This window comes from Poecile atricapillus, chromosome 2, assembly GCF_030490865.1.
Source record: "Poecile atricapillus isolate bPoeAtr1 chromosome 2, bPoeAtr1.hap1, whole genome shotgun sequence".
NCBI classification, from domain to species: Eukaryota; Metazoa; Chordata; class Aves; order Passeriformes; family Paridae; genus Poecile; species Poecile atricapillus.
In genome coordinates, this window is record NC_081250.1 from 98,632,163 (window position 1) to 98,776,341 (window position 144,179).

A 144,179-nucleotide genomic window follows, 5' to 3' on the forward strand; every position below is an offset into this window, starting at 1 on the left:
CAGGTGAGTTTTACCCTTGGGAGGTACCAAGATTTTAGGATGCACTACAACAATCAGATGACAAATCAGATGTTCTATTCATATTTCTGGGGCTTAAGCATATGATAATAGGTCATCCTTTCATCCTAGAATGATAATATCATACTGGAATATTCTAAGAGTAAGAGTTATTGAAAGTTACATTGTGCATGAAGGAATAGTATTTACAATTACAAAGCTGCTTTAGGATATTTTAGCTAGCTTTTGAGTATAAAGCTGCATAAAGACTAAACTTTAATTTCTGTGTGACTGAACTAAACGTTTAGACACTATTTTTAAAACAAAAAGAATCCTATGTGTTTATCGGATTACTCCTGTATTATGACATCTGAAGCTAGAAAATAGACTTTCAAAAGCTGAATGTAATCTGGGATCAGATTTATGCTATAAGGACATTTGCATCACAGTCCACCTTTTCTCCTTGAAATTGTTTTATGTCAACACGAGGAACTTGCTCTGGACTGGAAACAAAGCTTAAACTTTCAGTTATATATATCTACTTTTACCTTTTTTTTTTTTTTAATGAAGGTCAACTGTTTTATTAAAGGATGCATGGAAGTGAGAAATGTGCCATCATTATAGATAATAAATCTAGGTAACACCTGTAAAAAGAAGGAGACGTGCTAGTATTTTGTCACTGAGGCTGAGATTTTTTTCATTGATTTCCTGGTCTTGAAAACTTTGCTTGTGTACTAGAACTTTGTGTATTTTTGCCTTGGTATTTTCCCCTGATATATTCTAGAGAGTCAGATAAGATGGAAATACACAGTATTTAGAGATACTGAAATTATGCATTTGCCAGTTAATACCTGAGAAGAACTCTTCTTGATTTTATTTATAAAATACTGAAGTTATTTTTTGCACACTAAAATTAGTGCTTTTAAGGCCATATTCCCTTTGACTTGGAAAAGTCAAAAGATAAACAAAGAAAGACCCATAGATAAATTCTAACAGAATCAACAGCAAAGTTGAATTCAAGCAAACACATAGGCTGGGATTCAATAAAAATGTGTAAATACTTTATTAATTTGGAACCTTAACTTTGGAATGGAAAAAACATGAAACTTTAGTTTTTGTGTTTGGTAGACAAGATCTTCTCCGGGATTTCTTAAAATATAAGGCAGAGGGAGGAGGCAGTTCTTTGTACCATGTGAAGCAGACATATAAACGTGGAGCACAATTACTGCATTTAAAATACTGAGTGAGGAATGAAAACTGCACTGAAATTCATAACTGAAGAAATAGAAAGTATGGTATCTCTGGGGATTTTTTAAATTAAGACTGATTTAAAAGATTCTATTATTCAAAAAAAGAAGCTGTGCAAAATCACTATGGGCTTCATAACCACAGAAAGTTTAGAAGATTATAATAGCCCCTTCTGGCTTTAAAATGTGTAGTCATAAAAAAAGAAAATAATTTTTTAATCTGCAGGACTCCCTTATTGTAATTTATCTGTATAAAATAATCCAAATGAACTCACTGAGGCTAAAAATTCAGGTTAATATTAGAAAAGAGCTTCAGCATTTATATGAATCTCAGAAACGTCAAGAATTATACTGAAAGTTAATAATTGTAAGGAAATGTTAAATTTTAGAAACATTTATGTCTTGAACTTTAACTCTGGGAGCTCAGGATAAGAATAAATTTAGACAGGCAAATATATTTATCCTTTGCCTTGAAGAGCAGCCAAAGAACAGGGTCTGGTGAACTGCAAGAACAAATATAAGCATATATCTATACTTGGAGAGTAAAAAAGAAATAATCCTTTCTTTGCCTTGCCTTTCCTTCTCTTTCCTTGCCTTTCCTCACCTCCCTCTCCCTCTCCCTCTCCCTCTCCCTCTCCCTCTCCCTCTCCCTCTCCCTCTCCCTCTCCCTCTCCCTCTCCCTCTCCCTCTCCCTCTCCCTCTCCCTCTCCCTCTCCCTCTCCCTCTCCCTCTCCCTCTCTCCCTCTCCCTCTCCCTCTCCCTCTCCCTCTCCCTCTCCCTCTCCCTCTCCCTCTCCCTCTCCCTCTCCCTCTCCCTCTCCCTCTCCCTCTCCCTCTCCCTCTCCCTCTCCCTCTCCCTCTCCCTCTCTCCCTCTCCTTGTTTTTTTTAAATGAACAGAGCCAGACACAGACAATGTCAGTTCCTAGCTGTGATTTATTCTTGAATCTTTTCCAGCCAATTCATATTTTCTGTGATGTTCCTTTCATCACATAACAAATTGCAGCAGTCGTTGCCTAGCCCTGACTCCAGTGATTTCAGTCAAACTGATTAGAATCAAACAATAAATCAGTCCTATAGGATGAAATATTTAATTATCCACAACCCCTACTTCCTTAGTAAAGGCTGCAAAACTCTTTAGTCCAACTAGCATGATAGCATATTTAAAGCCTTAAAAAGGGATGAAGAAGATATTTTAAAAGATCCTAAAATGCTACACATATGTTGCAGTCAGTAATTTATACTATTTTTTCCCAAATAAACCGTAATAAATAAATAGAAATTAAATGTTAAATGTGAAAGCAGTTCAGATACGTTATTTTTTTCCTGAAAGAGCCATCAATGAAATCCTCTAAAAAGCTCTATGATGTTGCTGCAGTACTCCAAATAAACCAGAGCCTTGATATATATCTACTATTTTGAGGGGAAACAGAGAACAATGACCTCTAGGAAAGATGGAAGAAAAATTAAATTACTCCAAACCACATCTATTCCCTCTGTAGCATATCCTCGCAGGGTGGGGATCTTCACATCACCCTTACTCTCACTCCACCAAATTCTATTTGCCTTCTGAGTTATAATAAACTTTAGAAAACCTCTCTGGACAAAGCCTTCTGACAGAAGCCACTTAGAGGTTTTGATAATACTGCACTAGAGAGCACGCTGGGCAGAACAGGGAGGTAGCCCTCTTCTCCCCAGTTTTTTGGGGACACAGCCTTGCCAACAGGTTGCATAAAATAAGACTGGTAGGATATGCCTGATAAGCATTTGTCTCATTGATATTTCTTGTTTTCATCCCTTGAGTCTGTAATATTGATGGATTTAGCATATCTGCATCTTTTTTTTTTATTGTCCTGCTCAGTTTGCCGATAGGCAGCTTCAGGCCTTGTGGGCTGAAACAAAGAATTTATTTATCTGGGTATCAACAGTTTAAAGTGCTGGTAGAAACATTTTGAATAACCAATTTTCTTCACATCTATAAAATGCTGGCCTAGGCCATTGGCTGACATTGTGAAACATTAAAGAATGTCAATATATATATATATATATTTGCCTTAAAATAACTAAATCGAGCACTTTCCCCTATACTTTTTATGGAAAACCCCTGTGGGAGTCATCCTCTCAAGCAGAAGTTGTTACCATTTTTCTCCCGCTTTGTCTCAGTAGTGGCAAGTGAGTGCCATGCCTCCCTTTGCACTGCTCTGTTGAGAAGTCCAGCCTGTACAGAGCTGGAGTAGGAAGCAATGCTGCTTTTTGAGAAAGCAGAAGGCATGAGATTCAGAACACTAGAGTGTTTCTGATAAAGCCAGGGAGAATGGGGGAGCAGATCTGGTCTGGGGATCAACCATGAGTAAGACTGAGGATCTTCATCTGTGTCATAGAGCTGACAGGCATGATGAGCTAAATCTGGGATCGTCTTGGTCTTCCATCTGACTGCAAGGAATGAGCAAGAAATTGGGACTACCAGTGCCATGTCCTATAAATATAGTGCTGCTGAAATAGTAAGGGAGATGAGCCTTTGCTGAAATGCCCCTTCGTTTGCCTCTCTGTGCAAAAACATTTAACTGGATAATGCACAACTTTTCCATTAGGCTGAAAAAAAGAGCTGAACTGCTTTCACAAAGGAATGAAGTGGTTGTTGGGCTGTTTGGAGCCAAAATACTACAATCAAATATTGTATGTGGAGCCTGATTTGTAGGCATGATACCAGAAAGGATCCCCTTGCAGGATTTGTAAGCAGAGGAACACCTAGTTTAAAACTCTTCCTAAGGCATACGGACCGATAGATTTCATATTTTGCCTTTGGATGCTCAAAAGATGGCACATAAAACTTCTCAGGTATTTTTTCAGTAGTGAGAAGTAAAACAGAGGCTTCTTTTCCTTGAAGCATTCAGAATCCATTTTATGTATTGGTTATAACTTATGAAATTACTCTGTTCATTGATATTGGGAGTGACCTTGCTGGGTGTTTAGTATTCAATAATGTAGCAACACAGCTTGTAGAGCTCTATACAGCTTTTAGAGCAGTGTGCAGTACATGCTGATGTGCTTCCACATGCTTCAAATCTTTGTATCCAGAACATCAAACAAGCAGGACTCCCTAAATCTGGATGCATTCAGTAGTGCCAAAGAGAAAATAAATTTAAAAAAAATAAATTATATTTTAAAAGAAACTTTAAGACTAATTAGAAATTCTAAGTGCAAGAATGAGATGCATAAAAATAGGATAAATATTGTCTTATATTTTTGTAAGTATAATTATTTTTTATTCAATGAGATAGTGGTTGAAAGACAGCAACCCAAAAATCCCCACCTTACAGCTGTTTTTACATTAAATATTAGTTTATATATAGTAGCTTAAATATTAATTTCTTTTAAATGGATAAATGTATCCTTTTTTAAACAAATATATTTATGATTTTTGTCATAATTTCAAACAGATTCTTTCATTTTATCAGAAAAAAAATTCTTAATATTCTCATATTCTTTTTTAGACTTGTTCAGGTTCTTTTTTTTTCTTTTTCAAATTTTTGAGAGTGATGATGATGGAGCTATATTTTTACAAAATAGACGATGCTTTTACTGACTGAATAGTAACTAATCAAGTGTTTAAATACAATGGTTAATTGGTCTGCCATGTTTGCATTTCATGATGTTGTATTAATGTGAGACTCTAACCAGTTGTTTTTGAGTTTATATTGCTCTGATTTAGGTAAAACACTTTCATAGCTGTGATGCTGTAATAGTGTAGAAGAGATGGCAGTGACATTGTAGAAGTCCTAGGACAAGATATTCCAGTTGTATTGTGGAAGAACTCAGCTTCCAAATTTTCCCCAAGATGGGGGGGGATAGCTTTTCACATGAGTTTGGTCATCATGTTCTTGGTCAAAGACGACTCTCCTAGTGAAGGAGGTCTGATAAAATCACAGCTAGTTTTAGCTTGGCAGGAATGCTTCTGTTACCACGATAAAAAAAAAAAAAAAAAAAATACTCTTTGCTCCATAGTTTCTGCTTAATATTCCCATAAATGTGGTGGTGTTTTATGGGCAACTCAGCTGCTTCTTATTTGATCCTACTGTGAACCATCTCAAGAGGCTAAATAGTAAAAGAAAAACAAAATGAAAAAGTGAATAATTTTCTGCTGTGCCTGTTTTTTTTAACATCAATCAGATGTGCACCAGTGCAAGAGGAAAAGACCATATCTTTCCCATAGTAATTCTAATGTGACTGTTCAGTCAAACATAGCTAAAGTAATAAGCAATAAATGGACCTTAAATATTTTGATGCCCAATTGTTTAAACTGGTTTTGAGCCAGAGAGATTGATGAGTTTTTGTAAGGGAACTGTTGTACATTTAACATCAAGAAAAAATATCTATATTACGCATTTTGTTTGCCTAGAGATTAAATTACTGCAATATTTTTAGGTCAGTATTAAACAAAGTATAACTCTTAGTATGGATTCCTATTAGAGCAATAGGAAATATAATATAAAAATAAAAAAAATCTCTGAGAGTGATTATTTGGGTGAAAAGTGCAAAAGTCAATGTAGAAAACTTTTTCAACTGAAAATTAAAGTGAAAACTAATATTGTTATTTAATTTTATTTCACAAGAGTAGCAAGATGACATGGTTATATTTCTAATTTTTTTAAATTTTTTTTTAAAAATTATATTCCCTTCAGTGAAATCTAGTTAACTACTATTGGAGGAAGGCGCATCAAGTTTCTCTGTTTTCCTTGGCTGACATTTTTCCATTATAGCAGCTAACAAAAGGTTTTATCTTAATGGCTTTCCTATGTGTCTAGGCTTTAAAGCTGTAATTTAAAAAAAATATCATCATAGGAAGTAACTAATACATTAACTGTCTACTGAACTTAAACCGGTCTTGTCTCAGGTCTTCTCTTAAAACAAATTGGACATTTAGAATTGTGTATTAGTGTCTGCTGTTTCTGAGTGAGGCATTGACCAGGAAGGACTCTGCCCTGTATCAGGTGAAATTACATTGGCCTAGAATTCACACATCTTGGCTTGAACCATTCTGTCATTCCATGATTCTGTGAAATAGTTCACAGAAATAGAAGGCTCACTGGTTTTATATACATGGCCAGCAGACTGATGTCTTCATATAATTTTTCATATAATTTTTTTTCAGAATTCCCTGTATTTTATGCAGAGAACACAGGAGTTTATCAGTTAAGAGTAAATTAAATATAGTTACTCATAACTTAAGCAAACATGTTTTTTTGAAAATAGCAAAAGTAAATTTTGTTGCTATAAATGTGGCACTACAGCACTGCTAAATAATTACCAAAAATCCATTTGATAGCTTGTGCACACCTTTTAGAGGGGTGAGGGCTGAAGTAAAAAACATAGTTTAAACATAGTTATCTGCACTTTTCTTCCTCATATGATAATGTCAGCTGATTGTTAATTTTGTTTCAATTTGATGAAAGTGTAAAACATCATTTATTCAATCCTAGGGTACTCATATTCTCAGGATTCAGGCATACATTTGGGAAGAATCAGGGGATAAATAATAAAATAATTTCACAAGTTTCTGCATTAAATTCACTTAAAAGTGAATGTCAAAGTTGCCAGTGACAGAGGTTCTCCAGGAATTTTACCTAAGAGATAGCTTTTCTTCCTACTTAACATTTTCTCTGTCTTTACAAATAAATATATATAAGGAGAGGATGAAATGTTATTGGATAAGTAAGTATTTCTTATCATAGCTACTTTTTCCTAGCAAATGCTTTCTAAGAGGAATTTTGTAGCCAATGAAACTCTCTTTGGATTAACAACATTAATCATGGAGGTCTCTCAATAAAGACTGTGCTTGCCTAAAGTAAGATCACAACCTATTATGATATCAACTGGAATGAAAAAGAGAGATGCTATAAGAGAAGATTCAGATGCATTCCCTTCTTTACACAAAAGCCTACCTAACTTATTCATGTTCTACTGTGGAATGAGAAGCACAGTTTTCCCAGTTTTCAGAAATTAAAGGATGAAATTGCACATATTAAATTAGAGGCAGACCTGTAGACTCAAAATTCCTACATTATTTCAGTATGTCAAAGAGAATTGTAAGAATTTTTTTGACTCTTGCATGTGAAATCCAGGAAATCCACCATATCCAGGAATTTGGAGCTGCACCAAAATTCTGGAGCCTTTCATCTGAAATGATTTATATATGCTTACTTAATTTACTTCTACTACCTAGAAGCAGCAAAGGATTTATATATTCCTCAGTATGTTACCTGAGCCAAAACAAGTCATTATATTCCATTGTTACGGGCATTATAATATAGTGCCAAAGAAATTATAAGCAGAAAAACTGTGTTATTTGTTTATCCCTCGTGGATTTTCTTACTGCAAAGCAAAATCCCAGCCAGAAAAAGTGTTTACAAGCCAGTAGCACATTGCATGGCTGCCATGTGAGCACGTTCCCTGGACCACAGCAATACTTAACAGTCCCTTGGAGAGGCTTTCCTACTGGCATAGATTTACAGAGTTGTTTTCTTTATCTCCCCACAATATTTTTGACAGACTCAGCTCCCTTTATCTTTTAAAGCCTTTTACTGTGCCTTTGTTCAAGAATGACTACTCATTCTCTTAGAGCACTTCAGTTTGAGAAGACTTTCTCTTCTTATAATTTATAAATACAATAAATTCACACAAATAAAGATCTTAGAGCCTATAAATGTTAGAGCTTCATTAAGCTGCATTTTTGAAGCCAGGAAAAGCCATTAAGTAATAAATAGAAAATGCCAACTTTCCTCTGACATTTCTAAAGCCTATCAAAGGATTTGAAAATTCAATTAAAGGTTAGAAAAAGTTTTGTTTCTTAAAGTTCTATCTTCTTCACTTTTCATGTATTCATAATACTCAACAGCACGTGCAATCCAAGGATTTCATGTTTTGTTTTGTGTTTTGTTCCTCTTCATAGGACCATATATGAACAGATATATGCAAATGTTTTGCCAAATAGTTTTCTGGACTTAGGTTTTTTAAAATATATTTGCTATCATTTATTAAACATTTTATCTTTCTTTCTTTCTGTCTGTCTGTAAAAACACATACCTAAACCTGCTTCCACCATCTGTGAGTCCTACCTGATCCCAGATTCTTTTTTAGCCACTCACATGAGTTCTGTCTGGGACAGGTACATGACTTTCACCTGGCTTTTCTTGCTTACTAAGGTAGATTTTTATCTCTAATATTCCTACATTGCATATTTTAGTGCTTAATAAAGTAAAAAAGTATTGAAATAAAATAGATTTCTGTCATTGTTCAGATATGGATTTGCAGTGTTCCTAACTGTGGAGCTGTTGTTTGACTGCATCCTTTATTTGAGGTTTTAATTTGAATTTTTCTTTTCAATTGTAGGCAAACTCTGAGTATAAAGCAGTTAATAAAATCAGTAAATATATTTGACAGAAGGTGGTGTTGAAAGCACTTCATGCCAATTCTGCACATTATTGCAAATCTATACTTTTTACAGAATACTACACACAATCAAAAGAAACCTGCAAACACCCTAGCTGTTTCTCTAGATGAGGTCTGTTGTTTGTAGATTTTTAGCTGTTAAAATGTATTAGTTAGAAAAATGCCACTTTTAAAAGTTTAGATGAATTTCTACTTAAAATAATAATTACTAGGAATGGTAGAAAAGCCATATTCACTGCATATATACATGTATGTGGTACTCATGTATATACATATGTATATATATACACACCATATAAAGCATGCCATGTATTCTTTTTCACACTAGAATTGATACCCTTAACAGTTTGTGTATATGTATTTTTGCTGTATGAGACCATTATAGTCTTACTTTGCTTTTCCAAGATAAGGACAAAATAAGTCGATTGCACAGATTTGCAAAAATGTGCAAATCTTAAGTAAAGAAACTTTTCTACATGACTGTGGCTGAGATTTAACTGTAACTGTTACTGGGATTGTGTGGTCAGATCATGTATGGAAGAGTAAAAGAAAAAGGACAGTTACCAATTCAAACCTAAAACTGTCTGGAAGTTTAAAGGCTCCTTAAAGTAATTTTTTTTTTTTAGTTTTTTTTTTTTTAGTTTTTTACCATGCAACTAATTAAGGTAGACAATGAATTTGATGGGGAGAAAAGAAAAAGTAAAACATGCCTTACATCGTAATGGCAAGCTGTCATGCAGAGTACTGTATCATTCTCATTTTAGGTATTAGTCTTGAGAGAGTTTTCCCTTCTATCTCATTAGAGACAGAACAAACCTGCTGAGATGCAAGATTTTGTATCTTATAATTCTGTCCTACAGGGAAGGAATGAAAAAGATCTTATTGAAATGAAGATCCCCTGAAAATCAGTTCTGTGAAACTGGTCTCCTGCTGTTAATAGTCAGTGCTAGGAGCAATGACATGTTACTGTATTTGCTTTTCTTTAAACGAAAGGCCTCCTGCATTCCCTAAGGAGACAACAGCGTTACAAAGCTCCCTATCCCAAAGCTTCTCAGACTTCCCTGCTATCAAGCCTATAGCCCAAACCTTCTCTGCCTGAAGAGTCTGAATTTTAGTCCGTTCTTCAATCTACCTTTCTTAGGTGCCTGCCTGTAACTACCTCTGTTCTTGGTAGACACATAACATTTATCCCAATTAAAAATTAAATATGTTGGCACCAGAGTTTCCTTGGCCATTTCCTAGACACTAGAACAATATTTGCTTATACCTAGAAATTTTATTTTCATTGATGTGTAGGGTCAGGGCTTGGTCTGAGTGCTTGTCATAGACTTGGCTTACATGACTACAAGAAAAATAAGGATTTTAAGTGAATTTTCTTAATAAGCTGCATACTCTGATAAGTTGCTGGAGAAGATAACTGAATCTCGTGTCTAGGGGTGGCAGAACAGATAAGGAACACTTTAACATATGTGTATATATGTGAATATAAAACATATCTCTATATATATCTTACATAAATATTTATATGCACACCCACATATCTATATATCTACATCCTTTACATAGAACTCATTTTCATATGCTGTATACACATATATATGTTTTACATAAAACACACATACATTTTTTAGGGATCCTTGGTAGAATGAGGACTGGCCACATGGTTGAATTTACAATTAGAGCTTTATTATTAAATAAATATTTTAACAGTGAGCAGCACTTATTTTTTATCTACAGCGACAGTTAGTGTAACTTACTGTTGCAAAGAACTTTTGGCATTATCATAGCTTTCAGTAAAGCAGAATTTCTAGTTAACTGGACTTTCAATCACTTGGATCCTCTACAGATTAAGTCAAAATTCTTAATAATCAGCCTGTGAAACAATAACTGCAAAATTAAATTAGACTCAAAATTTTCTTAACAAGAGTCAACATTTAGTCCTTGGAGACTTCCATTTTGGTGGAAGTGAGCTTTGTGTATTAAGATTTGCTGATAGGAAACCAGCACAATTTCCTTGAAGAGTTGTGTTTTATCGAGGACATGGAATTTTGGGAGCTGGTCATGGTAAAAGCTCCCAGTAAACAATCATGTTTTCACATGATCATGTCCTCACATGCTCAGATCCTCACATTCACATTCTCTGGCCTTCCCATATGCAACCATCTCAGTTCACACAGAAGTGGGTATTTTTGTCATTGCTACTACTGGTGTTCAGTAAGTGGTGATATGTGAGGAGATTCTGGATCTCTCAACAAGTTTTGCATATAATTTTTTGTTGTGTTTCTTCAGTGCTAAATTTGTATCCGAACTATTTGAATACATCTCTTTTATAGAGCTGTGTTATGATGTGTCTTCTGTCTTCAGAATATTTTTCTTGTGACAGATCAATGGTAAAATTATGAAGACTGTTTCCAGAAAAGTAACTCTTTGTGTCAATGAATCATAGCAGCTTCAAATTTATTCTGGGTTATGAGCATATTCTGAAATCATTCCATTATCTACATGTATTTTTCTCCCTGATGTATTAGGGTGCATCTTTTTCCCACTTTGATTTGTACTTTGTTCTTTATACTAAGATGCTGATTTTCATGCTAAGATTAGATTTTTTTTTTGATGTTTTAAAGGAAACAGTCATTTACAAGAGTAATTTGAAAAATATCTGTATATATTTTTCATTGTCTTAGCTATTTTTTTTAAAGAATTTTGTTTAATTTCCTGCTATAGTTGGTCTCCCTTAAAAAGAGAAATAATGTAGTAGTGGGGGCAGGGGGAATTGGCGCTAATAAATGGAGCTTTTCAATGATGTGAAATAGTCTGTCTTTGAAAATGGAGGAGTTGATGTCACTGGGAAACACCTGCAGACATAAGGTCTAAGTCACAGAGCAGCCAAAGGGCAGCAGAGTTACTTTGTGCAGTGGAAGGAGTGGAACCACAATGACCAAGTGGCAGCAGAATGGAAACACCGAGTAGCATCAGGTTTTTGAGGTGTTCTTAACATCATACTCGGACTCTGCTCCCGCAATGTGAACTGCACACGCAGAATTCTGTGTCAACACCCAGGGACCTGTGCAGCATTAAGTAATGATTATTAGTGTTCAGTTTTCTGGTTGTTAAGCAAAACTACATATGTAAGATTTTATGCAAATTTACTGTTCCTGTGTAATATACATATATCGCAACTGAATTTTTATTGACAGAACTTTGTATTCTGGTAACAACCTCTTGAGCCACTAAATTAAAACCTTCTTAGCAAACTAATCCAAATTTCTAAGCATTCACACTGGTGATGTAATTGTCCATTTATATATGATTCAGAATCAATAGACTTTTCTAGAATTAAATTGATACTTAAATTTTTTTGATTTATGATTACATAAAATGTCTTACTATCATCATTAGATTTTTCTAAAAGTTCAGTGTTTATAATTATGAGAATTTAGCTTTTGGTAAAAGAAAAAATTACCATAAGAGCTGTAGGTTAATGTCAGTATTAAATTTGCAGTACTTTTTTTTTTTTTTTTGTTACAGCAAAATAATTGCCAAAATAGAGCTCTGAAAGTTGTAATTTACTCTAAAGCTGCCAAAATAACACTACCCTACCCTTCCCATGCTTTCTCCATTCAATTTCACCCATTTCCATGGGGGAATATTTGAAGTGACTCAGGTTGTGAAGCTTATGGTGAGAGAGCAGCTGAATCCTATTAGAAAACTGACAAGCTGCTTGTCCAGACAGGATGCCTGTCAAAGCAAGTTTGTCCAATCACTGACATTTGGGCTGGGGAATGTGATGGGAGGTGATTGATGCATGATCTCCGCATTCACTTCTCTTTCTGCCCAGTGAGCCAACAATTTGTCAGTGTGGGAAAATAAGCATGTTACAGAGAAAGATGCTAGTCCCACAGATAAGCAGGAAGAATTTGGCTGTCACCTACGGCAACTTGAGTCTCTAGGTAGGTGAATGAGATAATCACAGCTGGCAGAATTTGCCTCCTATTCAAGGAAGAAGCAGACCCTTCTAAGAGAAGACTTTAAAGTGATTTTATATTAGCAGTTACTGTCGCTTTCCGCAAGAAATTTCTTAAGGTAAATTACAACTCCTGGTATGGAGAAAATGAGCTACATACTGCTGAATTAGAAAGGTCTTAAAGAAAATTGTGTGAATAGCTATATTAACTGAGTTCAACACCAGGATTTATATTTGAAAAAAACCTGTTATCCAGACAGTTTGTTAGCAAAGACATTCTTCCTAAAGGACAAGTGATAAACAAGACTAATGGGAAGAACTGGAGGGTGAAGCAGCATAGTTTGCACTTTCTTTGCATTTTGTAAAAAAAATATGAAACATAAACAAGTAGCATTGCTACTTGTGTCTTTTTGGCTTGTCCAAATATATTTTTCAAATATTCATTTTTCATAAATAACTGTAAAGAATGGTGTCAAAATAAAGCTTCTTTAATTTCCCAAAATCAAACATTGACAGTCAATCAGAAGGGCAGGCAGAAATATTGATTTTTAATCTCCTACATAAACAATTTGACTGTCCTCATGTTTTAAAGAATATCTATTATCTGTGTTTAAAGACACTTATTCACCATTTCAGGAAATCATATTTTTAAAAAAATCACTCTTCCTTTTCAGAGGAGTATGAAAAATCTAAAATTCATTGTAACTAATATGTGAATTTCTTCTATCTTCTTCATCATCAAATTTTTACTTTAAGGCAGAATCAGAATAATTTTCATTGTTGCCCTGCTACAAATGTACAAATTAACATTGGGATGACAATCATTCCTGGATGACTTAACAAGTGTGGGAATGAAGATAATGCACTAAAAATACTTGATCATTTTAACATCACAGGTAGATTTAGAATCAGCTTGCTGAACTTCTGCTCCAGTCCATTGACCACTGCACAATATAATTTTAAATATTCCACCTGGAAATGGTAGTTTAGTTTGGTTTCCCTTGGGTCCTACTTAGAATAAAAACATGAATTCATAATTTCAGATTTTTTCAAAGATAAAAATTGAAGATGGATATAAAAACAGATGACTCTTGGAACTAACTTTCTTCCCTCTCATGGAAAATAATCTTCCCATTTTTTTTTCTAATTTTTTCAATTAGTCTTTATAATAATATATAACTTTCTGGAAGCAGAATTAAAAACTAAAATTTTTTAAATCCCACCACTGTTTCCAAAAGGAAAAAGTGTGTTAGGCATATAGAGCAATGCAGAAAAATCAGAAAACAAATTAAAAGAGAAAAGTACAATAATGTAAAAAGCGTATGTGGTTAATACAGATTGTACTAATGCATAAAGAAACATTATAAATAAAATTTCTGTAATGATACATAACATTATTTGAATAAAGTGTTTGTTTGGAGACTGGAAAATTGTATGAACCTAAGAACCTACCCCTCAGGGAATATGTATGTATTATTTTTGCAACCTGTCAAAGCAATTAACTCTGTTTTCTTTGTATCTTTCTTTTCACTTACTGCAGTGTGTTTCTGAGGAGCTATGCAGAGTAACATATAACATAAAACTTTTTTGGAACAAAATTGAAAATTATTACAACAGTCCATTAACAAGGATTTATTAATTCAAAGTGTTACCTATTCTACCCATTAACTGACAAGAGGAAGCTTTCTTATTTGCCCAAGTGGGAAAAAACCAAATTGTTCTACTTAATAATTCACTTTCTTCAGTGCTGAATGTTGAATATATCTCAGTATATTGGCCACAGTTCTCACAGACTTTGCTCAGAGGTCAACCTCTTGTCAGACAGAAGAAACAACCTTTGAAGCAACTTAGGAAGACAGCACTTGTATCTTTGGGGTGTTGTGACTTTTTCCTTTTTTTCTTTTTTTTTGTAGTGCAAGATTTTATTGGAAAGAAACTTGCATTGGTGTTTTCATTAAGTTTTGACAAATGTCAGTTGAATCAAGGATTTTAAATACCAATAAAATGCATAACACAGCTTTTTGTTGTTTTGGATGGCATGCCATTTAAGGAAGAGTAAATAAAGGATATGACTGCAGCTTGATTTCCACACAGCTACTGAGGGGTAAAACATGTCCACTAGTTTTTTTGGAATTGAAGAAAAATTCATGAAGAACTTGGAGAATATGCTGAGCTGGAAGGGACCCATGATGATCATTGAGTCCACCTCCTAATTCCACACCTACATATTAAACCATGAGCATTTCCCAAATATTTCTTGAAAACTGACAGGCTTGAGGCCATGATGTGTTCCCCAGGGAGAAGTTCCACTGCTTGATAATACTCTCAGTAAAGACCTTTTTCCTAATACGCAATCTGAAATCCCCTGATTCAGCTTTAACATTCTTTTACATCCTACTACCAGACACCATAGAAAGCAATCAGCAGCTCCATCTCTGCTCCCCATCATGAGGAAATCATAGGCAGCAATGAGTTCATGATTCAGCCTTCTTTTCTGTAATCTGAACAAAGTCATGCCCTCTGCTCTATCTTTCTTGCCCACCTTGGGACATATTCCAACATTTTTATATCCTGCTTCTATTACGTGGAGCTCAACACTGAACATTTATTCAAAGTGGGGTTGAGTGTTTTGAACAGCAGCAAACCTGATAAAGAATTGGAAGGAAAAACTAAAGACACAGCATTAAAAGTGTTCATGGGGTTACATTTTTTGTCATGTTAGTTAAGAAACTTAAGAATAATTTTAAAAATTCTTATAATTTTATTTTGGTCAGTACTTGCAGTTGTCCTCCCTCGTGTGTTTGCAATTGGTCAGTGTTTCTTTCCAGATCTTTCATATCTGCTTTACAATATCAGCTACATCAGCTTTACAAGCTTCTGTCTATTTGAAAAAATGATGAAAGTCACTGAAAGTGAATTACTTTCTCCTACTACTGGCACTATAAAATGTTTCACATTAAAACTCAATAATTTTTTCTTTCCTTTTCAAGTAGAAAGCCCCTTTTTTTCCTCCTTTTAACTTTATCTGATTTCCATAATGCCTTTTGCATCCTGAATTCCGTTTGTTGCCAGCTGGCAGAGACACTGGAAATTCAAAGTCTGCTTTTCATACTTGTGGTAGGATGAATTCTCAAACTAGTGTTTCAGTCTTTGCTGCTCTTGAACAAAACCATGGATCATAAAGTAAATGGTGTCAACGTTACCTGGCGTGTTTCCTGGCATTTTGGCAAAGGGTTCCTCTGCTTGCCAAAGCCTATTTGGCTAAATTCAGCTGTACAAGAGGACATGTGTCTAGTCCTGGTGTCCTGATATGACAGGCTGGAGAGGACCCGATCTCTGTTCACCAGCAGGGACCTCTTCTGCTCAGGCACTTTGTTCTAGCTCTGCATTTTTCTCATTCTTGGTTTGCTCTAAAGATATTTTTATAGCACTTGAAATTAATTTAATTTACGAAGTTTAAGGCTCACATTTTTAAGAGTTATATAAATCCCACTGACAACCTTCCAGCGTCCTGATATAGTGTTTGTATTCACTGGCAGATACTTCTCTTCAGTTTCCCACTTTTTCCCCTTTCCTAATGTTTTGCTAAACATAGATAAAAATAAACTCATAAAATATGGTTTTCTGTAGGCTCGAAACTCTTGCCAGTAGCACAACACACTGTCATTAGAATTCTTATATTTTTGAACAGCAAATGCAGAAACATACCTCTTGAGAGGAACAGAGAACAGCAGACAGAACGGGGAAACTAACTGATTTTGCTCACATCTCCTTAGTGGTTCATTCATTTTCTCTTCCAGTACCAAATTAATTACCCCTCTAATGCCTTTGCATTGTTTCATGTTTGATTTTTTGTGATTCTCTCCAAGACTTCCCATTTATGCCCTTCCTGAAATGTCCTCCCTGGAATCTGAGCTCAGGATTATGAGAGAGGTACCACACATCTGCCTAATGTGAGGTGTCTTGGCTGGGAAAGGGGTACCAGCACTGGGTATGACATCACAGCCCCAATGTAATGTTGAGATGAAAAATGAGGCATGGGACCACCTTGCTTTGGGATGATTTATTGCTCAAGCAGCCAGATAAGGTGTCAGTCTCAAGGAGTGAGATTTAGAGGAGCAACAAGTCAGCCATAGCTCAAGGAAGACACAAGTTTCTTCTTCCCACAGCAATATATAACATTTTGGTCCAATAGGTCTTTGCCACAAAGCTTGTTTTCACTTATTAACCTATCACCTTTTCTTAATTTTGCTGCACTGTATCTGTCTCTGAGCCACTAAGCTGACAGGTCATGTACTCATACACACCTCTATTACGGTTTCTAGATCTCTAACCTACTCTATAACTCACACTCTTACAGCTTAAACTTCAAACTATTTTACCTAATATAATTTCTTACATACTTAAGACATATTCTTATTTTAACTATAGGAATATAACTTTATAATTTTTCTACCCTATGTCTGTGTGCCTTCATCATTAGATTAACCCAAGCGCTTTCCAAGGCTGCAGATTGAACCCTTCAGCATCTGTAGAATTTTCCATTTTTCCACTTCCCACAATGTAACCCTTTCCACTGAGCAAAAGAGACTGCCTGCAGCACATGGAACATCTCTCACCTTGGTGGAAAAGCAGCTGTAATCAGGGCTGTAGCAAACAAAACTTTTAAAGAAAGGTGTCAATGTATAATTTTGATTGCAGTATTTCCAATCCAATTTGGAATATTTTTTTTATCATTGCATTATATTACAAAAATTGTTTATAGAAAAAGTAGAGGCTTAAAGGCTATCATCGTTTCCCCTTTTATTTTGACACAAAATGGAGTTCTAGTTATGTAAGAACTAGAGTACCATACTGAATATTCATTCTTCATAAGGGAAGCTTCCCACATAAATTCTGATTGTATTTGTTTTTCCACATCACATAGGTTATAACACTAGATTATTCTTTAAAAAATAAAAGAAATTTGAATGTCAAAAATTTTATCAGGATAACAACATCATCTTTTTCTTCTTCATCTTCTTCTTCTTTGATAAGAACAAGACTTATTTAAAATATTGTCTCAAAAAAATCTAAAATAAATATATGTGTTTCTAAATAATAAAGCATATTTTAATTATGAAAAAGGAACTGTTCTTTGATTTTGACCCAAAACAAAAAAAAAAAAAAAAATTAAATTGAAAAAACAAATATAGACGTCTTTCTTTAGCTCCAAAGACTGAAAATTTTGTAATTTTCAGATTTATGTTAAGATATTCTATGTGCCTTTAAAGTATTAATTTTCTAAGAATTTTTTTTTTTTTTTTTTTATGATGGTAACAGCAAAGTTCATTTTTGGTTGTAGTAGCATTAAAAAATGTGTTTACCCTTTGCAATATTTGAATGATGATAAAGAAGTATTTTTTCCTTCATTAAAAATGAGCATATCCTTGTAAATGTTTTCCAGTACAACAAAACTGTGATTCGGCTGATACTGTTGCTTCTCTTATCTCATTCCTGCTTCCAGTGAAACATTTTTGTCTCAACCCATGATCTCTGCCTTTTGCATCTGCCACTAGAGGAGGGAGTAGAAAGGCTTTTGGTTTTCTTTTTATTGGCTGTACTAAACTGGGCAATACCATTCCTAAATCATTACATATATATGAGTGTGTTTGATAAATAGTTCTGTCACTTGGATCCCTTTTACAAAAACTCACATTTACACAAAAAAAAAAAAAAAATTATCTGAATTCATCTTGAAGGAATACCTCGGTCCCATCCATCACCTCTTGATGCCTCTGGGATCATGTGGACTGGTCACAAATTCTATGCTGAAACTGATGTTTAGGGCAGCAAGTTATTTGAAGTAACTGCCAGTCAAGCAGAGGAGAGGTAGTTGAGTTGAGCATGCACCATTTGATTTTTCTCACCAAATGATTTGGCAACATTTATCTCAGCTGCCAAACTTAGCAGCTCTGTTGTTGCTGTACCTTACCCTTAATTTGCTCCTCTTACTTCTTGCAAGGCAGCAGGAGATGGAAAACACAGAAGCACATATTTATCTCAAAAAGACCATTTAGAACTTCTTTTCAGCTCAAGATATGCTTATGAATAGCTAATTTTCATTCATTTTTTTCATAATAAAATTAATAATCATTAAAATCCGAATGGAAGTGCCAATATGCACAAAGCTAATATGTTTTTGCTGAGTCAGGAGTTGACAGAGCATTATTTTAACCAATGCAAAATAAGAAATGAAGGTTTTAATTATTTTACTCATATTTGTTCTGTAGAAAAGACTGTGATTTTGATTATCTGTAAATTAACTCATGTAGGTTCTCACTATATATATATATATATATATATATATATATATATATATATATATAAATGATCCATTGAAGTCATATCCTGCTAAGCTTCTTAATTATAAAATAAAACCCTTAATAACTCAAATACCAAGTGAAATAATATAGATGATGCAATTAATTTATTTGGTATAGCCTTATTTTATAATTTAAAAGCTTTCTAGTCATAGTACTGATGCATAACATTTCTACAATTAATGCAACACTCATAACTAGGTCTAATTAGTGCGCTTTCAAAATGATTTGTTGCATAAGCAAAAAATCCCCCAATATTTAGCAGTAAGGTCAGATTCACTTATGGTGTATTTTTTTCAATATCAACATAAACAGTTTTAAAAGTCATAATATGTATTTTTGCTCAAAATTGAAGAACACCAGCATTCCTTTCTTTCTTTGCTGAAAATTTAAAGATAAAATTACTGTCAAGGACATGATTCTCTGTTCTTTTAACAGTCTCAACGATATTTAAACCATTCTGGAAGGAAGAATGTGTGACTACAGCAGAACCTAAACTCTGATATTATCTTTGTTAAGACTGGGGTGAGTAAAGACCTTCTTTCTCAAAGCTAAAGGCAAAGCTGATTTTTCAGTGTGATAGTTCCTCTTCAGTAAGTAATTCCCAGAAATATACATTTTCATTCTAGCCCTTAACCCTCTCTCCCAGTGAGACAATCAAGCCTCCTCTCTCCATCAGGCTGGGGAAGAGAAAAGTATATACTTGTAGATAATTTGAGCATGCTTGGAGTGACAGTGCTGTGTGCATAACCAAGGACCAAGCACCTGCCAAAAGACCCTTGACTATAAATCGTTCATTGGGATTGTCTGGACAGTTTTTCGTGATTTATTGGTGTAAAACTCATTAGCAGATGTCTGATCTTATGTAGAGTTCAATACCTGGAGCACAGAGAATGTGAGTGTTGTCTGACAAATCCTGGAGTATTGCTTAACAGGAGAGGCTAGGGTATAGATGGCAGGCAATAGCAGAGAGGAAGGGGAAATGATTAGCCCTCAAATTTGGCAGTAATGGTTACATTCCACTATTATTTATTAGTTCTGATAGACTGAGAGAGATTTCTTTCCCTTGGACAAGAGGTTTGAAATATCTTGTTTCCTGGTCTACCACCTAATTTTAATGTGTCATCAATCTTCTGTGAATTGACGATGAAGAAAAACCAGTGAAAGCAAAATATTATTTCTTTTCCTTTCTGAATTCAGCTGTATCCAGACTCTCCAGTATTGATGCCTGCTCCAGCATGGGGTCCCTCCCACAGGAGACAATCTTTCATGAGCACCTCTAATGTGGGCCTCTTCTCACAAAATGCAGTTCTTCAAGAACTGCTCCAGCATGTATCCCTTCCAAGGGGTGCAGTGGAATTCAGGACTTTCCTAAGTATTTCAAGAACTGCCTAAATACTTTAGCACATAACTTCAGACCTTAAACTCCTGTCATTATCCTCTGCCTGCCTGGAAGAACATGGTGTGTTTTGGGAAGATATACCAAGTGTTTGTGTAGTAGATTTTAATCATGCAAGTGTTGACATATTTGCACACACATCATTTTTTCATGTATGATGTGGGGTGAACCATCAGGGAAGGATGGCCATCAGCAAAGAAATCCTTTGGTCATTTGAAGAGACCAAATGAGCATCCTTCTTCCCAATATTCTACAAAGGAGAGCTTTTGGTTACTACAAATTTGAAGGCATCAGAGTGCTTACTGGCAGGGATTATAGTCTGATTTGCTTACAAAACGAATGCTTATCTCACATAAGAATATCATGCTAGTAATAAACTTATTTCAGGACAATGTTTTGGTAGGGCAGTATGGCAGAGATCTTCTTCCTGCTCTACTCTGGTTGTGGTATTTCAGCACAGGCAATATGGGCCCCTACAGCAATGGCACAGAGCTTGCAGCAGGATGTGTTGCAGACAGGAAAGAAGAGCATATCAGCATCCAGTAATTTAGTGGTATGGCTGCTTGGAGGTTTGATATTAAACACCAGTAATATGTAACTAGTCACTGCTCTGCAGACTGCATCAGGAAGGGAATATCTCCTACTCTTAGGGTAGACAAAATTTTTCAGTGCTGGACAGGAAGGGAGGAAAAACAAAGGCAAAACTGGTCCATTGCCATAATTTAACTTTCCAGATACTACTTAATAAAAGAAATCTGTTGGACTTGCCTTGTCCTCATGCCTCTTGGTTATGGCTGGGAGACGCTCTGCTGTGAGCTCTTATCAGAGGACGTGCACAAGAGAAAACCCGCTGTGTCTTTTGGGGAAACAGCTTACCTTGCTTTGTTAACAAACTTTGAGATGCTTATCCAGAACTTCTCTGCCCTCTAAACTGCCAACATACTAATATTTTTAATTGCAGAGAAAATTACACTAAAAACGTGAAAAAAGAAGTCTCTGCAACATTAATCAACATTATATACAGGAAAAAGAGAACTTCAATAAAATGCAGGGCCAGCCTCCCAGCGAACCTGATAAACATTTCTTATGCAAAATGAGTATGTAACAAGGAGGAGGGTGAGGTGTTATTTTTTTTATGTTTTGGAGGTTTTTTTTGAAGATTGTTTTATGAGTAAAAGAGTACCTGCTTTATCAGGAAAAAAATAAAAATCCAAACAGCACAGCCATCTACCATTTTCACTATACAAAACAATTTCTATATTTCAGAACTACTTTTTTCTATTTTTCTCATGGGGGCAGTCAATAAAACTGAAATACTATGTTTTTACAATCTCCTAATATTAAGATGTCTGAAGAGAAAATGTGATAGTACTGGGTAATTTGTTATAAGAAGCACAAGATTTCCTGCTGTGTTATATAGAATACTTTTTGAAATTTTGTTTCATTTAGCTGTATTTTTTAACTTTGGCATGAATTTCCCTTCCATAATATAAGTATGCCAAATCCAAAGGAAAAAAGTCAATAATCAAACATATTTTTAGAAAATACTTTTATGCATTTTTATTTACAAAGATAGTGCATTTTTCACAACTTTTACAAATGTACTTTTGGTAAATTTTGTTGAAAACTTGCCTTTTTTTTCCCAAAAAGCAATTAGAAGAAGTATGTGCTTTAAAAATGTTGAGGCTTTTCAACAGAAGGCTTACAGTAATTGACTTATGTTTTTATTCATTTCCAGTACAAGGTATATATACTGTTAGCTGCCTGGCGTGGTTGCTTCAACTGGTGCTTGCTTAATTGAGGAATACTGTTTTGTTAACGTGTGGAAATTAGGTCACATGAGATTGTGTAAATGTATGGTGCTGTATTATATTTTCTTTTTTAATTTTTTAATGAATGACAAATATAGTTGAGGTTATTGCCAGATGTCTGTGAAAAGAGGGAAGAAATTACTTACATAAATATTTGTGTTTCACAGTACCAACACCTTCCCAGTTCCCAGATCAACACCTGTATAAGCTCACCTTTATATGATTGACTTCTAGTGACCTCAGTTTATTAAAAAAGATGGCTCTCAGTTCTCAAACCGTGAAGCAACACTACTGCTACCAAGAAATATCTGCACTTAGGCCACATTTGAAATACAACATTCTTAGTCTCAGCCACACTTTTCACTCCACTGGGATGATAAATGGAGCAGAATCCATACATATGAAAAAGAATAATTTTTGTTTTGTCATAGCAAAAACAGTTACTTCTCAGTTGTCTTTAACAAACTTTGCAGAATCTTGGACTCAGTTGTAGCTCCCTTAAAAACAGTGCCATATAAGACACCTAGGAAAAAGATACCTAGTAAAAGGAAACATTTATAAATTTAAAAAAAGCAAAAAAGCCAGAAGCATAATTCATAACTATGCATGTCTATATGCACACTGTCTAAACTGGAGCATGAATGCCATGTGAAAAGACTGTGAAATTAATGTGCTCCCAAAGCAGGAAACAAATTTCAGAGAAAATGCTGAAGGTAAAATCTTGTCAGAATTCTCCCTCACTTAAACAAATCAGCATTTTACATTCACCGTGTGCTCAGATTGTACTTTGAAACATGTTTCAGATGTTATGCTAAAGATATGCTTAGGTTGCCATGTTTCAGTTAGGGAGGATTTCAATCATAGTCCCTGACATTTTCCTCTTCAAACCAAAATGACCTCTGTAATTGCTTTAGTCTTTTACATTACACTGATTACATTTTTCCTGTTCATTTGTGACAGAGTGAAAAATTCCTTCTCACTTCATGTCTTTCTTCTGCTCCAAGAGAATAAAATACAAAGCATGATAGCACTAAGTACTCTTTGACAAAATGTACATAAGGAAGTGAAAAGACAAGAAACCAAAACTTGTGGAAGTTGATAGTCAACCTCTATGTTATGTTGAGGTTATGTTGCTGCATGCTCTGACAGACATTTTTTTCCTAATTCATAAGCAGAAAATTGGTTTTAAAATTTCTAACTGCAGCGAGATTTTAGACAACTATGGCACGATTTACTGAAGACAGGTCAATCTTTTTGTCTTTCAAATGAGCTTATTGATGTCAGATTTGTATCTCCCAAAGGTGGCCCTCTAAGAGCTGATCTTGCTTCCAGTGCCCAAGAACAGGATGGACAGAGAGGAGGGACGAGTGACTTGCAGTTCAGTGATGTAATTTCAAGATGTGTGTGTGTTTCTTGCTGCATCCAGAAAGAAGTTTGATGCAAAAGATATGAATACACTTGAAATAAAGGAAAATAGATTTTCACTAAAGCATATACTTCAGACCAATTTAAGAAACTGTTGTCAGCTCTTGTAGAAGAACAAATATCTAGTCCTTCTGACACCTCTCTGAGCTGTTGGTATAGTTATAGTCCTGCTCTCCAGCTGTTGTGCTTTCAGCAGTGCCCTAACCATAATTTTTCAGGCTAAGTTATTAGCTGCCTTTGGCAAGCATACATTTCATTTGCATAATTAAAATCAATCAGAGGAGTAATATTTCAACATAAACAATGCATTTTCCCTTTCATATCAGTATAAATCAGGCTTAATGCAACTAAGGTCAATATAGTTGGAGTTGCAAAAGGATTGATGTTCATGAAAGCATGGTCAGGCTCTTATTTTGTCTACTGGATGATAAATTTTATACTGCTCACTAACAGAATCAAATCCAGAGATGATCCCTCATCTCTGGTTTGATTCACTTAGTGAGTAGCATAAAATCGATCTTGACTTATATACTTTATCTTCAGATTTAACTGAAGAATGGTAAGGTGATTCATAAGCAGTTCTTTTAATCATGATTATTAAAATATGTCAGGTAAATTTGGGTAGAATTTTAAATTTGGAAGAGATCTGGTGCATTTATTCTTCAAAGGAGAAAGTCTAAAATTCACTCATCTAAGTAATAAATATCATGATGCTTTTTATGTTAGAAATTCTAACTTCTTTCTCCACTGGAAAAAGAACTCCACTCCATCTGATATTTTATGCTCTACCTCCAAGAGCAATGATTTAAAAGCAGAATTCTCTCTCTGAATTCCTGACATGAGTATTTGATGTTTCATGCAATTCCTGTCCTGATATTTATTCAGAAGTACTTTTCAGTACAGAAGTATTAGAAAACTAAGTGTATGATATTCAGCCATTTTGGCTCATTTGGATTTATTCCACCAACATTCTGTCAGTCTTTTTATTTATTGAAAGCTGATTATTTCTCTTATTCTGGAAGTACATGAGGATTTTGCTAAAATCAAATACTAAAAAAAATTAACCTCCATGACACTGAGCTGTATATTATAATTAAGGAAATCTGCATTTGTGAGTCTAATTTTGCTTGACACAATATGCTTTTTTGTTAATTGAAAAGAAAGAAATAAAGTCTTTTCTTGGTAGGTTTTGTCCATTTAACAAACATCAATAACTGGTGATTACTCTAAACTGGTAATTATACTAGAAAATCTGTGTCCATAATGTACACTTCCTCACATGAAAGAGATCCCCCCTTTTTTCAACTAATTTATCTGTCCAATTTGATGGTGTATGCTACTTTAATAATTGCAAGGCATTAAGTAATGCTTTGGGGAGTCAAAAACCATTGTAAATTATTTAACAGGGATATTACTAGGACATCAATTAAAGATAATCCAGCAAGCTGAAGGGCAATTTAAAAATGGTCTAATTGACACTCACCCTGCAGTGTCACAGTTTTTCAGTTTTGACTAACTATCCATTTATTACTCAACAAAGTGCAGAAGAGGCTTAGTAATTCAAAATGTAATTAGTTTTCACAGAGAACAAAGGAGGAGGAAGAGCTGGGGAAGGTTTAGCATACACATGCTAATGTGTTGTCCTCTGTGGGTGCAGATGCGCAGCTTAGCATGGCTTGGTGCCAGAAAGCTCACAGCCTGTGCATTAATGTGTTAATAAATATTTATATTTTCATACATTAGACCATATTTCAAGGTAAATACAATTTATTCTGTTTATGATATAAATGTATTACTTCTGCTGAAGAGAAAAAGTTATAAAAGCTGTGCCTAAAAATTAAAGAACAGTTGTTTCCAAACAGCTTGTCATGGAACTGTTTGGACTCTGAATTTTTCTTCCATTTTTACTAGATTCCTAATGATCTTGCACTAGCTAATACAGTTCTTTGAGGTATGGGTTATTCTGGGATTTCCTTTGATGTTCTCATTAAAAGCTGAAGATAATGAAGCTTTTTGAAGACAAAATTATATAAAAAGAAAAACAACTTTTCTTCCCCATAATCTTTTGTATGCAATCCTTTACAATATCTGGAATAATACCTGTGCACAGCATGTACACTTTCAGTCCTTTAAGGCCAAGAAGTCAGTGGAATGATTCCTGTGTAAAACTTCACGTATTTGAAGATTTAGTCTTTCAACTTATGAGAATGATTTTTCTTGAGAAGTTTTTAGTCTACATATGTTTGGGCCTTTTTTTATAGCCCAGGTCCATACGTAAGAGGACAGTTAAGGCTTTTCAGTTTTACTTTAACAACTTAGGGCTGCATTTCTGATCAGGATGTGATGCAGTTGAAGCCTGAATTTTGTTTCTGGAAAAGTACTTCAACTTCTTACTCTAAAAAAATTAGGAAGAGTCTGTTTTCAATGAGGAATGGTATAATCAGCTGAATCAGAAAAAAAAAATAAAAATAGAATCATAAAATAATTTTTGTTGGAAAAGACCCAGAAGACTGTCAATTCCGAGAGTAAACCCAGGACTGCCAAGTCCACCCCTATATGCCATATCCATATGCATCTTTTAATTACCTACCTGATCGCTTCTGACTCCGTCAAAATTGTTCCAGTGCTTGCTAATCCTTTTGGAGAAGAAATTTTTTTGTAATATCTGATCTACCACTTCCCTGGCACAGCCTGAGGCCATTTCCTCTCATTCTACCACTTCTTACCTGGGAGGAAACACAAACCCTCACTGCATTACAACCTCCTTTTATGCGGTTGTAGAAAGCAATAAAGTCTTCCTTGAGCCTCCTTTTCTCCAGGATAAACCATTCCAGCCCCCTCAGCCACTTGTCATGGTACTTGTGTTCCAGACACTTTCCCAGTTTTGTTGTCCTTCTCTGGACATGCACCTCAATACTTTTCTTGTGGCATGGGGCCCAAAAGTCAACACAGGATTTGCGGTGTGGCCTCATCATTGCTGAGTACAGGTGGACATTTTTTTCCCTAGCCCTGCTGATCACACTATTTCTGGTGCCAGCCAGGGTGTCCTTGGCCTTCTTGATCCCCTGGGTACATGCTGGCTCAAGTTCAAGCACTGTCAAATGGCACCCCCGGGCTCTTTTCTTCTGGAAAGCTTTCCAGCCACTCTGTCCCCAGCCTGTGGCACTGCCTGGAGTTGTTGTAACACAAGGATGCACTCAATCTGATAATCCAAATAATTGGTAAAGATTATAACCAGGTATCTTTGGATCTTTGGTTTTCTTGCACAACATCTGGCAAAAAAAAAAAAAAAATCTCTTAAAATACCTACTTGTATGGATTGATGCTGGTATTCTTGTAGAGTCGAGTTTCAGGAATGTTATTCTTCTATTGCTTTTTTTTTTCTTTAAATTACTGCTTTTAATGTTTATTCTTCATTTACTGACTTTTTACCTTACAAGCATAGTCACAGATTGAAATGGATGCCTAAAAATAACATTGTTATACTTATTTCAAAATTATATTTTCAGATGAAAGAGTATAAACAACTTAGTGTAAATATTAGACAAACCTTTTTCTCTGTGTACATTCGCTCCATTGACAGGTTCATTCCTCTGAAAATTCCTTGAGCAGAATCTGTTCAGAGGTTTCTTTGTACAGCTGAAATACAATTCTTCAGTCCACAAATGGCAGTTTGCCGTTTGCTGAGGAGCAGAGCTTTGTTTTTTGCACTTTGAACCTGAAAGGTCAAATGACATAAGAGAGAAGAAAATGAGAAATATCCTGGTAAGGAGGAGCAGATTTCAGGAGTACTGTTTTTCTTTTTAAATGTGAGAACTAGAAAAAGATGTTTATAGAACCTGAGGCAGCAGCAAAAGTGACCTGAAAAATGGAGGAGACAAAATGAGTTATGGGATGCCAGCAGTGCTGGATGTACATTGTTTTTGAGTGGCTACCTGACACAAGTTATTTATGAATGAAATATTGACAGGTAAAGTTCATGGAGAAATAGATCTCAGAAATAAAATCGAACCAAGGAGAGATGACAGAAGTCGGAAAAGGTTTCTAACACAATAGGAAGATGAGTTATTTGTCCAATCTTTGCTCTTAAAATTTACTGAGTCTAGAGGGCAAATTCTTAAGAAAGGGTGATGTGCTGAAGAATGTGGCCACATGAATAAATCAGGAAGAGTAAAGAGGCAAAACAAAAGGAAAAAAGTTACAAAAGAAGAAGAAAGAGGGTTCCCTAAAGAGTGGGGAAAACTCGTCAATTAGAAAGCAGAGTGCTATGGAGCAAGAATAAATTAGTTAGGCCCATGGAAAGATGATGACAGTAATAGCAGGATGTGAAAGAAGAGGGGAAGATAACCAGGAGGTTTCAAAAATGTCAAATAACATTCTTCTCAGATCTGAGAATATTGGAGAGACTTACATCAACTCTGAGAAATGCCCCTCTAATGAATGGTTTTTCTCTTAAGAATTGTCACTAAGGTTTTACCTGGAAGTCAGAAACACAAAACATTGACCACCCCGAAGAGGTACAAAAAACATAGAATTCAGGCTGGAAATACATATGCTGAATGGGCTATAAGTCATGTTCATGTGTGCTATAAGTCTTGTTCAAAAGGAATGAAAGAGCCATCATGAACACAGCATAAGGTATTTCACAGAAAGGACTGAAATACTAGCTCAATAAATAGGATAACAGAGCATACTGATTAAATAAATGACTCACAGAAAACAAAGAAACAAATAAACACCCCCCCAGAGAAGCCCTAATTTAATAATCCAAGTTTGATACAGGTCAGATAATATAGAAGAAGAAGTTAAAAATGTTATATAGGTTATATAAAGGTTATATGAAAATTCTATTTAAGGGCTTCAGAGTCAGATCAGGATATGAACAGAGATCCTTTGATATTGCCAAGCTTTTCTAGGAAGAAAAAATGAGACAAAACTGACTAATGTAAAAATCATGTAACTTAATTCAGTGCTCTTTAATGTAAAATTTAGAAATTTTTTTCTGTCACTCAATAAAGAGGGATTGCTTTTGTAGACTTTGTTTTAGTAGGCATATTGTAGAAAAATTTTTAAAAGCCCTGAGTTTTACAAAATTAGTAGGAAATCATGATCTCTTTTAATTAAATATAGGGACAGAAAAAAGTGAGCCTATCACATAAGCCATCTTAAATTTATAAACTCTACATTTTCTATTTGATTTTGATGTCCTGGAATCAAAGATCATATATAAAGAGGATAAAAGATATCAGCATTATTTCTTTTAAATGTTGTCTTTTTTAAAAAAAAAATGGAACCCTGCAACCATGCATACTTTAGACATGAAATCTCATCTTTAACTAAAAGGATGATATTTGCCATGAAAAAATTAAATATAGGCAAGCTTTCAAAGCTGAACTAATGAGCTACTCTCTCGGAAAAAGAAAAAAATCCTAAAAAATCCAGTAGTTCTAAAAATATATTTATATCAACTGCTTCTTGACACACATAATGAACCCTTAAGAAATCTAGATATATTAAATTATTATATTCTAAAAAAAACATTAAATTAAATTATGTACATGGATGGTACTCTTATGAATTGATATTTTAGTTTGTATTCATATTAAGGTTTTGGATCCAGTATTTAGGAAAATAGAAAAAGATGGAAAGGAAATCCTGAATGAGGCATTTCTACTTCCTTCAAGAACAGGAACTGTGTATCATAAGGCCAATGAGAAAAAAATCTCATAGAGAGTGAAAATACATAATTGAGATTTTAAAAGAGAAAGGCAGAGAGAAGTGAGGAAGAAAAAGAAAGAGCAAGAAGAAAATAGAAAAAAAGAAGAAAGAAACCAGGAAAATGAAAGAAACTGAAGAAAGGTGCTCAGTAGAGGAAAAAAGCTTTAAGATGGGTACAACTGCATTTCATTCTACTAACTAATGACACTATGTTCCATTTATCATTTATGCTCCATTTATCATTTATCATCTTTTGACACATTCCTGAAAACCTGTTCAGAGGGAAACTGCTTCATAAATCTGTTATCCACTGCTGTGATATTTCATGTGTTACACTGGAAATTAAGAAAAAACAATAAATCAGCAACTCAATCAACAAAATAAGCCATAGAATACAATGAAATGGTGATTTCTGGAGCTCTCAGTGAAATATTTACCTTAAGGAAAAGATCCAGGCTGGTGAATGCTGGCTTACCTTGCAGTAGTTTTCAGTCAGGAGCGTGCAGGACAGGACTACTAAGCAACAAAATACTTGCCATTATCACTGCTTGCATACAACTCTGAGGCATCTATATTTCATGATAAAGCCTCTGCTGGTGTTTAGATTCCATGCAGGAGGTCAGTGTCTAGCAGTTCATGGAGAGCCCACTCACAAGGACTTACGGTTTTGTTTTTCTCTTGTTGACCAGAGCATTAGGTTTGTGGGACAAGGTTTTGTTAGAGGAGGCAACAGAGGTGGGTGATGTGAGAAGATGCCAGAAGCTTTCCTTATGTCCAACAGAGCTAATGCCAGCTGGCTCCAACATGGACACACCACTGACCAAGTCAGCCGCTGGCAGCACCTCTGGTATAACATAGGTAAGAGGGTAGGAAAAAATGTGCAACTGTAAGAGCATCAGAGAAGTGAGAACATCTGATAGAAACAGCTCTACAGACAGCAAGTGAAGAAGGAGGGGAAGAGGTGCTGCAGGCATGGCAGCAGAGCCCCTCTGCAGTCCGTGGTGCTGACCAAGGTGAGGCAGCTGTGCCCCTGCAGCCCATGCAGAGATTCACCTGCAGCCCAGGAAGGAGCCCAGACGAGAGAAGATGAATGCTCCCAAAAGAAGCTGTGACACTGTGGGAAGCCCACACTGGAGCAGAGTTGTGTTTGGTTTCAAAGTTTTGCTATTTGTGTTGTGGAATTTGGGGGTTGGGGAGGGGAGGGCAAAGACTTTGCCTTTGATGTTTCATTTGTTCTCACTCATGCATTTTAATGGCATCAGATTGTGCAATAGTTGGAACTAAGGATTATCTTCACTGTGAATGGCTTTTGTGCCCTTTCATTTGATTGGCTTATACAGAAATCACCAAGAGGCTGCAGTGAATCACTCTGACTCATTACCTTGAAGTAATAGGTTAGACTTTTTGCAATTTCATCTGGCTGCAAATGTGATTCCAAAATTTTTATATTGCTTCCAAAACATGAATTCACAGAAGGATAAAATCAGAATAAAAATACCTTTTCTTGATGCAGCTAATATTGTTTTCAACAAAATTAGGATTGGGGGGCTTCAGTCTTGGTTTGTTTGGGTCTTTTGTTGATTTTTTTCTTTTTTTCTTTTTTTTTTTTAATTTGAAGGAACGATTTTTCTACAGGGAAGTACTCCCATCAAAACAAAGAACCAAAGCATGAAACTGACACTTCTCTCTTCTATTTTTACTGCTTTTGCAAGATTTGTTATGTAGTATTTGGCATAAGAAATCTATCATGCTTTAATTTTCCATCTGTGAAAAGGAAATGATGTGCTATAACATCGTTTGCTATAAAAGTGTATTTTGCTGTTAATGTTTTTGTAGAAATGGTTAATTGCAAGTAACCTATCAGCTATAGAAGTTAAAACTCCAGTTTGGAGGAGCTCTGGAAGTCATCCTGTGTGTGTGACTCTCTGTGCATAACTTTTAGCATTTATTTGGAAATTAGATATGAAAGCTTAATATCCACATCAAATTAAAACATCTGGCCCTAAAGAGATAATATTAATGTGTTAAAACAGCAGTAGAGCTGGAATTAAAACCCAAGCTCTTTTTCTTCTTTGAACTACAGACCTAAGATAATGAGGAGAGTCTTTAATATGAGCCACTACTCCAGGTAATATATTGAGTGTTAACTACACTCTTTGAATGCAATATACGTAATTAAACAAACAAAAATTAGTAATTTATATTATTTTCATTCATTTATAATTTCATGACATGTATAACCACTCATCTTTAAAGGAGACTCAATTTTTTTTTTGTACCAGTTATCTTGTGCTTTATGGAAACTGCAGTGTATTTGAGATATGTTATACTGAAAATATATTTAAACTCTACTGTACTTAATGTAGAATACTTCTTCCTAAATCCAAATTTATTCCTTGAGGTTTGAGAGCTAATAATAGCGTTTTTAAATTTATAATAACTAGTGCTGCTTAATGTGCAACTTTTAGACATATAACATCTAACTTATTTTGAAAGATGTTTGACTAGAGTCCTACAGAAGTGAATTGCACAGTTGTAGAATCCCCAGATATAGGGGACTAACGTGTGTGAGACTCAAACACTGAGAGCTGCATGGCTGTGGAGACAACCAAGGATTGCTGCCGAGAGCTGACTAACACACCAGTTTCCAGACCAAGTGTGTAATTTACTAATAAAACTTGGTGAGTTTTTTGCAGATCCTCTGACTTTCTTTCAACCATGTGCATTTATGAATCTTGGGTGTTCCCCTTCCCTTAAAAGCAGGATGCCACACACAGGCTAAATATACTATGCATTACTTATGTAAGTATTGCATTTATTGTTATTTAATTTCCAGCTTCTTTTTTTCATGCTGAGACTATCAAAGTGAAAGAACATTACTCATAGTAGTCTCAAAGTGCTTTCAAGCATCAGCACTAGAACACTGACAGGGTGTACTAGAAGATTTTTAAACATCCTGATTTTTAAGCACTTAAGTTTGCTTGTTTTGTTGACAATCAATAGTATTGAATAGGTGGTTTGATAGCAAATTGGTTTTTTCCTGCTGGAAATGTTAAAAACTCCACGGGTGGTCTCCTGGCCTTTTTCAGATCAAAGTGGTGCAAATGGTATAGGAGAAAATTTATATTAATGCCTGTGGTAGTCAAAGTGACAGAAGCAGCAACTAACTAAAATAAATTTATAGGGGAGAAAAGTAGAACAAAATTAGGCAGAAATTCTATCTGTCCCAATGGAACTAGGGACTTGGCTCTATTTTATATAAATAGATATCTGGAAAAAATGAGAGAGGTTTTACTGCAAATGATTCTCACTGGAAGACTGAACACATACTCAGATAATGAGATTTTCTTACAAGAAGTTGCGATAGATGAGTCTATCATAAAGTCTTCATATGAACAAATGGAGAAAGCAGAAAGCATAAGAGCTGTCTAAGTGCAAAGATAGACTTACGTTTTTGGTGAGGGAATAATACTACAGAGCAGTTACAGGACCATATATTTACTATAGAAAAATACACAGTACGTAAAAAAAATCAGAGAACTGAAGAAAATCAATTTCTATTTTCCCTTTAATCTCTCTCATATAGATGATGTATATGATCCTCTGAAATTCCTTAAGATACTAAATATCTTAATTTCTTACCTGTGACTTAGGGATCCTGCATATCTGCAGGCACAGAGTGGTCAAATATTTCTGTGGAACAAGTTTGAATAAAAAACCACATCCCCAAGAGACTGGTCAACACCCTCAACATCATGCTGTCAGCAGTGTATGTTGTATGCTTTCAAGAGTATTCTCTTCTCATACTTAAAGTTTTTTTTCTGCACCTGTAAGCCTTCTGAATAAATGCTTAGCTGAACCTGATCGATCCCTACAAACCTTCTGTTCTGATAAATCATCATTTCCCTCCACAAAGCTTTCCTTTGGAGTTCCTTAGATGCACGTAATGAGATGTATTGAAAACACATGTATTGATTGAAACATGATATGTAGCCCAATAAGGGCTAAAATTTGCCAGTACCTTCTACACAGAAATAACCTGACCTCCAACACTCCTGCCACAGCAGTGTGAGTTTTACTCTGAATCAGGATAGATAGTTGCAATAAAACAAGCCCCAGTTTTGTGACATGCGCAAACATCCCAACAGTGTTCCAGACAATCAAATACATTCTCCTTTCTGGAGTGTCAGATAACATCCTGTGTTTTCTCACACATGAAAAATTGGAGTAGTAAGACATTGTATCACCTAGGTGTCTGAACAGGAGTTTATAAAGAAAAGTGTGAAGATACAGAGAATAAAACTGAAATTAGCCTTTCTCATTGTTTTCCACAGACTTCAGATTCTGATTCACAGCAGATTTACTGTGGAAGGGGAATTTACAGTATCTCTGGCCCATATAAACCAGACCTTTAAGTATTTTTATTTGCAATTACTTAAGTGACACCCTGCAGCTGAGTATTTTGTTATGCAGCAATTCAAAAAAGATTATTTAATTTCATTCAAATTGATAGGCTATTTCCAAGGCTTTTATGAGAGAATAACTCTAAAGTAGACAGGAGAAAAAAATCATTGCTACCCATTCTGGTGATGTGGTGCCTTGCATTCTGTTTTGGACAATGTGTCACCGTACTGATATTAAATCTTAACTGTGGAAGAAGAAATAAGTCTACACTGGTTATGTCTGAAGAAATGTTTACCTAATATATTGACATAAAGAAATTTTTCAGATCAAAAAAGACTGAAGATTGATTCAGGCTTTTCATTTTCCATGGGTTCAGTAGTTATTTTTATGTAAATTTAGGAAAAAAGGCAAATTTTTGGGGTTGGGTTTGTTTTGGATTTTTAATCAGAAAGCATACGTATTTGCAGATTATACTTAGGCCTTGAATTGTTTGATATGGGGGTCGTAGTTTTCTTCTTGAAGCCCATTCTAATCACATGAAAAGCAAATATTTTTTTTTGCCAGCTTTGTAACTGAGCCCATTCACAATATGTCTTCACTCATAAAAAAAAGAGAAGAAATAGTGTATAGTGCTCTACATTGTATGCCTTTTTCCAGGAGCATCCTGAACATCTAGAATGCCATTTCTAATCCTGGTCACTAACTTTAGACTCCTAAATAGAACCCATTTTCTGAGAATTTTTGAATTGTGTTTTGAAGCAAAATAAACCATCTTTACAATAAAATCGATACAATAATGTAAAGCCTTTCCTCTCATTTGAAGCATTAAGAAATCTATTAATTTGTACCACTTTTTGAGATACACACCCATCTTTGCTATTTTAAAGTGTTAAATTGCTGATAATGACTTAATTGAGCATAACTGTTAAACAAGAATAAGATGTGAAAATATGTGAAAAGATGGCAAAAGGTCCAAGGCAAAGGAAAAAGAATGCATATATCTATGCTCATGCCAAATGCATTTTTCCTAAATAATATACCACTTGATGCAAACTGATGATCTATTTCTGTGTCTGAGCTCTATATTTGCAATGTCTCTGCAACTAAGGAAATTAAAAATTTATCTGAAAGGAACAAATTTTATTCCTCAGTGATGAGAAAGAAATAAATTGAAATAAACAGATTTTGAGGATCTTGGCATCCATAATTCACTCACATGACAGGTTTCCTTTCAAATTAATTTTTCACACTGCCAGGTGGCCATGCTGGCTGCATATTATTATTCAGGAAAGGATTTGAAAACCAAATGAACCCCAATTCCAGGTAGAACAAAATAAAAATAGTTACTTTTGTTCTGCAGGATAGATTAGGAAAACAAGAAGATATTTGTCTTCTTGCATATCATTTCTGTGAAATGATATGCAAGGGAAATAAAGTTCACACCTAAAAGGATTTGTGGATCGATTTAATGTGTTCTGAGGTTCTTTGGGTTAATTCTGTTTCTCACTATCTTTGAATGTATCTAGGTGAAATAAACAAGAGGATTTCAGAGTATTTAAAAAAAGAATTTTTTTCCTTAATTTCTGTTGCTGTTGGTTTTGCTGATAAAAGTGATCCCAACAAGGAATGAAATACATTTTTCAGAAAGTTCCCTTACCCAATCCAAGGAATTAGATTCACAAACAAGACAAAGGACACAGTGCTCCCAGCACAACCCGTTGGTTCTGTTCTGCCTCAGGTTGCAGGGAAGTCCTGCAGGCTACACTAGAAGTTATGAAAGTATTCTTTTACCTCTTAATATGTTTGTTTCTAAAAGGAAGACAAAAACTCAGAGGTGAACTGTTCTGTAGACTAGGACCACAAGATCAAGAGAACAGTGCTGAAGTAAACAAAAGGAAAATCAAAAATAGAGTATTATTTTTAAGAACTTGGTGGATTCTTTCCTTTTTTTTAGTAACAGATTTTGATAGATGAAGAATAACAATAACGGAATTTTGCAAGTGCATGTGCTAATGTTTGACATTTCTGAAAGAGTGTAGAATAATTCTGAATTTATTTTGTCTGGGTAATTCAGTGCTAGACAAGTCTATTTTCCACAGGAAAATATTGCGGCAATTTTCAAATAATGCTGACATATTTGAAACATCCTCAAGAAACTGGAGATGTAAATACCTTTCCTCTGCTTTTAAGCATAGAGATTATTGTTGGAATAAATCATTAGTCCTTCCTGTTTATTTATTGCAAAAAGTGAAGGGAAGAATTTTTGCTTTTTTGGTCAACTACTTGCTGAGAAAGAGAGGGAGTTCTAAAACAGCCTGGAAAACAGATTGTCTTCCTTTTTGTTTATCATTTCTTATAATCCAAAACAGCAATAATGCATCTTCAACCTGCATAATACCAGCTCAGGGACCTTAGTCTTCTTAGGTTAATTTTCATGATGATCCATATGTACCATAACAAACTCATTTTTTTTCATCTGCTGTTGTTTTTATAAATAACATATTTTTTAAAAAAAAGAATAAAAAGAAAAGAGTTTTCCTTAAATAATATTCAGGTATTTCCCTGGAGATATAAAGTGCATGAGGTAAAAGTGGAAGGAAAGGAAATGCTGTGTTCTCTTAGCTATTAAATTTATTGTGATGCTTCGGTATGTTATGATCATATCTCAGATACAATGTCTAATTAAGGACCTTCTCTCCCTCACTCCTGCCAAGTCTACAAAAAGAATAGATCATTTGAATTTTTCCTCTTGGTAAAATAGTGTCATCTATCTTGAAATGAGATTTTCATGAGCTTTTCAGTTTAAACATTAGCATACTCTTTTTAGGGAGACTTTCTACTATGGCACAGGAAGAAATAAAAGACTGAATTTGCCTAAATAAGGCCAATTTTTTACCCAGGCTGAGTGAAAAATTTGCACTTGAACAGCAGAGAGAAGGAAAACTCACTTCTGCTTTCTCTGCTTAATTTGGAAAGATTTGATCTCATCTATGTCAATGAAAAAATACTCTGAGTTTATGTTATCTCTTACAGAACTCTTTTGGTTGACACATCAGGTCCATTTCTCTGTCTGACATTCCAGAGGGGAATTAAAAGATGCATTTCTCAAAGTACCATCCAGACAGAAAACAATGATGAGAAGGTTTTGCTCTCTTTTGTAAACAACCCCTAATTGGAAACCACCGTGTTGCCCTGATGAGGTGTACCAGACAGGTACACTGGTTAAACTGGGCTCAGATTCTGAACTTCTCCATTATCAAGAGTTACTACAAACTTTTAGAAGTGCAATTCAGAACCTGTGACAAGAGAAAATGTCGTCAGTCTTTTCTGCCCCAGAAAAGGTGAAAGTAGAATATTCTATTGTGAGAAAAAAACATGAAGTTAATAGATCTTATTTCCATCCACTTTCTAGCATTGCTCTGATTAGTGCTGTTGTCTGTGTTGCATACAACTGTATTATGACTTTGGGCTGCTGTATTATGACTTTGGGCTGCTGTATTAAACCACTTTGTCATACGGGACGACTGGAGCAAAAAGCACATGCATGCAAGCTGGTTTTTAAATTTTAATTAACTTAAGCTATCAGTGCCATGAGAAGTAGTACTTTACTTATTATTCCTTAGTTTCAGTAGCAAAATATGGTCAAAGATGAATCAAAAAGAGATGTCCTGAGAAAAACCTTATGGCAGATATGCAGTGGTGTTGGTGAAAACATGTCATTAAAGGTGGAAGAAATTCTGCTCTATTGTCTTGGCCTGTTCACATTTTGTAGAGACTGGTTTTTTTATACTTTATTGCTTGTTCCTTCTGATTTTTACCACGAGTTGTTTTGCATTACAGCTTTAGCTTTGTTTGCCATGAGTACTGCTTTATCTGTCTCTAAAGGTTCAGAAGATATTCTCAGTGTTTTGTGACAGGCCTTTGGTGTCCCTGTGGTGTCACCTTGTGCCTGTGCTCTCAGTGTCTCTGCTATCGGTCCATGCTGGTGTTCCCTGCTGCAGCTGCAATGGGTGTGATCCAGTGCCTTGGAAATGTCTCATTCTGAACACTTGACACTTGGGCCTTTCTAGTTACTTTTCCTTCAAACTCCATCTGCAATGCACATAGTTTTTTAGAGATGAGCATGTTCTACTCTCAAAGAAGACAAATCTGTTTCTCGTCCAGAAGGCCTTAGCTGGCCTATGATCCAGCCATCTACTTGGCCAAATATTTAGCTGAAATATTTTGTAAATTACGACCAAGCACATCAAGCTATTTTACTGTTAACTACACCGGTAAAAGTCTGTGTGAATGAGAGGTTGAGGGGAGAGATTCTTTTGTTTGAATTTTTTTTTCCAACAGCTGCTTTTTCATACTGAATTAGTGCATCCTGATGCCTGCTTGCTATGGTTTTACTTCTAATTAATTTTTTCTGCAGGATATATACTTGCTGTCAGGTTAGGACATGCATTTACTGAGGATGTACCATACATAAATTAACTTTCTGATACTGTGAACAAGTACTTTAGAGTTCAGGGAAGGATTGCATTAGACACATGACTAATGCATTTTCAAGGAAAAGCAATTCCTGAAACTGTTGTTCTACTCTTCTCTTGTATGGAAAGACTGAATTTCTTCTGTATTCGGATGAGTTGCATATTTATTTGCACATTTAGCTAGATGAGGCTAGTAGCAGCATGGAGGATAAAAGATGTTGCTGTATAGCTAGTCACAATTTCATGAAATGAGAAAAAATATTGCAAGAACTTCTATTTCAATTTTTTATTTTCTTATTTCTTATTTTCCTTATTTTTCATACCTGCCTGCTTAGAGATAAGGGAAGAGGAAGTCAAAGTGCAAGTTGTTAACTGCCTTTGCAAGAGATCATTCCTGTAGTTGAACCAGAACCCCTAAAGTTTAGTGCTGTCTTTCATCAGTCTTTATTCTTACTTCTTAACCCAACTTTATTATCTGTGTACCAAAGGTCTGGAGGTATGAGAGAAACAGAAATAACTTGCATTTCTAGGCAAGCTTTTCAAAAATATTTCTTTATCTTTTAATAGGCAAATGCTCTTTTCACCATGATCTTCTCAAGAACTGAAATTAAATGGGATACTTTGGAAGAAAGGATTGAATTCTAAGGTGTTAGTATAGTTACTGAGTTAATGTGTTGAGAACTATAGTTATAGTTAATGTGTTGAGAACACCATCACATACTTAAAACTGTCTGGTTCACCACTTTATTTGTTATTAAAATTATTTTTCTCTTGTAGCTTAAGTATTTGTAGAAAAACTTGCCCAAGGATATAAATTTTGAATCTTCACAGGTCTGTTCTGACTCTTTTTCAGGTTGGGGGAGCTAAGAGGTCAGATCTTGTTTCATATTTCAGCTTTCAAATATTCTTTTTCTTCCTCTAGACTTTAGCAGAAAAACCTTTCCTTAGTTCTGTCCTCACAGCAAGTCAAAAACCAGGGCCAGATTTCTCCTTCTGCTTTTGAGTTTTCCCACAGCATGCTTCCAGATTATTCAGTGTATCATCACTTTTGATAGAAAAGAGTTCAAGTTTGGGTCATATGTTCTTTCAATAGGACATAAAAAAATTGCTAATAGTACATGCTGGGAGAAATTTTTGTTAGTGCTTATGCATATTTCATTGCTAACCTTTTTTATTCTGCTGCTTTCCCAAAAAAAAAAAAAAAGTGAAGTTAATATTTTTTTTACAAATGCTTTATTTAAAAGGAATCATATTTGCAGAGCCATGCATTTCAAAATTGCTAGTCTAAGTCAGGTTAGACAATATGATTAATTCCAGTGTTGTATAAAACTTTGTAGTGGAATTAATCAAATTCATGAAAATGTCCTTCATTGGTTTGTATTTTCTTATAGGAAGGAAAAGTAAACATTTAAACATTTCAAATGGATCTTTTTTATTGAAGCCTAAACAGCATAATCCAACCGGTCTTGCCTTTTTATTATTATGCTAAAAGTTGCTGGTTTTAATTTCTAATTACAAGAAAATTCAAGTATTTGGAGTCACTATACATTATACATGTTTCTGTATCTGTATTTGAGATTTGCAGAGATTAAAGATATATAATGTAAGGGTCTTCACCTCCTAAAAATTGTTTTATACTTGCTTGAGTTACTGATAAAACCTAGAACTCTTAAAATCTTTATATAAAATGTTCAATTCCAAATCTTGTCAAACACTGGTGACATCTTTTTCTTCTTTCTTAAGGAATCAATGCCTATTAACATCTTGTATGTGTGAATCAGTGCCTATTAACTCCTCGTATGTGTGGTCCTCCCCGCCAGTCCAACCCCTTCCTCCTTGGACCTGTGATCTCAAGTTCCTGACAAGGCTTGACGGAACAAGCTGAATGGTGCAGTGCCCCTTTACCACACCAGTTGTGTGGTGAAACCACCTCTGACCATATCAGAAGCTCTTGCAAGGTAAAGGTGGGAACTGTTCTGACCATACCAGGAATATCAGCTGCCTAACCAAACTGGGGAATGAAGGGTTAGCAATTATACTTCTTAGCCATGGCAAATTATTCCCCTGAATCACAGCCTAAGTGAAAGGGCATCATTATGAAACCTTTTGAAAAGGTCTGAAACTCCCCCACATACTTGAGGTGCAACCCTTGCCTGGTGAGAAACACTAAGGGTTTGATGTGAGTATTCCACTGAACCCAACAGGAATTTTTGACAGGCACCTTTACACACATAAATAGAGATGTATCTTGCTACCTGGGTGCATCTATGTGAATTGATAATGGTATGAATGTAATTGTTACAATTCTAGAAAATCCTATTGAATAACTTTATAAATGTTAAACTAGTTAATGATTAAGTGCTGCTAACCCCTTTTGCACCCTTCTTTTTTTGTATCTATATCCTTTACACCCTTACCATTTTGCACCCCTGCTACCCCTGTAAACCATCCTAAATTGATTCTACCCCAATTTTCCTGTGTATCCTTCATCTATGAAGGAAATGAGTGAACTTTGCCATTGAACTCTGTTAAGTTGCACTTTCACAAATTTATATTAAAACTTACCTTTTTCCAATATGTTTGAAAGTGATTCTTTAAGCTTTCCAAACCACTGATTCATGATAGCCTGTTAAGATTTTTTTGAGAAGAGACAGGGGCTGCTAATGTATTTGGAACCAACAGGGAAACAGCTGTGAAATCCCTAAGGGAATTAGGGCATGTTCCCCTGTAAAGGTGACACATCAATATCCCAGCTGAAATGCCTGCACACCAATGCCCACTTCATGGGTAGGAAGCAGGAGGAGCTGGATGTTATGACCTAATTGCTGATGTTGACACACAGTGGAACAAAATGCACAACTAGAGCATTGCATGTGCTGAAAAAGTGGCAAACTCTAAGCTGCTCAGAAAAACCTTGGAGGTAGTCAAGAATAATTTTTTTTTTTTTATTCTGACGAAAAGAGAAGTGTTACTAGGCCTGTTGTTCACCAACACAGAAAAACTAATTAGGGCTGTCACAATTGGTGGTAGCCTGGGCTGTAGTCATGATATCCTGGTGGAATTCAGTCTTGAGGGACATGGAACATGTGAAGAGTAGAGTCAATATGCTGTACTTTAGGAAAGCAAATTTTCTGTTGTTTAAAGCAACAGTGGATGAGAACCACTGGGAAACTGCCCTCAGGGACAATGAAGCTGAACATAGCTGTCAGCTCTTTAAGGACATTTTTCTTAGAGCACAGGAGCTCTCGATTCCCACATGTATTAATTTGGACAAGGAAGGCCCAAGAACAGCATGGCTCAATAAGGAGCTCCTGGTCAAAGTAAAGAATAAGAGGAAAATGAGGAACCAGGAATGTGTCCCTGGGGAAGAATATAGGCACGCTATCCATCTGTGTGGGGATTTGGTTAGGAAAGATAAAGCACAGCTGGAGAAGAGAAGGCTGCAGGGAGAGCTTATCGTAACTTTTCACGATATAAAAAGGATCTTATAAAAAAGTTAGAGAAAGATTTCACATAAAGAAGAAATTCTCTACTGCAAGGGTAATGAGGCACTGGAACAGGTTGCACAGACACGCTGTGGATGCCTTGTCCCTGGAAATGTTCAAGGCCTGGTTGGATGGGACATTGAGAAACATGGTCTGGTGGAAGGTGTCCCTGTCCATGTAGGAGCTAGATGGTCATTAAGGTCCATTCCAACTCAAACCATTTTATGATCCTATAATTCATTTTTTCTTATACATTTTTAGCAGTTGATTAAGCCAGTGTGAGGGAAGAGCAGAGAGGAAGAAGAGCTGGGAAAGTATTGGATTATATGCCTCCTGAGAAAGACAATTGTGCTTTAAGAGATTCATGGTTTCACAAGAAAATTTTTTGTGTCTTTTTGTCCATAAGTCTAACACCTCAGGTTAAACATCCACACAAAAAGCAATTTCTTTGTGGTCCTTTTTAATTTGTGGTAAAAGCTGAAGTTGACTTTTATGTGGTTTAGAGTTTTGTAATGGAAATTATATAACAGAGTTGCTGTCACCTTGACCTGTTTTCTAAATCCCCTGTGAAAATCTGTAGAATTATACATACGCCCACACAAAAGTTAATAGCATAGGGTAGGCAGAGAACATTATTTTGTTTCATTTTGAACAGGCTTCTTGAGGACATTTGAAAAAATCAACTGTTTAAAACAATTGAGTCGTTTTTTCTGTGATTCATCCTATGAACTTGTTTTACCATCCACTAAATAAGTATTTATATTCAGAAAGTATAAAAACCCTGATATGATAAATTGATTTCAATGCCTCCTTTTGAAAGGTGGTGATAATTGATATAACTGATAAAATTTATATGAGACAGAGAGAGAAAAGTGAAGTTATATTACAAGAAAGGAAGAAATGGAACAGTATTAGGAATCTTTACTATATTATTAAAACAGAAAAACAAGTAGAAAAACATGTAGGTATAGAACATATATTCTGACATTTGTAATAAATTATTGTTACTGTAAAATATTAATATAGGCCACTAAGCTAAAAAATGCAACTTCCATTTAGGAAAAAAAAAGTCACCATTCTTAAGCATATCTCACACAAAAAAATATTTGTATGAAATATTTGCATCATAATTTCTGAATTTTTGGCAGATATATTTACATCATGGCTCAGCAGCTGCTCATGGTTTGGGTTGACTTTTTAATGGTAGGTACAAAATGTACTTTGCTCAAAGTCCTTGTAACGATGGGGAAGGGGGGATTCTTTTTGTTGAGTGATGGCTGTCCTGCTAAATTTTTTAGTCAATTGAGAAGGAGGGAGAAATTGTTTCTTGGGGTTTAAAAAAATATTTATGAATCAGTGTGAAAATATTCTGGACAAAAAGCAAAAAACAAACCAGCAACCCAAACCATTTTTTCCTTCAGCAGGTGAAAAGAAAAAAAAAATAACAAAAAATCTTTAATGTAGGCTTATATTTCTGGCAAGCTGCTAGTGGGTTATGTTGTCATTGATGTCTAAAATTAGTCTGTTGCCAGTACACATTCATATGAATTTTTTCAGCATGTTTTCCATATGTGTTATCCATTGTTCTTATTCCTTTAGATGTTCAGGGATACAGGAGGATTTTAATATTTATGTCCACCTCTAAGTCCAAGATCAGGTGTGCAAGCCCACAAAACTTGCAACAGCAAATAAAGTCAATTTTGGTTCACCAGTAAAGAAAGGAAATTTCTCAGTGCCTGTAACATATATAGCTTGGAGATAAGATATTTAGAATAATGAGACAGTAGAAGAGACCATGTTGCCTGGGACATTTGACTTCTTTATCTGTCACTGACTATTCTCACCATTTTCAGTCATTGTCAGATTTTAAAAATCATTATTAAATGAAGAATCTTCTCAATAGAATCAATTACTAAAAGTATAAAATTTATTTCCATTGAAGATTCTAAAAAATAAAAGAGGAGAGGGAAAGATTTCTGAAGACTTTGTGGTACCTCACTCCCCTGTTACGCAACTTAAAACATGTTCAAATATACAGTAAGGCAGAAGGCTTTGAAGTATCCCATGTTATTCCTCAATTCCATTTTCTTCCTGCCTAAAAGATTGAGACCACTACTGGACTTCATAAGACAGGAAAATCAGATGCAGGAACATTAAAATTAATAGAGGTGGGACAGCCTTATAAGAAGAACTGTATAATTTTTTGTTCTCATGGAATATCTCATGTTACATGACTGCAAATGTGTCTGTAGCACCAGCATCTCCACGCTGCAGAAATTTATCTTCTTCCTCTCTATCCTTTACAGACTATAGGCACCTATTGATTTTTATGTATGTGTGCTAGGAAAAGTCAAACCTAACCAAACAGATGGATAACGTGTTTATAAACTTTCATCCATTTAGACTGAAAAGGTTTAAATTTCAGTTCCTCATCTCCTTCTATTAATTAAGAGTTACTTCCTCAAGCATACAAAATTTTACCTACAAACTCTATTTCATAAATTTTTACCCTGAGGTGAAATACAAATAGAATAAAATATTTGAGGGTTAATTTCCTTGAAATAAAAGTATTTAGAGCTGTATTTCTGTGGCAGATACTTCAAGAAAAATCTCTGAAGGAACTGTGAAATATCTTTATTTATTTATTTATTTATTCATTTTTCAGACAGTGATTTGTTGATATATTTTATATATTAGTAAAGGCCTGTCTGCACAAACCAGCCTTTGAAATAAGTCGTGATATTAAAGCCTAAAGTCCTTGAAACCTTCCTGCAGAAGAGAGAGTAAAGCAAAGCAATATCCTTGTGTGTAGGAGAAAAAATGTAAACCTGCGTGTGTTAGCCAATAGTAGCTTGTTCTGCCTGCAGACCCTGTAGAACCCTATAAAAGGTGTGCTAAAGGCAGAAATAAACGGTGTTCATGTTTACTTCTGTGAAGGCTGGTGAATACACTGGTGATATCTCAAAATGTGATTAATTTTCAGGTCCAGACATGGAAATTCCTTCTCTATGCAATCAGACATTGGCACTAGACAATGAATGCTAGTGATTACTGTCATCTATAAAACCTTAGGTTGGCTTTTGCATGTTAGTTTGTTGTTGTTTAGAAGTTGTTCATTGTAGAATTGTACTGATTGTTTTTTTGTGTGTTCCAATTGAATGTTTGATTGTCATAGAGATTATCCCTATTTTTGTGGTCCCTTACTCACTTGTTTGTTGCTATTGATGCATTGTTCGGAAGTTTAATAATCCCTTTTAAGTTTGTTACTTTCCAGGTCTTCAAAGCAAATCCCCTCACCAGCAGCATCTTACAAAGAATTTTTAACCTGCCCCAGAAGACTTGTAACTTGACACCATGGCAAGGGTGCACACTTAATGAGGAACTTTCCCTCCAAAACCTCAGTTACCCCAAGGACAGCAAACTGTTGGAGGAGAAGATGTTACCAGCACCAATCAACAACAGCTATAGGGGTGGGACTGCCAGCAACATGCTGAGGGGACAGAGATTATAAAAGGACCTGTGAAGTTTGAAGAACTGCGCTTTAACTGTGGATTAGCTCCAGCTGAGGACCCAACACTGCAGACTCCGGTGTACATCTCTTTTAGAGATTTTTTTTATATATAAATTTGAGTGCAGGTTAACTGCATTCACTGCAGTGCCGCTGAATTCTTGCTTTGGGACCAAAATGCCGGTTTGGCCAGAGGATTCCTCAATCCTCAGACCCAGGACTTTTTTTAATTTCTTTTCTTTTTTTCTCCCTCACCCATTATCCCTTCCTCCCCTTTGTTCTTTTCCCATAATAAACACCCTAGTTTATTTGAACCCCCAAAGTTGTGTCTTTTCCCTCACATTACATTTTATTTTTCTTTGCTCCTATTTTAGGTCCCCTACATTGTCATTCATTAAAAAAAAAAAAAAAAGCAAAACACAAAACAACAACAAAAAAAATTCCATTTATGGCAGCCAAGTTTATAATTTTGAGACAATGATTTTTAGCAATTCTTTAAGAACTTTGAAATCCATCATGACCTTTTACTTTTCATATGATCATTTTTCAAAATTATTAAATATATATTTTTAATTTATTTTTTGTTTTAAATTGTTATATATATATATATATATATACATTAACCACTATTTTTGTATGCATTTATTGAAACAGCAATGAGTGTGAGAGTTGGTAAAAATACATATACAGGAAAATGTTTCCGTTCTGGAATTGAGAAAACTTCTTAAGATTGTAATCTGAAGATTTCATGTAGCAGTTCTTCACAGACTGACTTGCTCAGCTTGGTCATACCTTCATGATATATGCCAGCTCTCCTCCAATTCATGGTTTATCTGATATAGCCTCAGTCAGTGCTGCATTTTAGGAGAAGTAATGCAGGAAGGAAGCCATGTCTTTATGCAAGAAAACATCTGGAGTTTATCTTCAGCAACAGAAATCAAAAATATTGTCTTTGAAGTGTTTGCTTGTGGATAAGGGGGGAGAGCTTGATTTTTAATTGTAAAAAAAAAAACAAACTGTAAAGTAGAACATATTCCAAATGTACATTTGACTAAACAAATAGATCTTTTCTTTATTAAATTAAACAAATATATTGTTTTTCACTAGGTCTAATGTTTGCCTATCTTAAAAAGACATATTTAAATACCTAAGAGGCATTTTCCCACACCAGTTAACAAGACTTTCTACTTTTTCTAGGGTGGAATCTCTAATCGGTTTATGAAAAATACTGTGAGATCCTTGGAGGCCCAATATATCACCACTTATATGTCTTTAAGGAAACTGTGTTTTTATGACCATGAATCAAAACAGGAAGTGGGGATTGGTAAAACAAATTTTGTTGAAAGACCTTGTAATTTTAAAAATTGTTATTTTATTTCTGGCTAAAATCTTCTTTAGCATTGTTTGGTTTTAATAGGTGACATTAGCAACAGCATTTTTTTTGTTTTTTCCATAAAAAAACAACTATATTTTGCTTCTTATAAGGCCCTGCTAAGTAATTCAGACTTTCAAACTTTATTATGTTCATTAATTTGAGGATAACCACCTCAATGAAAAGTCATTAGAGGAACAGGATGGGTAAAAGAAATTGCTGCTATTTTAAACCATTTGAAACTTTAGCTCTTATGTTCAAAAAATGTAATGTAGTGAAAGAATAAGGTGTATGCATAGCTTAAACCCTAACCTTATACGTCCCTGAATTTCTGTTATGGTATCTGTGAAGTTCAAATATAAACTAAAAACTTTTAAATTATGTGTATGTAGTATGATATCAATTAGGAAGGTGTTGCTTTCAGGACAGAAAAAAACCCAAAGCCAAAAAAGTCTGATTTACAAAATACTAAAATACTTAGACTCAGTAGATTTGCATTTATATTAACTCAAAATTGAAGTTTTTTTTTTCAATTTCTCTTCCGTAAAAAAATTCTACATCAGAAAGTCATAAAAAATGGAATTTGCCTGGTCTGAGATGGAATTCAGGAGAGAAATGGTCTTCTGATAAACTCTGGTTTTAAGTAGAACTTTTAGCTAACCTAACATTTAAAGGTTAATGTTTAGTTAGGTGACCTAGCTAAAGATTACAGGAAAGCAGGAGTAAAAGGTAATATAAGCTCTTTAATATAAGCTATTAAAGTACTGTAAAAAAACAGCAGGCAGTATTAAAAAAGTATAGTAGATAATTGGCTTACCTTCAGTAGTAATAGTACAATAGGCAAATTTATTTCTCAACAAAAATCAAATGCAAGTATGAATAGTGCTGTCAGGCTGTGGATAGGAATGACATCAATCATTTAAAATTATGTATTCTCACGTTTATCCTTATTTTCAGTCCTTTATTCATGTGATGGCAGAGAAGCTGAAATACCATGTTTGAAATTTAAGAATATAAATATTTTCTACATTCTAATATTTGTGAGTCACTTTCAGTTTAATGTTCTTCAGTTAGCAGACTAGTTCAATTGCAACATGTTTTCTAAAAAATGTGGGATTTGTTTTTAAATAATTTTTTAATACTAATCTTCAGATTTGCATGGCCACGGAGTGGCTGAATTCTTTCTTCTGGCTGTGCCTTTGTGCTGGCTTAAAGCCCAGCAGGAAAATTAAACCCATTTGTGTTACCCTGTTCCACTTTTGGCCGGCCGGTCATTCTCCTGCTGAAGCCATGCCCCTGCCAGCATTTGGGTGGGATGAAGTTAAACAGTGGTGGAAACTCCACCCCTTTTCTCTCTGACCACAATAGTTATCTTCATATTTCTACTGATGCCTGCACTTATCTCTTTTCTGTAAGAGAGGAAAAGGTTTCTTGCGGTGTTCCTTTAAAAAAAAAATAAATCTTGTGTGTGATATACATAATTTCTGCTATTCCAGCAGTTTTGAGAATGCAAAACAGAGGCAGATGACGCTCTGTATGAACTGACTAGCTTTTGGTTGAGCACAAGCTCAGCTGCCCCTGGGTGTCCCATTCCTATGGTGACTGAAGCCCTGGTGACGCTGGCTTGGTCTCCTAAAGGCTGTTTTCTAGTGCAGTGCTGATAGGAGAGTGGGGTTATGAATGTAAAACAAGGGTGACTACCCGTAAACTCAGATGATCCCAAAGGATCCACCTTTGCAAGCCTATCTATCACAGAGATATTAACATGCAAACAATATGCTTTTTTGCATCAGGTTTATGCTCATGTGTTGCTTGAAGTGCTCTGTCCTGAGGAGAATGTCTGTTTTCCGCTGCTGAGAGTGAGAGCAACTGCTCTGGAAGATGTTGCCAAAATGTCCAAATTCTTCCAGCCCAGTTTATTGGCTAGCATTGCATTTCCTGGTAAATAAAAGCTGCAATTATTGCAGTTTTCTCTTAGAGAAGTCTTACTTCTCTAAGAGACTTTTTGTTTGGTGACAGATCATATTCAGGAATGCTTTTCTATTTTCTAAAACTCAGGGGTGGAGGGTGGGGTGGTGATTTTTCAAACTTAGAAGCAAAAGAAAATATGAAGGTGAAAAACCCAGAATAAATCAGCTGAAGCTTCATAAACAATTCTTTGATTTGTCATACTGCAGAACTGGCCATTTTACCTTTTCAGTGAACAGCTCTTTGTTTAATATATTATTAAAGAGTATGAGTTATCAAGTTTTGTATTTTTGTATTCCTTTACCTGAAGTAAAATCTCTTACATTTAGAAGACTTCTCAAACCTCTACTCCATAATTTATAGGATTCTCTTTGTCTGTGGTCTCGACTTAACTTGATTTTGGAAAGTTTTCTTAAATGTTGTTTGTACAAATGAATTTTTTCCTACTGTTTAGCATACTATCCTGTCCATTCTCTCCTGATTCAAGAGCTCACTTTGATATAAGCAGTGAGCATAGATGTAATACTTGAACTCCTCACACAAAGAATGGTTTGTAAGCTGAACTTTAATTCATTCTATATGGCATTCATTCTATATGGCCACATAATTCACATTTCAGCAATGCAAAACTTACACTTCCTATTTCTACTCTTCATTTTGACATTACTTGCTGCTTTATATTTTACCTCATATTTTTTTCCTCAGAATTTCTCTTTCAAGCAGCCTCTTTAGAAGTTACTCTATTGTTTCCTACTGTTTTGGCAGCTGTACCTTTTGCCCTACCCCATCTGCCTTCTCCCAGATGCTCACTTCTACACACTTCTGGGTTTAGGTATTTAAAAAAAAAACATACAAAATTAAATACCTTTGCCAATTTTTCTAATGATGATCCTGGCTCCATCTGCCCCTCTGTTCTCACCAGATGCCCAGCCCTGTCCTGTTTCATGTTTTCTGAGCTGTCTCTGATGATAAACTAAGGACTCTATTTTGTAATGGATATCCATTTTGAAGAATTTTAGTAATCTTTTAGTTTCTTTTTCGTATCAAGATAAATAGGCAAAAGCTAGGAGAACTTGTTCTTTCTCTCACTAATTCAGCACCATAATGACAGTTAAAATACCTGAAACAAAAGGGATGTAAAAGAATCGTGCTTCTATGCTTTTTCCCAAAAATACTGATTGCTTCCTGATATCAGTTCATTTCTTACCTGGCTTGCATGTCTGCATTGAGCAGGAGACCTGGCTTTGCAATCCAGCACACCAAGCTGCACATTTATAATCATTGAGCTGCTCAAAAGCATAAGAAGTAAAACTTAATCCTGGAAGACTGAGTTCCTAGTCAGGCTTTTGAACGTGTTGTGGACTGTGATACTCTGTTTAGACAGCTCTTCAACTCCAAAAATGAAAGAACACCTTGTAGAAGACTTCTTCATATAGAAGCTTTTTTAATGAGATGCACTCATAAATAAAACCTCCCACAAAAAAAAAAACAAAAAACAAAAACAAAAAACAAAAACATTGATTAAATCTACCACAGTGCTTACTAGCCTTCAGGATTAATATTGCATAATAATGTCAAACCAGTATAGAAGTTCTGGACAAAATGGGTGCCAAGACAAGATGCAGTAGATAATTATGATTAATAAGGTTCAGAAATTTACCAAATTTTAAACTAATTTATGTTGTCTGTTTAATGTGCCCTGTATTAAGGATAATACAAGTTATTTATCAAGTGAAACTGCAAAAAAAAAAAAAAGTCAAATAGATCTCACTCATTGATTTTATAAAAAACTTTATAAGAAATACAGTAATGATAAATTATATCTCAATGCATTTCATTAGCAAAGTGCAATAGGTACACCAAAGAATGTATCATAGAATCATAGAGTCATTGAATATCCTGACTTGGAAGGGACCCAGGGATCATCAAAATCCAACTCCTGGCCATATGCAGGACAGCCCAAGAATAACACCATGTGCTTGACAGCATTGTTGGAACACTTCTTGAACTCTGTCAGGCTGGTGTTGTGACCTCTTGCCCAGGGAGCCTGTTCCAGTGCCCAGCCAACCTCTGGGTGATGAACCTTTTTCTATTATCCTACCTTAACCTCCTTGACACAACTTCAGGCCATTCCCTTGGATCCTGTCACTGGACACCACAGAGCAGAGATCAGTGCCTGCCCCTCCTCTTCCAGTAAGGAGGAAACTGTAAACTGCAGTGAAATCTGTCCTCAGTCTCCTCCAGGCTGAACAGACCAAGTCACCTCAGCCACTCATACAGTTCCCCTCCAGACCCTTCAGCATCTTTGGTGCCCTTCTCTGGACTTTCTAGTAGCTTTGTATCTTGTTGCAGTACCCAAACCAGCCCCCAGCACTGGAGGTGAGGCCACCCCATCTCAGAGGAGAGCGGGACAGTCCCCTCCCTTGCCTGGCAGACCAGGCTGTGCCCGATGCTGTGCCTGGCTGCCAGGGCACTGCTGGCTCATGCTCAACTTGCCATGGACCAGAACCCTCAGGTCCCTTTCTGTGGTGCTGATCTCCAGCATCTTGTTTCCAAGTCTGTCTGTTCATCCTGGGTGTCCACATTCCATGTGTGGCATCCAGCACTTTGCTAAACTTCATACACAGAGTGAGTGCTCAGGCCTCTAGTTTATCAAGGTCTCTCTGTAGGACCTCTCTACCTTTGAGAGAGGGAACAGCTCCTCCCAGTTTAGTATCCAAGGCAAACAGACTTTACTAAGTACACTGAGTACAATACAGTATAAGGTAGAACAAGTAGTTCTGAGTCATGGAGTATTTGTAAATATTTAAGAAATAGAAACATGAACAAAGCCTCTCCTCTGTTCTCATCTGAGCACGGATATGTCTCAAAAATCCAAATCTTTCCCTGAAACCAGTTTCTTAGAGTGACAAAAGAAAGGAGGAGGTGTGAAGACAGAGATCGTCTGGATGCACAGTCATGTTTGTTCCTTCTTTTTATAGTACAATAAGCTTTCAAATATTGAGAGCAGAAATTACCTTTATTTCAGCCTAGGGACTTGATTAACTAATTAGATATGCTTTTGGACACTTTTAAATATTTTTTCTCTTTTTCTTAGGAATATTAAAACTTTCCTTTAGTAATCATTTCAGGAAATATTTAGAAAGGGGTTGATTTAAGTTATTTAAAATACCTTTTTGTCTCAAAAAAGGTAAAACCCAAATTTTACTCCCTTTTTCATTCAACAGGACATACTCCTAATAAAGCTTCTGTTTCCTCTCTGCCTGGCACACTTTACTAAATTCAGGGAATCATACTATCAGTCATAGACTGGAAGAGTTGATAGCGACACAAAAGACTGTTATGATCTAAAAGTGGAATGAAAATGCATTTATTTTTATATATAAGATAGCTTTTGTCAGAACAATGGCATTTTATGCATTAGTTTTCTGTCTGTAACAGATTATCACTACAGACAACATCTTTGTTTTCTGTGTTGTTAGATCTCATGAGAGTAGCAATAAAGAAAGTTGCTTTATTGCAATTATTTGTAATGGCTATTTACATTAATATATGGGTACTGGAGTTCTGCCAAGTAAGCTTCTTCACTTATATGTCTAATTACAAGAGGGTTTTATTTTGTTGTTGTTTTCTCAGCCATTCCAGAATCCATGCTAGAATACTAATCCGTACTATTTGCTGCTGAATGCTGAAAGTCTTAAACATATTTGACAAACAAATAGGATTTAATATCACCAGTGTAATGGTGCAGGCAATTTTCTCCTTTATGAAGGGTAGTTAGGGGCACTGTGCCCTGATAACACCACTGGATAGAAATATTATTTGATGTCAGAAATCTTAAAGATTTATTATAAAAAGTAATACTTCCTCACCACCATTAATGTTTTGTCAACACCTGTTATTGTCTTAAAGACTGCACTTCGCTGCAACTATAACAAATTAGATGTCACTATATATTAGAATTTTCTCTTGAGTCCAAGGTCCTTGGTAAAAATTCAAAACAACACTCCTTAAGATATTAATAAACAGATCACAATCAGTATTTCACAGAGTTGGAACTGACTGTCTCTAACTCTATTATTTCTCCCCAGGCCAGAAATTGAACTTTTGAACAATTTTCAGCTACCAGGCCAGGGCCAGCTGTGTCAGGTTTAGTCCTGAGCAGGATGCTGGTGCCAGGTTTCTCACATATGATAACCTGCCAATCAATTCCCACAGCAGCAGCAGAGGGTATTCTGAAAGAATAGGGCTGCAATCCAAGCTGTCACAAGAGCTTAGGGCAAATGGACTTGGAGAAATAAATATGTCATAAAAGGGGTGCTAAACAAGGTGGAGGATATTTCTTGGAATCTTAATGTCCATGGAGCAAAACCAGTTCTGTCTGCTATGCTGGTGATGAGCTTACAAGACATCAGAGTCCCAATGATCTGGCAGTGATATTTTGATGCCAACATTCATTAAAATACACCCTAATGAAAAATTTCCTCTTTTGTAAGTAAAATGAATGTGCTACAGATTGCATGCAGCACAGTAATATTGAAGTAGAGCGCCTTTTGCTTTAGTCTCTGATAAAATGCACTTGCATGTCTCAGCTTATACAAAGAATCCTACCATGTTCATGGAATATAGACCTACAAAATAGCATAATATCTGACTTTTATAAGCACTTTTCTTTCCTCATAGTTTTGGTGTGACTAGTTCATTCACTAGTTTAGGTAGTGAAATTACTGCCTTCTATCCTAAGCAAATTTTTCAGCTACTTTTTGTGAGATTCGCATGTTGTAGTGTTAATTTATGGCTCTGTTCTAAGAGATATATAAACCTCTGTCTGTAGCAGCAAAACAAATTTAGAATAAGGACCACCTGTAAGGAAGTGGACTGGTATGGACTGAAATAGAAAGGGTACCAACTTCCTTGGCAATGCTTGTCACTTACAACTTGGGCGAAGCCTACAGGAAAATTCAAAGTGATCTGATGGCTGATCATTCTCATAGTGAAAAAGTTCTTCTTGTGTGCAATTGGAATCCCTCCAGGAGTGAATTGTCATTTGTCATTTGTCATTTGCAGCAGTCATCGGAATATTATACAGTTTACAATCTTAGATAGCAAATTATTCACTAAATTATTTTAAAAATACAGAATTCTTTTGTTTGTGATAAGAATCTGAGAAGGGATTATGACTAGCTGTTGATTTATTTGAATGTTAACTTCCAATCATTTTAAAATGATTGGTCTACCATCTTTCAATGATAATCCAAGGAGTGGCCTGGTGTTCAATTGGAGAACTACAACTAATGTTGATGAGGTTTTTATAAAAAAAACCCAACAAAACCTGTTCTCTCAATATGCTTCAAATCTTTAACCAAAAGAAAGACCTAAGGAATGAGAGTGGTGACTGATCTGTTTGACCTGAATTTTCATATTAAATTTAACTACATATTCAAATTTTTAAAATCCATATCACCAGATAGTCATATAGAACAACAGTACAAGTTAGAAACTTGGTCCTATTGCCACTCTACAATGTAAAATCACATCCCTTCAATATTCCTGTGTGTTGATTATATAGGTTGATTTGCTTACTAAAAAGAAATAGAAGAGTCTGGAGTTATTAATGTATTTTCTAACAAGAATTTCATCCGACTTGAGATAGAATAAAGGAAACTTTCCCAGCAACAACTGGTGTTTCTGAGTAATTGAAACACTACATAATATTCTAGGGTGTTTGCTCATGGTGATTTATGCTGTTTACCCAAAAGGAGCAATAGGTTATAATTAAAAATTGAAATAATACTTTAGAAATTATGTGCCCAGCTTCTTTCAGGTGGATAGCACATAATATTGATATTTCAGTCAGACCACATAGCTAATTGCTGCTGTTCAGTGGGAAAACAGACAAAGAGAATACCATATCTTCCTTGAAGTCTTAGTCCTTGACCACACGTAGGCTCAACAGAAACATAATTAATGTTACATAAGCCTTTTAAAATCTTTACATTTTCTTACATTGATGTCAAAGATAGTTTCCAGTAATTTCTCTTATTTTTCAAAGTTTACTAGTAACTGTGAATAAAAATATTGAGCTTTGATGCTTTTCAGCATGGTGGGTTGTTGTATTAGACCTTGAGGTCTGAGTAAAACAGGAAATAATAAGAATTTGGCTTGCTAAGTAGGGTGATCCAGAAGCATGACACTTTAGAGTGTTAAATTTTATATTCTTCAGCTATGACTAAGCACAAAAGCTATTTAAATCTCTTCTCAAAACACCTTGTAATATCTTGGGGCCTATACTAACTTGTATAATGCCATTTTTTATCAAAAGAAAAATAACAAGGGAGAGTTGATAATAGCTACTGTTATGGCCCTGATCCCAAATGATCTTTCCTCATTTAAGACACAGTTCTAGGATGCTTTAAAAAGTGTTTCATGTTTTGGTATTCATATTTCACTACATTTTGTTAGAGAAAAGGAAAAAAAGTAGCAGTAATTATTTGTTGCATTCCAATAGCCAATAATTTATTTCATATGAAAGTCTGTACTATTGTTTAAGATCAGTTGATGTGACTTGTACTGTACTGTCATGTACTGTAAATTGTATTCTGTCTTAACTTGATCAACACTTGCAGCCTCTATATGGTGTGATATAAATTGCTTAGTTCTATTTTAAAATTTTTAAGACTACATATCAACATGGTATTTTATTTTTAATAATTACTTTTAGTAGTTCTTGAAATATCAATGGTATTAAGACAGGAATTTTAGCTCAAACTTTGCATTTTAGTTGGCACAGAAATGAAAAATGCAATGTTGCTGAAGGTGTAATTTTTCTAGATGAACCACTTATAAATTTTGGCAACAAAACCAAACAAGCTCTCTCCTGTCTGCTTGTTCACTCGTGGAAAAAAAAAAATTCTATCCCTTGAAAAAATATATTAGTTTTATTTTAAATATGAGAGTAAATCTCTGTTTTGCCTGTGTCTTTTTTTTCCACTGTGTGCACATAAAAAAAATAAAAAATCTGAAAATAGTCTAACTTTTCCTTAAAGTCTTCTGTAAAGATCACTTATAATTTATGAAATGATTATAAGGGTAACAAAACAATGAAAAGTGAGATTTTTTTCTTAAATGTTTCTTAAAAACTCAGGCAATGATTTATGGACACTATTATTACTTTTTTTATTATTATTTGGCATTTTGTACTATGTCAGTGCTTCATCTTTTACCTGCAAGTGCTGTGGGAGTGGAACAGTTAATGGATGACAAGGCTTTGAATTTCAAAAATGTTTGCTTTTCACCAGCAGGTAATTGAAGGTCTAGAATAGAGCTTCTATGCAAATGAAGTTTAACATCAACTCCTTCATATGATAATGGTACTACTGAGGTGACAGATTAAAAGATGTACTGGTAAGGTCTTCCCTAGAACCAAGAAGCCTTGAAAAGTGATATATTCTTTTGTCTTGCTCTAGCAACATTTGTTTATGGGATTTTTATTTATTTCAAAGGAAAAACATTAGCTTAGTATTCAAAATGAAAGAGGAAATCAACTCCAGAGAACATTTAATCTGAGAAATTGTGATAAATATTATTTTTCTTCTAATTAACAGTATTATAATTTGCATTATGCAATGATTTTCGTCTGATAGTTGCATTTTCTGACCCTTTTATAACTACTGTTTTTCTTTTTGATTTCTTTTCAAGATTTCAAAAGCTCAGGTACAATACAAAGAGCGTTTTCTGCCTACCATTGCTGAGGAAAATCTCTGGATTTTGGTAAATTTCTATTGAATATAAATTACCTTAACTTTTTCAGGTAGTTTTCTGTTTTCACTCTGTGTCAGAGCATGTACTGTTCATCTGTCCTCTCAAATATGCATAGCACAATAATAAAATAGCACACTGGGAAAGTATTATGAAAGACATTAAAATATTCTTTTAAAATAGTCCCAATAAGATTAGAAAGATGCTAGTTCTCAAGGGAGCCTCAAAAATTATTATGAATCAATTTGTATACCCCAAATTGCTCCAAATGATCCTAAATCATCAGTAACATAGAGACTCATTGAAAATGAATGAAACTTGGCAGGTCTATGACCATCATTTTTCTAGCTTCTTGACATTATTTTTAATATGTCCAATCACAATCCATCATGTAAAACATATATTTTATGCTTCTGGAGCAAATTCACCCAGGCATTTTTAGAAGGAACTAGGAGGAAATGAAGTCTTCCTATTACTGAAGACAGATATGTACTGTGTACAGAAAAGCCTGAAAGTGAGTGAGAGTGGAAGTGTGACTTCCTAGTGAACAAGTAGAAACTTCATGTCTAGATGCACTGCTGAAGCTACTTTATGAGAAGGACCTGTCAGCTGTACCAGGTTTCTTGGTGTGCAGCTGGTGACTTTGAAGACCTCACCTAAGAGGTATGAGCAAATTCAAAACTTGTTTTCTTTTGTCTTGTATATTACAAATTGGTTTTGATTCCCCATATGCAAAAGGAGAGAGAGTTTGGGATAATTGTTGCTACACCTCTAAAAAAGAGTGCAAGAAAGCTGTCCACTAATATCCTTTTGTTGTGTGTCATTAGCTTGCAATGGCAAAAAAATCCCTTTGTTTGTATAACTTGTCATGCAAAGTGACATAGAAAGGAAGAGTAGGTTTTGTCCACTTGACAGATTATTCCTCGTGTAAATTCTTTGAGTCATGTGTTTATCTTCATAAACTACACTCTCATGCTTTTGAAAAGGAATCAGTAAGCTTTTTGGTTGAACATCACCATTTTCTTTGATAGGGCAGTAAGGACAGAAAGACTTAATTGAAATGCCCACAGGAAATCATCAGGAGCTGCTGCCTTTACAGAGACAGAGTAAATTTAAAAGGCCACTTTTATACATTATCTATATTTTAATTCCTTCACCCAAATACTTAAAATTCATTTAAACATATGCCCACATCAAAACCTTAAAAGTGAACAAACTCTCCTGAAAGAATACTTATGTTATACTGGGAATTACAAGATCTGATGGCAGCATTTCTGTGGAGTTTGTCAAAAGTCCTCTGTGTTCACCTCAGATCAGTTACAGTGTGAATTTTGCTTGGAACAATCCCTTATACCCTAGATAAATCTGGCCAATGCACTTCACTCTGTTAATCAAATCCTAATTTCACTTAGAGGCAAAAAGAAAGTGTTTAACTTCTACATACAAACTAAAAAACAAGATTCTCATCTGTTGAAAGGACATCAAATTTTGCTGAAGGTGAAGGTAGAATTTGCTGCTATGATTTATGACTTATTTGGTCCAGTGCCTATAAGTCATCAACAAGTGGGTGTTGAGGATTGTGTGAGTGCAACTGTGTGTGTGTGCATTTGTTCCAGTTTGGTTGCATCCACAGCGCAGTTTCTCACTGTGATATGAGGAAGCAGAAAACCCAGCAGCACTTCGTATTTGCTACCTTATATAGCAGGCATATAGCAGGAAAGAAATGTCAGAACCTGCAGTTGTTGCAGTGCTGTACTGGGTGTTTTTTGCTGGGGGCTTCCAATGGTCCTGGGGGTGATTCACATCAAATGTCCTTTCTTTTCATGAAATTCGAGTGACTGAAAGAACATCAGCACAGCCCTGTTCTCTTTCCACTTGATTAATGCACCAGTCATCAGGCACTGGAATGCAAATCAAGACTTCTTTTTAAAAAAACCCCAAAAGAAACAGCAACATCTTATTAATTTTGAAAAAAATGTCACTTGATCATTTTATTACAGAGGAGGGGAGAAACTTCATATCTCTGACTAGTTTGAGGAAACTTACTAATAAACCTGATTTAATAGTGTAAAGGATTTTTTTGAATTTTGTGTGTTCTATTTTTTTGAGAAAAATTCTGTAACAAACAATAATGGAAATAATTAATTTTCCAAACAATATATCTCTTTGAGAGGGGTTTCTTTACAAGGAAGGGGTAATTAAGTCTCATAACCTAAAGACTGAGACCTACTCTGAATTTTATCATGTTTTTACTGCTTACTGAACTTTTCCATTAAGTTTAGGGTAGGAAATGTAGACAAAAATTTGCTTTTCTAATATTACACATAAAAGACCATCAGCAAATTGTTTGTGTTAATGCCCTGATGAATAATCTCACTTAGTGTAACATTTTTCCTTTATTACAGATATAGAGGAAGTTATAAAATACTATTGCAGATACACTAATATGTGTGAGTTAAATAAACAGCTTGCCAAAACCAAAAATATTTAAAATCCAGAACACTAAATTAAATTGCAGAACGTATACATAGGTTGATGAACCCATGCAAGACAATATTTCCCTTAATTTATTATCTAATATTTAAACTAATAAAGCAAAAGCACATGTTTATCTGCATAAATTATATGAACATCTGTTTTGCAATGAATGACCTTGTAGAATGTTTGCTACAGTTTTGACTGATAACCAATGCATATTTTAAGACAGCAAGGACAAACAAAGTGCATGGAAGAGGTTCATGATGACAATGTAATTTATAAACATGCTGCACAAGTAATGCAGAGTACCTGCACGCTGATGGCACAGTAATAACCGCTTATAGGAAATATTTAACAAATCATTGTGCCTCCCATAGTTTCATGCAAGTTGATTGGAAAAATGTTGACATTGCAGACAGGCTGCTTAGGGAAGAATAAATTGAATATGGCATTCAAAGTCAGCCCAACTCAATAGCGAGTGAAAGCAATAATGCTCTGCAGGTTATTCACTTGCCTGCACAGAGAAACTTAGCACATCATACTGAGATCTTGATAAACTAATCCAGTCAGGACTGATATTAAAGAGATATTCTATCTATACCCTACCATGAGTTGTGACAACAGATAAAAGAATGATCCATTTAATTTCTTGTTGCTATTTGTACTTGTCTGATTTTAAGAAGACATATTGGCTATTTTTGACTGCCAACTCTTCCATATTCTGATTCTCTTCTAACATCAGTCCAGAATCATCTAAAGGAAATATTTACCATATTCCTTTTAAGCCTTTTTTAAGAAAAATGGGCAACATTTCTGTCTGCATTGACATGGATAATAAAACCATGTTTTTCAAAATCCAAATTCTTGTCCTACCTGTGTGTCTTGCCATCAATAGTGTTTGCTTTGCAAGCAGGGTGAGTACAGGATGGAAATAGGTCAAAGGTTTATTTAACCAGAAATCTTTCATCCATTTTCTTTTGGTTTTCTTTTTGAAGAAAAGGATTAAAACAAACAAAACAGCAAAACATTTTGTGTTTCAGACTGTTTTGGGGCTAAAACTGAACCTTCTGCTCATTAAGCTGGAATGAAATCAGAAGGTGTTGCTTATTGAAAATATAGTTTAGGGAAATTCGTACTAAGGTCTGTAAGTTCTTATTTGTCTATACACATGTATGAAACTTTTTGGATACCAAGATAAATATGGAGCTCGGTCTTGTCTGCAGTTTTCATTATATCCTGCAGTAAAGTGTATGTGCCTGGGGTAAAGAACTGAGCCAAGATACTACTTTACCTCATAGTTTATTTCAGTAGCCTGTCTATCAAATTTGTGTTTGGGGAAAAACCCAGAAGTTTTCAGCACTAGTAAATAAGTTTTTGTTTTTTGGGTTTTTTTCTGCATTTGCATTTGTGTGTTGTGCTGTTTTAGTATTTAGCAAGTGTTCACAGTCATTATTAGAAACTGCTTAGTGATTTTTTTCACATCTGAGAGAGGTCAAAAGCTGCTGAGGCGAGCGAGATTCCAATGTCCAGCAAATCCTTTCTGAAAAACATCTCATGGACCCACATTGTCTTTCTCCCAGTATAATAAGCAAGGGATTGTTCTCAAACACTGCATGCAAACCTTTACATAGCTGGTGAAACCTAGTTTTTTACAATCCTTTTCTATAACCTGGTGGGAACTATGGCAGATGTAGCCAGGTGCAAAAACCTTTGGATTACAGATGACCAGAAATTGACACTTGGAGCAGACAAAGAGAATAAGTTGAAGCAAAGAGAGTGCGTACTGGAGAAAAAAAAAAAAAAGCAAACAAAGTAGCTTTTATTTTTGTATCTGTCATTGAAATAGCAATGCCTCTTTCAGAACCTAGAACCAGTATTGAGTTACTTTTCGGTTCTTGATCTGTTTCTAGAAAGACAAGAGTGATGTCTTGCTTTTACCTAGTTGGCACAGTGGGTTAAATTCACCCTGATCACAATCTCATGAAAAGCTTTTACCTATGTTTCTTTTATTTTGTTATGCCTAATTACACAATTGTTTACAGAGAGCTTCTTAACAAAAATAAATTAGCATATATGATGGCGAGAAGAGGGGGAAAGGATTTTTCTGCTTTACTCTGAATAATTTTTAAAAATACTAACCATAAATTAAAGTGTGTCTAGGATTAATATATTTATAAATACTTGTGCTAAAAATCAGGGAGGGGATACTTATGTTAGGACCCCCAAATAACGAATGATAGTACACAGAACTCTGAGGCATATGATCAGTCTAATCTAGCAAGAACAAAGTAAATATTTCTTCTGCCCCTGAATTATCTATATTATTTTCCAGTGTCAATAGTTGACCCCTGAAAGTCAGCAGAGCTGAATCTCCTTCTAGAAAGTAATGAGCATGACTTATAAACAGTGTTTTATAACTGGTACTTGGCTTTGATGATGTTCTGCTGGGAATATTGACCAAATATACATTGTTGGTACCTTCAAATAAAGTCAAATGTTGATGAGTGCATTAGAATAAGTTTTGAGGCAGTCTTTATAGTGGTCTTCTTTCTCCAAGAAATATTGCACCACTGTCAAAGTCTTTGCATTAGCTGTTCATGAGGTCTCTAAAAGGTGAGAGAAAACATTCACATAAATATCAATAAATATTTTCTGATCACCTCAACTTTCTGATCATCATGTCTGCTCCAGAAAATCTCCTTCTCTGAAGAGGACTGCAAATCCATCTACGTGTTTATAGAAACATAGACTATGTATGTATATATATGGGGTGAATGCACCATAATCCAGAATGCTGATGGCATGCTTCCAACACAGTAAAAATAGACACTAAGGGCATCAGAAAACACGTGACATTTACGGAAATGCACCCTTGTAGTTTCAGTTCCAAACTCTATCAAAATGTTTAATTCTGAATAAAAAAGCAATGAAAACATATTTTTTTATATAGCAAGCTTTTAGTTGTAGCAGAGAAAATAAATACCTAGTAATTTTTTTTTTTAATAATTTCATAGCTGTTGTCCATTTTTTTTCTCCCATCTTCCCTTTCTTCCCATGAATAAAAGAAGAAAGTTGCTTGTTAATTAAAACTTCTCTCATCATCATAGGAGTAACTGGAGAACAGAAAAAAATTATGAAATAGTATTAATGCTCATATAAGTTTCTAAGATGTACTCAGTAGTAGAAGATAAAATGACTCAGATATATCGAAACAATGTCACATCATTGACGTCCTATTTATTTGCCTATGTTTCTCTTGTGTTTTATCCTTCTTGTGTTTCATTGAAGTGTTATCTCTTTTCTCCTACTTCCATCCTGAAGGACATTGAAGAAGGATTATTTCTCAACCATAAGTCTATATGTATTTATACAAACATGTATAAATACATACATGTATGTTTGTACACAAAAGTATTGATAATAAGTTATGTAGGCTCTACTAGACTATGCATATTAGTTATTTACGTATCTGTACATATTAGTCTACATTAAAAGTTTTTAAAGTTATACAGGCTCCATAGAAACTAGAATCTTTTATAGGGCAACAGAACAAGTGCCCAGCGCTGCAATGATTCTATATTACTACAGCGAGCAATTAACCTCCTCCCACTGTTGTTGTTCTGGAGGCTGCCAAATTTCTTTCCTAGAAATTTCTTGCAGCTACAATTTTACCATATGCTAGGGTAATTAAGCACATGATACCTGCTAGTTTTTCAGATGCTACAACATGGCTGATAAAATTTTATTGTTTAAAAAAAAAAAAAAAAAAGCAAAAAATCTGTAAAATACAAGCAGGTGTTTATTTCATATCTGCATGGGGTTTATTATCTTTAAATAAAATTTTGAGGAATTTAGGAACTTTGATTAAACAATTACATGTAAAAATAAAAATAATAAAATAAGTCACTGAAAACTGTCCTATAATTAGGTAAAAATGATGTGTTCATTTTTCCTCTCTCTTCCTAATCAGCAGTATCAAATTAGTTTATCATATTTTAAGGATATTTCATAAAGTGAATATATTTAATGAAGGCTAATAAAACACTTGTTGAAAGGCTGGAAAAAATTCATACCATATAACACGGACAATAATTATCCATTTTTTTACATGTAAATTATTTTAGTATCTCTTGAAAAAAATAATTAGATTTAACAGAGAAAAAATTGATGAAGAAAAACCTTTTCCTTACTGTGTAAAATTACTACAAACATCAGCAAAATTGGGTTTTTTTACTATGGCTGGTTCTTCTACTTTTCCAATATTATGCTTAACAGAATTTGTACAAAATAATCACAGTAGGAAACACTAAGTAAATAGAAAGGAAATTTTCAGTTAATGCTGAAATATTGATGTTTTAGTATTGCTAACTCAAAGAAAACCGGTAAGAGATAAGGTCTCTTCCAACATGTCTTTCTCCAAATTCAGTTTCTTATGAACTATTCAGCATTATGGTTCCTATTATTATTCTCACTGGTACACTGCTGGTAAAGTAAAATACTGACTATTTTTGTGTTTTTTCTGTTGTTTTGTTGAGGTTTTCTTTTTTTAAGGAGAACTCCTGGAGATTTGCCTAGAGTGTACTGCTTTAGTACAGGATTATCCTATTGCTTTTCATTAAACACATACAACAATTAATAGTCAGAGACATTTTGAAGACTTCCTTACAAGAGTGGCTAAAACTATGGAAAGATTCTAATTAAAAAAAAAAAAAAAAAGAAAGAAGAAAGATTTTTAATAGATTATTCTGAATGAAAACTTGAGAAATCAGGAGGAACTTAGCTGTAAAATATGAGAGCTCTTTCCTGATGCATTAACAAATCTATTTTCTCTGATTGTAAACTTAATCATAGTAGAATATGATTATATATGAAATTTTAAAAATACTATAAAAAGGTAAGACAACTGTACAGAATAGTAGTGAACAATAGTTCCCTTTTTATTTCTGAAAAGAAAAAAAAGAATCCTCAGCAATCACTTTATTCTCTTCCACTCATATTCCTCACCATACTCAACTCACACTCAACCATCACATTCACTTTCCTCTATAATGGTTTGGGGAAAAAAACCCCAACATGTACCAGACAAACAAATAATTGGACACAAATGACGGCAGGATTTGGATTCCATTTAAATTAAGACACTGAATGCAGTTAATATAATCTGTGAACATGTAAACAATTCAGTATGGAAAGCTATTAATCCGCACAGCCTGTAGGTGCTTACTTTAAAGTAGACACCCTGCCTGGCAATCACTACTTTAGCCAGCTTTCTTTCAGTATTATGACAACAAAAATAGCATGAATCTATTGATCTGTAGAAACTTTTATTTAGCAGCTGATCCTTCTCTCTTGGTCATGCTCCTGAAAGATATAACAAAATCTATGGTAATCCTCAATTTTAATTTTCATCTTTAATCCTTTCTTCACTCTTAACAAGGAAATGTACCCAGGCCACAGCAATGAAAATTATTTGCAGTCAAAGTCTAATAGTTTCTAACTGGGGTGATCTGCTGAGTTCAGCCATACCTTGGCATTCATTCTCTTAGCTTTCTTTATATCTTTCCTTATGTATTTCAAACTGCCATTCTAAACCTGTCATTAACTGCTGTGAAGACCGTATCCTTACTTTTATGGATGGTAAACTAACACTAAACACTGGACTTTGCAGCAAACAGCTACAGACTGGTTGTCTTCAAGTTCCAAAATCGATACTCTAACGATAAATTAAACAACATAAAGGGGAAAATTCAGAAGCATAGAGCCTGAGGAGTTCCATTAGATTAGATGGTACTCATGGTGTGCTTTGTGTGCCCAGTGCAAGTGGATGGTGCTGTTAAGATTTTCAAAGGAGCCAAGCTGGTGCAAAGCAGCTCTGTGCAGGCTTTCAGAAATGGGCCATGCAGTGGTGGGCTGTATGGACCATATGGACTGTGCCTGAGTGATGGGAGGAGTGAGCTTGACTGCTCCAAAAGCAAGGCCAGTGGTGGACATTTACACTGTGGCTGCTCTGGGACCATGGCCATGGAGTAAAGCAAGAGGAAACCTAGCTGACTATTTACAACACAGCCCAGCTGAAACAAGGATTTCTGTCCTCAGCAGTGCTTCAGATTGAAATCAATTTTAAGTCTTCTAAAATGCAAGAAACCTAAGTAAGGTGCAAATAGAATTATGAATTTATAGAAAATCAATTACATATTTATTTAAACATATTTGTATTTCAGCATATGGCATTGTTGAAATGCATATTTGACTATGCTCTGCAATGAATATACTCCTCTGTAAATCTTTTGCCTCCTCTTTCTTTCCTGATGCAGAATACCTGATATTCTGTCTTCTGAAAGTTTGCTTTATTCACTGAACTCTGTAGTGTGATTGCCATTGGCTCACAAATATCTCATGTCTTCAATTGTGAGAGAAATACTTTTTGCTCCTGGAGGTTTATTAGTTTTCTGCTTCCTAGTTTAATTTATTTGCTTTGCCTCACTAACGCTGCAACTAGCAAGGATTGTGACTTATATATCAAATAGCATGCATTTAGTCTCACTCCTCTAACCTTTTATAAAGAATAGATATAATTAAATTACATATAAATACTGAAATTTAAAGCTAGATCAAAAGACGCTTCATTAGAACAAACCTACTGGAATAAACTAAAATTGTATTATAACCAAAAAGCATATTACTGGTTCTACTTAATGTAAGAAAAATAATATGAAAACTCTTGTTTGCAGATATAAAATGTCATAGGTGGGCTTGTTTAAAAGTATAATTAGCATGTGGAAGAGAACTAACATATGAGTTGGAAAGATCATAGATGATCAATAGCAACTAATCCACGTTTTTGAAGATTTACATTAGACATTGGACCATCTCATCCTAAAATAAATTTGGTTTGTCCATGCTTTATAAAGCATTCAAGTGTATTGTAGTATATGTAAAAAGTCTTCATTAAAATGTATGCAAATACTCAGCTTCTTTGATGAATTGTGACTTCATTATTCAATTTCTTCATTTTCATGATTCCAAAGTCCAAAAGTGAAACTCTTGAAGCCAAAAGGGAAAAAAGGAACATTGTATTAAACTCAAGCTCTGGTAAAACACACCAGAAATACAAAAGTCTCTTTGCTGTTGCAAAAACTTTTTTGGCATTACATTATCTAGATGGATTTCCAAGAAAGGGGAAAAATGCTTCCTTTGCCCTCTTGCTTAAATAGAGGTGTGTATAAAACATAGTTTCTTTCACAGACCTATGCTAATTTAAAAGAAAATAATAAGAGAGAGAAACAAGTCTTTTTTGGAAATATTTTTTCACTTTTTTTTTCTACTAGTAAATCTTAGGCTTTTCCATTCTTACACTGCTTCTTATGTATTTTACAAAAAAAAATCACTAAAACCACAACAAAAATGCTTTTTAAGGTACATGGATGTAAAGCAAGATCATGTTCATCTGTAGCAAAATGAAAATTATTTAGTGTTCTAAATATATGAGACATTTTCCTTATACAATCCATAAGGTATGTTTACAATTTGCTTATACTTCACTTTTTGTGGTCAACATTAATGCAGTTTCATAACATTGAGAGCAGGATCAGTGTAAATCAACAGAGCCTTCCACCTGAAGGGATAATATTCCTTTACATTCTTCCATAATATTGGGTTATGCTAAGGGTCTCTTAAGTAAAATTTTAGTATTTGTGGTATGGTTTCATATGATATATGATAAATTATGATTTTTTTTTTACTGGATATCTTTATTGGGTTTTGCAATTTTTGTGGATTTTGAGGTTTCTTTTTTTTTTTTGTTGTGTTTTTTTTTATTATTATTATTTATTTTACTTTTGAATTTTGTTTAATTTAAAGAGTTTAAACCAGGAGGGATGAAGTGACACTCCACAACCCCAACTCCCACCAAAAATAAAAGGTTAGGCAAAGGAAACCATCATATCGTTCAGCGTTTTGCAAGTCGTCATTCTCTTTTAGAATTAACTATAATTTCAACCACAAGGAATAATTCTAGAGTGTAAAATACTGATGCATTTTATCAATTTTTCTAATGCCTTGGTACATTTCTGATTATCCTAATCTGCCTTAAATTAAAAATCTATGTAAACCCACTAATAACTACTATCTACTAACACAAAGCCAACTACATGTCAGAATTATAGTTGTTAAAATAAAGTAATTAAAATTCAGGGGAAATACCCATCTATTTTACATGCATTGAAAGACCTTATTGTTATCAAGGTGCATGATTCATTCACCATTACAATAACTATTACAAGGAGTGTGCAGTTTGCAATTAAAAATGACAGACAGGACAGCATATATCACTGAATATTGACTTATTGTAAATCCAAGATATAGATGTGCAGAAGGTTTCAAAATAGTCTATTAATAATAAGGGATTTCTTTCTCCCATGGTAGAGCCATAGAAAAGTAGAAGACAGGGAAGGTCAGCATGACATTGACAGTCATTATATGTGGAAGTCTGCTGAAATAGAATACATCATGCTGCTTGGATTAAATGGAAACTCTGGATTTAAAAACCCTGTACAAGGGGTGAGGGGAGTGATGATTACAGACTTTATTTTTATGGAAGAAATCTCTGTATGACATATTTGCTATTCACAACAGAAATCCAGTTAAAAAAAATACGTAGAATTTCAACATTAATAGAAAGTTTAAAAAAGGTGAAGAAACAGGCAAGGATATCTGAAATGTGCCCTGTGACTCATAACTAATAAATAAAAGTATTTGCAAGTGTTTTTATAACTTTTCAAACTTCTGGAAGAATTCACTTTCTATGAGGATGGGAAAAAATAAAAAGTCTCCTACTCTTAGCTGAAGTATTGCACGAAGCTCCAATGTATACCATGGCTCTATCAACCAGAATGAAAATGTTTAGCTATCTTTTAGCAAGAGGGATTTTATATGTCAAGAGAATGCTATTTTTTCAGATTCCACTGAAATCAGTAGTTCTGTGCTAACTTTTGATTGATAAGTATTTGATCAAGTGTTTGTACTATTGATCCACTTAGAATATTTATGTGAAAATGTAAGCAAAAATATTTCCTTTTTCAATAGTGTTTTGAGGGTTTTTCAAATCACTATAAAAAAAACAAATAGTAGTCTTGAACAAAATTACCTGCAGATGGTTTGTGACTTCTGAAGTGAGAATACCAAAAACTGTTCAGGATGAAAGTCCTGCTGAATGGCTGCATAAGCTATAGAACAGGGAACAAATGGAAAATAAAAGCACAGCCTGCTATGAGTGATATTGGTTGGATGTTGCCTACAAAGCACACCAAAACATACTTCAGAATACAGGTGTAGACCTGTTGTCTTTCAAAGTAATACTAATATGTTGGAACGCAAGCATCTAATAAGGAAAATTATTTCAGATATTCATTATTTAAGAGTCTATTTTCTCCTTCACTGCTCTGATCTTTTTTTTACTTTTTTTTTTCTCGTGTGACCATACTCTAACTTGGAGGAAAGAAACCAAAGACATCCTACCTTTAACCACATTCAATCAAGACTCAAACATGCCTTCTGCAGGGCTAGGTTTTGTACACCACCCTTTTCTTTACATCTCTGCTGACATGTTCCTTTCTCAAGAACTGTAGTAGTGTTCAAATGTGGGTATTTTTTCCTTCAGCTGATTTTGAAATAATTTCTTTTTATATGTTTTCACAGAAACAGCAGACATTGGTTTGCATCCAGATACAGTTAAAGTGCGAAATTAATTTCTAATGGGAAAATTATTTTTTTTCAGTAGAGGTTTGGGGGTTTTAGGTGTGAAAAGCATTCAGCTTATCCATTCTATGTGGAACAAACAGATGGAGAGGAATAATATAATTTTCTAAAGGCAAAGCTTTTTTTTATGCTAAGCAACTTTGAGAGAGTGAAATGTTAAAGTTTAATAACTGAAAACAATCAGCCATTTTCAGATGCTGCAGGCAGCTTTGCTAGGGCCAGGTTTCCACATCCCGAGGGGCAGAAGGTGAGTTTTGGGTGTGGGGTGGAGAAACCTCTGATCTGCATTAGACCGAGGGGGTGAGCACCCACCACAGCAGGCTCCACTGCAGCCAGATAAAGAAGTCTGATAACTAGCAGATCCTGCAAGGTCGGACAGTGCTTTTTGTCATGCCAATGTCACCCCCTGCCCCTTCTCTGGGGAAGGTCACATTTACAAGGGACATTCTCATTCGCACATAGGTATGAGGGAATTCATGCCTACAACCACAGTCACACTGCTATGCTGACATGAGAGGGAGTTGTCATGTCTTAGAAGGGGCCATAAACCATCAGAGCTCCCCAAAGTGCCCCAAACCCATTTCTGAGGCCTTCCACCAGAGGACTGCTCATGAATCCACAGTGTTGTAACAGAATCACAATGTTAAAGATGGCATCGCAAAGTTCCCTCCTGCCCAGAAGAGGTACCTGGTCATTCCATCTACATCTAAATGTGTATTAACACACTGAGCTTTGTTTTTTTGCTGGCTGACCCCCACATCCAATGGATAAAGACTGTGACCGTCACCTCAACCAATGGATATCCATCAAGTCTCTTGCTGGATCCACAGGTGGTGATATCTTTCCACTCTTGTCCATTCTTTCCCATTCTTTCTTTTCCTTACACATTTTCTTGAGTGTGTTTTTATGCTTTTGTACTTCTATATGATTGTAGATAATAATAACAACCAAAATGGTTACCATACTGTTTTCCATCACAACCACATTGTTCTATAAACATATTTATAAACACCAATCATTCATTCTAATCTCTCCCAAGGGATCTATTTAGAACTTTAGGGGGAAGGTTGTAACAGCAGCTACATGTACTTATTTAAAGATTTCTCCTAGCCTATTATTTTATCCACTGAAAACTTAAGGCATTTTTTTGTGAAGAATTAAGCAATTATATTCAAGACAAACTTTATCTGTCAATTAATCCACAATCTTTGTCTCTAGAAGAACATATATTCAGAATCTGTTAGTGACATTTTTCTTTATTTGTCTGAGATTGTATGTTAAATAAAAATAGATTTGCAAATCTCTGACTTTGATTGTTAGGTGATTGAAGAAAAGAAAAATTAATTCTCAACATTTTAAAAATTATAAATTGTAACATCCATCCTTATCTGCTAATAGTAGTCATGAAACAGTTAAGTCAAAAAGTGGGGTCTATCTCAGTCAAATAGAACAGATTTTACATACCTAACATTTTCTTTCTCTTTAGTTGAGAACTTTCATTAGTAGTATTAAATTTGCATTGAGTTTCATGTCTTGTCTTGCAGTAATACATAGGATATCAGGTGATCAATTTCCTCCTCACTGTTAACAGGACAGACAACCCTTGATATTGCACAATGATTCAGTCGGCTCTCAGGCACAAGCAGGGCAAACATTGTGTAAATAATGCAGTTTACTTATCTAGAATCAAGTGATGGCATTGCTTGAAATTTTATTTATTTTGTCTTTCTTGTAAACTCTGTGACATAATAATGGAAATAACACAGATATTATTATGCACATATGCCATCTTATAGGTGCTTTGCAAAGATGATGTTGTAGGGTTTTTTCATCCTTGCTAGGAATTTATCAATTTTTTAAAGATCTAGAATTACGACAACAAAAGAGAAGGTCCACAGATAACTTCTGTGCTTTAACTTGAATTGCTGAGGACTTTCTTTTGCTTATCTGTCTGGTACAAACTGTGACTTGTGTGTTAAAATTACAACTTGCTTGCTAAAAAAATGAAGATGTTGAGCTTGGGTTCCTATTGTGGCTATTAAGTACAATAGAATCTAAAATATGATACTATTTCCTGAAATTAGACTATAAACATCATGGAGCGTAACTAAACCAAAACCACTTGTTAACTTAAACTTCTAGAGTAATACCTTTCATGGTGTCTTTAAGTACAAAATTACTTAATGTTTTTGCTCTTCCACAGGATTTCTAATAAAAGTATCCTCAAAAGTTTTAAGATATTACTTATCTAGGCTGCTTTATTTAAAATCACCTACAATTTAATGGCTTTCATGCCTCTCATATGGCAGAGCTGAAAATGACAACTTTCTCTAAGGACAATGTTAATTCAATATGATAGCACTATCCAAAAGCAAACTAAGCTGTCATAGTGATTACCAGCTGAAAGATCAGAGGTTCAGCTTGTTGACAGCCTTGTTCCAGAAAACCAGAAAGGAATAAGCATGAAAATGCTCCAAATCTGCTATAATCATCAGTCTGAGGTGCAAAAAAGGAATAAGAAGTGGCTGGACATGGAGGCATCAGTAATTTGCATTGTCAGTGTGGAGCAGAGTTTTCAAGACAAACTTGGCACTAACCACATCCAGAAACAGCCTGGTCCATTGCCAGAGCTCTAATTCTGGTGGCAGGCAGCATAACACTAGGCAAGTCTGCCTCCTCTGCTCCTGGAAGGAAAGTTTTGATCAGGAGCCAGCCAGGACTGAGTCATCCAGAGAAATGTGGAGATTTCAATCTATTGCAAGACGTCAGTGTGTAGCTTGGGTTGGTACTCCTGGATCTCAACAAAACTGTTTGAAGAAAATACTAAGATTTACACAAGAATGTTATTATTGTGACTGTCCAGAAAAAAAAAAAAATAAAATCACCTGGAAATAAATATATAATAGGTTTTCAACAGAAATCTGTAGTTATTAATTGTGTTATTGTTAGCTATATGATATTTCATGTCACTTAGTAGGTTAAGTAAAAATGCAGTGGTATTCAATGTAATTATATTATTCCATAGTTACAAATCAAAGGTAATTTTATTGAGGAAAAATATGGGACTCCACTATCTTTACAGCTTTTTTGTTTACAATATTTGTTCTTAAAGCAAGTGTTCTAATCAGGAAAGCAAAAAGAAAGCACTATAGAATTTTTATCTTGAAAGTGATGCCATCAACAGCTTGACATTTTCTAATATTGTCAAAGATTCTTGTGATCACAGCTCCATATACTACACTGAGCAATAACCAGTAGTAAGTAGTTTGGGAAGACTTTGATAATTTTGCAAATATGCACATTTATATTATGTAGTAGCCTTTCTTGAGATTTCTAACTTATCACCACTTGTGTTGATTATACCTATATTGCACAGAAGCCTTGATGCAATCTTAAGATTAATACATTAAAAGATTAATAAATAAAATTAATAAATAGACTGGAAGTCTAAAATTTGAACACTCCTTCAAAAAAGCTAAAAATTGCTGTAAATATTACTTTCATAAAACTTTAGCTTCAAAGAAAACTTATTTACCAAGACAAAGATGCTTATTGCATTTTTTTTATACACTGTGAGTAAAAATTAGGCTCTAGGCACTATTCTAGCTATAAGAATGTAACAACAGTGGATAATATTGAATGTTGATATTGGTACAGGGCATGAAGATTAAAAAATGAAAGATATGTGTCTTGGAAAACAATATATATATAGATATATCATTTTTTTATGGGGCAGAATTTTATTTCCGGTTTTTAGTGGAAGTATTATTACTAGTCAAAAGAAGTGGGGTTTTTTGGGGTATTTTTTAATACAGTAAGCTTTCATTCAAATGATAAGAAAAAATTTCCTTTGTTCAGGGTACAGTCTGAAAAGGTTTTTGAGATGTTTAGACTTGTCCTGAGGGTTGCATGCAGTCCAACACAGTGAGTATTGAGGAGAGTGAACAGATGTTTGACAACTTGCATGGCAACTGAAAGGAATTTCCATTGCTGCGAAAAAAATAAGCTAAGCTACATTCTAAGAGACATTGAAGCATTGTGTCCACCTAGTAGGTAGAACAGGTGATTTATGTTGGGGCTTGCTATCAGAAACAAATGTATTAGCATTAAAAATTTGGCTTTCACATGCCAGGCACATCCCCAGGAGATAACTGAGAATTTGCAGGCAGAGGGAAGAGAACTGTACTGATTTTATTGTAGAGAGAAAAAAAAAGCAGTTAACAAGAAAAAAAAAAATCATGTTTATATCTCAGAAACCGTAATTTATCACTGTTCTTAGGAGCTAGTAATAATAGTCACAGACAGCAAAGTATGACCTCAGAACTAAGATGATGGCAGCAATATCAGAGAAAGAGATCACAATTTAGAGGAAGAGCATGAGAATGTCAGAGATTCTTTGAACTCCTGCTAAACTGCTTACACTGGAAGGCTCTAGGGCTGTCACATCTTACAGAACAGATGTGCTACAGAACTACATATATAATTTTGTTTTCCTTCTAAATCCAGGGAACTCAGTCTTTGTATCAATGTTCTTAGTCAGATAGAATCTCATGGATTTTAGTTGCTGCCTTATTCTGCTCGGGCCTTTTGACTCATGCTGTGCAATTTGCTGAATGCTCTTTGGGCTCCCAGGATTTGCAGACTACATTCCTTTATAGCTCAGGTCATCAAGTAAAATCCCTTTTCACTAGTATTTGTCATGAACTTGGGCAATGAAAGCCTGTTCCTAAAAGATAACACACTTGCTTTCTTTAAAAATATAGACGTCATATTATTTCACTTGTAGTTTTCTTTCTACAGTTTAAAATGAATGTGTATTTATTTCTTATTTGAATTTGACTAGGTTTATCTTCCAGCCGTTGGTCCTTGCTCTGTCCTATTCCCTAAAGAGCTCTTTATCCGTTATGGGAGTAACTACCAGTTACAATGAAGTCTCCTTTCATGCTTCTCCTTCCTTCTCCATCTCCTGCTTCATCTCCTGCTCCATCTCCTTCTTCTCCTTCTCCTTCTCCTTCTCCTTCTCCTTCTCCTTCTCCTTCTCCTTCTCCTTCTCCTTCTCCTTCTCCTTCTCCTTCTCCTTCTCCTTCTCCTTCTCCTTCTCCTTCTCCTTCTCCTTCTCCTTCTCCTTCTCCTTCTCCTTCTCCTTCTCCTTCTCCTTCTCCTTCTCCTTCTCCTTCTCCTTCTCCTTCTCCTTCTCCTTCTCCTTCTCCTTCTCCTTCTCCTTCTTCTTCCACTGAGCACTCATGAATAGAAGTACACCTAAAGCAGATATTCAAGCTGGTAGATTTCAAGTTTGATGTTAGTGATAATCTAAAACTACTCCTTCTAATGGGAAATGTCAAACTGCCTTATCAGTTCTACTTATAATTTTACAGAGGGCAAAGTACAATTGACATCCTCTAGAAATCACTTTTCCATACATGATCACAAGTGAATTGGTTTAATACTGAAATTTAACACTGGGAATTTAATTTCCTGATTTTCATGTATTCAATTTCCGAAGCAATTATGGTTGCTTATACACTAATTTTGCATACGCCTTTTCATTCTAGCACCAAAGAATAAATTTTATAACAAAAAAAACTATGAATGCTGGAGTGTCCATTTGAATTGTTCCTAATAAAATGAGGGGAGGACTACAATTCTTATCACAGACCCAGAAATGCTGCAATACACTGTTTTTATAATGGAGGCAACTGAATGCCTGAGGTGTATTCAAATAATGTTCAGTGATAAAAATAAGGCATTTTTCAGATGTCGCTGCAATCACTGTATACATGATGGTAGGGAAGAAATTGCATCATGTGGTCTGGTGAATGATTGGCACTATTTCTAGAGGTAAGTCAGAAGTGTTTAGGGACCCTGATCTTATAACTGCAAACCTCAATTTCTTTCCAGAGAGTAGGATATGAATGTCAACATCAGCAATAATTTAATCCCTTGTTCTTCAATTATTTATGGATATATTGCACTCTTTTGATCTATAAAAGTAAATGTGCTCAAAGGCTATTATCATGTGTCAACATTACAACAAAACCCACAATATATTCTTCATCCATGTCATTAAGTCATTAAATCAGAAGTGATTACTTCTGATTTCAAACATTGAATGTTGTTTTCACATTATTTTGTTTTGCTTTGTTTTGAGTTTTTGTATTTACGCCTATGTATATGCACAGCTGCTAAGTCAAATACACATTTTTCAAGAAAATGAGACAAAACTTATATAAAAAGAAAATGGTATTTGTTACTGTTATGAGGCACAAAAGGAATGAGTTGATTGAGTAGATCTTAGAAATGCTTAAAATTATACCTAGAGGCAGAGAGCAAGCCACCTACGTACTGCAGCTTATTCACTTGGCTCATCTTACATTTATGCAGTGCTCTGGGGAGAATATGTCTTTCAGAATGGTCTTGCACTTATTTGATTGGGACAGGCAGATTCCAACTGTCTCGCAATGGGAACTGATTATGGTATTTTCTCAGTGGATATTGATGTGGCTCAACCCCAGCCAGCAACTAAGCCTCACACAGGCACTTGCTCACTCCCCCTCAGTGATATGGGGGAAAGAATTGGAAGGGTAAAAATGAGAAAATCCATGGCTTGAGATAAAGATGGCTTAAAAGGTAAACCAAAAGCCACACACACAACCAAACCAAAACCAGGAATTCATTTAATACTTACCCTGTCAGGCAGGTGTTCAGCCATCCCCAGGACAACATCGATCCATGATGAATAAGATATATTTGGGAAGACAATTGCTGTCACTTTAAAAAAACTCTCTTCCTTCTTCTTCCCCCAGCTTTATATACTGAGCACGATATACCATATGGTATAGAATATCCCTTGGGTCAGTTGGGGTCAGCTGTCCTGGCTGTGTCCCCTCCTAACTCCTTGTGTACCCCCAGCCTCCTTGTTGGTGCGGTGGGATGAGGAGCAGAAGCGGTCTTTACTCTGTGTAAGCACTGCTCAGCAGTAACTGAACCATCAGTGCATTATCAACATTTGCCTCATCCTAAAACCAAAACACAAGACTGTATCTTTTGTGTGTAGTGACTGCTACTAAAAACAAAATTGACTCTATCTGAGCACAACAGGTACAGGTTAAATTTTACAGTAGCACAGGAAGCAGCTCTGATTGCGGTTTCAAGTCCCTATTCTTTGATGTAAAATTGATGTAAATAATTTTTTTTTATTTATTTGATGTAAATACTGCTAATTTTGAAGGTGACATTTCAAACTAATATTGGCAGGACAGATTCTTATGATTCTCATTTGTATGAAGTTTATATTTAATCCTATTAAGTCTTTTTTTTTTTTTTTTCAAGTAACTGTCAATTAACAAGCATAAGTTAAAGTTTACAGTTGTGTTTCTTATTAAAAAATCCCAAAACTAATACAGATCTACTTTTGCATTATTTGTAAAGTCAGAGTTTCCATTTAAAACTGCATGACTTGCTAAGTGGTCTTGCAAAGACAAGTCAGGCTTCATGACAAGGGGGTATTCCCTTATTTGTGGCTTTAGAGTTTCAATCATGATTTGTTTTCAAAGTGCTATGAGAAAGGAATGTGCAACCCCCTCATGGCCCTTCATACCATGTCAGAATTCAGTATAAGCATCACTAAACACACATTATCAGATAGGTGCTTCAAATCTGTTGTTCTGAACAATGGTGTCCTTCAATTTTCTGCAGTACTTCAGCCCTTTTCACTGTAGAACACTTCCCAGGGAATTGTATGAAAAGTTGCTCTTCACTGACAAATTCTCCATGTGAAAGGGGCAATTATCCTGAGAGAACTATCCTGCCCAGTATCTTTCAATAATATTTAGTAAATAAGTCAGCCCATGTTATCTGGTCTTTGCTGTTTGTTTTTATTTTTCTTTGGCTGATCACATTAGCTCTCAAGAGACAGGGCTTTTTGCAATACGCATTTAGCTGATTTAAAATATAGTGCAGTTTTTCTTCATTGCATCTTGTTCTGGTTTGTGGCTGTAGTGAAACCTGTATTTCTTAAAAGGGCTTCAGAAGACACCTTCTTAAACTGCCTGGCTTATGGATTTCTTTTTGCTGTCATCAATGCGGGAGGCAGCAAGTTATTAAGTTTTGCTCTGGCTTGTGCCTTCTGATTGATATGATTGTGTTGGGTTTAAAATTCCATCCTGTCAAGTCTTGTAATTCTTGTTGCTGCCAGACAGCTCCTTGTGTAGAGTTTAGATAAGATATATTTCAGGTTGTTTTTTTTCTTTTACCACTGAAAGTATTAATTTTAAAAAGAAAAGTGATTTGGACTAAAATTCTGAAGGTGAAAACCTATTGAGATCAATATGAATCCCAATTTCAATGACACCTAAGAATTTTACTCTGGTAATTGATGTGCTCAGTGATATTTCAAGATATTTCCCCTATTCATATTCTGCTTAATTATTCTTTTTAATTTGTATTCATTTTAGTTTTAAATCTGTATTTTTTGCTATGTAGATGTGGAATTATTTGCTGTGAAGTCTGTTTATATGTGATTGCTTATACATAATTTACATAACTAAAGCTCTATGCCAGGCATATATAAGTGACTGGAGCTTCTCGTTGAAGTGCAGTAGGTCTTCAACCTTAAGGTTCACTTATGTGAATTATGATTTGTAGTTTGGTAAACTTTCCTTTAATTAGTGCAGACAGGACTCGAAGAAATGTATTCTTTATTTATAGGAAAAGAAATTTCATAGCCACTAACATAAGCAGTTTCCTCAATCAGAGAATAGAAGTAGCACCTAAATTCCCATTCTCCTGACAGTTATTAACAGACTAGGTAGAAGAATCTGTTCATGTTATCAGGTAATTCTTAGGTGCAGAAAGGGGTTTTTGAGGAAAAAATATTAAAAATATATCATACATCATATCTATTTTCTCTTTCTTCATCAAAGAAATGTCAGTCTCCCTAAAGGCTAAATAGTTCAAAGATGCTCGGAGAAATAATTGAGTTGCTAAAAACCCTTCATTAGTGGAAGAACTGTATCTCCTGTTCTGCTTCTAAAGGTCAGAGCAAGTGTTAAGAGCTCTGAACTCTCTAATTTTAGAATAAAAGTCTTCCAGATTCCACAATGAAAAGTCCTAGAATGTAATGGCTATGAGAAAAGTCCAGATGCACTAATGGCATCACTTTTGAAATTGCTCATAGGCATATCCAAAAGACAGATACAACGAACAGCTTTTTAAACTTTCAGACTCTGAGACCTTTTGAAGAAGGAAGAAAACAGCATAGCATCTCAAATCAGATGGTGAAACTACTTCTTCATGTTCTTGTTATTATATAATGACTTGTGATTGCCTCTTAAAATTCCCAGTACTAGGTTTGTGTAAAAATCATTTCCAATAGATTTGCAAGAGCATACAATAAATAATTTACTTCACTTAGTACTGCTAACAACCCCACGACATTGAATTGCAAATTCCACTTGGAACATAAACAAAAACAAAACAAAAAACCCAAAAAATAAAACATAAAACCCCTTGCTTTCCGCATTTATTCCAACTGAAATGAATTTTAGAATGTGGGCCATATGCAGCTGACTATTCCAATTCAGAGTCTGAAGTAATATCTCCCAATGAAGAGCAAATTATTCTATCTAGGCTGTGAAAAAATGCAGGATCAGATCAAGTTTTAAGGAAACTATATACATATAAAATTAAATAGAGGAATAAATATATGTACATACAAGAGGTGAACATGATAGCTTTAGAAAGTCAATCTGCATTAAGGAGCATCTGCTGAATGACTTCTAAACCCAAGACAAAGAAGACAGTCACAGAAATCAGAAAAAAAGCTAACCAGAGTGAGGTGATAAAACATTGTGTGAGGCCACAGTGGAACCCCATGCGTTGTTGTCGAGATTTCAGAGCTTTTTTTTTCCAGTTAGATTAGCAAAACCATGAATACACAAATTATGCCATTTTATTATCCACAGACTTTTCAGAGTTCCTTTTTTATACTATGAGGTTTTGTGAAGTCATTGAATAAGACTGTACAAATGAAATATAAGACCTTTCAGACCTCTTCCTCATAGCAGATTTTACTGTTACTATGGCTAGGCCTGCTTTTCTCTCCCTTTAAAGTTGAATGGTCAAACACAAAAAAGAAAAGGAGAAAGGAAAATATTTTTAAGCTGCATAATTTGGTGGTGCCAAGTTCATTATAAAAGAAGGATTTCTTGGAGAAATAAAGAACATACACTAGAAAGATCCATTATGCAACTGTCCAGACACCAAAAGGAAATGGGTGTAAGAAAATAATTCTAAAATAAGCTGTGCAGCAATTTTGTTTGTCTTGTTATGGTTTGCCATATCAATTTTTATAGTTTAAGTCTGCTAAAGGGCATTCTACAAGCAAGAAAATTATGATTTTGATGCGTTAATGAACACTTTTATTGTTTCAATCTTTTTGAGTAGGTATAAATAAATAAATAAATAAATAAATAAATAAATAAATCCCTCTTCTCTGCTCATGCAAGAATATTTTTTAGGTAAAGGTAATTTGTCGTCTTACTAAAATTTCTTTGCAGCTATTACCATGTATCTCATGGTAATGAGCTCATGGTCTGTAAACAGAGTTGGACAGTCTCAGCCAAATAGTTGCTTAAGGGTGTGCCTGAAGCAAAGGATATTGTACTGTTTGAAACCAGGAAGAGACTGCAAAGGCTCTATCTGCTCTTTTTCTTAATTTATTCAACAACTTATAATGCAGCATTCTTACAAAATATTTACTGTACTCACTTCTAAAATTAATGGCAATGAAAGGGATTTAAAGCTTCCTTAATTCTCACCTCCTCTTCCTCCTTCCCATACTGTCAACACAATCTTCACTCTTCACAGCGGAAATGTGCATAAAGCCCTGTCTGCTACTGGAACAACCCTTCAGTAGCTTTACCTGCAGTAATTAGTTTGGCACCTATGAGATACTGTGCTTGTTGAAATAAACTGGGATAAGTCCTTGTTGCTTAAGAAAATCTATTCCTCTACCAGTGTTTATTTTGTAATGTGAAAGAATACTCAGTCTTCAGATTTACATTAATGCTGTATCAGTCCTTACCTAGTCTGCCATGCTAGGACAAGTAAAAAGAGGGAGAGTTTTACATATTGTCTCCCTCTTTTACCTAACAGTCTGTTATGAGGGCATAATGGCTTGGAAATACCAGAGTATTCTTTCCATTTAAAGTGGGTTGTGAAGAAGCCTGAATTACAAGTGTAAAAGAACTCTTACAGATATTGGTTGCTGTGCAGAGAATGTTGAGAATCATGATCCTCTTTACCATGCTTCAATTTTTGTTGCAGTGCAGTTTTGTTTACTTTCCTACCACTACAACCACCACAACAAAGTATCACTCCCTGTTTTTTTTGGTTTTTTTTTAGTTTAGGAAAAGCTGCATATTTGCCTGTAGTGAAGGTATAAATTTAAAAAACACACATTACTCTGAATTTTTTCTTAGAATGGTAGTAATCTTGTGAGAGAAAACTAAACATATAAATATGCAGCTATATGGAAACTCCTGTTTTGTGTTATTTTCTTCAGTAAAAAAGAAACCTAGCAATATTTAAAAATCATGGAGATCAAATGTGCTTTCTCCAGAAAATGGACATTCATAGCAGATAGTGACAAAAAAACAAAAAAAAACAAAAAAAAAACCAAACCAAAACAAAACAAAAGAAACACAACAAAGAAACACAAAAAAAGCCCCACACAAAAAAAACCAACTGTACTAGATTTTTAGAGCTGAGATGAAATTTGAGAAAACAAACAGCTGAAAATGTGAATAAAGTTCTTTGCAATAGTTTGAGATGCAGAATGCCTGTATCTGATACGGGAAAGGAAGTTGTGTCCAAGGTTGAAGTGTAACTAATTTTACATCTGCCTTTGTTGTTCTTTCATTGTTATTAACAGAAGTCTTCAAAGGCATTTTTTGCTGGCCAATCTTTCATAGTAAACTAATCTTTAATAGTAAACTAATTTGGTTTAAAAGCACAGAGGAAAGAATTTTTCTAATCAGGGCAGAATACTACTTCGCAGTGAGGGTAGTAAAAGTAATCCATTCAGCCTACAACTCGTCTGCACCATAACCCATCAGTTGCTCTTACAGTAGCATGCAGGTCTCTTTAACAGTCACTTTTGTTAATGAAATATGCATTCACAGTAAACAAAAATAAAAAAATTCCCCTAAAATTACATCAGGGGCACTGGGGGAAATTAATTGCAGCAAGAAGTAATCAAGATCAGATTACACACACACACACACACACGTGTGTGTGTGCATATATCCACCACATATATATATATATATATATAAACATATATAAACACACACACACATATATATATAAATATATAAAAATGTTTAAGGACAAAACAACTTTTTCCACTCTCAGTGAAACATATACTCAGCCTCTCCAACAGGATCTGGATACTGGATATCTGCAGGTGACTGCTGTAGCAATCAAGTTGTAATTTTCTTTCCCACCATGAGCTGTCCGCATTAAAGTCTCGTTTACAGGCTTTGTCAGCCTAAAAAAGATTTTATTCTTTACTGCAAAATGTCGCAAAAAAGGTGGTGTGCTCTGCCCTCCCATCATATAGAAACTCAGAACAATAGGTGCAGTTGAATGATATCAAGGAAGAAAGGTGCTCAACTCCTCTAAGGCAGAGAATAGAAATGAACATCGAGGAGAGCTCTGAATGGAGCTGGTGAATGAACAGAACAAAAAACTGTTCTTTTAAAAGAAAGTGGTGATTGCTGCAACATTTTACAAAGGCATGATTTGAAATTGTGTAGCAGAGCATGGCTGTGCAAGCAAAGAGACACACAGAAAAGGCTATCCCATAACCTTTTTTAAAAAGTGGAGATGTCAAATATTCTTCAAACAGAATGAAGATTGTCTGGGACATTTTATGTGGAAAATATATGATGCCTATAAGATTCATGAGTTCAACAGATGAATTTCAAAAATAACCATTTTGAGTTTAGAAGATAGATTAATAACTTTTACATATAGGGTTTTGAGAATCAAAAATTTCACTGGAGTTGACAAAGAATCATCACCACACCATTTAATCAGAGGCTGCAGTATATATATGAAGGCTTTTAGCTTGTGGTGGTTTTTTTTGACACCAGTCTTCTTCTGTTTTTAAGAAGGGCTCATTATCTGAAGGAAAAGGCTTTATAGATTTTAAAAATTGCCACATTTTTGTTCCTGCTCATGAAAGAAAGACTCAAGGACTCTTTAACATAAGACAAATATTATTTTTAATTGTGTTCAAAAACACCTTTGAACTAAATTCTAAACATCATTTTCCATCAGATTTAGCATAAGTTAAAATTGTCAATAAAGATACTACTTTAGGTTAGCAATGAAAATAGCTTGTGAGATCTATTAGGGGAGCTCAATAACAAATACTGCTTTAATAATCTTTTGAATGTCCTGGAGAAGACAATCTGACTGTTCATGGTCTATGACTGAAATTTTTGTTCAAGTTCAGGTTTATTTTTTATTCCTTTTTTAAGGCTATATTGAGAAATTTATGTGGCTAAAGTCATCCAATTAATGTGATGTTCTATTTGGTGTGAACTTCTGTGGAGTGAATTTTCTATATACTTTTTATATCAGTGTAATAATATTTGTAATAATAGTATAGGTTAGGTATTTTTGAGTCCAGCTGTTGAAACATCTTTTATTTGGGAGTGAATAGGAATTCAAATTTGCCTAGAAATATTCTGTAGAGAATTATTCTGTGGTATTATGCTTTTCAGAAGTGTCTAAATTCATTTTTAACTGATATTGGATAAGAATATTTAAGCACGAGAATCTTGACATAGTCCAAGAGAGGAACATCAAAGAACTCAGAAAAATGTTTATACTTCAAGTGTTTTCTTTATTGAATAATACAAATGTAAAAAGTGGCAATAATAAAAATAATTCTTATTTTTACTCTGGGATTGGAGTGAAATAAATAAACAAAGCATGGCAGAAATATGTCTGAAATTAAATTCAGTAATAAGCATATTCATTTGGTGGATTTTACAGCTGGAAAACCACAACTTTATTTTAAGGTCTGAGCACCTTTTATCTCACCCATCATAAATTTTAAATTGTTCCTTCAGTGTCCAGGTATGCCTGTGCCAAGATGAGATGTAAACTAATAACAAGGCCCAGATTAAAGTGCATTGTCTGGAAGTGGAATGGTTGCAACTGTTAATAACAATATAAAATTGAATCCTCATCTGTATGACCCATTCCCATTAAAAAACCATCAAAGGAGTATATTTGTTCCACAGATGATTGCACCTTCTGAGAAATTAATAGTCTAAGGTACAGTGCTTGCTTTCATTTAGCAATATATTTTCCTCTAAGAACTGAAAAACTGTTAAGATCTTCCCATTTCCTTTAACTGTGAAAACGTTTGTAGATTTTTTTAAGCATAAAGATGAATAGAAGTACTTGAATCAAGACAAGTTATATTGATTCTAAATATCTCTTCTTCCAGCATGCCTATTCCAATAAATAAATAAAGATCTGTATGTTCCTCACTGAACAGCTCAGAAAAGATGAAGGTGGAAAATATATTTCAGAACCCTCCAGTCTTTGAGAACCTCTCTCCCATCTGTCATCAACCAAAGTTTATCAAGGGTGGCCTTGCAATGACATCAGCCAGCACCTACAGAACTTCTGGGTGAGTCCCATCAGGGCCCATGGATTATGTGTGTGTCCTGTTTGCCTATGTCCTTCCTGAAAGGAACCTTTTCCATGAGGATGTGTCTTCCCGTCAGCCTCTCCCACTGGTCTCTGGGGCCTCATGTGGTTGGTCTTTCTATAGGCCACCCATAGGTGGCCTATAGGGAACACCCACTGTAATGTCACTATAATTTATACGTATTCTTTTTAATTCTAATGTTATGTGAGGAAATTCTGTAACTAAATGTCCTCCTAAAATAAATCAAATACTATTCAGCGTTTTTTTGGTTTTTTTTTTTTTTGCTCGGTGCTGTTCATGTGTTCTAAGGAGACTGATTGATATACTTGGTTTAGTAGAAAAATACAGTGATAAAATTTGAAGTTGAATTCATGCACTTTCCCATTATTATTTAGATTGCATTTTTACTATGAGAAAGAAAGATTCTTTCTTCCTCAGATTACTATCTAAGCTTTAATAAATATTGGTGGGTTCAGTGTGCAATATAGGATGGGTTTCTTCGTAGGGGCATTTGCAGTAAACACAAAGCCTCTGACTTTATTCACATCTTTTCAAAGAAATCAAATTAATGTGAATATATTTAGATATCTGGTATGAATATCAGGTCTGACTTGAAATGTTATCTGAAAGCTACTGAATTTCTTTGCAGGTCTATCTCCAGAACTGTGGATTTTCTCATAGGAATGCTTGTCCCTCACTGGTGTATTAGTCTAAAACCATGTTTCTCTGCTGGACCTATTTCCAGATTGCTGCTGTTCAATCTCCAATTCTTATGCCTTTCATCAGTGTTGAATTTCACTTGGGCTTGCAAATCCAGCTTCTGAAACAACACCTGTCCGTTTCAAATTAAATGTCTTGTACTGCTCATACTCAGTCTTTAGGGTATTTTTTGACAAAAGGATTTGCGTGGTTTTTGTTTGACTGTAGTGGTGGCAATGTAAATAGATCATGAGGCAGGGGTCATGGAGGGAGCACAAGCAAGTAGAAGGTAATTACTATTTGGATGTAGGTATAGGTTAAAGTAAGGCTGTCAATCTCACAGAGATGTACCAGAGTCAAAGGCCTGCACATCAATAGTTCTCTGTGACTAGAGACTATTGCTGATGCCACTTGCACAAGAGTAGTAATGCCTAACACCCCACTCCTGTAGGGTGGACACAATCCGCTTTTAGGAGCTCCTAAACCTAACTGTTACAGGCAAATAAATTAAGCCGAAAGTATGTTTTGTCCAACCTGATTTTGGCATTTATTTCTATTCTCTCAGAACTTATGAATATACTATGTCCAAATCCACTTTGACTTTTACATGACAATTAGCTGGCTTTACAACAGATACATACTCTCTCTCATGATCCCTCCTATAAGGTAACAGTGACTCCAGTCTTTCCTTTTTCTGTCATTAGGGCCTTATAGAAATCATTGCAGTAACATTACTGAAAGTCAGAAGTATGGAAGAAATACACTCAGTTTTTGTTTTGTTTTTTTTTAACACACCATGTTTCTCCTTTCCTCCAAGTCTGTCTCAGCCTTTGAAGAAACAGAACTGAGTCTGCTACATCTGCAGGACATTTCCTCATTCCTACCCACAGAATCTCTTCATACACTACTTCCCTATGGAATATTCATGTTTCTGTCAGTGGGGGTCCTGCAGATGGACAATGAGAGTGGAATAATTAAGAGACCTCTAATGAAGATCAGAGTAAAAAATGCAATTACTTACTGAGTTAATTAAAATTTTCCACCTGTGCTCTCAGGGGTATTTTTGTAGGGAAAAAAATGCCAAGACTTTTGTTGTACAGTTTTTTAATGTCAAGAAGTTTCAAACCTGGATGTCTTGCATAGAGTTAATATTATATTCCACATGCTATTAGCTTTGGCCCAAGAGCAGTTCAGTGACCTGAAGGGAGGTAAATTAATATCCTACGTGTCCCAGGCTCTCCACACATCATAAACTGAAATAAAATGAGGAGCATCTCCAATAGACGATTCAGGTCTCAGAACTTTGTAGCTCTCCATTGATATAAAGTAAACCTTAATTGCTAAGTTCAACCTTTGAATGTGTTTGAAAATAACACTGAGGAACCACTGTGAATGACAATTATTTTTGAGTGTGGGGTTAAATTTACTGTTGCATGGAAACAGGAGGGACTGTATGGGATGTTTGTAGTATAGTGTGACCGTTTGATTGTATTCTTCCCAATGAAGAGAAGGATAAAATATGCTGTAAAGCATAATGGTAATTACTGAATTATTTAAAATTAATATGTAATGACACTGGGTAAAACAGTGTGCATTGTTCTCTTTCTTGATGAGGTATTAACACATTACATAAAATGCAACATTTCAAAAGTAACAAATGAAAAATAAAGATTAAATTATACTGTATAAAATCTGATATATTTTCCTTAAAAAAGATTCTTCTTTTCCACTTTTAAATTTGGAAATTTGTCAAAATCATAATTTTCACCAAATCAGTATTTATAGTGGAAAATATGTTAATTACACAATTTCTAATTTTCTCTGTTTGTTTTCACCTCATTAGCAGACTACTTTGCTGCTCAAGGGGAAAGAGAACCTTGACCAAATGAAATGAAGGCTGGAGCAATTCCATAATTGAGTGTTTGTGCTCAGATATAAATCTATTTGTTCTGGCTTGATTTGCTTGCTTTCCTTTAAAGTATCTCAGATAAACAAAAATATCTTCCTTTTTAATTAATGGCAGTATGGCAGTCAAAACTGAGCTTTATTTAAATTCTAAAACAAATCCTTGGCAGTAGTTTCAGGCTGCAGAAATACATTTTAATTTACTGAGCTGGATGGAAAACTTATATAATTCTAGTCCTGTGGTATTTACTGCATGTAGTCTGATCTCCTAGATCCATCTTGCAAACAGAATGCTGTTGTATGGATTACTATGAATCCATTATAAACATTCCAATTAATAAAGTGAGGCATTTCAGACTTCTTTCTAGACTTTACTTTAGTCATCTGAACAAGGAGAATAATGATTCAAATTCTATTCTTAAATGCATTCCTCATTTTAAAGATCCCTTTACAATTAACAGATGGATTTGGGATAAAACAAGACCTACTCAAAGACATGCCAACTTTATATCTAGCAGACACGGAAGGAGACAGGAGAAGGTTCTTGAACTATAAAGTATAGTATAAAGTGACTTGAAGTATAAAGTTCAAGTTTAGGATAGAGCTGCTGTGCTGCAGGAGTAGACTAGACAGTAAAGCTGCAGTAAATACAGCAAAAAGTAACCTGTAAGCGGGTTATTCAGTTTGGCTAAAAGGTGAAAGGTTCTGAAAAACCTAACCCGTGTAACTGAAAGGCATTTCTCTGAATTCATGAGAAGTATAGTCTCAAAACATTTATTCTATAATTCAGCATGAACTGACATGAAAAACTTAAGTTTTTGTAAGTTGAGGAGTCAGGAGCAATAATATCAGAAATATAAAAAATACCTGGAAAGTAAGACAGATACAGACCTATTAGGGGAAAAAAATGAACAGGGGAATAATTACAATGATGAAGTTAATGGCAGCTGAAATAAAATCTAATATGGCTTATTGCAAAATAATTTTACTTGACTAATATGTTATACTTCTTTGACAATATAATTGATTGTTCTTAGATAAGCAAAGAAACCTATTTCCACTGAGACAGGAAAATACTCATGATCCATAATAGTCACAGAAAAAATTAAATTGCAGGATTATGTGTACTCTCACCTGTTTCTTTCCAAGATGATAAACTAAAATAAGGTCAGGAAGTGCTATTAAGATGCTTAGATATGGAAGGACCCATCATAAAAAATATAAGTAAATGAGATATAAATAATATAAATATATAAATATATATAAAAATAAATATAAATAATAAAATGAGAAAAAATTGTCTTCCTCTGTATGACAGAACAAAAGTAGAAAACAGACATAATTTCTCTCTATAAATGAATATGAAAGCTAAATTCCAGAAATGAAAAATAGATATTTAAACTAGTAGATAGTGTCATCATAAGAAAATGTACATATAAACCATCTTATAGTTATTTAAGGCAAAAATTAAGAGCTACACAACTAACCAGGTGTAGTGGAAAGTGTCCCTGCCCGTGGCACACAGTTTGAAACTAGGTTGTCTGTAAGGCCACTCCCAACCCAAACAATTCTATGATTCTGTGGCAAAGGTAAAACTTTCATTATCACCTCACCAAAAGTGAGATTTGCAGTACCTCTGAAGGTGCCAAATTAATTTGAGTTTCTATCCTTGCTGTGATTTTATTCATTTTCAACTGAAATGTCATCTTTAAGTCAATAATTTGTTTCTGAACAAATTTCTATGGCTTTTAGGTACTTCTTTCAAACTTTATTTGTTAAACTGCTTTAGAAAGTAGTGCAATCCAATCACTTAAAATAACCCTCTTACTATCAATGCTTGAAATTATGGTCCTTTACTTTTCCTCTTCATATGTTTTTTAATGATATTTTCAATTTCAAAAAAACCAACCCAAAACCTGGTAGAAAATTTGTTTTTGTTTTGCTTCACAAAACTGTATATAATTGCAGTTCTGTAAACTACAAAACTTGTCTTTCTTGCTAATGTTTAGCTTTTGTAGTTCAGACTTCTGTTTAACTTCTGTCCTGTGGAGCATTGCTTTGCATGCCCTTATAACCCCATTATGTTTTCTTCCTTGACTGATTGATGCCTGTCACATGCTGTGCAGTTATGTGGTTGAATAAAATAAGAACCATACATTTTAATTCTGAGTGATTTTTTTAAAAATTTATTTAAGTAGCCTTAACAATATTAAGTGCATTAAAAGGTCAGATGTTTCCACTTCAGTAAGGCTATGTCAGTTTTCATGGTTTAAACCTGGAACAATGTGAATTTCTTATTATTTGTCCTAAAACCATGTTGCTCTTTCAAGCTACTGTGCAAAAAGTCAAGTCTACTGTTCTTTAACCTGTTTTCCAAAAATTTAGAAATTAAAAGCAAATTATGATAAAGAGATAACTTTAATAGTCACACACACCATACCTTCTATGTGTTTTTTAAAAGTGAGGGAGATAATAAAACTTTCAGTCACAGAATCACAAAATGGTTGAGGTTCAAAGTGGCCTTCAGAAGTCACCTTGTCCCATCTCCCTGCTCAAGTAGGGAGGCCTTCAGATGATTGCCCAGGACCATGTCCAGGTGGACTTTGAATATCTTCAAGGATGGAAAATCCTCAACTGTTATGGGCAGCCTATGCCAGTGTTCAGCCACCCTTATATTAAAAAACCTTTTCTGGGTGTTTAGAGGAAGGCTCCTGTGTTTTAGTATCTGCCTACTGCCTGCTGTCCTCACTCTGGGCACCAATTAAAAGTACCTGGCTCCATCTTCCCCATTTCCTTCCTTCAGGAATTTATAAACATTAATTAGATCTCCCCCAAGCCTTCTCCATGCAGAACAGCCTTTCCCACTCTCACAGACTTTCCTCAGGACACAGATGCTCCTGTCCCATCATCATCCTAATGGCACTTTGTCAGACTCTCTCCGGTACGTCCATGTCTGTCTCGTTCTGGGGTAGCCAGAACTGGACACAACAATCCAGATGTGATGTCACCAGTGCTAAATAGATGGGAAGGATCATGTCTCATGACCTGCAGAAAATGCTTTGTCTAATACATGCCAGGGGAGCACTAGACTTTTTTTTTTTGTTTTTTTTTGGCTCAAGGGTACATTGCTGGCTCATGTTCAGCTTGGTGTCCAGTTGCAGGAGTTCACACTGCCCCTTGCTGATGTGAACGAGATTCCTCTCAGATCATTTCTTCAGGGACTCTCTGGATGGCAGCAAGGTCCTATGCCATATCAGCTACTTCTGCCAGTTTTGTGCCATATGCTAACTGAGGATGAACTCTGCACTCCAATTTTTTTGAAGAGGTGGATCCAGTATTGATTCCTGGGGTACACTGCTGGCTGCTGGCCTCCAACTAGACTTTATATCTCTGATCACCACTCTCTGAGCACAATAATTCAGTTAGTTCATAATTGTCCAAACTGCTTTCTCATTCAGCCCATAGTTCATCAACTTCTCTATGAAGACCTTAGGGGAAACTTACGGGAAACTTCAGTCAAATGGAAGTTTGTTGGCTGAGCTTGATTAAACAAGGTTATGATTTGGTACATTTGCAGATTGTTGTGTGAATGAACATGACTTACAACATTTCCATTTCTCCATATTTTAAATATGTATTTTAATTGAACAATGTTTCTAAAAGATTTCAGCTAGTTTGAATTATCATTGCATAAAACATGGAAATATATTCACATGGGACGACACAGTACACGTTGAATCTTGTCTTAGTCACATAGATGCAGTTAAGAAAGTTGGGAATTAATCCCCTAGGCATGTTAATGTGCTTTTTTGACAACTGTTATTAACTCTAACAAGGTATTTAAATTGCAGATATTTTTCTGACTGAATATTCAAAAGGCACTTGACAGCCAATCACCAGTGTCCCAGATGTGTTTCCCTGTTGCAAGTGTATCCAGCAACTTTAGATTTTTAGCTTAGTTTTACCTTTGGAGCTTTAGTGTCACAGATCACAAAATGAGAGAATTGTTAGTGTTGGAAGGGACGTCAGGAACACCACCTAGAACTGGTTACCTGGAACTTGTCCAGGTGAGTTTTGAATATCTCCAGAGAGGGAGGTTCCAGGACCTCCCTGGGCAGTCTTTTCCATAGAAAGCCTGATCAAATTCCTCCTCCTGGTCAGGCAGCCCCCAGCAAATGCCCACATGTATCATCCATATTATCCAGTCCCTTACTTCTGTCCCTTAAGTTCTCAATTCGTCTTCCCCTGGGTAGAGCTTGAGACATTCCAGATGCTCTCCCCCATAAAGAACAAATTCATCACCTCACCACCCTTACCTGTTCTTCCTAAAAAAGGCAGAGCCATCCATGACAACATTCCATTCATGTGAGCTATCACACCATGTCTCTAATTGCAATGAGATTTCACATAGATTTTTAATTCTTCTAGTTTATTCCCCCTACTGTGTGCCTCTGTGTACCTTTTTCAGTAACCACTTGTTTTCTTCATCCTAAATTCAGCATTTGTATCAGGGAAAACCTTGTCATTTGTTATTTTTTTTTTAATAGATTTGTGTTGAATGCCTCAGGTCTCAGCATAGAACTCTTTGGAACTCCGTTGGTAACAGATGTTGATAATTTGCATACTACACATAAATATATATTCTTCTTCTCTTACTTCTTGATTTAGTCCACAAAATAACCTTCCTAAGCTTTAAGCATCCTTAATTGGAAAGCTTATTATAAGTTATTTTAAATAATAGTGTTAAATCTATCTTTACCTCCCTAAGTGATTGCTCATGTAAAGACTGCTGCTTTGTTGGTGATTATTATCATTTAAAACATCTATGTAGACGATTCCTGACTAGATAATATATCTGTATGACATTTTTTATTCGTTTGTTTCCTTTTTAAATGTATTTTCATCTAATTGGCTTGATACTGAACTCTTAATCCCAAGTTAGTTGCTGCTTGATTTCTTTCTGAATCTATTTTTGATGGCCGATAACACTCATAGCATTTTTAATTTTTCCAGTAGCAATTATTTTTAAGAATAGTTGCGCAATAGTCTGTATTAGAATTTGTAGTTTGGAAAATTTCAGATTTACGCTTCTTAGGAATTTGTTGCTGAATAGTAGCTGTTTTTTTCTTTGTTTTGTTTGTTTTGCTTTGGAAGGGGTTGAGAGGGTCCTAGCTGTTTGCCTTTGTATATTCCTTCCTACTTAAGCAGTCTCTAACACTTAAAATAAATTCCAGTCTTGTGAATCTTGCTAAACAGGTATCCTGTTTCTTCTTCTCATAGGAATTGAGTCTGTCAGGTCTGGGCTAAGTTTGCTAGGCCACCCTTTTCGGGAACTTATGCAGAAAAATCGCATAAGTGGGAACAAATGTCTGGTAGTCCTCTGTGTGTGTGTGTGTGTGTGTGTGTCTATAATTAGAGAAGAGATAATGAGTTTGCAGCCAGAGATATCCCTTGATAATTTGTTCATCCTAAGTGAAGACAAGGGAGAATTGAGGGAGATAGGAGGAAAGGATGGGACTCTTTTTGGGCATCAGCAATGATTTACTGATTATGTAGTGAGAGCTCTACACTGCAGCGCTTAACCAATAAACATTGTGTGAAAGAAATACATGGACCTAATATTCATTCTACTATTGAAATTATTTTAATTAAGACCCAGCACTGAAGTCCAGCTCTATAGACGATTTCTAACTGCATGTTGGGAGGAATTCACTTTGGAGAACAACCTTTCCATTTATTCAAAATGTAGTGGCATGTTTACACCTAGGTAATTATAATCCAAGCTTGGTAAGTGGAGAAACAAACAAGCAAAAATATTCCATAGACTAAAGGATTGTTTGTAAGTGCAATGATATAAAAGTGATGCAAAAAAGAGCTTGATTTCTAGTTTTCATTTTTTTCCTTTAAAGAGAAACATCCATTTATGATTCTTTTTTTGGTTTCTCCTTCTCCTTTTAGAAACCTAATGAGACATCTGTTACTTGGTTTTCCCTAATATTAAGGGAATTTTGCTTTTGTCCCAGGCAGACTGACTTTTTATTTTAAAATTCCATTCATATTTTTTTCCGTGTCCTGATATGGAAAATTATAATGCAAGATATTCTCATACTGAATTCAGCACAGAGCAGTGTACCAGCTACCCCAGCCAAAACAAACATTGTTGCTTGTGACCAAATAAATACAGAAAGATCATAGAATCAAATCCAAATGAAATTAAAATCTGTGATGGTGAAGTTCAGGATATTATGCAGTTGATCTATAAAACAAACTCCTTGGTTTCAGATAGGTGCAATATTTGTTTAAGTTTGAAGCACTACTGAGATCACAACTTGTATATGAAATGCTAGAGCTGCTCACATATACAAACTTCTATTTAGAGTGAGACAATTTGTTGATAGCAATGTTTATTTGCTTTAATGACTGAAATAAAAAAGAAATCCAAAATCCCAAATGAATGTTCATTAACTTTTGCCAGGCAGTGTTAGTGATGTGATTAAATGTAATGTGTTCATTGCATCATGCCAACAGTTTCTAGCTTTTTCTGATATTAAAACAAGAGAACTGCAAGAAATGAGGCTCAAATGAAAGCCTGATATTTGCTGAATCAAATCTCTATTTTCTTCTCAGCAGGATATCCATTTGATTGTAACTCAACTTTTCCTATCTTCCTCTTCAAATCCTATATTTGGGAATACTTTCAGACAGGATTCCTTAAACAACATGGAAAAGGGACTGGAAAATAAGTGATAGTATGAAAGAGGTGCGTGGTTTCACTACTCTTGCAGAGCTACTACTGGCCACAAGTTTCCATTCCTCTTTATGAGTATTCTTTGCTGAGCTGATCTCCAAAGAGATGAAACCCAGTTGCTGGAAAATTTGCTGAGCCAGTTAGAATCTTTTGTGACAGCTGACCTTGCAGCAACATTCCTGACAAACCAAAACGTGGTCCTGTCTGAACAGCCTACTGCCCTTCTGTGACGGAGTGACTGCATCGGGGACAAGGGAAGGGCTGTGGTTGTCATCTGTATGGGTTTCTGTAAGACCTTTGACACAGTTCCCCACAACATCCTTCTCTCTAAATTAGAGAGAGAGGGATTTGATGTGAGGATGGTTCAGTGGACAAGGAATTGGCTGGACAGTCATACCTGGAGGGTAGTGGGGAATGGCTCAATGTCCCCATGGGCACTGGTGACAAGTGGCATCCCTCAGGTGCCCATACTGGGACCAGTGCTGTTTAGTGTTTTCATCAATGACATAGACAGGGGGATTGAGTGTAGTACCCTCAGCAAGTTTGCAGATGACACCACAATGAGTGGGGCAGCTCAGACACCTGAAGGAAGGGATGCCATCCAGAGGGACCTAGACAATCCCAAAAAATGAGCACATGGGAACCTCATGAGGGTTCTTTTTCCTTATGAAAATGACCTGCATACAAAAATCAATCATTTTGGAACTTCAGGTAAACAACTCCGTATTTTGTATTATTTTGTATTGTCACAGTTCTCTTGTTTTAATATCAGAAAAGGCTTTTGTGCAGCAGCTAAAATATTTCTTTCCACTACAGGTCTGGACAGAACTTTCCTGCTCTTCAGGTTGCTACAAGTTACAACTGGTGATAGAGTCCATCTAAACAAAGAATATTCACAAAGCTATCTTCTGTTTCCATCCCTCATTTTAAGAGCATGGACCAGACATGTGGGTCGGGAACAGTATAGTTATTTCTCCTTTTCTATTCAGCTTATGGAACTGCCAAGGAGTAGTGTGTGTCAAATAGGTCTATCAGTGGTCATTGCCTATATACCCAAGGAATCCCAAACTTGAAGAAGACATCCTGATGGACCACATCAGTTCCTCATTTATTCTGCTGCTGAATGCTTGCACATATACTCTTCTGTTACTCCCACAGACTCCAGAAGTAAGGGGAAACATGACAAGCCATACAGTTTTTCATCCTAAAAGGAGTAAATTTTAATACAATCATGTTTGAACATTTTTTCTTTGAGAAAAAAAAAATTATTCTTTGAGAAAGAATAATATACTGACTAGAAGTAATGACAGTGTGAAAGCAATGCTTCATACATATAAAAATGTCAGTGAATTATATCTAAAGTGTAGCTTTTGAGTTCTGCTTTGTGTTGTTGCTATCCTTGAATCAGCTAAATATGCTACCCTTAAATAATAAGCTTCCTGTGAACAAGATGAAAAGAATTTTGGAGTATTGTGTTTCAGTAACTTTGAAGTTGCATCTCCAGGTTTGAAACAATCAGGTTAGGGTTATAGAAGTCTATAAACCAACAAAAAACTCCTTCATTCTTCTATAAAAGTGCTTTTCAAAACTAAATATTCAGAGAAAAAGAGTGGTTTCAAAATAAATGTGTCTGTGAGGGCATACCAAAGTTATTTTTGCAATCCTCTTTGTGTCCTTTGCTAAAGTTCAAGAAAAAACAACTCCAGGAGTTCTGTCTTCACAATGTTTTTTATATCTGGAGATTAATGTTCAACAGAAATCTCAAATACACTGTATTTCACAATCTACTTCTGCTACTCTAAACCTCCTCAGTCAACATCTAATGCATAATCAAATAATTTTGCATGGCATGTAGCTTTACGACATTGTAAGCTGTTGATAAGACCTGCTAGGCAGAAGATGTTTGGGGGTTTACTATATTTACATTCATTATTTGCTTAATTTCTTTTCCAACATGCCAGCTGGAATTCTTTATTTTTGATCTTTACAATTTTGGTAACTGGAATTCTCCCAACCTTGAGAACAAAGTCAGAATTTCACATATTTCACAGATTTTCTGTTTATCTAAATGGTCTGGAGTCTTCCCACAGCTAATAGAAGTCACTAGGGTAGTGATAATTAATCCTCAGTTACTTATTACAAGTTACTTGTAACTGTTACTCAGTTACTTGTTACAAGTGCCCACACTTGGGAACAAGATGGTATATTTATTTTGACTAGGAAATAAAAATAACTACTCTTGGACCTTTCTTGAGTAAATGTCTTTATTATCTTCTTAATTAGGCATACCACTGTGTTTTTTTCAGATTGAGTGGAAGTTGGTTGTGTGTTTTTCTCTGAAGGAGAAACTCTCTATGTAAAAGGTTTCTTTACACACAGCAATTCTAGCACCAAGACTGAATTCTTGCATCACACACATTCCCAGACCAGAAGTCACATAAGTGTCACTGTTTACATCCAGTTTCCCAAAATTACAGCTGAAACAAAAGGGTAAGGCTTGCAAATTTATTCACTTTAATGAAAATTGCCTTGAGTGTTGAAGTGTTAGAGGTTAGGAGGCAAAAAGTAACTATCAGACCTGTTTTGAAAACCCAGCATAGTACGTTGTCTTCTTTGAATGCACAAAGAGAAGAAATTTGATTTAAAATCTGTTTCGTTTTACTGCTTTCCAACAAATATGTCCTCCCTCCTTATTTCACATTAAGTAGCAATGAAAAAGTAAAACCTTTAATAAGAATGAGAAAAATAGCACTAAACCTGTAGATGATTTTGCTATTTGAAATAATTTATCTGGGTTTAACATATATATTTTTCTTGTTTTGTTTGTGGTTTTGTGGTTTTTGTTTGTTTGTTTTATTTTTCTGTAGTAAAACAAGTAAAAGATACTCTATGAGACCATATGTGTCACTATGAAAGTTCTGTATTAATCACCAGAGTATCAGCTGACAAGGTGAATGACTAGGGAAGATATCTTTTTTGAGCAAATGCAATAGTCTGCAATGTAATCACTCTCTAACCAGGAAGAAGGGTGCTTTAATCATTCAACAGAATGAATGTATAAAGTGGTAAGTTTCCTAATAAAATAGTAAGCAATGTGGAAACACTGAACAGATGTTTTAAGGGTAGATGGGGGTCAAATGATGTGTGAAGAGGGTCCTCCCCATTGTCTGACAATTTTCCTCATTGTTGGAATGACGATGGAGTTATAAACAGATTAAGTGAAAGCCAAGATAAAATACACTTGTTCCTAGAATCTTTGAAGACAGTACATTTTAAATAAGATAAAATCATTTTAGATGTCTTGAAACCTTTTCTTCTGATTGTTCCTGGGTTTTTTGGGGTTTTTTTTTCCCAATGTCTGATAATGGAATGGAAATGTTTTTCAGTTTTATGAAAAGGAATATCATTGAAATCTGATTCTAGGGAACTACAGGTTATAGGAAGCAATGCAGATAGCGTATGTCTAGATCTTCTAGGGGCTATGTCATTGACTGATCTATAATCAGTGTGAGATATTCTATAGTGAGAGGGCAGAAAAACTGAGATGTTCCATTTATTCTGAGGAAACCAAGGTCAGTTTCTGAAGTTAAGGCTGATCCATGCTATGGTATGGATTTCTTCTTGATGAAAATTTGAACAATGAGAGAATCAGGTTTTTCTGCACTCCTACCTATGTTTTTCTCTCATTACATAAAAAAAGAAAAGTATTCCAGGCGTTAAAATTTTTGGGAGACAAGAACTGTGTTTAATTTAGGGCTCTGTTCAACAGATAATGTATCCCACTTGTCAGTCATTGAAATGCCCTATTACCTATGGCAACAAAGTTCTTGTGTACATCCAGGGAATTTCTGTCCTTCCTGTTTCCCACTGCTTTTTTTTTAAATAATTGTTCCCACTGGGAGACAGCCTGTTGAACCCATTCTCTTTGGGCTGCGTTAACTTGATGACCTATATATGGAGCTGTATAGCTGGAGAAATGGTAGATGTAGACATAACAATGCAAAGAAATTCAGAACTGCAGGGGAAGATAGGATGAGTACATTTTCTTCAACTTGAGCTTTCTTGAGCTTATCCAAGAAAATACTGCTTTTGCTAACCCCTGTGCCATGATACCTTTGCGTCAAAAAGGACAGATCTATAGCACAGTATAATATCATGTACTATTATAACATTGCTTAATAATTGTAGTTTGTTTCCACAAAGTATCAATTTTTTTCATTGTCTGATTTAGAAACATTGATTAAACTGAAATCTCACCTTCAGAAAATAATTTCTAATGAGGATTTCATTATGACATAACAAAATGACATAGCAGCCAACATCAGATTTGATGTCACTCTAAATAGTAAATTAAAGATGAAACTCTCTATTTCTCCTGTTTCTAATTCAGCTGTTTAACTAACTCTGAAGGTGAAAAGGTTCTTAAGACTGTGTTGCAATAGATTGCTTTGTGGGATCAAAATTATATGAATGTTTTAAATCTATTCAGCATTATACTCTTTGCATTCATATTAAATAATCACCTTAAATGGACAATAATAAAATGTTTTACCTGCAGAAATACAGGCAGCTGTATTTTGCATAGCAATGCTAAAACTTGTTCTGTTTTGTCATCTTCCTCATTCTAATACTGGGATATCAATAATACATGCACAAGCAGATTTTTCTGTACTTTACAGATATATTAAATCTAGCTATTTCTCTCTCTCTGTCTCTTCTCTAGTAGCCTGACAAATAAGAAAGTGATATATATTTAATATGGGGCACCATATTAAGTGTGAGCATTGCCAGCCTAGAATGTTATGTCATCTTCAGCCGTGTGATGATAATTTGCATTTTTTTCTATCAACAAATATCAAATATTCAGAGGATGATTCATCAATATTCTTGAAGTCTTATTTGTTTTAATTACATTTAATGTTAAAAAGTGATATGGACTGAGATTTAATTAAGCCATATGCTCAGATCTTTACCTCACAAATAACATTTGAGTAAAGGTTAGGGTCTCACAAAATTTTTAATTGTTGTTATAAGTATCATTATAATTCTTTTAATGTCTATTTGACTTTCTCAGGACATGACAAGGGCTTTGTGAATCCCTACAAAGACAGAAGCTGATTAAATTCTTATAGAAACAAAACGTTGAAATAGGAAAGGAAAGAACATTCAGTAAAGTGCCTCACTTGCTTAAATGCATTTTATCTTCTCTTTTATATTTAAATTTTTTCAGAAGAGGTTTTGTCTTAATTTCCCTTTTGCTGTCCAAAATGGACTCATGTTGTATCTTTCATATATAGTAATATATGTTCAATGAATGAAGAAGGGAACCAGAAAAGCTGGAAACAGGAACAGCAATGGGCTATTTTGTTGCGGGCTGAGCTTGTCCAAAGCACAGATGAGCAGAAGGCAGGAGCCTGTAGAGTCTTGACAATAACATAAAGAGAAACAGGCTGAGAAGAAAAGGTCATTGGAAGAGAAAGAAGACAGAGTATTTTATCAGCTGATTTAAGAGCTAATCCTCTCTCACATAGCAAGGCTAAATAAATGCTCCTGCTACCTCAGTGTTTAGGAGTGATGGCCTCCCCTGTGCTTGTTACCTCTCCATACTGTGGCCTTGTGCATTAAGTTAACCTTACTTCTTAACTGCTCCTACAATGAGATGTGAAAATTTCTGAGCTTTTTATTGTCCAAATGGCAAGGAAATATTCTTTTTTTTTTTTTCTGCGTTACAATTGCAACTGCTAAAAAGATGATATTGGTAGCTTTTTCAAATTATTAAGATAAATCTTCAGACTAGAAATATTCCTTCCTTGGATATATAAAGCAAGAAGATAACTTTAAACCCAGAAACAGAGTAACTAAGATAGTGAAACTGCCTCAGTAATTCAGTTGGAAATATTTTACTGAAGTCTTGAGAAAATTGAAAAGGCAATCAAGAATTATTATTATACTAAGAAGCATGTTTCATTTCTAAGCTTGCTGAATTGACAGATTTTTTAAAAACTATATTCTCTTACTACTTTTTTTTCAATATACAAGAGTATATCACAGCACCTGTGAATTGCAGGAAAGCACTTGTGAGTCAATCTCTCTGATAATGTCTCAATTTCAGATGAGAAGCTAGACATAAAACAGTTTTCATAGTTAGGAGAGAAGGCAAGCAAGCTTATTACAGAAGAGTTGGATTTAAAATACATGAAAGCATTTTTACTTTTACATACAGATCAAGCTTGATTTGTCTCCACACCTTGAATTGCACAAGGTTTTGCCCAATCTAAAGGAAACAAGGCCAATAAAACTAGAAATTTGTAGCTACTCTAGCAACAAAGGAAGGAAAGTACTGAATTCAGAATAATGCTGGGGTTCCTGTTTTGAGTTGGAGTTTTTATGTCTTAAATTTTTTTGTGCAAAATCTATTTTCTGTTCCAATTTCCATGAGCTTTTATTCTTTTGGAAGGAGTGTTGGCAAGTAAAATTCTTGACTGTAATGTTGTATTGGGTTTATTTGGCAAGGTTTTAGTAGTTGGGGGAGTTGCAGGGTGGCTTCTCTAGGTAGACCACATAAGTTCCCCCCAGGTCAGAAAAATCCAGTTCCAGACATCTCCAAGAAGTAACTTGCCACTGGCCAAAGAGGAGCCCATCAACAAGGCTTGTAGTTTTAGTCTTTCTGATAACTTATTAAAGAAAGCAGAGCCAGAAAAGATGCTGTACAACAGCTATGAGAGAGGAGTGAGAAAATGTGAGAGAAACAGCCCTGGAGACATTAAGGCAAGAGAATAAGGAGCAGAGAGAGGTACTCAGACACAGAACTGAGATGCCCCCGCAGTCCATGGTGCAGATCATGGTGATGCTGTCTGTGTCCATGCAGCCCATGGAGGACCATGGCAAAGTAGATCTCCACACTACAGTTCATGCAGGACCACGAACTGAAGCGGGAGCCTGGCAGGAACTGTGACTTGTGGATAGGAACCCACAGAGGAAGAAGTTTTCTTGCAGTAGCTGTAGCCTCATGTGGGAGTAGCATCCACCTGAAGGACTGTACTTCCTTGGAAGGGACCCAGACTGAAGCATTTAATGACGAGCTGTCTCCCATGGAGGGTTCCCATGATGGAGCAGGGGAAGAGCATGAGGAGGAAGGAGTGGAATAGATGGAGAATTATGAACTAACCACAACCACATTTCCTGCTCCACATGGAGTGGAAGGGATAGCAGGGGTCAAGAAGGTAAAAGAATGAGGAAGAAAATCAAACCTGAGAGGAAGGGAAGGATGGAGGAATTTGGGTTTATTTTTTTCCTTGTTTCTAAGTATTTCAAGGTATCCTACTCTGTCACAAACAATTGGCATCAAATTAGGTTATTCTTCCTCAAATCAAGTCTGTTTTGCCCATGTTGTTAATTAGTAAGTAATCTCCCTATCCTTGTATTGACCCATATCAGTTTCATTTTATTTTCTCCCATTGTCCTGTTGATAAATGGAATGACAGAGTAGCTTGGCATGCTCCTGCCAGCCAGCCAAGGTCTACTGACCACAAATAATTTTACGAATACTATAATCCAGTTAGGGGACTTGGACTACAGAGTAAAAGCAATTTGTCTGTTTCCACAGAAAAGATATTTTGATTTTTGTAAATTATTGCAAGCTTGTAAGTTTATTTGGAGAACCTAGGATTTTAGCAAATTGAATAATAATGTATAACAGAAAAAAAAAAAATGTATAATAAGATGCACTGACTAGATCTATGGCTGCACAATCGTTCTGTTTATATTAACACATTGCAAAGGGAAAGAAGTTAATGGGAAAACAATAGTAAATGTTTAATACCATTTACTTCTAGGACCACAGTAAAAAGGTGACTTCAGATAGTAAGGATCATGTTCATTGATTACTGAACTGATTATCTGGTTTTTGTTTTTTGTTGGGTTTTTTTTTTAATATACTAATTATATGAAGACTAAGTATAAAATGCATAAATATTAATATTGAAGTTTACCTTTACATATCAAAAAATGGTCTGTCAAAAGACAATCCACACATTCAATTTTAAATATGCTGCATTTGAGTGATTTCTGGACTTAAGCTATCATAATATTATTTACACAAAGAAAATTATGATACGTAGTTATTCTGTGGAGCAAGCAAGGAAAAATGTGTATCAATCCTGCTAAATATTCAACTCATATATATTTGCTTTAAGAGTAGAGAGCTTGAGAAATTATTAACCTCTGTGCATGAATTTCATTCCATTTGCTATTTTCAACCCCCCTGCTCCAGATATGAAGCTCCAAATGTGAAAGAATATTACTGAAAAAAAAAAAAAACCTGAAAGAGGGAGGTGAAAGAAGCTGGAAACAAGGAATTGAAGGCTTCTCTAAATAGCTTCACTTTGGAATATCAGAACAATGTACGTCTACATCACAAAAATAATTTCCTAGAAGGCACATTTTCCAGAGATAAAACACTATGGTCATTCAAATGTGAATTAAAAACCATTCTGAAGAGATATTCAATTTGGTGAAAAGGAAATAGGACTTGTTAATAATTTCTTCCAGTAATAATATCTCACAGAGTGCTATTTACTAAACGTAGGGTGTTCTGTCTCCCTTTAACTACTGGAATTCATCTTCTCCCAACTAGATGTTATGACAGTTTATACATCTAATATAAATCACTGTAAATGTAAACTGGAACCTACAGTAGCATGAATAATTGTGAGTAGTTGCCTGTCTTTCTCATTTCCTCTCTTGCGAACCAAGATTTGGAATTTCTCTAATTTGGGGCTTCAACTATATGTATGCCCCAATTTGCTGCTTGTTTCCTTACTCTCCTTACTCTCCTTACTCTCCAACCTATTTTATATCACCCAATGATTTTTTACTTCAAACATGTTATTGGAAAAAATCAAGGATGAAGGACACTTGACCTTGTAGAACTAAAGGAGATTTGCATAAGCCTGTGTCTCAAGGCTAAGGTTCATTTGGATGGCATTGCATCCTTTCAGGGTGTCAGCTGCCCAACTCAGCTTGGTGTCATCTGCAGAATTCCTGTGGGGGCACTCAGTTTTCTTGTCCATGTCATCAACAAAGATGTTCAACAGTGCCAATTCCAGTACCAACCCTTGAGGAGCAGCTCTCCTCACTGGTCTCCATTTAAATAATAAGCTGTTGACCACAGCTATTTGAGTGCTCACGAAGGCCTAGTCTAAGGTCCCATATCTGTGTCAGGGAATTCACAAGCACTAGTATAGTCTGGATGAAGAATGGATTGAGAACAGCCCTGAGGAGAAGGGCTTGGTGCTGATGAATGAGAAACTTGGTATGAGTTTGCAATGTGGGCTTGCAGCCCAGAAAGCCAATGTGTCCTGACCTGCATGAAAAGCAGCGGGGACAGCAGAGCAAGGGAGGTGATTCCATCCCTCTACTCTGCTCTGCTGAGACCCCATGTCTGTCTAGCTCTAGGTCTTCCAATATAAGAAGGATGTGGGCCTGCCAATGATCAGATGGCCGGAGCACCTCTCTGGTGAAGACGGATTGAGCTGGGAGTTGCTCAGCCTGGAGCAAAAAGGCTACAGGGAGATCTTATAGCAGCCTCTCAGTACCTGAAGGGGGCCTACAACAAAGCTGGAGGGACCCTTTACAAGAGTATGCAGTGACAGGAACAGGAGAAATGGCTTCAAACTGAAAGAGGGTCTATCTGGGTTAGCTATTAGGAAGAAATTCTTGACTGTGAGAGTGATGAGACTAAGTGATCCTTAAGGTCTCTTCAAAACAAAAATATGCTATGATTATAGGATGTGGGACATGGTAGAAAGGTTTCAACACTTCATTAGCTTCCAAATCCCATTTTTAGCACAACAATGTAGGAAGCTCATGTATGATCATTTCCACATGTTCTCTTTTAATCTCCAGTCATTCATTCAAGCACCCAGAAAGAGCTAACAGCCTCATCAGTGCTATGAGGTTGATTCTTAAATGCAAGGTATATCCTCATGTGTGTTTCTGCTATACCTGATCTCCGGTAGCTTTGTTTAATTACAGAGGGACAGGCTGTGAAACTGGATTCTCATCAGTTCTGTGAAACTTTCTCTACACCTTGGATATAAACTCAATCAAGTGATTTCAGACCACAGATGTTGTATCTCTCCTCTTCCCATTCAGACAGTTGTTTCTAAAGTGAGACAGCAAGAGTGCCCCCAGGGATATAAGAGAGTATTATGATTATATTTCTATCTGTGCAGGAAGATTATGTGAGGTTTTGTTTGTGCTTCAGTTGTTTGGACTCTTTCTTCTAAAACAGCTGTCAAAATAGTTTGAATTTTTAAAAAGAAAAGGATGGAGTAAAGGGTTTTTAGTCCAGAATGATATGTCTTAAAGGCAGGTAGTTCCATTGCTCTTATAGCTGCACTAGCACAACATTGTAAGCAAGACAAACATTGCAGGAAGAGGGGATATCTTTTATGATTCCAACTGCTACAGATGTATGCACATGTTTTGTGTTGGCAAGCTCTTGGGAAAGGGTTTATGTGCCCAAAAAATATCACAGTAATCTCCTTTTTACCCCTCATCAAGCAACAGAAAAAATTGAATTGCTGGTTGTCATACAGACATTTACCAGGACAAAATTGATCTTGCCTGGTAATTATATAGGTGAAACTGAACAGCTACATGCTAGAAAGATTACATGCCTAAGATGAAGAAAGTAATGGAAACATGCAGTTAATGTTAGAATATTTTTGACAAACAGCTTTTCCATCTCTAAACACTTAGGCCACTTTAAAAGATGAGCCTGAGAAAATCCATAAACACCACAGTAGCATGGTGTCAAGCAGAGATACTCTGTAGTGTTTCCCTACCCTCACCTAATAACTTAATGATCCAGGAGTGAAAATTTTTTACTTGTCTCTCTCTCGTGACAGTTAACAACCATATCACCTCTTCCTCTGCTTCCACATCATCCTCCTCAACCACAGGTAATAGCCCTCCCATCTTTCAAATTAGTCTAATTTTCCTAACCTACTTAGAGTCATTATCAACATCGATGGTACATTTCTGTTTGAGAAGTAGATGCATATCTCGTTTTTTTTCCAAATTTTTCATTGTGACCAGGAAATGGTATGCTATATTTTATCTATGCACTATTTTTAAAACCATCATTTCAGACACATTTTAATTATTTAATACCTGCTTATTTCAGTTTAATAATCCACACTTATTTTACTGTAAGAGGTGTTAGCAGAAATAATTTAAAACTTTTAAATAGTAAAGAAAATTGTTTTGCTCACTGTCACTGAGACTGCTATTAGCAAGTCTGCTGATTGTGTAAAATCAAAAATATAAAACAAAATTACCAATTAACACTGGGAAAAAATAGATAAAGAAGACAAATGAAGCAGCTATAGGTAAGGAAAGTACATGGGAGAAAGTACACGGGTTTTCTCAGAGTTTCATGGGTTGTGATAACTCCAGGAATAATTAGAAAAGATGAAAGAGATTTATTAGGTGACCACATAAATAAATTGTTTCAATAGCTTATTTGCTTGGATGAAGCATGAGTAATCTCCTTAAAAGTATGACACATTAAGCTTTTGCTTTGTTTTTTAAGATACAGAGGGAATAAATTAATTAAAAACATCTGGAAACCTACCTAGAATTATTTCCAATAAATTAGGAAAATAGTACTTTGAATAACTCACTTTATTTATTTTTGACTCTTTTTTTAGGGTTTTTTTTAGGGTTGTCAAAGGCAAGGTAGGAGCCAAATTTATTTCTGAAGTAATTTATTATACAATGAGTGAGTTTTGTCATAGAAAATATTAGACATAAGAGGTGCCACAAGGTATGTGAACTTTATGGATTATACTTTTTAAAATGGAGTTTTGTGAATTTTTTGTTAGATTAAGAAAGATGGAAGAAAAATAAAGAGAAACTGAGTTTTAATTCTATTGAATAGCTTAAGTTATTGGAAGGTATAATATAGGCACTGTTCATCAAATGGTTTCTCATGAATGTATAATTAATGAGAAAATATTTCTGAGTCACATCACTGTATATATGAGTTATAATGCTATATCCTACTTGAAGTCACCATTGACTTCTCAATAAAATGTATTAAGTCATCATAATCCTGGCAAAACACTACTTTCCTTTCAAATTTTCATATTAATTTAGGTAAATAATCTGTTTAGAAAGAATAGGAAGTGATAAGTTTTAAATCAAGAGGTATAATAGTATTAAAATATGCACTGCAATTCTGAATGTGCACCAGGATTATTGTTTTATTATGCAAATTAATTTATAACCTTCTTTGTTATCTTGAGATGTACTTGGACGTTGATTTAAAAGCTGATATTAAAATGAAATATGTTTGCTGAAGCATATCAAGGACATCTAGCTGAAAGTTATAGTATTTTAGTACAATTGGTGACAATATCTTCCTTATGGTTCAATACTAATACCATTAATTTTCAAACTATCTAAGGAAAATTAAATATGGCTCATTGATATGCAGGTGATACATTGAGGAAGTTATTATTTTGCTAGTCTCACATTCCACATTAAGAAGGGAAAAAGAAAAAAACATTTATTTTCTACTTTTTTATTTTTTTATTTCCTCATTGAAAAGGTTAGCCTTATTATATGCATTCATTCTTCTGAGCTTTAAATGTATGCTGCTAGCAAGTTTCTTGTGAAGACTAGGTCGTTTAAGTTTTTAAGACCTATTCACACTTGGTGAATCATCTGTTTTATGCAGTGCTGTCTATGACACAAGGATGCCTTAATGTGTGCTAAGGGTGAAGAAGCTTAATTACATGGAAATACATGATAATGCCTGATATCTACAAGTCTTCCAGTATATACAATCTCCTGGCAAATAAGGAACACTAAGAGCAAAAACTCCTCAGTACAGTATTGCCTGTAAAAGAGAAAATGTACCCTGATAATTTCATTAAATAGATGCTGTGTCAGTTAGTAAGTAGTGTAAATATTTTGAAAAATGAGAGTATATTTAATAATTTTTTGATTGACTGGATTATTTTTTAACTTCATATTTGTGTAAAAATTATCATATTTTTTTTAAGCTGGAACATCTCTGGATCTGAGTCTTAGATTTTCCTTTATCACTCTACTTGATTCTATTCACTCGAATCAAAAGTCCTGGAGAATACTACAGAATTAAGTGTAAATTAGGTAACACGATCTTTAATTCTTATCTATAGAGTTGTGGTAATTTCTTCCTAAGAAGTATAACTGGCATTACCTCAAATGAAAAATAGGTTCTTTATTGTTTCTCCCTGTATAGATTTGGGCATCCTAATCATTTCACAGAGACAAAGCACTCTGAAATTCTTATATAACAAATGTACGTAAGAAATAGATATTTTTTGTGTTTTATGTAAACATATGAACAATTCTTCAATTTTCATAGGAATATAAAAAAATCATTAGAACCCAATTCCTTATTCTTTGTCCATCTACAAAAATTAGTGGATTCAAAGCCAGTGGCATCTAAGAACAGAAATAATTAGAATGGCTCCAATCCCTTTTTATCTATGTCAGCAAGAAATTTTATGTTCACTTGAATCTGGTCACATTTAAACACAGAGTTTGACATCAAAATGAAGAATGCTTTTCTGGAACTGATTGTTTTTAAAATGGGCTGACAGGAAACTGCAGTAAAAATACCAATACATTAGTGCAGAATTAAAATATTAACTCTGATTTTCCTCCTTTTGAAAACGTGGATTATTGTAATGTATAAATATATTTACAATACACCAGTTTATTTGAAGAATTCTAAACTTAAATCAAGCATGATTTTGTTTCAGTGAAAATAATACTGTGTTGAGAGTTTAGTTATATTCATATATATGTATAAATATCATATATATATAAAAAAGGAAAAATTAAAAACATCATAAAAACTTAAAAAATATTTCTCTGAAGTAATTGTTTTTAAACTCTTATTTTATTATGCACCAAATCTTTGCCCTCCTCACTAAAAGACAATTACTTCTTGTATTGTTCCATCCGGCCCTATTAAAACCTTTATGAAAGACTGAAGTACAGTGGCATAAATATATATATAAACAATTTTGGAGAAGAATTGAACACAAATATTAAATATTTTGTGCAACAACTAACTGCAACACACAGGCTTAAAAGTCCATTCAGAGAGTATTGTCCCAATTAGCTACTAGAATGTTTTTATAACCATTAAACATGATAAGAAGTATAACATCAACAAAGCCAAGAACTATTTAGTTAAATCATTATTCTTCCTAGCGGTGTTCCTCCGATGCATATTCCAATATAGCATTATTTGGTCATCTAATAAAAAGTAATCCAAAATAATCCTCCATTTTTTACAGAACATAATTTATATGAATCAGTATTTGCCATTTTTGATTGAAAGAGTATATTTCCATGCCAAAAGCTAGATATTTTAGCTTTGCTAATTAACTGTATGAATGATGGAATGATAAAATTATGGATGAAGCTGAGTTGGAAGGTACCCCTCAGGATGCTTCAGTCCCATTCCTGTCCTTGTGGCAGACACCCCAAGAATCACACCATGTGCCTGAGAGTGCTGTCTAAAAGCTTCTTGAACTCATAGTTCTGCCATATAATGGTAGAAATTACAATTCTACCATATAATTTACTCAAGAGAGTAATGAAAAATCTTAGAATAAAAATAAATAAACCAGCCATTGATATTTTCTCATCAAATAGATTGGAAACATATCTTTGTCATTCATTCAATATCAATTCATTCAATAGTAATACTTAAAATTTTTAAAGCAAATGACCATTTATGTGGAAAACCACTCCTGTAACAAAGTCCAGGTCTGGGGTGTTAAATTACTTTTAATGTATTGTATATTAATTTAATTAAAATCAGCTTTAGAATATTAAAATAATGTTGTTTCATTATGGTGTGTCAGAGGTATTGATCTCAAAAAAAATTGTGGGTTTTTAATTTATTTATTTTTTTTTTTAATTAAGGAAAGTACCATTTCAGTGTAATAGACTGGAATACTATTGTTGTATTCAGTACAACTGTTGTACTGAATACAGTGTATGGAAATTTTAACTTTTTAACTAGGTCATTACCAATGGAAAAGAGAACTCCTTCCCTCTTTTTCAGTTTTCCATCCTGCTTTCTTTGCTATAATGATAATTGAGTTTTGACAGGTCTGGTTGGTTTTGTTAACTTTTGGTCACACCTTTTCTTCCTTTTGAACTTCTAATAACCTTCCTTACATTTCTTCAAACGTCAATGCTGATGACCAGTACAAGACTTCTTAGACCATTATCAAGGTAAACCCCAGGAGCTCAAAAGTGTCTTTCAGAGGGGACTTTTGTGGGGTTTTTTGAGATGAAATTATTCAGCCAATAGGAACAACATTAAATCTGCACCTGAGGACTAAAAGGTCTGAAAGTTCCAAAAGCTGTTCACGTAGTAAAAGACATCTTGCATTAACATCCACCACATTTAGAAGATCTGTTGATCATGTTTGTCTACTTTCTGGACATTTGCACATTATTTCATTGTTATAAATTTCATTCATAAACCTGGAGCAGAGCATGGATCTAAGCAAAATGCCTCATTGTTAGGATAAAAGGCCTTGGTATCTAGCTGAATTTTTAGGACATGGTTAAGGTAAAATATACTTTAAGGACATAGTACTTTTTGTCACAAATACTTGTTCATCTTGAGACATATATAAGTAAAGCAAAATCTCATGCATAGTATCTATCACCTGAACAGCAGGTCCCTTTCTTATCATTTTAATTGTGTCATTACATTATTAATCCAGCTTCCTGCTGCTGAGCATGCCTTGGAATGCTGAAACCATGAGGGAGCTGGCATTTAAAAGCTACTAAGAGGTAATGAGATACTATTATGACGTCATTTAAAAAGAACGTTTACCATAACACATAGTTTTCCACTTAAAAAGTATTTTTTTGTTTGTGTAGACAATTTATTTTTCATTCCCAAAAGAAAGCATGGTATTAGTGAACATTTTTTACTGTTGCTTCTAATACTTTTTCTGTTCTATATCGGGTATTAAATGCAATACAAACCTATATGATTTTAATATTTCAATAGACTTCTCATTTTCTATTACAACATGAAATAATAGACAGAGCTTGGCATTGTATGTTAATTGAAGTACTTGTGTGAAAAGCAACTTAAGACCTAAATCACATGGAAAATATGAACAAATCTCATAACATTGACTAAGATTTTTTAAAATATTAGGCATTTTGTACTATCTATATAAAATCTATATATAAAATATAGATATATATATAAAATATGCAAAATTCAGGGCTTTTTCAGAGGCCAAATTTAATGCTTTTTATAGGTTAATATGGTGTAAGAGGAATTTCAGGTTGTGCTGAGAAAGGCTCATTTTCTCCAAGGCTGGATCTTTCTAACCAATAGTTTTAAGCCCATATATGTATATTCATTATCATAACTGGTACAATTAATCCACAATGCTTTTGCATAATATTTCTAGCTCCAATATTAGCTCTATTAAATATATTAACATTAATATAACGATAAACCAGTCATACTTCATTTGTCTCTTGCTTGCTGTATTTCTTAAATACCTTAAAATAATGTTCTGCATAGCAATTATTATATATTCTTTCAAATTATTCTGAGAAATCTTGGAGTAAAATATTTGAAGAGAATAGATGAGATTTTTTTTCTTATGAGCTTGAAGCTGTTTTTGCAGGAAAGATTCAAGTTTTGAGCATTCAGTGGTGCAGGAATTTTGCCAAAACAGGAGGGAGAAAAGGAAGAATAGTTTTCTTGAAGGTACTTAATCTGCATATAGATAAGCTTCTTCACTTTGCAAATCATAAATATCAATCATTCATGTTCATCAGCGTCTCATACATATTCATTAGAACAAACTGTTATGCATGATTAAAGCTGTTACAAAATGACAATACTGTGTTTTGTTTTTATCTTAGGCTTCTGTGTACTGAAAACTCTGCTGGCTGTTTCCATCTCATAGTCTGGCAACACTTTCTGCTATCTACAAAGAACCAAAACTCCATATGAGCTTGCACGGATTTGCACTCTGAATCTAAACTACTTAGGACTTTTTAAGTAGTTATAAAGGGATCATGAAGGCTTTATATTTTTTGAGCAAAGATTTCAGCAGTGTTCAAAGGCAAGTTCCAAGCTTTTATGGATTAACTAGAAATAAGTGTATTTAAAGTGTTTATTTGCATGCAGGTACTGGGAGGAATGTTGCTACATAAGAAAGTGCAAGGGCATTTTCCTACCTTCCCTAAATATTTTTTTGGTGTTTTTGTAGTTGCACTTATACTTTCTGAGCTTCCATTTGGACTTCCTACCTCTGTGGGACTGTGGGCAAAAAAACCCTGTGTCCTTCTCTTGCCTAAACACTTATTTCCTAGGACATCAATTTGTCATTTCATTTCTCCAGTCAGTTGTGTAGAATACAAAGCTTTGCTGATTTTAGTAGGAGTACAGCTGGGAAAGACAGGCCCAGAAAGTACATGGACAGGTTTGTGAAGCATTCAGAATATACTGCCTATCTCTTTTTGATCTTGGAAATTTAGAAAGCATTTGTTTATTACCCAGGCATTTTCTGTAAGACTGCTTCTTCAAAAGATATGGGTGATTTGGTTGTCAGCTGAAAAAAGCAAGCACTTCAAATTTTGGCCTGGAGGCAAATGTTTTACACAGGCTGTCTGCTCTAGATATTCTCAAACATAAAATTGATAATCCCAATTAAATTAGAAGTGAAAAGTAGTTTTTTATTATTTCACTTGAGTAAAGAATGAAGAATACATTGAGTGACTAGCATTTCCTTGACACTTCCAAATTTTTGCTATTATAATTCCATTATAATGACCATTTTTTGCCTAAAAATGGCAAGTATTTTCTCAGTGAATTAGTGAGACTAAAAAGCATGTTTTGCATTAAACTCAATCCCAGATCATAGAATTTTATTTTTTTTAATATTCCAGTATTGACTGGAAAATACATGTATTTCTCTGTATTTGTAACCTATAAAACTGGAACATAGATGGGAAAAATAAACATATACAAGACTGAAAATTCATATGGCAAGATGGAAAATACTGGTATTTTCCATGGCAATCTGATCAAGGCAGAGTCTGGTGATAATAGCCCATCGCCTGTTTGATATATAACCACATTTGGCTGCCGGTTGAATTTTCTACTCTGCCAAAGGAATCATAGCCAGGGTTTAACAGGGTTTACAATTTAGAAAGTTTGTTTTGAATCTAATATAAGTTTCTTTAGTTATAATATAAAGCCAAGTTCCTTGGACTGTTAGTTGAGCACATGAAGAACTGCTTATGATCTAGAACTAAGCCTTGTTTCACACTATCTAGACATAAAAAGTTAAAGTCTGTAAAGATTTCCTTAGTTGTCTTCTATAGATGTATGATAATTTTCCTCACCTTATTCTAGGTCTTCTTGGAAAGTTTATATCTCAAGTTAGTCACGGAATTCCAGCCATATCTTTATTTGTTAAATAAAAAACCCCAAAACATTTTGACAATTTACAAATAAAGAGTTTTTTGTATAACCTAGAATCTTGTCTTTCTCATAAGATTTTGGTAATATTGTTTCATACTCAACTTTAACTCTGCTATGGCCTGAAGTTAATTTTTGGCAACTTGGTGTCAGTCATCCTCGATCCTTTCATTTAAATACATATTTTTATTACATGTAGGACATTGACTCTTATTGTAATTATATTTTCTATGTAATTGTTCCAATGTATGGATATCTCTCTGAAGACTAGTCCTGTCTGCCACTAAGCCTACATGAATTCACTGTCATCTGCAGATTTAATATAAATTTAATAAAACATATTTAAAAACATTAATGATATTTTGAATCAGATTTAAAATCTGAGATATTCTAAATTTTTCTGTATCCTTACAGTTTGTCAGGAAAAAGTACAAAATTATTTTGTATATATTGTTAAAATATACTAGTCAGTAGTAACTTCAAATAATCTATGTGCTTTTAATATGCCTATGCAATCAGTTGAGATACATTTTCAAAAGCGTTACTCTGGAGACTGTATATTAATAGATAAGTCAATATGCATGATACCATTATACTGCTCTATGCATAGTCTTTTATCCTCTTACAAAAAGCAAAAAAGATTCTTTGAAATGCTTTGTCCTTCACACTTCTCTTTATTGCCTTTTAGGTGTCTCTAAATTATTTCTTTCACTATGGAGAAAACTATTTTTAAGATTATACATTTACAGCTTTCCCCTTTTTAAGGTTATACACTGTATCGCTGCTTTTCCAAAAGCTTGATTCTTCAGCTCTTCTCATCATTTTCTCAAAGATAACAGTACATGACTTCAAGCTTAACTCAGCCACTTCATCTCCCTAAGTATTCTAAGTTAAATTTCACAGAGCAAGCCAGATACCAAAAAGTGTACTTGGAAAGTTTCTAACCTTTTGGTTCAGCCTGGTCTAATTTCTTCTACGTTAAATTAGGACATTAATTGTGTCTGCCCACATTACCATAATTTTTGCCTATAATGAAACAAAATGGAATGTAGCATTTCAGCCTTTTTGACTAAATAACACAAGATTTGTGTGTGTATCCCTACTGGCACAATGCTATAACTTTTTATCTATGTTTTATGTGGGGAAAATAATATATTGCCAGCTGATACAGCTATATTTGTTCCCAGTACTTTGAAAGTAAGTTAGAAACAAAAGTTTTAATTTGATAGCAGAATCTGTAAATTGAAAGACATGCCACTAGCTGTTTAATATTTCTATTTAGAAGTTTTACTCTTTCATAAATAAATTAGCCACTACTGTTGGAGAGGGAAATTTAAAGGTGTTTGAAGCACAGTTGGATCAGGGTATTCTCTCTGGAGGAGTAATTTTAGTCTTCTGTCATCAAATCCTTTTTAATTTCCCTTCAGTTAAACCCAGAAAAATCTTTCTGTTCAGAGACACTCAACAAGTCTACTTAGTTGTTTCTTAACCTCTGCCTGGTAGCACCAAAGTGGTTCAGAAAACATGAAATATTGTGTCTATACACTACAGACCTTGAAAGGGACATCCACAGAATCCATCTATATTATCAAGACATTTCCTATTTGCAGCAGTCTGAACATAAAGCTGAGTTCTTTCTGCACATAAAGGAGTTCCATTTCTTTGGGCTTCAAAGACTAGGCTCAGTCAAAAGTGAGATGCATAACTGTGAAAAGCTCTGAAATTGGGAAGGAAGCATTGTTGTTATGATCCCATAAGTAGAGAGAAAAGAAAAAAAAAAATGGAAAAAAAAATATAAGACATTTAAAAGCTTGGTTCCTGTCTTCTCAAGACATTCAAAACCGTATCTATTTTTCTCAGAAAATTTTTGAGGAGCTGTGGTATAGATTATTTTTAGTGTGGCACTTCTATAATATTAGGTGTCTTAAAGGTTCATATGAGTAAATAGATGGCAGTATTTTATAAACCTCTAGCTAGTTCTGTATGAAAAAAATCTTAGATTTCTGACTAAGTCATTATAAGCCTATGATCTATTCCAGTTTTGTTTTGTTTTGTTTTTCCTGAATGATTTCAATTAATGTTCCAGGATTAATCCAGTATAATATATGATAATCTGGGATTAAATCCAGGTTCCTTGCAGAAGCATACTCTAGCTTCTAATTAGAAACAGCAAAATTTGAATAAAAATTTAATTAAAGGTTATGATGGAATTAATAAATAGAAGTTCTGACAGTATTAGAGACAGATGAGTATTTAATTAGAATTAAAAAATAAAAATGAAACAATTGGGGCATTAAAAAGATAGAGTAGATGGTGAGAGATGAAGAAAAGTAGAGAGGATAAAGGAGACATGGTTAAATGTGGGCAAATATTGGCAGAATATGACTACGGCCACCAAATTTTTGCAGCTCAGCACCAGGAAATTGTGTGATTAAGCAGTAATCAATTAATTAGGGGTGTATAATCCATGCAATTAATTGTATAAACACACAATTAATTAAGTGGGAAAATCATGTAGGTACAGAGTCAATTAGGTTGTAAAACTCATTATCAGTAAAATACACAGGTAATGGAGTGAAATTAAACAGGCAAAATGAAAGGATTAAAAATTAGCTGAGCAAATGAAATCAATAAATGGACAATCAACAGAAGCAGTGAATCAGTTAAGCTGCATGAAATGTAATTGCATTATTAAAAGGGCCATCAATGAATCAATAAATTTTTTTTCTCCAGAGCGTGATGTGATCATAAAGTAAAGCCAAACAGTCTTTATCAGCAGGCAGTCAACAAGGCATGAGAACAGCGAACTGGACCAGGTTTAGTGGGTGTTCTGAGTACCATCAGCAGCCACAGGAAAGTAAATTCCAGAAATATACCTCTCTTAATGTATTTGCCACTACAGTATGCCAATATGCTCTGTGTGAGTTGTAAGCCCTAGTAACAGTTCTTTGCAAATTGAAAGGCATACAACATACAACATTTCTTATTTTGCAATAAATATATTCCAGTATATATAGATGCAAAAAATTTCAGTAGTGAAATTATAATATGACAATTCTAGTCAGCAGAAAGTAATAATAAATCTCAAGGTTGTTTCAGGAAAACTTGCTTTAGATTTGCAATTCTTCCTATTACGAATAAAATTTTACTATTTCCACTGTATAAGTACTCACCCAAATATCTTCTATAGAGAGAAAATCATTTCAATATATTTTACATAAGCTACTAAGACTGTGGTCACTTTTATTTATTTATAACTTTTATAAGTTTTATTAAATATTAGTAACTTTACAAGGCTGATCATGTCAATAAAGAAATTGTATATTTAAATGAACTATTCTTCATTTTAGTTATTATTTAGTTAGTATTCTTCATTTATTTTTGTGTAAAATAAATGCATGATTTTGAAATAAACTAAGTGAACTGTGCTTTTTTATGAGAGATAAGCATGGACTGGAAAGGGCTGTGTAAATTCCTTCATATATCTCTTCCAGTTAATTTAATTGCCTGACTTTCAAAAGTCCTGTCATTCTCACTCTGCTCAAAACTTGTCAGTGGCATTGATTTGTGTGAAGATCTTGTAATGAACATTAATTTCATGTCCTAATTTCTGGTCTTCTTAATTTGCACTTGAAACCTAATTTTGGAATTGAACTCCATTTGGAGAAGGTTAAGTACTTCCATATTGCAATATACTGTGGTACACAAAATCACAAATCTTGGAGATACCATTAAACAGAAATTAAATTCTGGAGTGCCATGCCAAAAGTTCAAGCCTAGAAATACTGAAAAATGTTGCAACATTACTCAAAACATTTCATTGCCAACCTAAGGATTTCAAATTTATCATTGAAGTGAAAGATACCACAGCATCACTAGTGTGTGGAAATGCTAAACTAAAGCATTCAGTCTGACTTGCCTTGCCGTGAGACAACAAGCTGCTGGTGTTCAGAAGAATAAGCACAGAACCAACATGCCCGTTTAAAGCCTCATTGACTGGAGGAAGACTGTGAGGTGCTAGGGCCCGGTGGTCGGAAGATATCGGGATGTAACAGAAAGACAGTAACCCCCCTCCTCTATAGTGTATGATAATGACCTCCCTAATTAGCCAATAGCACCTAGCTGTGATGAAAGCAGATGGGAGTAACACTGTGGACCTAGGTTATAAAATGTCAAATTCTCCAGAAATAAATGCCATTTTCTGCCATCCATCACATTGATGCCTGTGTGCAGTATGGACTGAGTGGCCTGAGTGTGGCTGCCGTGCTGTTCCTGAACCAGGGTGTCTGCCTTGCTAGGCAACATTTGGAGCCAAAACCCAGGAAGCCAAATTCGAAAAGCAGGATTCAAACCCAGAAAGCGAGGATCGCCTGGAAAACAGGAGCAGTGGCCAGGACAGCTGGACCAGTCCTGGCGTGGGAGACGTCCCTGAGACCAGAAGGAAGATGGAAGCCTTGATAAAGGTTGTATCTGAATTACATAAATAGTGGGGAATAGACTGTAAGTCTAGAGGTTTTACACTTGCTATCGCAAGGCTTTTGCATATTGGGATCATAGACCAACCAGTGGATATTCTCCACCCTGACATGTGGGAGAAATGTACCAGAGCCCTTGCTAATGAAACCATGGATTCAGGCAGTGGGAAACATCTTAAGTCATGGGGGAAGGTCGTCAAATCTTCATAAAAAGCTAGATAAGAGCAAGAGACCTGGAGGGCGGCAAGAAACTATCTGTTGGCCACCCTGAAACTGGGGGTTGGAGCGGCTACTCAGACATCACAGCCCCCAGACGAGAGCGGCTCGGCTGAGCCGAAGGGGACACAACAGGGCGATACGTTCCCTCAATCTCCGAATCCTGATCTGCTCTCAGAGGGACAACAGAAAGCTGAAGTTTTTTGGAGAAAGTTAACAGAAGAAGCCAGAGGTTCTGCAGAGAAAGCCTGGGGGGAACCACCACCCCAGGTACCTCAAAATGGCACTGAGCAAAAAGACATAGAGAGGGAAAGGAATATCCTTTGTGAGAACAAACAACAAGCACTGGCATTGATGGGTGAACATAGTCAGGGGGATGGGAAAGATAAAGAATGTGAGGAAGAAGGAGAAACTGAAGTGAAAGAGATAAGATGCGGGGGAGGTGTTCAGAGAGAGAGGGAAAGGAATGTAAGGGAGGGGGAAGAGGGTGGGAACCGAGAAGGGAAAAGGAACAGAGGGTGAAGTGCGGAATGAAAGGTGGGGTGAAGGGCGGAGTGAAGGGCAGAGTGAAAGGCACAGTGAAAGGCAGAGTAAAATGTGGGGAGAGCCAGGAGGGAGGGAGGGAATAGCCCGCCCACAGGGGGTGTAGGCGGGGCTGGAGCCCAACCAAAAGGCACGGGAAACAGGAAGTAGCCAGCCAGTCGAGTTCTGACTCTGACTGAGACACTAGCAAAGGCAAATGGTCGGAGACTGAGTCCTTAGAGGAGGAAACAACAAAGATAAACAAGAATACCCTCCTCCACATTAAAAAAAAAAACAAAAAAACCTGAGAGGATACTCCTCTCACAGACTGGGGACAGATAAAAGCTGCATGTGCTACCTGGGTCCCTTCAGCTGCGCTAGCATTCCAAGTCCAGGTGACAGAGGGGAGACAGAGAGTTCACTCACCAATAAATCCTAAACTGCAAGGCTCCAGCCTGCAACAGCTGATATGCAGATGGGACAATGATTACCCTATGCCTATCAGTTTATATCTTCAGTGTTTCAAACGATTTTTGTGTGCAAGTTGTGATTGTTCCCAGGGTCCTGTACCACCTGGATGAAGAGTTGAGCCTGCAAGTGGAGTGACTCACCCGACTTCAGAAAAGAGAACTGGGTGTGACCATAGTGATGCTGCTTAGCCTGGGAACAACTGGTGCTGCCACAGGTGTCTCTGCCATCATGACCCAACAACAGAGACTGTCTCAGCTACAAATGACAATTGATGAAGACTTGCAGATAATTGAAAAACTATGTGTTTTAAATAAGCTTGTGTTTTTTGTTAAGAGCCAACTAGAAAAAGTCAGCATCCTGTTTGTAGAAAGGCAACAGATGCTCTAAAAATACACTTGGTCACCGTGTGTGCCTTATGTTTGTTAATGAAAAACTGCAGTGTCTATTTTATAAGTTTTTAACCTTCTAGTTAAGTATAGTGTACCCTATATTTTACTCAAGTCTATAATATCTACTTTTAAAACTTTTCATAATATAGATCAGTTAGATAAAATGTTTAGAGATAAATATTAAATAATGTTAGAAATTTTAAGACTAATACACCTTATATTCTAGCAAATTTGATTAAGCATAAAGAGGGGGGAAATGTGAGGTCTGGGGCCCAGTGTTCGGAAGATATTGGGATGTAACAGAAAGACAGCAACCCCCCCTCCTCTATAGTGTATGGTAATGACCCCTGTAATTAGCCAATAGCACCTAGCTGTGATGAAAGCAGATGGGAGTAACACTGTGGACCTAGGTTATAAAATGTCAGATTCTCCAGCAATAAACACCATTTTCTGCCATCCATCACATTGATGCCTGTGTGCAGTATGGACTGAGTGGCCTGAGTGTGGCTGCTGTGCTGTTCCTGAACCAGGGTGTCTGCCTTGCTAGGCAACAGAAGACCCTTCATTCACAGTTGTCAATAACAAAGAAATGGCAAACATACTGCCTCTGAAGTGCAAGGGTGATACCAGAAAAACTAAGCAGGAACAGACCTAACATGAAAATTTGATATATTTCCTGTGTTTGGGAGAGTTTCATCATAAAACACCTTTTTGTTGTGTATAAAATACAGTTAAATACATTTAAAACTCCTTAGGTTTCCTGTATACAGGAACAAATTTTTGTGTGTCTCTTTTTGATGCTCAGTATAAGGAAGATCTGAGTTCCTTGCCTTACACCAGTCTACCAATCAGATCTGTTCAAAAAACCTTTAAATAAAGGAATGTTTAAGCTTCTTAGTCCATAAGGTAACTCAGGGGATAACAACTTTGGAAAAATCTATAGGAAAGTGGAGTCTTAGAGTTAGAACCTGTTGAATCATGAGCATTGATACATCACATATTTATTTATTTACATATATATTATTGTGATATTATATATCACAATTCCAAATCAGACAGGCCAAAGAAAAATACAATTTAGTCCTTTTCCTGATATCAAGCCACCAGTGCTTTCCCTAATATCAAGACTAATATATTCAAAGAACCTGTCTTGTGATTTCTTAAATGGGAACCTCCTGGTTTGAGACCTCAAAGAGCACTGGTGTGCTGAATTTAAAATTTATATTTGTCTAAGCTTTTAGGAAATGTTTGTTTCATCACATTCATAGTGAAATTTATAATTATTTCTTTAAATAGCAATAATACCCAGAGGTATGATTGAATTGAAATCTGTCATATATATATATACAAATACACACCTATGGAAAAATATGTATGTGTATAGTGATGGAAAACATTTGGGTTATAAAAAAACTGTCAAAAGAGATGATAAACTTATACTACTAACTTAGCTATAACAATAGTTTGATGTTTCCTTATAAGCTGTAGGGACTGAATCTAGTTTTTTGTCATTTAGGTGTCCGCAGCTGGTTCTAAGGACAGAATTAGGGATTTGCAGAACTTCTCAGAGGATTACAGTTGTATCAGTTGGAGTTTAGGATATTGCATTCTAAATTGCATTCCAAAATATTATTAAGTATGACTCACAAACAGCTTGAAAATTACTTGAAATATATTTCAGTATACTTCAAACAAGGATTGAAACTTCAAAAAAAGAACAAAGATTAAGTAGAAAACACTTGAATCCTGACTAGGATTCTCATATCACTCCTCTGTGCTGGCAGAACATCTTGTGCATTATGTGCTACAGGAACAATTCCTACATTTTAAATTAACTGTAATATACTATTCTTTTTCAAATTTACTAATAGGAAAGAAAAAGTTATAGGGCAGAAAACAAGCAAACAAACAATTCAGCATCATACTTAACTTGTCATATATAATTCTGTAAATGTATTACTTCACTTCTGAGGAAAGAATGTTTTAAAAATAATTTGAGTTCATAGCTTCATTTCATTCTGTCAGTTCCCAGCTCCTGGAATCTTCTTCCACTCAGTGATGAGGCTTAATGAGCACTTTGGTCCATCTTAGTGCAATATTCTGTTCATGCTATATTCTGAATCATTTCCATAATATAAAAAGTCAGCAAAAGTAGAAATTGTTCCAGAATGACAGTAGCATTTAGATATGCACTTAATGACACCTGTTTAAGAAAACAAAGTAAAACAGTGCATAGAGAGACATGTGACTTAAAAGATTTTTAATAAAAAAGTTGATTACTATGGGTCCACTCACCTCCAGTACAAGTGAATATATGTAAAACTGTGTGTAGCTAGGTATTTAGAAATGGAAAATTTCTCCTCACTATTAAAGATAGTATGTTGCCAAGCAGGAGTTTGATCACCAACAGGGAGATTCTCAGTTATTATAAGCTGTACTAACTCTCTGAGCAGATTTTCTACTGATGTAAGCCAGCACTTTGAATCGGACACTTAGAATATTTTATTTGAATGAAGATATTGTGATGTTTTTATGTTGCACTCCATAAAACTATACTTATAAATTTTTATTTGAAATATATAACTGTTTGAGCTATAAAAGATTAAAAAAAGGTTTTGAATAATCTGAGAGAAAAAAAAATAACTTATAATAATTTTTTTCCTTATGTCAATCCAATAGAAAGACTACACTGATAGGCTTAATTATTTAGGTTTGTTTTTGTTCCATTTGCATTCTGGTATCAAGGTATTTGAAGATGACTAATTATGTTGGATGAGCTGTTATATTTAGCATTAAGAGGAAACTTCGCCAGTTGGAGACACTAAATAGGTTTGACTACTGTTTTTTGGTGCATCAATTGTTTTCTGTTTTCAGATTTTGATTCTGTCAGGATATTTAGGCACTACTCCATCACGACACACTAGCAACTAAATGTTCAAAGTAGGTGTTGACCAGTACTAAGAGAGACTACTATCCCACACATTTAAAGTATATTTAGCTTCTCGTAATATAAATATAGCATTTATTTATTTAATACCGTTTTTGTTTGTACTGTAAACAAATTATATCTAAAGTATATATTTGAGAAAACCTTAAAAACATCTTCAAAAAGGGCATGAAAGGAGATCCAGAGAACTAAAGGTGATATGATAAATCTGAGCCAAAAAAATAATGGAATTCATCTTCCTAAAAGCTGTGTGTTGGTACCCAGAGGAAGAGAAAATGATTAGGAACAACCAGCAGCTTGTGTCTAACCAACCTGATAACACTCTACAATGAGGTGACTTCTCCTGTGAATGAAGGGAGAGTAGCAGATGTTGTTTGCCTTGACCTAATCTCCCATTCTGTCTTTATAACCAGTCAAATACAGTTTGGGAAGGCTGGCTACCAGATGCAGTAAAAATGTACTAAAATACTGGGCTCCAATGGTTGAAGTCAATGAATAGTATAAAGTCAGACTTGTGGCAAGTTATATAAGCTGTGTTCCTCAGGGGTCAATGTTGTTCAGTGTCTCTGATAATTGTCTCTAGTTGGAGAGAGAGAGTGCACCCTAAAGAATTTTTAAGGTTGACATCAAACTGTATATGGATTCTGGATGTGAGAGAAAAAGTGATTGACATTCTACAGGGCAAGGCTGCTGCAGAGCAACCTTGACCCTGGTGAAACAGGCTGATAGAATCTACACTCTAAAGCTCAGCAAAGACTGATGGAAACTTCTGGTTTAAAATGACCACATGTAGGCTGTGCCCTGGCTGGAGACAGAGTATCTCTACAAGACTCAGACCTTTTCAGGACTTGATAGTCATGGTAAACAAGCTGAATGTCTGCAGCATCCAGAGCGCTGTTCTTTCTTACTTTAGAGATCCCAATATGAGAAGAGATGCTTTCACACTACATTCAATGCATTCAATGAATCTAGTGGAGGACCACTCTGACAACTGGGACTGGAACAAGTATTAAAGAAGGAGAGGCAGAGATAACTCATTTTTACTCATGAGGTTGGTACAGTCTGAGAGTGGAGACAGGACACAGAAAGGTGGTGAAGCCTACACCTTCAGAGATAAATAAAATAACTTGAAAAGCTCCTGAGCAACTTGATCTATTTGGCTCTGGTTTTCTAAGGTGGTCCCTTCCCTTCCATTTTTCAAGGTCCCTTCTAAATTAACTAAATATATGATTCTATGTTGTCCAGGATTTTTTAAAATAAAATTTAGATGCTACATAGAGAAAAAATGCTGAAATATTATTTTACAGAGCTGGACATATGAAAGAACAAATGGACTGTTTCTAAATACATAGCTCCTGCTAAGCATGTAACTGTGCTATTTCTTATGTAATGACTTTATTGAGTTGCTTTCCTTTTTTTTCTAAATATTTGTTTGAAAGTTAATAATCTGTGCAGCATTTTTCAACATTAGGCAGGTATTATTTTCATGTTTGAAATAGTTGTTATTGAAACTCAAAGCATAAAAAAGGGCATAGGACTCACACAACCATTACTATAAGCATCCCCATAGTCTGAGTGCAACACTAAAAATATTAACAGTCTTGAGTTTTCAGTTATTTGCAAAAACATACATAGTTGGGATTTGCAAGACCATTGTGTTCTCCTTCTCTTCTACCTTCCCCAAATATTATATAATGCCATTTTAGTAGTTCTGGAAGGACCGTTAGCAGGATATTCTTTGCGATCACTTTTGAAGTTATTCCTCCTCATATATGATTATGTTGTGATCACAGGAAAAAAAATCAAACATAAAATAATAGCCTGTATTTGGGAAGAGAAATCCTTAAGTGCACCGAGATTTAACATTTACACAAATACATAGAAGGCAAAATAACATTCAGTGTAAATGGTGATATTCACCCTTCATCTATTCTACAAATTCTATTCCCATGTTCTCACCCTCAATGAGCATATGTTGATAACAAAGAGTTTGTCTGCCTTTTCCACACCTTTGCTTTTTCTAAATTCATGCATGGTCAATCAGTTTTCTTCCACCTTGTTTGCTTGCAATCCATTTCTGAAGACTTCAAAAGGGTGTTTCAGTTTCTTCTTACACTGCACAGTTAAGCTGTGACCTCCGTCTATACCATGAAGAACTATGAGGGAGATTGCTTGCTAATGAATTTCACTTCCACCTGCTTTCTATTAATGAGGATTTGTTCACGAATTCTCAGAGACTCTTACAAGTAATCACTTAATTTGAAATTGAGGCATTTACTTAATGCTTATTCAATTTCCTGTGCTGAATGAAAATTCACAATTTTCTTTTTTTTTTTTTTAATCCATATTGCACAATGTTATTTAACTGTGTCCATTTTTTCCCTCTTGAGAACAGTTTTATAATAAGACTGAAGTGTAGTTATGCACTTATCTCAATTATGAGAAAAATGCCTTTCACAGTGTAATTATTTCACACTTAAAGTCCAACCATTTGGATTATGTCCCAAAGTGCTCAAGGCCTCTTTCTTGTGTTAAGTGTTCAACTAGACTGTACAGTGCATTAATTCTGGATCATCTGTTATTGATTTGTGGGAGGCAACAGCAGAGCAAATCATTACATTTCATTACAGAAAATATAGGAAATTAGTCATAATACTAGGATATGCAAACAATGTCAAACATCAACTTATATCTTAAAGTCCTGTAGTAGTCACTGTTCAAAGTCAACATTTTATGACTGTTTGCAAAGAAACAAGTACTGGTTGGACAACAAACTTTAAAAGCTGGTGATAATATTTTGTGTTAGGCAATGTAGCTGAGAAAAAGTCTAATGGTGAATAAAAGGAGAATATGAATGGACATTTTTACTCTGTATAACACTGGCTAACATGGGGTGATGTGAAAGGCTACAAAGTGGAGATCCACAGAATGATCAAATGCTGACCTACCTTAATTTTATAAGCAATATTTTTGTGAAAAAGTTATCAAAGCTTCTATATACTGTCCAGTATGTACTTCTTTGTTTAACAGTTTCTTTCATTTCAAATGGACACATAGTTACAATGATCCAGCTATAACCTACACTCTTTTATATTGTCCATGACTTTTACAGGCTTCAATATCATTTGTCAAAAGGAGCTATTTAAATTCTAGTTCAATGACTGGAGAAGAAAGTTACTGAAATACTTGGGGTGCAAAGACGAAAATGAGTCCCAGAGGAAAAAGAATATTACTCTACTTAAAAAATATTAATTATTTTGAAGAAGCAAAATTTACCAACTTCTGTTTTCTTCAAAATAAAGAAAAATTATGTAAGAAAAACCCTAACACTTTTGTAAATATATATGGGTCTTAATTGGAGATGATGAGTGAAGTAAACATGGAGAAAACTGGAGTGTAAGAGGCTTGCATTACTCCTCCTGTTGTTGTTATTGAATTGCAAGTGTCCAAAGAAAAACATCTTATTCAAGAGAAATGCTTGAAGGATCTGAAACTGCTGTTAAAGTTAGGCTTAGGAATACAATTTTCCTATTGAAAAGTGCTTCGAACTGAGGACTCTTCTACTCATATTTACTTTGTTGAAAACTTCAAAAGGTTTCAAGAACAAGCATTAACTATTTTGTTGACACTTACTGTCAAACTCTTGTCAAGAGAGACTAGTTAGATGGAAAAACATTTATAAAGCATAGTAAAGCCCTGTTCTTTCCATTTGAAATATGTGCTGGAGAAAATGGGAGATCATTTGAAAACTTCAAGAACATGTTAGTGTTACAGGATTGATAAGTGAATAGTCGTATGGCTGATAGGAAGAGGAACTAGAGGGACAATGAAGATATATAAAAACTTTTATGATGTCTCTACCTGCACTTCTGCATGCTGCCTATGTACATATACATTTTACGACTATGTAAGCAAGCCCCACATTTTACAGCATATGTGCACATGGGGTATATATAAATGTATAAACAGAGTTGAAATACAGCCTAAAAAAATTATTCTCAGAATAAGATATTCTATGATAGGCATAACATTATCTTGACATAAAACATCTTCTAAAAAGAATCAGTAATATGAGCCACAAAAATACTGTCACAATCTGAGAACGTTTGCTCAGATTACTGAAGTATCAGTGAATCCCTAGATAAAGTATATTACAAGTATCTAAAAGCCATTAGGTTATCTTAACCAAATTCTTGCTCTCAGGGAAAATATACACTTGGAATTTGTGTTTAAAAATGCAAAATCATGAATTCATGCTTTCCTGACCATAAATGATGTGCCTTAATGATCTTGTAAAGGACTCGTTCTGCAATTGATGACATTGCCGTCCCTAGTGACAAATCATGTGGGTGTGAAGAGCTGGAATACCCTGGACATGTTTGTTATGGATCTGACAGAGAGACAGTGTGTATGGCACTGCTTTGTTTGTGGTGGGGTAGTGTCTCATTTTTCCTTCCCTCTTAGATATCCCATTTATCCTGGAAAGCTCTGTGCATTAACCAGACAGAACTGTATCATTCAGTCGTCTGAGGCTGAAGGACTTGCACTTATATTGTCAAAGGAAAAAAAACAAATATGCCTGTTCAACCTCAGCAAAGTCAAGGAAAAATCTGATCCTCCCAGTCATTTGCCTCAGGATAATTATTCTTCCTCTTATTAACTGTCTTTAATTTTAACTGTATGCTTTAAATTATCATCCAAGATTTTGGAAAACAAAAATTCCAGAAGTAACCTACTTGAGGAGCAGCATGTCTTACCAGCACTTGCTATTTCAGCTCCTGCTTTCTGAGTCAATATTAGGAGAGAAAGTAGGGTTGTAAAAAAATAAGAACGCAAGGATTTGGAATACCGGAAAGACTCTGAGTCTGTCAAATACAGTAATCTTTCTGCATTAAAATGAAAATGATTCTATTTCTTTCATCTTCTTTTATTTACTTTTGTCTTTCATCTTCTTCCTCCCAGGAAAGAAAAAGGAAATACTCATTAAATGAGTTTATGTATGAGTATATGTATGTGATATAGAATTTTTTCCCTTATTAAGTCTGAAACAGATTCAGAGAAAGTTGTCTAGTATTGTGAATTCCTATGGGAAAATTACAAAAGGGACATTTCCCCAATATCTCACCTAACATCTTTTCAATTTTATTCAAGTTCAAATGATGTTAAGAAACTTTAATGGAATAAAATTCCCATTTTATTCACTATTTTTTAATTGTTAGTTTCCTTTTCTATGATAAAAACTATGTAAAAGTACAAAAATATTCAAAACAATTTAAAACCTTCAATATTGGTAACTATTACATTCTGTACCTAAACTTGTCATTCTGCTTTCTTTTTGTCTCCATATACTTCTAACAACTAATTTTTCCACTTAACACATTTAAAATATTATTTCTATCCTGAAGAGTTTAGGAGTTCTACAGTCATGGTTAGCTGGATGAATTGCTTAATTTGGACTCTGCTCTCCATCAGTTAGGTGGTTTAGATAAAATTATAGATGTATTTCCTGTGGGGAAAAAAGATCAGCTCTTAGTTATATCTAAGCTTTCGATATCTTCAGCCATATAGATAAATTTTAGCCAGAGAGAGATTCAAAGTCTAAATAGAGATATTACATACATATATAAAAAGGAATAATAGTAATTTTGAACCAATATTGTTACAATTTTTTTTTCCTCTCCGTAATTTCTTATTTGTTTATTAGATGGCCAAAGATTTTTTTTTTCACTTCATTAGTTTAATCTATGGCAATAACATCTAAAGGAGTAAGATTCTGATATGAGCATCTAGTGAGAACAGTCTAAGTTGTGTAAATAAGGCTGTGATCATAAGCAAAATGATCACCAGAGAACAGAGAAATGAGACTGAGAAACCATTTGAATAAAGGTTTTATTTGAGCCACAGTGGTTGAAAGACAGTAAGAGAATGAGCTAGTTAATAAAAGTGCATTAGAGTCTATGATTTCTTCATGTGTTGGATCAGCACTCAGATCTGCATATGAATAAAAGTTTGCTTTTCATTATTACAAGATTCATATTTAAAGAATAACTATTTGGAAAAAAAATAATAAAAAATTAAAGAATAGAAGAATTGGTCTGCTCAAGCTATTAGAAGGAAAGAAAAATTTACTTTCATTTTTACATAAACTCAATGTATTTATATAAAGATGACATTAGAATACAGTTGCTAATGAACTATGAGAAAAAAATGTTAAATTACTCTCTTTAGAGACTGATATATAGCAAACATTAATATATAACAAAATAATGCTGGCTTTATTTTTATAGCATGTGTATTTTTTATATATTTTATTTAATCACTGGACACAGAAAGCCAAGCTGTTGTAGACAGGAATGTTCTCTCTGTTCTTCTCTGAGCTTTTTTTTTTTATACTCAGCGAAGAAAATAGTTGTGCACAAGATTCTACTAATGACTACAAAGTTTGCAGCACAGTCTAACAAGAGTGGTATTGCAGATTTGTAGTTTCTGTGTTTGATGGTTAGATGACTTACAAGTAAGAAATAAGCAGCCATACAAAAGTTAATTGTTTTTTATGTCACTGTGGTTGCGAACCCCTGACCCAGGAGGAAGAAATGAGTGTTTCCCACTGTTACAGTTTTTTAACAGAATGACTTATTGAGGGAAAGAAAAAAAGTGTGGCACAAAATTTTGAAAAAAATAAAAATATCTCAAGGGACTTTGAACTAATAGAGAGCTAGAGAAAGGAAAGAGCCTGACTTTTGACCCTACAAGATTAAATTGATTCTCTACTATGGTTTTATTTTTTTTCTATAATGAGAACGTGGGGGGAAAAAAAGATACTTCATTTACATTGAATGTTACTATATTCCTACAATTTCTGACTCTGAAAATTTTGACAAAATGATTTCAGGTTCTGCAGCTTTTCTTTTACATTCTAAATAAGATTGTATGGAAAACCACAGTCTATCAGTTACAGGGCACTACATTGCCATACTCTTATTTAGTTTCATTCTGCAGCAGACACTGTGCTCCAGTTCTGGAATTTTCTGCATAATGTTCTTGTTCTCTCTTTGTGTTTTTTATTTTTCCAAGATTTAAAGCAAGAAAGAATAAAGCACAAGATGAAATAAGTGAAGGCCTGGGATCCAGATTCAAATTCAAATTCATGACTGGGTCCAAACTCCCTAATTATTGCAGTGTCTATATGCTGCTTCTCAATTTTGTTGTATGGAATTAATAAAATGGTTCTCCAGTGCAGAAAGCCTACTTTGGATTCATGTTTGAATTCTACTTGTTCAGCAGCATAAAAACATTATGCCCGAGACTCTTGTATTTGTAAAAACAAGCTAATATTCAGGACCAGGAAAAACAACAACAACAAAATTTGATACAACCCAAAATTCAAAAAATCATTGGTCAAATTTTGACCTAGTTTGAATGTCTTTGAGTAAAGTGATAGATTAAAGACAACATTGTTCTTTGAAAACTGATTAAACCCTAGCTATTCATACATATAAATACAAGGAGAAAGAGAATTCTAAGATTTTTGAAGAGATGCAAATGTATTCCAGGCTTCCAAAATGCATTTATCTAAATAGCAATCTGCTCTAAGCCACCCTTCCTTCCTTCCTTCCTTCCTTCCTTCCTTCCTTCCTTCCTTCCTTCCTTCCTTCCTTCCTTCCTTCCTTCCTTCCTTCCTTCCTTCCTTCCTTCCTTCCTTCCTTCCTTCCTTCCTTCCTTCCTTCCTTCCTTCCTTCCTTCCTTCCTTCCTTCCTTCCTTCCTTCCTTCCTTCCCTCCTTCCCTCCTTCCCTCCTTCCCTCCTTCCCTCCTTCCCTCCCTCCCTCCCTCCCTCCCTCCTTCCCTCCTTCCCTCCTTCCCTCCTTCCCTCCCTCCTTCCCTCCTTCCCTCCTTCCCTCCCTGGTTTTTGGGGTTCTAGACTCTGTTTTCAGGTTCCAAGCCCAAATATTTTGGGGTTCCAGGCCCAAATTTTGGGGGTTCCTACCCTAACCCTTCTCATCCCAAATTTTTTGGGGTCCCAGGCCCAATTTTTGGTGTTCTCATCCCAAATTTTTGGGGTTCCAGGCCCAAATTTTTGGGGCCCTACCCTAACCCTTCTCATCCCAAATTTTTTAGCGTTCCAGGCCCAAATTTTTGGGGTTTTTACTTTCAGTGTTTGGGGTCCCAGGCCCGATTTTTTGGGGTTCTCATCACAAATTTTTGGGGTTTTTATCTTCAATTTTTATGGTTCCAGGCCCAAATTTTTGGGGTTCTCTACCCTAACCCTTCTCATCCCAAATTTTTGGTGTTCTCATCCCAAATTTTTTGGGGTTCCGGGCCCAAATTTTTGGGGTTCCTACCCTAACCCTTCTCATCCCAAATTTTTGGTGTTCTCAGCCCAAATTTTTGGGCATCCTACCCTAATCCTTCTCATCCCAAATATTTTGGGGTTCCAGACCCAAATTTTGGGGGTTCCTACCCTAACCCTTCTCATCCCAAATTTTTTGGGGTTCCGGGCCCAAATTTTTGGGGTTCCTGCCCTAACCCTTCTCATCCCAAATTTTTGGTGTTCCTGGCCAGAAATTTTGGGGATTTTATCCCAAATTTTTGGGGTTTTTATCATAAATTTTTGAGGATCCAGGTCCAAATTTTTGGGATTCTCATCCCAAGTTTTTGGAGTTCCAGGGACAAATTTTTGGGGTTCCTACCCTAACCCTTCTCATCCCAAATTTTTTGGGGTTCCAGGCCCAAATTTTTGGTGTTCTCATCCCAAATTATTTGGCGGTCCAGGCCCAAATTTTTGGGGTTTTTATCTTCAATTTTTGTGCTTCCAGGCCCAATTTTGTGGGGTTCCAGGCCAAAATTTTTCGGGTTCCAGGCCCTAATTGTTGGCGTTCTCTACCCTAACCCTTCTCATCCCAAATTTTTGGGGTTCTCATCCCAGATTTTTGGTGTTCTCATCCCAAATTTTTGGGCATCCTACCCTAACCCTTCTCATCCCAAATTTTTTAGCGTTCCAGGCCCAAATTTTTGGTGTTCTCATCCCAAATTTTTGGGGTTCCAGGCCCAAATTTTTGGGGTCCCAGGCCCAAATTTTTGGGGTCCCTACCCTAACCCTTCTCATCCCAAATTTTTGGGGTTCCAGGCCCAAATTTTTGGGGTTTTTATTTTCAGTGTTTGGGGTTTCAGGCCCAAATTTTTGGTGTTCTCATCCCAAATTTTTGGGGTTCCAGGCCCAAATTTTTGGGGATCCTACCCTAACCCTTCTCATCCCAAATTTTCAAGGTTCCAGGCCCAAATTTTGGGGGTTCCGGGCCCAAAGTTTTGGCTTCCTACCCTAACCCTTCTCATCCCAAATTTTTGGGCTTTTAGACGCAGAATTTTCCAGGTTACATACTCCGTTTTTTTGGTTCTAGACTCGGAGTTCTGGGGTTCCAGACACAGAATTTTGAGGTTCCAGACTCAGAATTTTCAAGGTTCCATACTCAGGTTTTGGGGTTCTAGGCTCGAGGGTTTCGGGGTTCCAGACTCGGAATTTGGGGTCCCAGACTCGAATTTTGGGGTTCTAGGTTCGGGTTCTAGACTCGCGTTCTAGGGATCTAGATCGGGTTCTAAGGTTCTAGATCCTGTTCTAGATCAGGTTCTAGGGTTCTAGATCGGGTTCTAGATCGGGTTCTAGGGTTCTAGATCAGGTTCTAGATCGAGATCTAGGGTTCTAGATCCTGTTCTAGATCCGGTTCTAGGGTTCTAGATCGGGTTATAGGGTTCTAGATCGGGTTCTAGATCATGTTCTAGATCGGGTTCTAGGGTTCTAGATACTGTTCTAGATCGGGTTCTAGGGTTCTAGATCGGGTTATAGGGTTCTAGATCGGGTTCTAGATCGGGTTCTAGGGTTCTAGATCGGGTTCTAGATCGGGTTCTAGGGTTCTAGATCGGGTTCTAGATCCGGTTCTAGGGTTCTAGATCGGGTTATAGGGTTCTAGATCGGGTTCTAGATCAGGTTCTAGGGTTCTAGATCGGGTTCTAGGGTTCTAGATACTGTTCTAGATCGGGTTCTAGGGTTCTAGATCGGGTTCTAGATCAGGTTCTAGGGTTCTAGATCGGGTTCTAGGGTTCTAGATACTGTTCTAGATCCGGTTCTAGGGTTCTAGATCGGGTTCTAGATCGGGTTCTAGAGTTCTAGATCAGGTTCTAGGGTTCTAGATACTGTTCTAGATCCGGTTCTAGGGTTCTAGATCGGGTTCTATTTCGGGTTCTAGATCGGGTTCTAGGGTTCTAGATCAGGTTCTAGGGTTCTAGATCCGATTCTAGATCGGGTTCAAGATCTGGTTCTAGGGTTCTAGGCACGGTTTCTAGGGTTCTAGGCACGGGTTCTAGACTCGGGTTTGGGGGTTCTAGACTCTGTATAATTTTGGGGGGGTTCAGGGCCAAATTTTTGGGGTTCCAGAGCCAAATTTTTGGGGTCCCTACCCTAACCCTTCTCATCCCAAATTTTTTGGGGTTCCAGGCCCAAATTTTTGGTGTTCTCATCCCAAATTATTTGGCGGTCCAGGCCCAAATTTTTGGGGTTTTTATCTTCAATTTTTGTGCTTCCAGGCCCAATTTTGTGGGGTTCCAGGCCAAAATTTTTCGGGTTCCAGGCCCTAATTGTTGGCGTTCTCTACCCTAACCCTTCTCATCCCAAATTTTTGGGGTTCTCATCCCAGATTTTTGGTGTTCTCATCCCAAATTTTTGGGCATCCTACCCTAACCCTTCTCATCCCAAATTTTTTAGCGTTCCAGGCCCAAATTTTTGGTGTTCTCATCCCAAATTTTTGGGGTTCCAGGCCCAAATTTTTGGGGTCCCAGGCCCAAATTTTTGGGGTCCCTACCCTAACCCTTCTCATCCCAAATTTTTGGGGTTCCAGGCCCAAATTTTTGGGGTTTTTATTTTCAGTGTTTGGGGTTTCAGGCCCAAATTTTTGGTGTTCTCATCCCAAATTTTTGGGGTTCCAGGCCCAAATTTTTGGGGATCCTACCCTAACCCTTCTCATCCCAAATTTTCAAGGTTCCAGGCCCAAATTTTGGGGGTTCCGGGCCCAAAGTTTTGGCTTCCTACCCTAACCCTTCTCATCCCAAATTTTTGGGCTTTTAGACGCAGAATTTTCCAGGTTACATACTCCGTTTTTTTGGTTCTAGACTCGGAGTTCTGGGGTTCCAGACACAGAATTTTGAGGTTCCAGACTCAGAATTTTCAAGGTTCCATACTCAGGTTTTGGGGTTCTAGGCTCGAGGGTTTCGGGGTTCCAGACTCGGAATTTGGGGTCCCAGACTCGAATTTTGGGGTTCTAGGTTCGGGTTCTAGACTCGCGTTCTAGGGATCTAGATCGGGTTCTAAGGTTCTAGATCCTGTTCTAGATCAGGTTCTAGGGTTCTAGATCGGGTTCTAGATCGGGTTCTAGGGTTCTAGATCAGGTTCTAGATCGAGATCTAGGGTTCTAGATCCTGTTCTAGATCCGGTTCTAGGGTTCTAGATCGGGTTATAGGGTTCTAGATCGGGTTCTAGATCATGTTCTAGATCGGGTTCTAGGGTTCTAGATACTGTTCTAGATCGGGTTCTAGGGTTCTAGATCGGGTTATAGGGTTCTAGATCGGGTTCTAGATCGGGTTCTAGGGTTCTAGATCGGGTTCTAGATCGGGTTCTAGGGTTCTAGATCGGGTTCTAGATCCGGTTCTAGGGTTCTAGATCGGGTTATAGGGTTCTAGATCGGGTTCTAGATCAGGTTCTAGGGTTCTAGATCGGGTTCTAGGGTTCTAGATACTGTTCTAGATCGGGTTCTAGGGTTCTAGATCGGGTTCTAGATCAGGTTCTAGGGTTCTAGATCGGGTTCTAGGGTTCTAGATACTGTTCTAGATCCGGTTCTAGGGTTCTAGATCGGGTTCTAGATCGGGTTCTAGAGTTCTAGATCAGGTTCTAGGGTTCTAGATACTGTTCTAGATCCGGTTCTAGGGTTCTAGATCGGGTTCTATTTCGGGTTCTAGATCGGGTTCTAGGGTTCTAGATCAGGTTCTAGGGTTCTAGATCCGATTCTAGATCGGGTTCAAGATCTGGTTCTAGGGTTCTAGGCACGGTTTCTAGGGTTCTAGGCACGGGTTCTAGACTCGGGTTTGGGGGTTCTAGACTCTGTATAATTTTGGGGGGGTTCAGGGCCAAATTTTTGGGGTTCCAGAGCCAAATTTTTGGGGTCCCTACCCTAACCCTTCTCATCCCAAATTTTTTTCTGGGGTTCCAGGCCCAAATTTTTGGGTTTTTTATCTTCAATTTTTGGGGTTCCAGGCCCAAATTTTTGGGGTTCTCTACCCTAACCCTTCTCTTCCCAAATTTTTGGGGTTCCAGGCCCTATTTTTGGGCGTTCTCATCCCAAATATTTGGAGTTCCAGGGCCAAATTTTTGGGGTTCTCTACCCTAACCCTATTCATCCCAAATTTTTGGGTTCTCTACCCTAACCCTCATCATCCCAAATTTTTGGGGTTCTCATCCCAAATTTTTGGTGTTCTCGGCCCAAATTTTTGGGGTTCCAGGCCCAAATTTTTGGGTTCCTACCCTAACCCTTCTCATCCCAAATTTTCAAGGTTCCAGGCCCAAATTTTGGGGGTTCCGGGCCCAAAGTTTTGGCTTCCTACCCTAACCCTTCTCATCCCAAATTTTTGGGCTTTTAGACGCAGAATTTTCCAGGTTACATACTCCGTTTTTTTGGTTCTAGACTCGGAGTTCTGGGGTTCCAGACACAGAATTTTGAGGTTCCAGACTCAGAATTTTCAAGGTTCCATACTCAGGTTTTGGGGTTCTAGGCTCGAGGGTTTCGGGGTTCCAGACTCGGAATTTGGGGTCCCAGACTCGAATTTTGGGGTTCTAGGTTCGGGTTCTAGACTCGCGTTCTAGGGATCTAGATCGGGTTCTAAGGTTCTAGATCCTGTTCTAGATCAGGTTCTAGGGTTCTAGATCGGGTTCTAGATCGGGTTCTAGGGTTCTAGATCAGGTTCTAGATCGAGATCTAGGGTTCTAGATCCTGTTCTAGATCCGGTTCTAGGGTTCTAGATCGGGTTATAGGGTTCTAGATCGGGTTCTAGATCATGTTCTAGATCGGGTTCTAGGGTTCTAGATACTGTTCTAGATCGGGTTCTAGGGTTCTAGATCGGGTTATAGGGTTCTAGATCGGGTTCTAGATCAGGTTCTATGGTTCTAGATCGGGTTCTAGGGTTCTAGATACTGTTCTAGATCCGGTTCTAGGGTTCTAGATCGGGTTCTAGATCAGGTTCTAGGGTTCTAGATCGGGTTCTAGGGTTCTAGATACTGTTCTAGATCCGGTTCTAGGGTTCTAGATCGGGTTCTAGATCGGGTTCTAGATCCGGTTCTAGGGTTCTAGATCAGGTTCTAGGGTTCTAGATCCGATTCTAGATCGGGTTCTAGGGTTCTAGATCGGGTTCTAGATCGGGTTCTAGGCACGGTTTCTAGGGTTCTAGGCACGGGTTCTAGACTCGGGTTTGGGGGTTCTAGACTCTGTATAATTTTGGGGGGGTTCAGGGCCAAATTTTTGGGGTTCCAGAGCCAAATTTTTGGGGTCCCTACCCTAGCCCTTCTCATCCCAAATTTTTTTCTGGGGTTCCAGGCCCAAATTTTTGGGTTTTTTATCTTCAATTTTTGGGGTTCCAGGCCCAAATTTTTGGGGTTCTCTACCCTAACCCTTCTCTTCCCAAATTTTTGGGGTTCCAGGCTCTATTTTTGGGCGTTCTCATCCCAAATATTTGGAGTTCCAGGGCCAAATTTTTGGGGTTCTCTACCCTAACCCTATTCATCCCAAATTTTTGGGTTCTCTACCCTAACCCTCATCATCCCAAATTTTTGGGGTTCTCATCCCAAATTTTTGGTGTTCTCGGCCCAAATTTTTGGGGTTCCAGGCCCAAATTTTTGGGTTCCTACCCTAACCCTTCTCATCCCAAATTTTTGGGGCTCCCATCCCAGATTTTGGGGTTCTCATCCCAAATTGGATGCCACCAAAGCCCTTGGAGCCGCCGTTCCCAGCGGCGCGAGCTCGGGAAGCTCGGCCTGAGCACAAAGGCATGGATACAGCCCCGGGAATGCCATCAGGATCCCGGGAAAATGGGGAGAGGAGACAGGAAAAGGGAATCGGGGACCCTGGGACAGAGGGAAAGGGATGAGGGAACGGGAGAGGGGATGGGAAGAGATTCCTGCTGCAACCGGGGGGAAATCCATTGAAATTCCCTCTGAAATGGGGGAAACCAGTGAAATTCCCACTGAAATGGGGGAAATCCAGAGAAATTCCCAGTGAAATGGGGAAAATCCAGCGAAATTCCCACTGAAATGGGGGAAATCCAGAGAAATTCCCAGTGAAATGTGGAAAATCCATTGAAATTCCTCCCAGCATTTGGACATCGCTTCTTTGGACTTCCAAAAATTCCCCGAAAAGCCAGCGGGGTTTGGGATCTCGGGCTGTGCCGGGCGCAGGGAGGAGGAATTCCCGGGATTGCTCCAGGTAGGATCCAGCTGATTTCCAGCTGCCACCGCTGGAATCCCAAATCCTGGGAATTCCAGGGATCCCGGCCCTTTCCCACCCCACAAATCCCGGGATTTGCAGCTGGGCTGTGCCCGCAGCTGGGGCCGGATCCCAGGAATCGGGAGATTCCCTCTGGAATTCGGCTCCAATTCCCTCAGCTCCAGCCCGGGAGTGGGAAAAGGGAGGAAAAACTTCCCCAAATCCATGAAATCCACGGGAGAGGATGGAAACCTCCAAAGCCATGACGCCACCGGCCTGGAAGAGCTCAGCCTCCCCTGTGTCCCACCCCCGGGATTAACTAATTCATTAATTGGATTAATTACCCGGATTAATCACAACTGAGGCAGCGCTGGGACCGATCCCGTTTTTCACCTGGAAAATCCATCCCTGCCTTTATCCCAGCACCGCTCGGGGGGGGGAGGAAAATTTCTTTTCCAGCCCAGAAGATTCCATATTTTTCCCACGGAATTGGGGTTTTTCCCTGCCCTGCTGGGGGCTCCTCTCCCCCCCAGAGGGTGCCCAGGATTTGGATGTTTTTCCCCAAGAAAATTCCCAAGATTTTCCCTGAATTCCCAGTTCAGGGAGCCACCAGGCCTCGGACAGATGTTTTCCATAAATCACCAAACAAGGAGCGCACGGGAACAGGGAAAGCAGATCCAATTAGGCCGGAGGAATTCTCTGGAAAAGGGCTGCGCTTTCATTATCAAAATACCAGATTTTACCTCCGGATTCCAGGGGTTTTTTCCCAGAAAAAACCTGGCAGGGAGCGCGTCCCTCTCTCCCTAAATCCTGGCCCAATCTCCTCATCCCAACCCCTCAGAAAAGAGATCAGGAACAATTGAGCCAAAAAAAAATAATATAAAAACAGGGAGAAAAGGGTTTTGCCAAGGGGAGGGGAAAAGCTCTGGAATTCGCTGGATTTGCTCCAAGAAAAACTGATTTTTCTGCCGCTGGGATTTTGGCTCGGGATCCCCGGGACTGGGATTTGCAGGGTGGGTTTCACTCAAATGGACAATTTGTTGCTTTAATTCACTGAAACCTCAAAAGCCACAGCGGGAGCCGATCCAGGCCTTTCCCACCCCACAAATCCCTCCCTCCCCTCCCCTCCCCTCCCCTCCCCTCCCCTCCCCTCCCCTCCCCTCCCCTCCCCTCCCCTCCCCTCCCCTCCCCTCCCCTCCCCTCCCCTCCCCTCCCCTCCCCTCCCCTCCCCTCCCCTCCCCTCCCCTCCCTCCCTCCCTCCCTCCCTCCCTCCCTCCCTCCCTCCCTCCCTCCCTCCCTCCCTCCCTCCCTCCCTTCCTTCCTTCCTTCCTTCCTTCCTTCCTTCCTTCCTTCCTTCCTTCCTCCCTTCCTTCCTTCCTTCCTTCCTTCCTTCCTTCCTTCCTTCCTTCCTTCCTTCCTTCCTTCCTTCCTTCCTTCCTTCCTTCCTTCCTTCCTTCCTTCCTTCCTTCCTTCCTTCCTTCCTCCCTTCCTCCCTTCCTCCCTTCCTCCCTTCCTCCCTTCCTCCCTTCCTCCCTTCCTCCCTTCCTCCCTTCCTCCCTTCCTCCCTTCCTCCCTTCCTCCTTCCCTCCCTCCCTCCCTCCCTCCCTCCCTTCCTGCCCGCCTTGCTGCCTGCCTTCCGCCTTTCCTTCTGCACTTCCTTCTGCACTTCCTTCCTTCCTCCCTCCCTCCCTCCTTCCCTTCCTTCTTCCCAATATAAGCACTTTTATTCTCTGAGTAATTTCTTCCAACTGATTTCTTCCATCTCCTATTAAATTCAACAACAATATAAAGAAATGAGGAATCACTTTAGCAGTGCCAGCAAAACAGCAAATGGGAAATTCAGAAACTCATCTCCATAAGAGAGCACATAAATTTAAACAACATAGTCTGATAATAGTTCAATCAGCTCCTTTCATCAGCATGTCACTGATTTAGAACAAATTGTACAGTACCACTGCTCAGAAGTTTACCTGTCTTTTAACAATGTACTTATGGTAATTTCTGGGGGTCCTCCCATAGACAACTTTTTCCTTCAATTTTTTATGTGGAAGATGCAAAGAAAAAAAAATTTCTGTAAAAGACTCAAAGGAAAGTGTGATGAATATCTCCCTACATTCAATTTTGAAAGCCCTGGCTTTTTAAATCATATTAAGAACCCTGCTTGAAAAGTCTCCTGATTAATTATTCACTCATATTCCTAGACTAAATATGATTTTGCTGCACTCAAGGAAGAATAATGGTGCTGGAAAATTGCTTTGATTCCTTTTCTCAATCAGAACTACCAATGTTCACTTACTAGTCTGAAATCTGGTAATTTACCTGTATTTTTACTTTTTGTGTCTGATCATAGACCTGGCTTTAATGGCATGGACACCTGATTAAGTTGACAGGACAGAACTCAACTTTATGTATAAATATTTGTTACATAAAGACATGCATTGCTTAATGTAGTCTGTTCAGTATACAATGACTAAACAGAAGAGTAAATATCTTCAGGTTTATTCTTTCTCTTCCACTCTTGGTCAAATTTTTGTCCTGCACTTGCCTTTCAGCTATGCTTTTACTGCCTCAGAGTTTTGTCATAACTTTTTTCTTTGGCAGCTATTTCCAGGTTAGTTTTCTACACAAATACTCATGTCATCTTAGGTTGCAACAAACGTAGTGGCACATTGCCCCAAGAATGCATACTCTCTGTTTGCTGATGCCATGAAAAGACCACAAACCAAACAGGATTTGACATCTTTGCCGCAGTAAAATTTTCTTCTTGACTATGGTGGACATGCCTGTTGCATTAATTCTTCCTGTTCACATCAGCTGTATCCAGACAGGCAGGCAGGTACCTGCTTTGTACATCTCTGAGGGAAAAATGACAGCTGTTTGGGTGTTCTATAGATCATATTTTTACCCCCCTTCTTCTTCAACTCACCTTTTCCTTCATTACTGCTTTCCAGTAACTAGTAAATGGGTAAAGTGACCAACCTCTAGGACAGATTTCACCTTTATTAGTTCCATTCTGTCTCCCTCTGCTTATACCACCCAAACTTGTCTTCATGAGCAAATAATTCCAGTTTCATAGCTCCTGCTCAATATCCAGTCAATAGAATTTTTTTATGTGTAACATAAAATACCTATTTACATTCTGCTATGCATCTTGTATGATCTCCATAAAATCCTGGGCTGGATTTGCATTGGTTCTCTTTTTTTCAGTATTGTAAATTAACTTTTTTTTTTTTTTTTTTTTTTTAAAGCAACTTCTAGGCCAGTATGGAAACAATATCAGACACAGTTAATTTCTGAGGTTGTCATATTGTTTACAGTTACTGTAGTGTGATACACGGCAGTTCGGTAATTACCATCACATAAGGCATTTAACACTCTCAAGAGCAGTGGAGGTGGAGAGCTTTGGACTTGACTGACAGTGTAAGAGGAAATCTATATACAAAGTATACAAAATTTCATACATTTTTTAGTATAAGCTGGATATATAAAAACAAACAAACAAAACAAGCAAAATAACAATACTAGGAAGAGATGTGAAACAGATCAGATGAAATACAAAACACATCTGTTGGGATAGTAATTTACTGATTTTGGCTAACAAGATAAACAACTGACTACTGTCATGTCTGTAAAATATCAGAAATAATTTAACTTAAACTGCAACTACCATTTTAAGATTTTGTTCTAATTTCTGTCATTTCTGCCGCTTGATGATAGGGAAAAAAGGGAAAGAAAAAACAAGTAAACAGTTTTCTAAATGTGTCCATATTTTACAACTTCATCTATCAAAACTGAACTGAAAACCACTACTGTCCAGGACTTATTCTCCTGGGAGAGGAGAATAAATAATAAATAAATAAATGAATAATAATTTTAAAAAGCATAATGTTTTCTGCAGTGGTGATGCAATACAGCTTTGACTCAATATTTTTACTTGCTTTTTTGTTTTGTTTTCTTGCTCAGTCCAGTTTAAAAAGGTATTTCTGACATATTTAAAATTAATTTTAAATTATCTACTAAAATTACTGTTTTAAGTTGATAAAAATAGCTAAATTCAACTTTTAGTACTCTAATGTTTATTGGAGTAATGGCCTCATTGTGCCTTCTAAGGACTTTAAAATGCTTCAAAAATAGGCAGATACATGGCAGGTATCAACACAATCCTAGCCAGTCCTGACTAGAATATTGTTACCCACAGGTCACAGAATATTTCAGAGGTAACAAAGAGAACCATAAAAAAGAAAAATCCACTTTGAGTTGGAGATAAAGTAACTTTTTCATACAAAAAGAGCACAAAATCCCTTAAATGCCACGGGCACAATGCATTCAAATACATCTTGCGGTACTCTAAAATCTGTTTTCAAAGAGCATGGTAGTTGCATGTCTCATAAAAGCAAAATATATTTCCATAAGAGATTATCTTTGAACTGACAGAAACATCCTCCAAACCTAAAACCATTGAATGAGCTCTAGGAAATCCTAAAGAATAAAGGAAACAAAATAAAAAGTTAGCACTGGTCTCATTCCAAGCTGTCTATGGTTCAGTTGAGGGAAAGAAGTGCAGCACAAAATCCGCCATCAGAGCCTTAAGTGATCTGAGTGTACCTAACTCCTAAACAATTGCCTTCCTCTCTCTTGTAATTCCCATTTAAGCTTCCTTTTCAGTAAGAAAAAGCCAGAGCAAGAATAGGGAAATGGAAAAGAGAGACATGGGCGATGCTCCTCAGTGGCTGCAGATATAAACTTGTCTGTGAAGAAAAACAAAGATCATCATGGAAATTACAAGGTAATCATCTATCCTTGCTAACCTGAAGCAGCAATGTTAGCCTATAGATCTGAAACATCAAATTTAACTTTAGAACATGACATTTGAAAATAGACATTTATTAAAATGCTAACTGTTATATATATATATATACACCTTGTTGCTTTGTGTTGAGACTAATCTGAGATGCAAAACTGGAATCCGCACACCACACTTGAACTTTTCACTAAATGTAACCTTTTTTCAAAAAATTATTTGTGTGCATAAATTCTGAAATTGTATGATCTAAATCTGTGTTAACTTTTCTAGAAATCCATTACTGATGTTTCCAAGCAAGCATATAGCATCTAGAAACAAAAATGAAAAAAAGATCAAATCTCTATCTTCCCATGTTCTTCTAGATACTTAGATATGTGACTCTGCACAAGCTTTCAGAGGTTAAAAATGTATTATGCAAATCCATTCACTTTACATACTCGGATAAATATCAATTGCAACAGTGTGAATTCAACTGCAAGCTTGCAAGCTTGCAACAAATTACTGGGTATTTCTGAAGTAAAGAAACCTGCACTAAGAAAAGAATTATCCTCCGTGTTTTCTGTTTATATTGTTATTTTCCTAAGTATTTTCCTCTACTGACTTCTGTTGGAGACACTGAAATGGGCATGGGGCTCTGCCTGGCACATTTACAAAGCTGTTGTTCTGTTCTGAATACTAACAGCATGTCATCTTTCTGGGAAAGAAAATTTACCTTTGTCTTGAGGGTAAAAAAAACCCCAAAAACACACAGGGGAATATAGAATAAAATTCTCAAAATATATCTAATGAACACACAGTTCCTGCAAAAATGTTCTGTACTTTATATAATATTCCTGATATTTTATGCTTCCCAAGGGAAGAAAACAGAATTAGTCTAGGCAAAGACAGCATTAATTAAATAAGTGTCATTAAGACCAGTAATTAGCTATTGGTATTATACGACTGATTAAATTACAGAAAGGAATAAAATAACATTAAGCAATTTGTAGTGAAATATATATTCTTTGTGATGTTATTTGTTGCGTATATGGATGAACATATCAAAACCCAGTTTCTCTCTCAGAAATGTTTCAGAACACACTTTCAAGAATAAATATAGAAAAAAAAAAATCAAGGAGGAGCTTTCTTACAGTTGTGGAGACCTCTGCTTAGAGCAGTTCCATTATGTGAAGCTCATTAAACTGGTGTCGAACAGCTTGCTCTGAGAAAAAGGGTATCCAAAACGTCAAGTGGCCGCAGGGAAAAGTTAGTATAGAGGTCAGTCCTCCACTCCTCAGAAAGCTTCCCCCAAACATGATGGGAAAATAATAAGTTGCTGTTGAAAAGAAAAATAAGAATTGGTAAAGAAATATATAACAAAACAAATAAAAAAACAAAACAGTTTTCAGCTTAAACTGATTTTATAAAGTTCAGCTGCTTCAAAAGTTCAAGGACATAGGCATAAAATCACTCTATTAGTCTGCCTTACCAGCAACCTTGTATCATCTCTATTATCCAGTATGGTTTTTTTTAAGTTTCCAAAATATTGTTTTCCTTTCAATGTTACTCAGATGGCTTGAAAGGTTTAAATAACTTCAGTATCCCCTTCTCAGAGTAAATGTAGAGAAGACCTACACCACCTTGAAACAAACTTGACAGTTCCAGCAGGAAGAGCTCTCTGCTGGTGGCTGCAGGACCTCCCTAGAGGCATCAGTCCTACGTGTGTGTCACCTTTGTTGTGCAAAAGTTGAGCTATTCCAAACTCTAAACTCTGTTTAGAAACACTAAAAATGTCTTTTTGTTTGTTTGTTTGCTTTGGTTTTTTTGTGGGTTTTTTTGGATTAGTATGATTATGTTTATGTTTTTAAACTCATAGGCAGCAAAACTGTGTCCCTAGGCCTCCTAACTGGAGATGCAGCTTGCACTGGTGAGGCGTGGGAGCTGTGCTTACAGGCAGTGCTGATGGTCTGGTTTTCTGTCATTATATCCCTTCTTCTGTGTAAAAAATGCTTTGGTGGATAAGTTCTTACAAGGCCCTGATTTTTTTTTTTTTTTTTTTTTTTTTTTTTTGTGTAAAATCTGATGACAATGGTATCTTTATTTTAAGTATACATAGAGAGAGAGACACAAATCTTTATGTATTTAATAGCTACAAATATATAGGTTTCCCATAGGTGTGTTTTATTTATGGAATGTTTTATTAAATGCATTATGTTTATTAAACATTTTAGGTTTTAATTTTACATGAAAATGGATATTCTGAGTGATTGGTCTAAACATTACATATTTTATCTATTTAATAATTGTGTTTTCATAAGAATATTTCAAGTGCATAAATTAATTGTCCAGGGTATGCTTCTTCCTGACTGCACAAATTATTTAGTCAATTTTACTTCACTATTTTTGAATCATACTGCTATTGCTATGTATTAATACATTTTAATTATGTATTTATTCACTGAGCTAAAATAAACCCATATAATAGCATAGATATTCCAAATTTGGAACAATCAAATTTTTTTTTTTTTTCTTTTGAATAAAGCATGGCTTGCTGCAGTCATTTTAGGTGGCAGGACAGCTGTTACGTATTTTAGGCCCTGTCACTGTTTCCACAATTTATTTGCTTATGTCAAATTAAATTCCGTACATAAATTTCCCTTCTTCTGTTTATGAAAAAAATAGTGTTTGAATGATGTCAACAGTGGCTTTCTAAAGTACAGAAAAACTGGCAAAGTCATTGAAGAAAATAAATTGGTTTGAGTAGAATCCCAGTTAAGCCTGAAATCTTACCTCAAAGGCAGTTGCATGGACAGTATGTCTCAACACTGGAAGCCCTGGTAGCTATGGAATGAAGCTGAAATCTTTTTATTGCTGAAAACAGTGATCTTACACCACTATTTCCAAACAGTATGAGACTTTGGGTTTATGAAAAAAAAAAATTGGTTATAGTTATATGTTTTCCTTTGGAGCAATTTCCTACTTAAGACCCACATATGAAGTTTCTGAAAGTAACTGAACAAGAACTAGTTTTATAGTCATGTTATTTTTATTTAACATTCTCTTACAATCACGGAATGGAAATTTGGTTCACAGATGACTCTGTAAATTTGGAACCAGAAAACAGCAATTTGAGATCCAATGTTCTTTAGCCATAACAATAATTTTCCTCTCGAGAATAATTTCCTGTCAAGTATAAACCTTACCCATTTTTCTGGCTTGAGTAAATATTTGCATTCATATTTTCATTCTGAAATGGGAATTTACACAAATAATTTGTGAATCAGAGTTTCATGGCAATGTCTGTGACCTTTACTAGTCATCATATCCTTAAATGCTGTTAAGCAAATGTAGTTGGAAAGTAAACTTACTTAATTTTTTTCAACACATTCTCCCACTACTGTATTTAATGTGTCTTATTATAGCATGTTACTGTCAGTGCCTTACTGCTATGTGGCTACTTTTAATCAGTTTTTTAAATGCAACTACTATGAAAAACATGATTATTGCTATTTTCAGTTTCATTTTTGTTTTGACTGTTCAAATAATATGCATGACGCTTCAAATGTATGTGCTAATATACAGTAACATGCACCCCTAGTACTTTAGTAGTATATTTATTTTCATTTCAAGCGCAAACACACAACACTTAGTAGCATACTTTCTGCAGATGTTTTTCTTGCAATTTCTTGGCTCTGACACTGTTCAGATTTCATTAAATTGTACTCAAATATTCACTGAATCAGACTCATTTTTTTAATGTTAGAACTGGAGAACCAAGTATTTTGAAAAAGAAATCATGTTATGAAAGATACTCTTTGTTTCCAAAGGAGGATCATTCCACATTTCTTGAAGTAGGCTGAATATATAACTCACGGTTAATTTTCAAGAAATTCAGATCAGCAGTAACAGATAACTTTTAATTTAGTTTCTGTACCCTTCCACTATTCAAAGAAGAAAATAGTTTTTTGCAAATTATAATTTTCAAAGGAATTTGAGTCACATTTGTTCCTACGAAATTAAATATTACTGCCACTTATTTCAGTATTTTTAAATGGCCATCATTTTTAATAATATATATGACAAGTCACACATCAAGTATTGCATTATATAGAAGTATTCATATTCTAATTAACTAGTATGATGAATGTTTTTTGTGAAATAGAACTCAGGACTTTCAGAATGAGCTTTTAGTTATAGTCAGGACTTCCAGGGAAAGACTGGCTGTGTTGGCTGTTACAGTGTTTTAGTTGTTCATTTCAAAAATCCACTATTGCCTATTTCCTCTCAGGGTGTACTGCTTTTTCATATAGTAGATTTCAGAGAACATAATTATTTTTTATTTTTCATACCCATCTTTTTTCAAACACATAAAAGGAATTACTTTTCTTGATTACCTTTTAAAATCCTTATCACACTAATTTTCTGAAACTATAATCTTTTTTTCTCTGTATGTAGCTTTGATTTTTCTAAAGCACTTCTTGTTTTTATTTACATCCAACATTTCTTGATAGTATTATTTTATAAGAAATGTGAGGAATAATATATGTTTGGAGTGACTTTCCAGGGCAAATGGTCTGGGATGCTGCTGGGAGAGGGGCCAGAACTCTGCCATAAGCTGGGGACAGGACACTTGGCACATCTTGTGTGCCAGCT